The sequence below is a fragment of the Hylobates moloch genome, unplaced genomic scaffold (assembly GCF_009828535.3).
Source record: "Hylobates moloch isolate HMO894 unplaced genomic scaffold, HMol_V3 SCAFFOLD_2, whole genome shotgun sequence".
Lineage (NCBI taxonomy): Eukaryota > Metazoa > Chordata > Mammalia > Primates > Hylobatidae > Hylobates > Hylobates moloch.
Window position 1 is genome coordinate 114286264 of NW_026652277.1, and position 144179 is coordinate 114430442.

At 36.9% G+C, this 144179-nt stretch overlaps 2 protein-coding genes, 1 non-coding gene and 1 pseudogene across 8 annotated transcripts in view; 2 read left to right on the plus strand and 2 right to left on the minus strand.

Annotated features, from left to right (window-relative positions):
- UFL1 (UFM1 specific ligase 1) overlaps positions 1-550 on the plus strand; it is a 51229-nt gene extending 50679 nt beyond the window's left edge. Inside the window, exon 19 of the mRNA XM_032155534.2 lies at positions 1-550. This exon is cut by the window's left edge and continues 1387 nt beyond it. The gene's annotated coding sequence lies outside the window, so the exon portion shown is untranslated.
- Positions 551-13979: 13429 nt separating this feature from the next.
- On the plus strand, positions 13980-73006 carry FHL5 (four and a half LIM domains 5). Of its 6 annotated transcripts, none has more exons than XM_058430306.1 (8): positions 13980-14155; positions 14549-14779; positions 53843-54190; positions 54727-54897; positions 55892-56066; positions 57044-57213; positions 61710-61896; positions 72782-73006. In XM_058430306.1, the coding sequence occupies exons 3-8, from the start codon at positions 54083-54085 to the stop codon at positions 72943-72945; spliced, it is 975 nt and encodes a 324-aa protein (XP_058286289.1). In that variant the 5' UTR covers positions 13980-14155; positions 14549-14779; positions 53843-54082; the 3' UTR covers positions 72946-73006. The 6 variants fall into 6 exon arrangements, with proteins under 6 accessions (XP_058286289.1, XP_058286288.1, XP_058286290.1 ...); XM_058430305.1 differs by having other exon boundaries at positions 14621-14779; XM_058430307.1 differs by having other exon boundaries at positions 13980-14137.
- Positions 73007-106644: 33638 nt separating this feature from the next.
- LOC116476780 (small ribosomal subunit protein eS7-like) lies at positions 106645-111504 on the minus strand (annotated as a pseudogene).
- On the minus strand, positions 107613-107751 carry LOC116477037 (U4 spliceosomal RNA). Its single transcript, XR_004250327.1, has one exon. It is a non-coding gene; the product is annotated as a U4 spliceosomal RNA (small nuclear RNA).
- Positions 111505-144179: the final 32675 nt, after the last annotated feature.

Sequence of the window (144179 nt, forward strand, 5' to 3'; positions counted from 1 at the left end):
ACGAAAAGATCAGTCTACCTCTACTCCATTCTAGACAAAGAAGTATTAATCCTTAGTGAAAGTAATTAATTAAATTGCTGACTTGGCATTATTATTAAAGTTGATAGGAATGCAACATTAAATTTAAAAATGTTTTCCCATGGGTAATTTTCTATTATATATTTTCATATGGGCAAAGGGAAAAAATGATAAATCCTCTATAATCACAAACCCCAGTTTCGTTTTGTTTATTCAGCTTCTAAAATATTGAACACCCAGACTTTTAATTCAACCTTTAAGAACCTTATCATTTATATTTGAGTAGATATCAAAGTAATCCATGTTTGTGTCAAACAATCATAGAAAATAAATACAAGAGACAGTGAAGCAAGTAAAAAGAAAAGCATTGTTTTAATGTGTTTGCATTAATTTTTTTCATTTGTCAAAGTGCTTCTTTTGTTGCCACAGTAAAGAACAGTTTTTATTGTTTTGTAAGTAAAATCACATAGCTGATTTTGTATGTAAATATTAATTTCCTTAATAAAAATTATTATGTGTTTACCGTGATCTTGATGGGCAGGGTTAAGAAAGTTATTTAAAATAAAGTTGCCTATTCTACTAAATTTTATAGTACTTTGAAGCTTTTATTAATTAACGCAAAGATTAATTGGTGCATATATTTATGTATATATATATTTTGAATTCTTATTTTGAACATTATTAAAGGATTTTTATTTTTCTTACACAAAAATAGTTCCATAGCTCTCAGTGTCTTTCATTCCTTGAGAGTTTGCCATTCTCGAACCATTTTATCTTAGTAAATTATTTCTCAATTAACTAACTAGATTTCAGCAAATGGGTAGCTGTATTCTTGCATATGCTAATTCCTGCTATTGCAGTCGGGGTAGAAATACTGGAAAATGTGCTCAGGTATTCATGTTCATGTGTTCCAGCTCTAGACTTACATGCTTTTCAGGAGTCAAAGGAAACTCTTGGCCATCAGAAAGATCCGATGAAGAGTGGCATATAGTATCAAAATCACAGTGTATTTTGTGAAAAGACCTTAATGCTAAATTAGGACAATAAATGTAATAGTTGCTTAACCTGAATGTAGAGCCATCTTGAACTTATTAGAGAATATGCTTTAGTTAGACCAAAAAGCACCATGGATAAGGTGAGGGTGCAATGGTGATCTGAAGCTGGAATCAGATTGAAAAGGAACAGTTCATTCCTTCCTCAGAAATGCCACTAGAACCAGAGTGTCTTAGTCCGTTTTCATGCTGCTAATAAAGACATACCTGAGACTGGGCAATTTACAAAAGAAAGAGGTTTCTTGGACTTAAATTTCCACGTGGCTGGAGAGGCCTCACAATCATGGCAGAAGGTGAAAGGCAGTGTCACATGATGCCAGACAAGGGAAGAGGAGCTTGTGCAGGGAAACTCCCCCTTTTAAATTCATCAGATCTCATGAGACTCATTCACTATCATGAGAACAGAGCAGGAAAGACCTGCCCCCATAATTCAATCACCTCCCACCCTGTTCTTCCCATGACACAGAATTGTGGGAGTCGGAATTCAAGATGAGATTTGAGTGGGGACACAGCCAAAACATATCGTTCCATCCCTGGCTCCTCCCAAATCTCATGTCCTCACATTTCAAAACCAATCAATCATGCCTTCCTGACAGTCCCCCAAAATCTTAATTCATTTTAGCATTAACTCAAAAGTCCACAGTCCAATGTCTCATTTGAGACAAGATAAGTCCCTTCCTCGCATGAAGCTATAAAATCAAAAGCAAGTTAGTTACTTCCTAAATACAATGGGGGTACAGGCATTGGGTAAATACAGCCATTCCAAATGGGAGAAATAGGCCAAAACAAAGGGGCTACAATCCCTATGTCAAAGTCCAGCAGGCAGTCAAATTTTAATGCTCCCTTTGACTCCATGTTTTGCATCTGAGTCACACTGATGCTAGAGTTGAGTTCCCATGGTCTTGGGCAGCTCCGCCTCTGTGACTTTGCAGGGTACAGTCTCCCTCTTGGCTGCCTTCGTGGGCTGGCATTGAGTGCGGCATTTCCAGGCACATGGTGCAAGCTGTCAATGGATCTACCATTCTGGGGTCTGGAGGACAGAGGCCCTCTTCTCAGAGCTCCTCTAGGCAGTGCCCCAGTAAGGACTCTGTATGGGGGCTCCCATCCCACATTTCCCTTCTGCACTGCCCCAGCAGAGGTTCTCCATGAGGACCCCGCCCCTGCAGCAAACGTCTGCAGGGGCATCCAGACATTTCCATACATCTGAAATACAGGCGGAGGTTTCCAAACCTCAATTCTTGACTTCTGTGCACTCGCAGACTCAACACCACATGGAAGCTGTCAAGGCTTGGGCTTGCACCCTCTGAAGCCATGGTTGGAGTGGTTGCGATGCAGGGCACCAAGTCCGTAGGCTGCATACAGCACGTGGACCTGGCCCACGAAACCATTTTCTCCTAGGCCTCTGGGCCTGTAATGGGAGAGGCTGCCGTGAAGATCTCTGATATGCCATGGAGACATTTTCCCCATTGTCTTGGTGATTTAACATTTGTTTCCCTGTTACTTACGCAAATTTCTGCAGCTGGCTTGAATTTCTCCTCAGAAGATGGGTTTTTCTTTTCTGTCACATTGTCACGCTGCAAATTTTCCAAACCTTTATGCTCTGCTTCCCTTATAAAACTGAATGTCTTTAATAGCACCCAAGTCACCTCTTGAATGCTTTGCTGCTTAGAAATTTCTTCCACCAGATACCCTAAATCATCTCTCTCAAGTTCAAAGTTCCACAGATCTCTAGGGCAAGGGAGAAATGCCACCAGTTTCTTTGCTAAAACAACGAGAGTCACCTTTGCTCCAGTTCCCAACAAGTTCCTCATCTCCATCTGAGATCACCTCAACCTGGACTTTATTGTCCATATTGCTCTCAGCATTTTGGGCAAAGCTGTTCAAGTCTCTAGGAAGTTTCAAACTTTCCCACATTTTCCTGTCTTCTGAGCCCTCCAAACTGTTCCAACCTCTGCCTGCTAACCAGTTCCAAAGTCACTTCCACATTTTCAGGTATTTTTTCAGCTGCGCCCAACTCTACTGGTACTAATTTACTGTATTAGTCCATTTTCATGCTGCTGATAAAGACATACCCAAGACTGGGCAATTTACAAAAGGAAGAGGTTTATTGGACTTGCAGTTCCACATGGTTCAGGAGGCCCACAATCATGGCAGAAGGTGAAAGGCGCATCTCACATGGCAGCAGACGAGAATTTGTGCAGGGAAAACCCTTTTTAAAACCATCAGATCTCATGAGGCTCATTCACTATCATGAGCACAGCACAGAAAAGACCTGCCCCATATTTCAATCACCTCCCACCAGCTTCCTGCCGTGACACATGCGAAATGTGAGAGTTACAATTCAAGATGAGATTTGGGTGGAGGTACAGCCAAACCGTTTCACAGAACCAAATGGGATTTTTTTCTATCAAGAACTAACTGATGTGAGTTGGGAGGGAGTAGGAGGATGGAAGATTTACTTTCTTTCACTAAGACCAATGAAGAATTTCCCCCGATACATGGGAGATGCAATAAAAGCACACAAAAAAACTCCCCTGGGATGTACATTTTCCAAACAAATCTGGGAGCACTGTTCAAATGGCTATTTAAATGACCTACAAATTCACACAAGTTGCTCTATCTTGAGGACCCTACTAAGCATGCAACAGAATAAATAGAGCCAGGAGAGACTTCTTTCAAACCATCTAAGAATGAAACTGACTTTCAAGCTTTCGGAAAAACAATTTGTATTCCACTTACATCATAAAAAAGAAGGAATAAACACTGTAAACATGTATTCAATGTTTATAAGTTCCTAGTGTTGTATTATTTGTTTTATCAAACTTGCCCCTAGTTGCATCTCTATTTCTCTTAAGTGATTAGTAGTAAGACAATCTGGGTGTTTGTTTTAAGGAGCAGGAAAGATAGGATTACACTGATGGTGAAATGGAAGAAAGGGAGAACTTGGTGAATTTATGGACTTGGCCTAATTTACTGGATCTTGTATGACAGCTAAATACTAGGAAGACACATATCAATTTTAAAAGTTATGTTTTACTTTCAAAGAAATAACAAGAGTCAATAATTACAGTTAAATATAGTGTCTTGGTAGAAGTACATAGAGGGTGTTGTGACAAGAAATGAAATTTAGACTGTGTTGCACAATGGGGAGGCTGGAAATGACACCTGAACCAAGAGTCCAGAGAGAAAAAAAGAAGGATTAGCCTTGGTTAAAATGAGAGAAGGGAAGAAGAGCATATTGAAGCAGAAAAAAAGGAGGTACAGAAGTACTATGACACTAATTAGAATGAAATGAGACGTGGGGAGCCCAGAAGTCTGAGAAATATGATAACTGATCTGGGGAAGTAGTGTAAGATGAAGTAGAGAGAATAGGGGGGTTGTGAAATGCCTTAAACACTAAGCTATAAAATTTAACCACTATCTCAAAAACACCGAAGCCTTTAAAAGATTCAGCTAACCAGGGAAATTAACTAATTAGATTTGTCTTCTAAAAAAATTACATTCTGGAAAGCAATTTGGCAATTTTCCAAAATTCTTTAAAATGTACATATTATTCATGAAATTATTGTCTTCCTTTTCTGAGAAGTAAAATGACTAAAAAATGTATATGAGTCTTTTTTCCTAGCCTCTAGTAGAGAGGAACATGGACACCTTGTCTTGCACAGAAACAGGCCAATCTTGGCTCTGAAATAGTCTATTCAGATACTAGTCCACCAAAGAAAAACTTTGATCTGATTACTCAACCTAAGACAAAAGTCTCAAAGGTTGTCTCATGTTTTGTGTTATTCAATGTAAAGAAGTAAAAGTGCTTTGTCAAACTGTTTTACTACTGAGCCTATCTTTACTCATCTAAAATGCAGTCTTTAACCTAATTCTATCATAGAGATTTCAGAGTTGGGTAAGAACTTGAAGACATGACACATAGAACATATAGTTGTTTAAATACAAACTAATAAATGTAAATATACTTAAAGTCAATGTTCTAGATTTTTCTCCTTTCCTCCTTTCAATCTTAATCTCAGTCCTGTGATTTGTGCATTATAAATGCTGAGTGTATCTTTTGGTGTTGAAAAAGAGAAAAAAAGGGAGGGCTATTCCATTATGTATTTTACTATATTGCAACTATTTGTTATAGCCACTTTAAAAAATATTTTATTGGCTTGCCCATCAATGATAGACTGGATAAAGAAAATGTGGCACTTCTACACCACGGAATACTATGCAGCCATAAAAAAGGATGAGTTCGAAAGGTCAACTTGTGGGGTGGAGCCGAGATGGCCGAATAGGAACAGCTCCATTCTATAGCTCCCAGCGTGAACAACACAGAAGATGGGTGATTTCTGCATTTCCATTTGAGGTACCAGGTTCATCTCACTAGGGAGTGCCAAACAGTGGGTGCAGGACAGTTGGTGCAGCGCACTGTGCGCGAGCCAAAGCAGGACGAGGCATTGCCTCACTCGGGAAGCACAAGGGGTCAGGGAGTTCCCTTTCTTAGTCAAAGAAAGGGGTAACAGACGGCACCTGGAAAATCAGGTCAGTCCCACCCTAATACTGCGCTTTTCCAACAGGCTTGGAAAACGACACACCAGGAGATTGTGTCCCGCACCTGGCTCAGAGGGTCCTATGCCCACGGAGTCTCACTGATTGCTAGCACAGCAGTCTCAGATCAAAGTCTAAGGTGGGAGTGAGGCTGGGGGAGGGGCTCCCACCATTGCCCAGGCTTGCTTAGGTAAACCAAGCAGCCAGGAAGCTCGAACTGGGTGGAGCCCACCACAGATCAAGGAGGCCTGCCTGCCTCTGTAGGCTCCACTTCTGGGGGCAGGGCACAAACAAAAAGTCAGCAGGAATCTCTGCAGACTTAAATGTCCCTGTCTGACAGCTTTGAAGAGAGTAGTGGTTCTCCCAGCACGCAGCTGGAAATCTGAGAATGGACAGACTGCCTCCTCGACTGGGTCCCTGACCCCCAAGTAGCCTAACTGGGAGGCACCCCCCAGTAGGGGCAGACTGACACTTCATACGGCCATGTACTCCTCTGAGACAAAAATTCCAGAGGAACAATCAGGCAACAACATTTGCTGTTCACCAATATCTGCTGTTCTGCAGCCTGTGCTGCTGATACCCAGGCAAACACGGTCTGGAGTAGACCTCCTGCAAACTCCAACAGACCTGCATCACCATCATAAAGGCCAAAAGTAGATAAAACCATAAAGATGGGGAAAAAACAGAGCAGAAAAACTGGAAACTCTAAAAAGCAGAGCACCTCTCCTCCTCCAAAGGAACACAGTTCCTCACCAGCAACGGAACAAAGCTGGATGGAGAATGACTTTGACGAGTTGAGAGAAGAAGGCTTCAGACGATCAAACTACTTTGAGCTACGGGAGGAAATTCAAAACAATGGCAAAGAAGTTAAAAACTTTGAAAAAAAATTAGATGAATGGATAACTAGAATAACCAATGGAGAGAAGGGCTTAAAGAAGCTGATGGAGCTGAAAGCCAACTTTCAAGAACTACGTAAAGATTGCAGAAGACTCGGGAGCTGATGTGATCAACTGGAAGAAAGGGTATCAGTGATAGAAGATGAAATGAATGAAATGAAGCGAGAAGGGAAGTTTAGAGAAAAAAGAATAAAAAGAAACAAACAAAGTTTCCAAGAAATATGGGACTATGTGAAAAGACCAAACCTATGTCTGATTGGTGTACCTGAAAATGACAGGGAGAATGGAACGAAGTTGGAAAACACTCTGCAAGATATTATCCAGGAGAACTTCCCCAATCTAGCAAGGCAGGCCAACATTCAGATTCAGGAAATACAGAGAATGCCACAAAGATACTGCTTGAGAAGAGAAACTCCAAGACACATAATTATCAGATTCACCAAAGTTGAAATGAAGGAAAAAATGATAAGGGCGGCCAGAGAGAAAGGTCAGGTGACCCACAAAGGGAAGCCCATCAGACTAACAGCGGATCTCTCGGCAGAAACTCTACAAGCCAGAAGACAGTGGGGGCCCATATTCAACATTCTTAAAGAAAAGAATTTTCAACCCAGAATTTCATATCCAGTCAAACTAAGCTTCGTAAGTGAAGGAGAAATAAAATACTTTACAGCCAAGCAAATGCTGAGTGATTTTGTCACCACCAGACCTGCCCTAAAAGAGCTCCCGAAGGAAGCACTAAACATGGAAAGGAACAACGAGTACCAGCCACTGCAAAAACATGCCAAATTGTAAAGACCATAGACGCTAGGAAGAAACTGCATCAACTAACCAGCAAAATAACCAACTAACATCATAATGACAGGATCAAATTCACAGATAACAATATAAACTTTAAATGCAAATGGGCTAAATGCTCCAATTAAAAGACACACACTGGCAAATTGGATAAGGAGTCAAGACACATCAGGGTGCTGTATTCAGGAAGCCCATCTCATGTGCAGAGACACACATAGACTCAAAACCAAGGGATGGAGGAAGATCTATCAAGCAAATGGAAAACAAAAAAAGGCAGGGGTTGCAATCCTAGTCTCCGATAAAATAGATTTTAAATCAACAAAGATCAAAAGAGACAAAGAACGCCATTACATAATGGTAAAGGGATCAATTCAACAAGAAGAGCTAACTATCCTAAATATATATGCACCCAACACAGGAGCACCCAGATTCATAAAGCAAGTCCTGAGTGCCCTACAAAGGGACTTAAACTCCCACACAAAAATAATGGGAGACTTTAACACCCCACTGTCAACATTAGACAGATCAACGAGACAGAAAGTTAACAAGGATATCCAGGAATTGAACTCAGCTCTGCACAAAGTGGACCTAATAGACATCTACAGAACTCTCCACCCCAAATCAAAAGAATATACATTTTTTTCAGCACCGCACCACACCTATTCCAAAATTGACCACATAGTTGGAAGTAAAGCTCTCCTCAGCAAATGTAAAAGAACAGAAATTATAACAAACTGTCTCTCAGACCACAGTGCAGTCAAACTAGAACTCAGGATTAAGAAACTCACTCAAAACCGCTCAACTACATGGAAACTGAACAACCTGCTCCTGAATGACTACTGGGTACACAATGAAATGAAGTCAGAAATAAAGATGTTCTTTGAAACCAACGAGAACAAAGACACAACATACCAGAATCTCTGGGACATATTCAAAGCAGTGTGTAGAGGGAAATTTATAGCACTAAATGCCCACAAGAGAAAGCAGGAGAGATCCAAAATTGACACCCTAACATCACAATTAAAAGAACTAGAAAAACAAGAGCAAACACATTCAAAAGCTAGCAGAAGGCTAGAAATAACTAAAATCAGAGCAGAACTGAAGGAAATAGAGACACAAAAAACCCTTCAAAAAATTAATGAATCCAGGAGCTGGTTTTTTGAAAAGATCAACAAAATTGATAGACTACTAGCAAGACTAATAAAGAAGAAAAGAGAGAAGAATCAAATAGATGCAATAAAAAATGAAAAAGGGGATATCACCACCGATCCCACAGAAATACAATCTACCATCAGAGAATACTACAAACACCCCTATGCAAATAAACTAGAAAGTCTAGAAGAAATGGATAAATTCCTCGACAAATACACCCTCCCAAGACTAAACCAGGAAGAAGTTGAATCTCTGAATAGACCAGTAACAGGCTCTGAAATTGTGGCAACAATCAATAGCTTACCAAGCAAAAAGAGTCCAGGATCTGATGGATTCACAGCTGAATTCTACCAAAGGTACAAGGAGGAACTGGTACCATTCCTTCTGAAACTATTCCAATTGATAGAAAAAGAGAGAATCCTCCCTAACACATTTTATGAGGCCAGCATCGTCCTGATACCAAAGCCTGGCAGAGACACAACCAAAAAAGAGAATTTCAGACCAATATCCTTGATGAACATTGATGCAAAAATCCTCAATAAAATACTGGCAAACCAAATCCAGCAGCACATCAAAAAGCTTATACACCATGATCAAGTGGGCTTCATCTCTGGGATGCAAGGCTGGTTCAACATACGCAAATCAATAAATGTAATCTAGCATATAAACAGACCCAAAGACAAAAACCACATGATTATCTCAATAGATGTAGAAAAGGCCTTTGACAAAATTCAACAACGCTTCATGCTAAAAACTCTCAATAAATTAGGTATTGATGGGACATATCTCAAAATAATAAGAGCTATCTATGACAAACCCACAGCCAATATCTGAATGGGCAAAAACTGGAAGCATTCCCTTTGAAAACTGGCACAAGACAGGGATGCCCTCCCTCACCACTCCTATTCAACATAGTGCTGGAAGTTCTGGCCAGGGCAATCAGGCAGGAGAAGGAAATAAAGGGTATTCAATTAGGAAAAGAGGAAGTCAAATTGTCCCTGTTTGCAGATGACATGATTGTATATCTAGAAAACCCCATTGTCTCAGCCCAAAATCTCCTTAAGCTGATTAGCAACTTCAGCAAAGTCTCAGGATACAAAATCAATGCACAAAAATCACAAGCATTCTTGTATACCAATCACAGACAAACAGAGAGCCAAATCATGAGTGAACTCCCATTCACAATTGCTTCAAAGAGAATAAAATACCTAGGAATCCAACTTACAAGGGATGTGAAGGACCTCTTCAAGGAGAACTACAAACCACTGCTCAATGAAATCAAAGAGGATACAAACAAATGGAAGAACATTCCATGCTCATGGGTTGGAAGAATCAATATAGTGAAAATGGCCATACTGCCCAAGGTCATTTATAGATTCAATGCCATCCCCATCAAGCTACCAATGACTTTCTTCACAGAATTGGAAAAAACGACTTTAAAGTTCATATGGAACCAAAAAAGAGCCCGCATCACCAAGTCAATCCTAAGCCAAAAGAACAAAGCTGGAGGCATCATGCTACCTGACTTCAAACTATACTACAAGGCTACAGTAACCAAAACAGCATGGTACTGGTACCACGACAGAGACATAGATCAATGGAACAGAACAGAGCCCTCAGAAATAATGCCGCATATCTACAACTATCTGATCTTTGACAAACCTGAGAAAAACAAGCAATGGGGAAAGGATTCCCTATTTAATAAATGGTGCTGGGAAAACTGGCTAGCCATATGTAGAAAGCTGCAACTGGATCCCTTCCTTACACTTTATACAAAAATTAATTCAAGATGGATTAAAGACTTACATGTTAGACCTAAAACCATAAGAAAACCTAGGCAATACCATTCAGGACATAGGCATGGGCAAGGACTTCATGTCTAAAACACCAAAAGCAATGGCAACAAAAGCCAAAATTGACAAATGGGATCTCATTAAACTAAAGAGCTTCTGCACAGCAAAAGAAACTACCATCAGAGTGAACAGGCAACCTACAGAATGGGAGAAAATTTTTGCAACCTACTCATCTGACAAAGGGCTAATATCCAGAATCTACAATGAACTCAAACAAATTTACAAGAAAAAAACAAACAACCCCATCAAAAAGTGAGCAAAGGGCATGAACAGACACTTCTCAAAAGAAGACATTTATGCAGCCAAAAAACACATGAAAAAATGCTCATCATCACTGGCCATCAGAGAAATGCAAATCAAAATCACAATGAGATACCATCTCACACCAGTTAGAATGGCCATCGTTAAAAAGTCAGGAAACAACAGGTGCTGGAGAGGATTTGGAGAAATAGGAACACTTTTACACTGTTGGTGGGACTGTAAATTAGTTCAACCATTGTGGAAGTCAGTGTGGCGATTCCTCAGGGATCTAGAACTAGAAATACCATTTGACCCAGCCATCCCATTACTGGGTATATACCCAAAGGACTATAAATCATGCTGCTATAAAGACACATGCACACGTATGTTTATTGCGGCACTATTCGCAATAGCAAAGACTTGGAACCAATCCAAATGTCCAACAACAATAGACTGGATTAAGAAAATGTGGCACATATACACCATGGAATACTATGCAGCCATAAAAAATGATGAGTTCATGTCCTTTGTAGGGACATGGATGAAACTGGAAACCATCATTCTCAGTAAACTATCGCAAGGACAAAAAACCAAACACCGCATGTTCTCACTCATAGGTGGGAATTGAACAATGAGAACTCATGGACACAGGAAGGGGAACATCACACTCCAGGGACTGTTGTGGGGTGGGGGGAGTGGGGAGGGACAGCATTAGGAGATATACCTAATGCTAACTGACGAGTTAATGGGTGCAGCAAACCAACACGGCACATGGATACATATGTAACAAACCTGCACATTGTGCACATGTACCCTAAAACCTAAAGTATAATAATAAAAATAATAATAATAAAAATAAAAATAAAATAAAAATAAAAATAAAAAATAAAAAAGGATGAGTTCGTGTCCTTTGCAGGGACATGGATAAAGCTGGAAACCATCATTCTCAGCAAAGTAACGCAAGAAGAGAAAACCAAACACCACATGTTCTCAATGATAAATGGGAATTGAATAATGAGAACACATAGACACAAGGAGGGGAACATCACACACCAGGGCCTGTTGGAGGGTGAGGGGCTGGAGGAGGGATAGTATTAGGAGAAATATCTAATGTAAATGATGAGTTGATGGGTGCAACAAACCAACATGGCACATGTATACCTATGTAACAAACCTGCATGTTGTGCACATGTACCCCAGAACTTAAAGTATAATAAGAAATAAAATAAAAAATATTTTATTGGCTTGAAAAAATTACAGTATATTAAGTGAAAACAAGGATACAGATTTATAATGGGCTTCAGGATGCACTACCCTAAAATATGGCACCTTGGTGTTTGAGAAAATTGCAGAAGCAGGAAGGTCATTCCCACCTTCCCTTTTCCCTTCTCTCCTGAGGCAGGTCATAAGACCCTCATTCAAGAGACCTCCCTATGCCTGGAAGAAAGGAACACAAAGAAGAGTCTAAACAAACAGGCCTTGCTAAGTTCCCCCAAGTGTATAATCATTAGATTATATCCCCTTTGTCCAGTCATACTTCTCCATGACTATCCATTCTTCATCAAATCTAAGCATAAAAATACACAAGTTTATCTCTTGCTTTGAGTCTTCATTTCTGAAAGCCTCCCATGTCCCATAAAAACTTACATTAAATAATCCGAATACTTTTATTAATTTGCCTTTTGTTATAGGGGCCTCAACCATAAACCTAGCAATGGAAAAGAAAAATATTTCACACTTTCTACAAGTATATACAATGTGGTCTTGGTTCTCTAACTAAATATATTGCATAACTATGTTATGGAATATATTTACAAAAAATGTTAGCATTTCTCTGTATCATTAATATATGAATGATACAAAGTCTAAAGAGGTACACAAAGATTTGGTCTGGGCTGTCTTGGATTGCAAGTCATTTTACATTTTCTTTATACGTTTTTCAGTTTCTGTTCCAGATTTTCTGCAAGAAGCATGTATTTTATAATTTAAGAAGCTTTTTAAAAAATAATATTGTTCTATAGAGAAGGATAGAAAGGGATAAGGCTGAGGCAGATGCCAGTTATTTTATGGCTGACAGAATAATCTTAGTGAGACATGTGAGACATGGAATGCAGGGATGAGGACAAATTTGAGAAAGATCATTTAACAAACTAGAACCTACAAAAGGTGGACAATGATGGGGATGGTGGAGAATAGATGAGGAAAGGGAATACTCTAACATAAGGGGTGGATGATTGTGCCATTCCTTGAAGTAGGAAATACAGCAAACTAACAAGTTTAGAATGGGGAGAAGACAATAAAGATATTTGGGACTGTTGAGTTTGAGATGGCTGGGGACTCCTAGAAAAGGTTTCCTAATAGATAGCGGGATACAGGTCTGGAATCTTGAAGAGTGGTATCAGATGAAAGTACACATTTGGGAGTCATGTATAATTGTTCACTGTTTTGATGAAGAACATGATGGAAAGCCTTCAGAGAAGCATATTGAACAGAAGATAAAGCTCTAGGGAAGAGTGAGGTGAATAGAGAGAAGGCTGAGGGTGCTAAGAGCAAACAGAAAATCAGAAGAGTGTAACACAGCTAAACCAAGGAAAGATAATTTCAGAAAGAAATATCTTTCTGAAAGATATGAGAATTTTTCGGTAAGACTGAAGACCATACTCTTTGGGTTGCTAATCAAGGTTGTATATGATCTTAATGAAGCTTTTTTGGAGTGGTTCAAGTGAAAGACAGATTGTAATAAATTGGGAGGGAGAAGGAGGCTCAGAATGTAGTAGGTTTGGAATGACTTGGTGGATGCAGATTACCCTCTCAGGAAGCATGGGAACAAATAAAGAGGGTAATGGTCCCAGGCACTTTTACATCTCAAAGACTGCTTTCCTTGCCCATAAAACAAGGAAAATACAGGTAGTACCTGCTTAGCAATGGTGTCCTAAGGATTAAAATCTATTACTAACGAAATATTCTTGTGTCCTTTTGCTGAATCCAAATTTATTGTTGTTAGTCACCATATGTACATTTTCATAATGTCTTAATCATGAAAGTCAAGTGAATAACAAAACATACAGTTAACTGGCTCTGCATTTCTCTAGCTCAAGTTCTTTGACTGTATATACCCGAGTTTGACCTTAGCAGTTAGAACCAGGACAGTTGGTCTGGAATTAAGGCAGAATTTCTTCTCTCATCCTGCCTTCCAAACTGAAGAAATGGCCTCAAATGTAGATTCTAAGAGAAAATGTCACTTGCTTTATGAATCAGTGTGCCCCACTGAGGATACCTGTTGTGGATTGGTTTAATATCCAAAAATTTCTTCAGATCCAACTCTTGACATCTCTGTCCACTTTCTGTGTTTTGAAGATTTCAAAAGACTCAATGAGTTTATGCTTTATGAAGTCATACAGCCATGTATGTGATGCCACAATTGTGGCCAGCTCACCAGGAAGCAGGCAGAGCGGGAAAGGCTGGGTCCACACTACCAGTCCAGAGAGCAGGGAACTACCTTGAGTATTCTACTCAAAGTTACGTCTCAGAGTTCCCCAATTTCCCAAGAAGGCGGTGATAGAGGCCACAATCCAGGGGGCCATCTCTCAAGGTACCAATAGCTTTGCAGGTAAGAGCATGGGACCTCATCCCTTTCCAGATGGCCTCAAATGGAGATTCTAAGAGAAAATGTCCAAAAGAAAAGCTCAGCAGTTCAGACGTTTCTAACCTAAAAGAAGGGTTCTGATCACCACCAGCAAACAAACCCAAAAACAGATTGAGAAAACAGAAAATACATCATCCTTTTAGAGTATTATTTTTATAAATATGCCCTTAATTTAGCCTACTTAATGGAAATTTCTCAAGTGTGTATGCGTCTGTGTGAACATTGTGTATTTTAAACTTTTTGGAGCTTAGCCAGATACTTCGAATGCTAATCCTGGCAGAATTTCCCTTTAAGGATGTCCTGCAGAGAATTTGTTACTCAGTTTTCAGTAAAAATTGACAAATAGTGCTTTTTCAGCCCAGTAGGAGTCATGTACATGGTGTAAGACTTGGAGGAAATGCAGGGACCCTTCTGTTTTCTCTTGCAAAGTTGAAAAAGCTGCATGCAGTTGGAAGGGATCTTCAGATGGTGCTGGTGACTTTCTGTTCCTTTTGGAGTTGACATGCATGTGGATTGGAGGAAAAATAATCAACATATATTCTCCTTTCGTACTGTTTAAATCACAGGAAGAAGCGGCTTTAAGACAAAGTAAGTTCTTTCCCCCAAATGTTTCCTTTGTTTTGTTTTGTGGTATTTTGACTTCTCTAATTTTTTTTCAAGGATGAGAAATTTTTATAAACTTTCCAGTAACTGCTTAACAGAAAACTTTTGCAGTTTCTTAGCCATTTTAGCTAAAGATTATCAAATTTTATATGCTGAGCTTTTCAGATATCTCATTCTCATAACTTGCATGTGGAGGTAACATAGGGACCAGATAACTCCTTGGAATTGCCTCTTGAGTTTTTCTAATGGTCTTAATGTGGGGTATAGCTTCATTGTTGTAAAAAGAGGAAGAAGAGGAGGGCTCTTGAGATTTTATTTGGCTTAATTTATTTGAATGAATAACATTATCACTGAGCATATTTTATGACTAGATTTATATTTCAAGAGCACATTTTGAAGTCACTTACAGGTTTTAAGTAAAAGGAGTTAATGAGATTCCTGCTATTTTCAAGAAAAATCTGCCTACTTTCCAGAAGTGGGCATACAAAAATTCATAATCTTAAATTTTCTAAGGTTAAATTAAAATATCTGTGTTTCCAGCCCACAGAAATATATAATAGACTCTATCAATCTAAAGTGCTACTTCTTGAAACAGAGGTAGTGTTATTCAGGCAAAAAGCATACATCCCATATGTGTTAATGCTTTCTCTCTCACTATTTTAGTCATATCCTCTTTGGTACCTATCATTCATTTGAAAACCAAATGCAGCTCCTCAGCTGTCATTTCAGACTTTAGAAAATTGGAAACTAAAAAGAATTATTAACAAAATGCATAGCTCTCGTACATAAAATGTAAGGAAATCCTTGAGCCATTTTAGCCCTCATTTCATATCCACAACACCATCATGTGTAAATACTAGCATTTTTATTAGCAAAGCATATGGATTAAAATTTAACATAAGTATTGCAAACATATGTATCATACAAGATATTTCTTAACATATGTGTTATGATACATGCTTAAAGCCATAATCCAAATTGCTTTAAGGGGAAGGTAAACTCTGGTGTCTGTTTTCTACACTTGTTCTATTTATTCTCACATTATCATTAGTTGCCAAATCTGGGACTGTTCTACCTAAGCAAAAGTAGTAGATTTGTGTTTTAATATAACACCACCTCACTGACAAATTTACCTCTTATTTTTATTACACTTGCCAACATTTTGAGTAAAGCTGAATTAATTTGTGTTTCTTACATAAGACTGGATACTTTTCTACTATAATATTACAAATAAGAGTTTAGAATATTTAGAGATTTAGAGAGTATTTAGAGACAGATATTTAAGTTGTCTGTTTTTATTTTGTTTTCAATCGAGGGAACATGATCTCTTTAGAAATGAAAGCTGAATACTTGGGTTCGCATGGGAAGCTCTGAATCAGATATTAGTTAAACCAGCTTGCATTTCCTTGTTCTTGTAATTACCTTTTTCCTCTCCATTTACCATCATTTTTCTTGGTTACTTTTTGGTACCCTGAAAGCTTGCTGAAGGAGAGGAAGAGAAGAAAGAGGTAGAGGAAGAGGAGGAGAAGGAGGACTCTTTTTGCCCAACATGCCTCAAATTCCTGCAAAATAATCAGCTTGAGGCCAGGCATGGTGGCTCACTTCTGTAATCCTAGCTTTGGGAGGCCAAGGTCGTGGGGATCACTTGAGCCCAGGGTTCAAGAGCAGCCTGGGCAACATAGGGAGACTCTATTTAAAATAAAAATAAATAATAAGCTTATTGATGACATACCCTAGTATTTTATATGAACTAGTAAAGCATTCTTATGGGTTTGGATTTACCTTATCCTCACCATATGTCTAAACTTTCACATGGGCTAATTACCCTGATTAGAACATACTAGGATATGTCAACAGCAAGGTTTACATTCATTAAATAAATAAAGCTAGAGAGTCTGTTCGAAAACAATAGTGTGATGTGGAGAAGAGAGTCAAGGTTTTGAAGTGTCATTCATCCTGAGTTTTCTATGAATAAGGACAAGTGAGTTTGCCTCCCTACCTTAAAGATATAATTAAAACAGCTGTGTTATAGAATTTTATATTAGAATAATAACAGTAGTCATTTTTATTTTTTATCTTCTCAAATTCTTCAGTTATACTTCCAGCACCAATGGACCTTAAATTTATCTCACTTGATTTTTAGCAAAGCTTTGAGCTATTCCTTTGTATATTCATTTTGCCAAAGGAATACTCACCAAATGGATCCTGAGCAGATTATTTTGATACATTCAGGTTGTCTCCTCATATTTAAAAACATACCTTTTTGTATTTTTCCAATTTCATTGCAATTATAATGCTCTAAAGATGGTGGTGTGGAAGTGGAGTGGAGAAATATGCTTCTGGGGCTGTTCTCCAGCTTGATTCTGTTTAATTATCTCTTACGATTGTTCATAAAACAATTTAAGTAACATGTCATAAGTCACATGACTTCTAAGATTTTTTTCTTCTTAATTTTTTTCTTTTTTGCTTTTATTATTATTACTATAGACATATAACTGTATATATCCATCGGGTACAATGTGTACACGTGTACAACAAATTATCAAATCAGGGTAATTAGCATATATATTACCTTTTCATTTCTTTGTGTTGGAAACATTTAAAATCCACTCATCTAGCTATTTGAAAATATACAATAAATTACTAATTATAGTTACCCTATAGTGCTATAGAACACTCAAACTTATTCCTCCTATCTAGCTGTATTTTGTATTTCTTAGCCTACCTTTGGCTATCTCTTTCTTCTCCCTACCCTTTTCTGCTTCCAGTAAGCACTATTCTGCTCTCTTCTTCTATGAGATTGACTTTTTTTAGCTTCTTCATATTCATGAGGACATACAGTATTTATCTTTCTGTGTCTAGCTTATTTCACTTAAAATAATGTCCTCCAAGCTCATTCATGTTGCCACGAATGACAGAAATTTGTTCTTTTTTACAGCTAAATAATATTCCATTGAGATATACAGCACTTTTTTTAATCCATTCACCTATTGATGGAAACTTAGGTAATTTCATATCTTGGCTATGTGTTGTGAGTAGTGCTGCAATAAACATGGGAACACAGTTATCTCTTTAACATACTGATTTCCTTTCCTTTGGATATATACCCAGCAGTGGGATTGTTGGATCATATGGTAGTTCTATTTTTAATTTTTTGAGGAGCCTTCATACTGTTTTCCATAATGGGCATATATAGCAAACCCTTATACGCTATTTGGAATATATATATATGTGTGTATATATCTATATACACACATATATATATACACATATATATATTCCAAATAGCATATATATAATATATATTCCAAATAGCATATATATATTCCAAATAGCATATAAGGGTTTGCTTTTCACCAAATCCTTGTCAGCATTTTTTTTTTTTTGTCTCTTTGGTAATAGCCATTCTAAATGGGGTGAGATTTTATCTTCTTGTGGTTTTGATTTGCATTACCCTGATGCTTAATGACATTGACCATTTTTTATACCTACCTGTTGGCCATTTGTATGTCTTCTTTAGAGAGATGTCTATTCAGCTTATTTGTCTACTTCCTAATGTGATTTTTTATTTGCTATTGAGTCTGTTTTATATTATGAACTCGGATGAATAGTTTGCAAATACTTTCTCCTATCCTGCAGGTTGTCTTTTCACTCTGTTGGCTGTTTCCTTTGCTGTGCAGAAGCTTTTTAGTTTGACATAATTTCATTTGTCTATTTTTGCTTTGGTTGTCTGTGCTATTGAGGTCTTATCCATGAAATCTTTGCTCACACCAATGTCCTGAAGTATTTCCCCTATGTTTGCTTCTAGTTGCTTCATAGATTCAGGTCTTATATTTAAGTTTTTAATCCATTTTGAGTGGATTTTTACATGTTATGTCAGGTAGAAATACAGTTTCATTTTTCTGCATATGAATATTCAGTTTTCCCAGCATCATTTTTCAAAGAGACTGTTCCTTCCCCATTAAATGTTCTTGGCAGCTTTGTTGAAAATCATTTGGCTGTAAATATGTGAATTTATTTCTGGGTTTTCTATTCTGTTCCATTGTTCTATGTGTCTATTTATATTCCAATATCATGCTATCTGGTTTACTATAGTTTTGAAATATATTTTGAAGTTCAACAATGTGATTTCTCCAGCTTTGCTCATTTTGCTCAGGATGCTTTGGCTATTCAGGGTCTTTTGTGGTTTCATATAAATTGTAGGAGTTTTTTTCTGTTTCTGTGAAGAATGTCATTGGTATTTTGATAGCATTGCATTGAATTGGTAGATCACTTTTAGTAGTATTGTCATTTTTACAATATTAATGTCTACAATTCATGAACATGAGATATCTTTCCATTTTTTGCATCTTCTTCAATTTTTTTCATCAGTGTCTTGTAGTTTTTATTGTAGAGATCTTTCACCTCCTTGGTTAAATTTATTCCTACATGGCTTTTTTTTGTAGCTATTATAAATGCAATTTGCTTCTTGATTGTTTTCCACTAGTTTGTTTTTGGTGTATAGAAAAGCTACTGGTTTTTGTAAATTTTTTTGTATCCTCCAACTTTACTGAATCTGTTTATCAGTTCTGAGATTTTTGGTGGAGCTTTTATGGTTTTCTACATAGAAGCTCTTGTTATCTGCAAATGAGGACAATTTCACCTCCTTTTCAATTTAGATGCTCCTTATCTCTTTCTCTAGCCTAAGTGCTCTGTCTAGGGCTTCCGGTACTGTTTTGAATAAAAGTGATGAAAGTGAGATCATTGTCTTGTTCCAAATCTTAGAAGAAAAGCTTTACACTTTTCTCCATTCAGTGTGATATTGGCTGTGGGTTTGTCATACATGGCTTTAATTATGTGGAAGTACATTCCTTCTATACCTAATTTGTTGAGAATTTTTATCATGAGGGGATGTTCAATTTTTCTCAAATACATTTTCTGTATCTCTTGAGATAATCAAATGGTTTTTGCCCTTCATTTTGATGATGTAATGTATCACATTTATTCGTTTGTGTATTACATCCCTGGGGTAAATCTTACCTACATGGTGAATAATCTCTTTAATGTGCTGCCGGATTGGTTCACAAGTATTTTGTTGAGGATTTTTGCATCTATGCTCATCATGTTTATTGGCTTATAGTTTTCTTTTTTTGTTGTTGCACCCTTGACTAGTTTTGGTATCAAGGTAACACTGGCCTTATAGAATGAGTTTGAAAGAATTCCCTTATCTTCAATTTCTGGAAGAATTTGAGGAGAATTATTATTAGTTCTTCCATAAATCTTTGGTAGAATTCCAGAGTGAAGCTCTCATATTCTGAGCTTCTTTTTGATGAGACTTTTTATTACAGACTTAATGCCATTACTTCTTATTGGTCTGTTCAGGTATTCTCTTTCTTGTTGGTTCACTTTTGATAGATTGTTTGTGTCAGGAATTTACCCATTTCTGCCAGGTCTAATAAAGTTTTTGGTATATAGCTGTTTTTAATAGTCTCTGATAATTTTTTGTATTTCTATGGTATTAGTTGTAATGTCTCCTTTTCATTCCTGATTTTATTAGGACCTTTTCATTTTTCTTGGGTAGTCAAGCCAATGGAATGTTGATTTTGTTTGTCTTTTCAAAAAAACTCAACTTTCCATTTTGTTGATATTTTGTATTTTTTAGTCTTAATTTTATTTATGTATGCTTTTCTTTCTCTCCTTCTAATTTTGGGCTTGGTTTACTCTTGCTTTTCTAGTTTCTTGAAGTGCATCATGAGCTTGTTTATTTGATATCTTTCTACTTTTTTGATATAGACGTTTGTTGCTGCACACTTACCTTCTAATACTGCTTTTGCTATACCCCAGATGTTTTGGTATTTTGTGTTGCTATTTTCATTTGTTTGAAAATATTTTAAAATCTCCCTCTTAATTTCTTCATTGACTAATTTGTTATTCAGGAACATGTTGTATAATTTCTATGTATTTGTACAATTTTTAAAGTTCCTCTTGTTATTTTGATTTCTAGTTTTATTATATTGTGGTCAAAAAATTGATATGATTTCTATTAAATTTGTTAAGATTTGTTTTGCGGTCTAACATGTGGTCTATCCTAAAGAATGTTTCATTTTCTAATGAAAAGAATATGTATTTTGCAACTGTTGAAGGAAATGTTCCGTAAATGTCTGGTAGGTCCATTTGGTCTAAAGTGCAGTTTAAACTAAATGTTTCTTTGTTAATTTTCTGCCTGAATTATCTGTCCAATGCTGAGGGGTGTTGAAATCCCCAACTATTATTGTACTGAACTCTATTTCTCCTTTGGGTTTAATTATTTGCTTTATAAATCTGGATGTTTTGGTACTGGGTGTGTGTATGTTTACAATTGTTATATCTTCTTGCTGAAGTGACAATAACCTTGTCTCTTTTTATGGCCTTTTGTTTAAAGTCTGCTTTATCTGATATAAGTATAGCTATTCTCCCTTGCTTTTGGTTTCCATTTGTATGGATTTTTTTCCATCCCTTATTTTTATTCTATATGTGTCTTTTTAGGTGAAGTGAGTTTCTTTTAGGCAGCATATAGTTAGGTCTTTTTTTTTTTTTAATTCATTCAGCTAGTCTATATCTTTTCAGATGGGAATTTAGTATGTTTACAGTCAAGGTGATTATTGATAAGTGAGGACTTACACCCACAATTTTGTTGTTTTCCTGTTGTCTTGTATATCTTTTTTTCCTTTCTTTTTCTCTTATAGTTAATCATTGTGGTTTGGTGGTTTTCTGTAGTGACAAGATTTGATTCTTTTCTCTTTCTCCTCATATATCTGCTCTACCAATGAGATTTATACCTTTTGTGTGTTTTCATGACAGTGATTTTCACTTCCAGATGTACGCGGAAATCACTTAAGCATTTCTGGTAAGGCCAGGTGAGTGGTGATGAATGCGTTCAGTTTTTGCTTGCCTCGAGAAGGCTTTATTTCTTCCTAATTTCTGAAGGATAACTTTGCTGGGTATAGTATTCTTAGCTAGCAATTTTTTTTTCTTCTTTCACCAGTTTGAGTTTATAACTCTATTCTCTCCTCGCTTGTGAGGTTCCTGTAGCAAAATTTATTAGTCTAATACAGTTCTCTTATGTGACTTGACAATTTTCTCTTGCTGTTTTCAGAACTCTTTCTTTGTCTTTGACTTGTGATAATTTGCCTATAATGTACCTCTAAGAGGACCTTTTTGGGGTTGAATCTATTTGGGGAATTTTGAGTTTCCTGGAGCTGGATGTCCAAATATCCCTCCTTCACAACCCCCACCACTAATTTGGGAAGTTTTCAGTTATTATTTTATTGAACAGGCTTTCTATACTTTTTCCTTATCTTCTCCTTCTGGAAATCCCATAATACAAATATTTGTTTGTTTAATGTTTTCCAATAAGTCTTATAGGATTTCTTCACTCATTTTCATTCTTATTTCTTTTTTCTTTTCTCTGACTGGGTAACTTCAAAAGACCTAGCTTTAAGTTCAGAGATTCTTTCTCCTGCTTGATCAAGTCTGCTGCTGAAAATCTCTATTGTATTTTATATTTTATTCATTGAATTCTTCAACTGCAGGATTCTTTTGTTCCTTTTATGATTTTTACCTCTTTATTGAATTTTTCATTTATATTGTGAATTGTTTTTCTTATTTTATTTAATTGTGTATCTGTATTTTCTTGTATCTAATTGAGTTTCCTTAAAATCATTATTTTACATTTCTTTTTTTGGCAATTAATTGATTTCCTTTTCATTGGAGTCTATTACTAGAGAGAATTATTATATTTCTTTGTTGGTCTCTTATTTTCTTGCTTTTTCATGTTTCTTGTGTCCCTGCATTGATGTCTGTGTACTTAGTGAAATAATCACCTTTTTCAAACTTTCTGGAGTGATTTTCATAAAGAAAATCTTTCATTCTGCAGTTGAGTTTTACTGTGCAGTTAGAAAAGGTGTAGTGACTCTGTTTCCAGATAGGTATAGAGATATAGTCTCTGTGCAGCTTCTTCAGTTGTATTCAAGGTCAGGAATAACTGTGGGTGCCTCATAGCCTATGCTTAGAGGTTTGTGGCAATGGCATTGGCAACATAGGTTTTTAATGTTCTTTGTGTTAAGCGCTTCTGGGGTCCTCCTATTCTGGTTTTCTCTAAAATAAGGAGACTTAGCTGAGCACATCCCATTTGGTGTCAAGTCTGACATGGCCTACAAGCAGCTGCAGTAGCACGGGTTCTACGTGCAGTGATCAGGGTTCTACGTGCGGTAGGAGTTTTCAGCTTAGTATCTCATAAAGCTATTGAGGCAACTGGGCTTGGGGTGCAGCTTCACCCCTTGTGGCAGGGTTGGATGTAGGTTACCCACAGAGCCAGGATCTATGATTCTGAGGCACCCCCTAGCAGCTCAGGCTCAGGGTGCCAGGTTGTAGCTGTGATTCTACCCCTGGGAACAGGGCATAGCACTGGCCTGACTCCAGGGAATAAGGAGTGCTCTGGAACTTTGCCCTTGGGAGCAGGGTATGGCTGCAATTCAGGAACCTGAGTCAGTAGGGCTCAGTGTCAACTCAGGTTCCAAGGGATGAGGCACTGGGTAGTAGTGATTGTAGACCTTGCGATGGTGGTGCTCAGCAGTATCCCAGAATGTGTGGGGCCAAGTGTATTTGTTTTCAGTACTCCAGAATGGTGGAGGACAGCTGTTGTTTGTTCCCTGGGTGACAGGTGGGTAGGAAAAAACACAGCAATGACTCCACTACCTACAGGGGTACTTCCGCATCTGAGACTCCAGAGAGCTAGGCCAGCTCCAGGGAATCAACGTCTAAAGTTGTTCAGTTTATAGAGCAGGGTGTCTCCATTCAGTTTCTGCTCAGCTCAGCCAGATCACTAATTCCCCAAGGGAAAATGTGCTACTTCAGCTCAGGCTTGAAGGATGTGACTGTTCTGGGCTCCATAAGCACTGTTTTCTTGGGATGCAGGGCATCAGTTCAGCTTAAGTAATGGAGTGCACAACTGCTCTGGATGGCCAAGACACCATTTCCTAGGATGCAGGGCACCACTTCAACTTAGAGACCAGGGAGACATGACTGCTCTGAATAGCCAAAGTACTGTTTTCCCAAGAGACAGGGTGCTGCTTCAGCAGGGGCATGGGGAGGAGTTGGTAGAGCAATTCCACCTCCACTTGACCCCACAGGAAAAAGTGTTAACAGCTGCGAACAGCACATATTGGGGATGTCGGGATCTGGGGATGGGGTGGTTCAGGGGTGGTTTAGTCTCAGGGATGAAGGGGAGCCATGACTACTTACTCCTTGAGTAAGGCTCACCCTAGCTGTAGTTCCTGTTCCAAGATGCCATAGCCAATAGTCACATGGGCCACAGCAGGTGGGGCATAGTGTCAACTCCTTCTCTGGCTAAGCACAGCTATATAGACTCCAGGCAGCTTCACCAGGTGGGCTTGGTGCCTGAGAAGACTGCAGAGAACACCAGTGGGAAGGTCCGTTGGTGTCCAAGGTGTTGATGGAGATTGTTGGAGTCATCCTGCTTACCTCTTCACCATAAGAAGTTCCTCCTGGCTCCCAGCTGATCCCACTTCGGGGATGGGATGGTGAAGGCCTGGCATTTCCTTATTCTCTATGTAGCCATCCTGAGTTTTTGTGCTCACCCAGGTTTCTATTAGTTTTAAAATGCAGCTGCTTTTCCATTGTTCTGGCTGTCTTTGACAGAGGCGTAAGCACTAGGGGCTTCTAGTTGGCTATCTTGCTGTTATCTCTCTGATCCTTAATACTTTTAAAAAGAAGATTAACAGTTCTCCTGATCAAGGAATCAAACTATTTATTATTTTTGACAGTACCAAAAAGTCATACATACATGTAATTCATTCATTCATATTTTCATTCATTTATTGATCAGTTAGATCAAGCCAGTATAAACCTACTGAAAAAGCCAAGGTGTTCAATTTTCTTTATATCATGAAACTCTCTATTGTGCTAATGAACACTAAAGAGGGTCCTATTGACAAGGAACTGTCTATCATCATTTTTGACCGAATGCCTCTTAGTATAGAACTAAAATGCTTCCAATTTTGTTTAAGCTTTTTTGTCACATAAAGATCAACACTTCCTTAGTAGATTCATGGGTAAAATTTGCATTTGAAAAAAATCCGACACCAAGCTGTCATGCTATCTAAATTAAGATTTCATTTATAAAAATGATTTCTAGTCTTGTAATTACATTCAGTCTATTCATTTGTTCCCTTGAACATTTTGATAGTTATACTATCACAAAATATTCTAATTTTTTTTTTTTTTCGACGGAGTCTCGCTCTGTCACCTGGGCTGGAGTGCAGTGGCACAATCTCGGCTCACTGCAAGCTCCACCTCCCAGGTTCATGCCATTCTCCTGCCTCAGCCTCCTGAGTAGCTGGGACTACAGGTGCCCGCCAACACGCCCAGCTAATTTTTTGTATTTTTAGTAGAGACTGGGTTTCACCATGTTAGCCAGGCTGGTCTCGATCTCCTGACCTCATGATCCGCCCATCTCAGCCTCCCAAAGTGCTGGGATTACAGGTGTGAGCCACTGTGCCTGGCCCAAAATATTCTAATTTTTGACCTATAATTTTTTTTAATTAAACAATTATACTCCCATTTTTTTCAATATTTTTCTTATGTTTCCTTATTACCAAAGTGATAGATTACAGTATACAATTTGAAAGGTACTGAAAAGTAAAATTTTAAATACTCCTTAACTTCAATTAAGAGGCTTTTTGAGCATATTTTCTTCTAAACTTGTCTCTACTTAAAAAAAAAAATTATATAATTGGGGTCATACCAATTATTCTATTTCACACTTTTTTCCCACTTAGAGAATTGTAAGCATTTCACCATGCCATTAAATACTCTTCCAAACACCATGTTAATGACTTCTAGTATTATTTTTAAAACCATTTAGTAAACATATATTCTTTTAAGTAGTGCATAGAAAGTTCTTTTCAAATCCTAATTAAACTTAAGCATACTTTAACAAACACCCAGCAAAATACAATTAAAAGCACAAAATGTACTTTGAAACTTGAGATTAGGGATCAGCAAAATGTTTTCTACAAACAGCCAGATAATACTTTAGTCTTCAAAATTACTCAGCTCTACTGTTGTACCTGGAAAGGAGCCATAGATAGTATGATAATGAATGAGTGTGGCTGTGTTCCAATAAAACTTTACTTATGAACACCGATATTTAAATTTCATATGTCAAAAATATTCCTCTTTTGGTATTTATTTATCATTTAAAAATGTAAAAGCGATGCTTGGGTTTCAGACCATACAAAAACAGGCAGTGGCTAGATTTGGCCCTTGAGCTATATATAGTGGCAGATCTCTACTGTAGAGCCTGATTCCAAGAACCCTGCCTTCCCAGGGTTTGAGAAATTTCTGTGAACATATGCATTCGTATATATTTTTAAGAAGAGGTAAACAGCTTTTATTATATGCTAAATAGTTATTAAATATAAAATGGTTAAGAATCACTATTCTAAATAATATATATAAAGTCACTTTATAAACCATAATTTCTTATTAAAATATATACTGGTACTTCACTTATAATATTCTTCACTTAGATACCAAGTGATCTGAAAAAGATTGATTAGTAGAAATAAATTTATGCTATTATCAGAATTCCACCTGGGAAAATAATATTCAGAATCCAAAAAGCTAATAAACTTTAAAGAGAAAATAGGTGACAAGTTAAATTTTCAAAAACACTTAAAATAACAAGTAATGGTTATTTCAGTGAAGGTAGTTGGAATATTTATTGCTTTTGATTTTTTAACTGAGCCAAGAGATTATTTTCATTTAAACTGTAGTAACTAGCATCATCAGAGAACAGGTCCTGCTGCCCAATTTAACATCTGGTTAACAAAAGTTAATATATGTATGTCTCTTGATACACATACACACACATACAACAAACAGACCAAGAATGAAACTAGCTTCGTGTAGCATTTGTTTAGATTGGAAAGTTCCACTTAATCATGTATGTCTCCTTTCAGAGTTCTAAAGCAATTGAGAAATAGATGCAGAAATCACTTATGGATCAATTTATTATCAACCTCATTATTGTTAATGTGGGAGTAGAAAACAAAACGTGTATGAGAGACCAAGCCCTTCCCTTCCCAGCCTGAATTGAGCTTCTTCCCAGAGGGAGTAGAGAGCCTGGATCTTACAGTGCTCCCTCATGAGCTGGGACTGAGCAGTTGGAGTGAACTCACTGCAGAGAGGGAACACAGGCCCATGCATTGGCAACTTCCAATGGAGTAAGGGAAAGAATGTGGCTCCACATGAAGTGCCCCTTTGCCCAGTTACTTATCAGTTAAGTCACTCCTCAAGTGGCATAGAATGAGTGAATACTTTCAAAAGAGAGAAACTCCTTTAAAGGGCAAGCACAGAAACCAGGGGGAATAAGAAGTTCTCTCTTATGATCTTTAACTCAAAAAAAAAAATTCTTGATCTGTTTTAAATTTAGGATGTCAGTGAAAATTGTTGAAATGCCAAGAGAGACTTTTAGTTAACAGAATATGTCATAGATCTACCTTTTCAGTATGGTGTTTAGTTGGCCAAAAAGAAAAGAGTGGGCCAAATAAATCCATAGCAATGTGTAGTTAAGTTTTTAAAGCTCTGACATGTAAAAAGAACTAGTTTTATATATGACCTTTCTGGTATCCAAGTATGGATACCACCCTCCAGTTCTAGTGGTGCTTGTGAGCTTGCAGACCACTCCCCTGATCATGCTAAGTCACCACCTCCACAACTGTGTGGACGGCCCTCAGCTTAGGAACTTCCTCCTACTTTGTCTTAGAGACTACCTTTTATTCAACCTTCAAGGCACAGCTCTAAAAGAAGCTTTACCTGAAGTTTTCCAGAAACTTCCTGAAATACCCAGAGTACCCTGTGAATACCTTCACACTTTTCCACAGGACCTCTCATTCTTCTCTCACTCTCTTCCATCTGCAAATATTTACTGAGCCTTCAGCATATGCTGGTAATAAACTAGACACCAGGAGTCTGCTGGAAAACATAATATCTTCCCTGTCTTTTCTGTTCAGCAGGAAATACAATTAGCCAGAGATAAAGCATACTGTGTGTGGTACAGTACCAAGAACCACACGAACATGCAGCCAGGTCTTTATCTTGCAAAAGAGTGATGGAGTAAAGAGAATATTTGAATGTCCCTCTCCCAGGCCACCACATAAGCTTTTCATAGGTAAAGACCTTTACTTTACTGCCAAGAACCATGGATGGCCCAGAGTTGGCCCTCAAGAGCTTTTTATGAAACCTACAGAACTAAAGTGTATATATTCAGGGAGCTGTTTGATACCATATATATTCAGAGAGTTGTTTAAAGTGAAAAAGACAGACAGGATTCTAGAACCAAACATATGACTTCTTCCTTTCTGCATTCATTCAGCATGTATTTGTGCCAGGCTGTCTTGTAGGTGCCACGGACACAACTCTCAACAGGACAGGAAAGGTCTCTGCTCTGTGTGATGCACTGGCATGCCTTAAGAATTCACATATTAAGTGATGTTTAGAATGAAAATTAACACTAAATTGTAACCAATATTTAGCTACTAATACTGTGAACACTTTGGTTTCCAAAGGAATGGTAACAGATTTTCCCCCTTTCCTTATACACAGAATTAGCATAAAAACCTGAGATCAACATGTTGTGTTTCCAAAGCCTCAAACATACAACTGCTGAGTGAAAGCTCCAAGTATTTTGGCTGTAATCATTTTCCTTTGATGGATGCTGAGAATCAACTTTGCCTAAATCTCTGAGAGGGAAAACAGATAAAAATTAAATTAAATTAAATTAAAGCTGGCTGTAAATATCAAATGGCCAACTCCCACCACCAACATCATCAACAAATTTTAAACTGTCAAAAGAATAGTTTGTAATTATTGATTAGTGTTATCACTAAAGCACAGGATACAGCTTTGCCTTGTACCTTTTAAAATCACATTCTGGCAAGAGGCAGATTATTTTGCTTCACGTGTAGATACTGGAAAAACTAGTTAACATCAACCTCCACCCTTCAACCCCAACTCAAACATGCCCCCAACACACATACACACACTACACATTCTCACAAATACATACACACAGACACACACATCCCACACAGCACACATTCTCACAAATACTCACATACCCATACACCGCACATGTACACACATCACTAACCTCATTTTATCAGATAAGAATGCAGAAAATAAAGCCAAATATGATTTTGGGCTTATCTTTCCAACTTTCACAGTAATCCAATAGTAACTTGAGTTGCCCTGAATGTTATAGGGGATTTGTACTTCCTTTTGAAGATAGCTATTTCATTTTCTACAGCTAGAAGCAGCTTGGTTTTAGGCATGGAATGAACCTCTCTGCTCATGCTTATGAAGCTGTTACCTGGTCAACAATTAAAACTTAGAAGGATACATGCAAATAAGGACAGAAAGTTTTCATCTTTTTCTATGTTTTGAAAAATCACAGCCTAACTAAAGCTGTCATTTTAAACAAGCTTTTTACCAACTTCTACATGGAAAAGAAAACAAATCGCTTCTGTGAGAAGCCTGGAAACCTGAATTCTGGATGAGGCTTTTTTACTAGTTTGTCAGCTTCTTCTTTACAAAAAAAAAAAAAAAAAAAAGTCAATTCACTTCTCTGAACTCAGTTTTTCTCATTTTTAGATTAGAATAATAAATGAAACTAGAGAATTTCAAAAAACCCTCCCAGCTGTTAGATTTAGTGTTTCTGTGAAAATGGACTTGGATCAGAAGTGTAGGAAGTATAACAAAATGACTGCAGCATTAAGAGGCTTTATCTCTAAGTATCTTACACCATACCAATGAGGGATTTCTTTTTTCTGAGTTTTCCTACAATTCTCCTCTCTGCTCTTCCCTTCCTTTCCTCTTTCTCCTTACTTCTCATTATTCTTGTTCCAATGATTGAGATTTGATTTTTAGTAAAGTATTACAGAAAAGACTCATTGGTTGCACAATTTATTGCAAAGTAGAAGTTAATTTTTTTTCATCTTAAGAAAACAAGGTCACAAAGAGCAAAGCTGAGAGACAAATTGTACAAAATAACCAAAATGATAAATGTAAGTTGTCTTTAAATGAGTCACTAAACTGGCATCTAATTTTGGCTGATCTTCACTTTTACTTCTGCTAACAATGTGGTACTAAATAAGTCAATCATTGCAAAATGGCAATCTAGTCTAAAAAGAAGCTTGTTAAAAATGATTTGGCACCGGGCACAGTGGCTCACTCCTGTAATCCCAGCACTTTGGGAGGTCGAGGTGGGAGAATCACTTGAGGTCAGCAGTTCGAGACTACCCTGGCCAACATGTCGAAACCCCATCTCTACAAAAAATACAAAAATAAGCCAGCTGTAGTGGCATGCACCTGTAGTCCCAGCTACTCCAGAGGCTGAGACACAAGAATTGCTTGAACCTGGGAGGTGGAGGTTGCAGTGAGCCGAGATTGTGCCACTGCACTTCAGCCTCAGCCACAGAGTGAGACCGTGTCTCAAAAAAATAAAAATAAAATAAAAATTGATTTGGATTAGTTATGTGGGTATTTTCTACTAAGCATTTGCAAAATTTCATTTTGTAGATGTATTTCATTTTTTCTAAGTTTTCTGAAAAGAGAGACTGGCTATATTAGTACTTTCTTTGGAGCTTAGTTTTCAAATCTGTAAAATGAGGACTTGAAACTAACCTTTTATTCTAGTTCTTGCATTCTATGACAAAGAACAGGAGACTCAAGTGGGATAACTTCAGTCTTCTTATGAATATTTTATTTAATATTTGAAATAGGCAACTCATTCATTTGGTACAAAATTCCAAAGGTACACATTCTGTTTCATGAAAAAATGAATTTTGCTACCTTCCTTAATTGTCTCTTTATCATACTGTTTCATACAATTTCTTCAAGAATGACTCTTGGTATTTTTACTTTTGATGTCAGTTGATAGGAAGGCACGTTTGATTTTGATCAGTACCAAATGTTACAGTACCATTATGATAACAAATTGTATATACAACAAATTTAATAAAATATTTTTGTATATTCTAGCTATCATTTCCTATATATTTTGTCAATAATGTTGACATTTGTATAATTCACAATAATTTTAAAGAAATTTCAATATGTACTATCTAATTTGCTCTAAGGTACCATCTATGGATATAATTTCCAACATTCAACCTTGCGAGGTAGATTATAAATGTCATGATTTTGCTATGTACCATGTGTGTATTTTGATATTGTCATAATGCCTAATACAGTGCTAATAATGGAGTGGTTTTATAGACTGTTACTGTGACCTATGCCCAAAAAGTCATGAAAATTGTCAACTAGTAGTTAAGAATTGGTAGGTAAATTTGAAACTTCATGTATATGACAAGGGATACATTATGCTTTATGACAAACTCTTAGTGACAGGCTGCTGGGCTCTACAGAAGTGTCTGGGGTTGAGGTCTCCCCAGGTCTGTGAAAGGACAGATAGGACTCCTGTTATCAAAGTCTAGCCCTTCCCTCCCCAGCCTTCTGCAGACTCACTAAAAGCCTAAAGTCTACAGGGACCATTATTTCTGAAAACGGAATAAAAAGGTTTAAAGAGACAACCACCAGTAAAACTGCTGGTAGACTTGCAAAGAGATAGGATACTTGTATCCTTCAACTTGGCCCACCAGTTCAGAGGAACAGAAACTGAATATATCTGGAGACTTCTCCCTATAAATCAAAGAAAGGATACTTACCACACCTTTACCTAGACTGCTTGTAGTTACTATGGAATCATAATGATGTCTCCAAAAAGAAAGTTCTACCTCGTGCTGCAGCATGTTTTCTTGGCCTTGAGCCATCATCACTTTCAATTAAGTAGAAATACTTTACAAATTATCATCAGTTTTATCCAAGACCTTTTTAGAGATCACCCAGTATACGATGGCTACTGCTTGGCTCTAATTGAAGTATAGAAATGAGTAAGACATAATGGTTGTTCTCAATGAGTTTACAATTCAGTTAGAAGGGATACAACAAGCTCCATAACATTTATATGAGAAGGTAGAATATAAGAAGTATCTAATAGAAACACAAAGGGCTTTCATTAAACATATCATAATAATACGACTTATAAATGTGCCCTTATGAACCTCAGAAGTGAAAAAAGTTTAAGCCAGAAGTAGAACAGAACATGTTGACAGGCTGTTCTTTAAAAAGACCCAGAAATGAACTCTCCTTTTATCATTATGTTTTATGCATTTTAAGGAGGTCATAAACCAACAGAATCTATAATACACATTAATGCCAGGATAAGTGAAAGCCAATATATTATATGGTTAGTCTTGGCATAATCTCAGAAAAGAATTATATGATTGATTTTGAAATCTTATTTATTGCTCTTAGTTGAATAGCTGAAAGCTCTTCCTAACTAATTTGTTTAACTGGAGTTGCTATTTAGGTAAATCATAGATTTTTTTAAACTGCTTTATAGGCTCTATTAGATGAATATATAACCCCATCTATCATTTTGTATTGGCCACGTTCCAAATAAAGTACACTCTTCATTTTATTGGACAGTTTCCAATACTATCCATGTACTACTAGAAGACAAACTGTTTATTGCTTATATTTGAAAACATATTTGTTTTAAAGAAAATCATAGAAAATAATTTCTTGATTCTCCTATATTATAGGGAGTATGTTTTTCAACATTATATAGGGTCAAGATGAACTGACTAGCTGTGGTGATTGGAGCACTCTGCAGAGTTCCTCTAAATTCCTGGATCCAGGGTTATTAACTGAACCTTCCCTGAAGCCACTGAATTAAATTCAATATATTTGTCCTCCATTTAAGGTGACTTCATTGAATAAGGATTTATTTTTCTCATCACTCATTATTGACAGAAATTACAATTTTTAACATCTAGGAAAATAAAATAGCCATCTTGGCTTCATAGTTACCAATTTACAATCTTTTCATAAATCATGATATTAAACACATGAATGGAAAAATGAAAGATGCAAAAGCCATTGTTCTTGCTTCTGATAAAACACACTCTTCCAGATCATGGCAAAATGTTTATGTTATCTTATGCCACCTAAATACCTAGTCCTGTGGGAGTTATTCAGCTGATCAATGTGTGTTACAGATGGGGCCTGTGTTACAGGTTTTGTCCTTCCTCAGGAGACTTAGTTTCTGCAATGGCAGGTTATACTTCTTACTAGATAAGCTTGCACTTGCCATTTCATGCAAGGGGAAGCACTTCCCCACCAAATGGCAAGTGAAAGCTGGTAGAAATAGTGTTAAGTAGGTGAATCAATGAGGGGCCCTCTCTGCACTGCTGAAAACAGCCACTAGAATTCAGAGGATAATGAAGGTGATCTCCAAATAGAAAAGCAAATGAAAGTAAAACATTTTTTAAAAACCCTGGCACAATTAATAGTCTTAAAAAATGTTATAGAATACTTGTTGAATTTTCCAAGGAGCATGAAGAGGTGGAGGGGAATACTTGCTGATTTATATTAGATCAATAGCATCCATCTACAGACTCAATCTCCAGGAAACAGTGTTGATTTGAGGATTCATATACAAGAAACACCCTGCCCCAACCATGTGCTGTGCCTATGCTAAATACTTTTAGATAAATTGTATTTTTAGTCTTGTCCTTATCTGTACTAAACCTTGTCACTAAATCAGATCCTCAAACAAGCCTTTGAGGAGAGCCTGAGGCAACCCAGCAACTATATTTGCTCTTCCAGAACATCTTTAAAATGAATAACAGAGCAAGTTTGAAGGGAGTAGAAGGGAAGACTTATATCTGCTGAAATGATTGCGGTTTCTTTGGAATTAACATTGCAGAAGCAAGACTAATGATAGATTTAAAAGCAGAAGGTTGGGCTCTGGATAGACAGAGTCCTAGATGATCCAATTTTATCTTCAAAGGCAATACTCTTATGGTCTTGAAAATTTTCTTATATCCTAGTGAGAAAAAAATGGATGATATTAAACCTACGTATTTTTAAAAAGCCCTTCTTTTTTATTTCTTAAAGATGTTTGATAAAATATTGTTATATGCTATTATATACTGTATTTTACTTCTATTTCAGTAATAGCTGCCATAATTACGTGAATCTAAATGTAAACTCTCCAAGAAAACCATATGAAGCACTTTTTTTTTCTTTGTTAGTGTCCACAGAACAAATTAGCCAAATGGAAAGCTCTAGTCAGCTGTTTTGTTTCATGGGAGAGTAGTTCATCAGCTCTCTGGAGAATTTGTGTTCAACCTTTCCACACAAGACATTCAGCTTCCAACAAACTGTGCTTGCAAATATGTCCCTGGAGACTAATATCAAACATTCCACCACAATTCTATGATGCTTGTTTTAGGTTATTTTTGATTGATGGCCTGAAGTTATGGCTTAAGTTATTTTTAAGATTGTTTGTTGAGTTTTTTTTAAGTAGCATTTGGGAGGGGGAATGGAAAGAGCCTCCTTCTTCAAAATGCAAATTACAGTTATAATTTAATTGCACATTTTCCATCAAGCCAAGTACACCTACAACCGACTTACCCATGACTTTTCCATTCTTACATCTCACTTGATCCTTGAGTGAGATCATAAGCAATTAATATAATTCTCATTTCAGAGGTAAAGAAAGGGCCAGAAAAGTTACATGGCTTTCATAACTGTGGACAAACTATATGCTAGGGCTAAAACAACCAGCAGGAGAATCTGTAGCTTTTGATTTTTAACCCGATGCTCTTCTTGGTATTTATGTCTTTGGTTTCAAGCAAAAAACAAATAAGGAAGTACACCCAGATCTGTTCAACTTGACCCTCAGAACCAAGTGGAAAAAAAGAAAATGAAATCCTAAAAGTAGAGCCTATTTACTAATTATTCTAACTTTTTCATAGTTTTAAAATATGTGAATTTTAAATTTTTCTACTGTCGAATGTGCACGTATCCCATCTGGCCTGGTTTACACAGACTAATAATAAATGTGGAGGATTTATCTTTCTCATATAACTAATTTAACTCCCCTAAATTTTGTCAAATTCAGCCACTCATTGCACCAACATTTCAGTTAACATCATAGATATCAATGGACAATGACTTTGCAGTCCTGTCACGATACGGTAGTCTCCAAAGTTTTACACGTAGACCAGAAAGGCTCATGCAGCTCCCAACAGAGAACTGAAGTATCTGATCGAACAGTTTAAACTGTTAGTGGAAGCTCATTGGTGCCCCAAGTTTAGAGAAAAGAACTTCAATCTTGTCAACAGATTAACCACCTACTTTTGCTGTTTCTTTGTTATCTTCCTTGGCTGATATTCAAAGGGCAATTGAATATCAAAGGCTGCCTTCTTCGGTCACCCTCACAGAAAAAGTAAAAAACTCTCCCTGCCATAGCAGGACCTTAGGGCTTTAACTTTGGTTCCGTAGCTGTTATGCTCTGTCCTTTGACATATTTGCTATACATATAACAGATATGAATTAATTCACAATTCAAGTAAATATATAACATGCAAATTCTTAACTGTTTTATACTCAAGTTTTTATCCTTTATTCTATTGATAGAATTCTCTTTGTATATGTGTTTTCATTAGTGCTTGTTTTGGATTCCAAGTTCTTAGAGAACAAGAAGTTTCTATTTGTTCAATTATTCAGTCCTAAAACATTTACTGAGATCATGCTACGCCTTCTGAGATAGAGAGAGAAAGTAAGCAGCATCCTTAGCCTTGAGGAGCTAATAGTGGTGTGAGAAAGACATGCATAGGACAAAACAACTGTTACAAAATGTGGCAAAAGAAAGATAGACATAAATATGCACTAATGAGAACAACCACTCTGCCCTGAAATATATGAAAATGCTACAGAGAGAAGGATTTTTCACTGGACCTTGACCGATGAGGATAATCATCAGGTTGGATGGATGAGGTAGATGGGGAGCAAAGAGAAGTGCGTTAGAAATAGAAGAGTCATGTGCGATAACTGAAAGGCATAACGGAACAGAGTGTATTTGAAGAATAGGGAGTCACTGGAAGTGGCTGAAGCACAGGTGGGATGTGCGTGTGTGTGTGTGTGTGTGTGTGTGTGTGTGTGTGTGTGTGTGTGTTGGAAATTCTGGGGCTGGGAAATGGCTGGAGATAGTGAGACAAGTAGAAATGAGAAGATGATCAAAGATCTCTTTGCTAAGTAGTTGAGTTCAGATTTTATAGTCGAAGAAGAGCTGCTGGAAGTTTTTCACCAGAGAAAGATGATCATATGAGGCTGCGCGAGATTTTTATCAAGCATCATGGAGGATGTTCTGGGATTCCCCAGGAAAATTGAATTTATCATTAGAGAACAAAGTCATGTAGTAGACATGTGCTTAGTTCCTCAAATAAAGAAATATGTAATATTTTCAGTTCAATGTAAGCCGATATGGTCCACCAGATATGTGAGGAAAGCCTAAACTAATATTTAAATAATGCTTCTGAGGTAGAATCAATAGGATGTGGTAACCCATAAATGTGTGGGGAGTGTAGGGAGGAAAAGAGAATGAAACATTTGCCTTAGGAGACTAGGTATATTGTATAACTGCACTGCAGATGTTTTCTACAACCCTTTATAGAAAATAGAGCAGCATACCTTGCTCAATCAAGCTTCAAAAATCCTACTGACTGCCCATCAGTCACCTTTTGCCCTTAAGAGCAATGATTCAAATTAAAACCCTGAACAAGAAAATGACCACAGGTAAATCCAGTTAATTGTAGATTAAACTTAGATTCTTCATCCAGTTTCTGTCTCTATTCAAGTTTTGTATGTCAATCACACAAGTTTCAAAGACTTCAACAGTTTGCATTAGCTCTTCCCAAGAGCATTTTAATATTCTTTACACCATTTAAATTTAAATTCTTCCAAGTACTTCCCTAAAGAACAAAGAAAAAATCTACTTTACAGAATCAAATAAAGACCTGAATAGGCAATTGGGATAGCCATGCGGCAATCCCAGCTGAGCATAGATATATTTATACAGGTAAAACTACTTTGAATAACCAGATGAAAATTAAACCAGAAAGCCCAGCAGACTTTACATTAAAGGGCAGTGCACTTTTGCTTATATGCAAAAGTAATAATTATGGTGCTATTTGCATTTATTTAGTAAAGTTTACAGATCGTATATTAGAGAAAAAAAGGTAGTCTTAAAAAAATCCTACTGTATATCCTGTATTTTAAGACACATATCAATGTGATTATTTTACATGGTGTTACCTATCTCCATGGGGAACAAAAAGCTGCAATCAAATCAATGCAGTAACTTATAATTGGTATTTAGAATAAGAATATATGGTAATTCACCTCCCTCAAATTATAGCACAAGAGTAAAATTCCTCAAAAACACATGAACAGAGAGTCATTATTGGAAACCAGAAGACCATAATTGTATCCTAGTGCACTTCAACTTTACCATAAGAAGGTAAAAGCCCTCTTTAAAAACATGTAATCTACAGCAGCAAAGTAATAAGACACATATAAGTAGCATATTTATTTGCACAATGCTGTGTTAACTGAAACTTGTGCATATTGTAAACATATTCTTGCTTTGCACAGTTCCATGGTAGCTGAGTATTGAGAAAGGGAAGAGAAACGAGACGGGAGAGGGAAGAAAGGAAAAAAAAGAAATAACTTCATTGTCTTCCTCTTCCCTCTCTTGCATCTGCGATGGTTTTCCTCACAATTCACTCATCTGCTCAGTTCACAAGCATCCCAGCTCTTCGTGAGCACAACTTCCAAGACCACTATGAGCACACAAAGCCCTTTCTTGTTTTATTAAAAATAATCCAAATGGCTGTAGAAATATAAAGGCTGGTTTAATACATACTATTACTTATTAATGATCCACTCGTTTTTTAAAAAAACATTGAATCTGTGAGAGAAATTCAAAGAGTTCATGGAAAATACACATTATTTAAAAACTAAGCTTGTGTTTAAAAATTTTTTACACCGAAATAAACACGTACTAATTTGCTATAACATGTCTGAAAAGGATCTAGTTTGAGGCACCAAGAAGGATAAGACATCAGTTTGAGGAGTCTCTATCAGAGCAACATAAATTCTCCTAAAATTGAAGCATGAGCAAAAGTCAAATTTACAGTGAAGCTTGGGAGGAAGAAAGGTGAAATAATTTATACTTTATGGAAAGATAATGGGGACAATGCCCCAAAGAAATTAGCAGTTTACAAATTGATAACTTGTCTTAAGAAGGGATGAGATGATGTTAAAAATGAAGCCTGCAGCAGCAGACCATTCACATAAATTTGCAGGGAAAAAATTAATTCTTTGTGCCCTAATTGGAGAGGACTGACAATTCACAGCAGAAACAGTAGCCAACACCATAGACATCTCAACTGGTTCAGCTTACACAATTCTGACTAAAAAAATAAGATGAGCAAACTTAACACTTGTGTGCCAAAACTATTGCACAGATCAGCTGCAGACAAGAGTAGAGCTTTCAATGGAAATTTTAGACAAGTGAGATCAAGATCTTGAAGCATTTATTTGAAGAACTGTGACAAGAGATGAAACATGGCTTTGCCAGTCTGATCCTGAAGACAAAGCACAATCAAAGGAATGGCCTCCAAGAGACAGAAGTGGTCCAGTCAAAGCCAAAGGAGAACATTCAAGAGCAAAGGTCATGGCAACGGCTTTTTGGGATGCTCAGGGCATTTTGCTGGTTGACTTTCCAGCGGGCCAAAGAACAATAACATCTGCTGATTATTAGAGTGTTTGGAGAAAGTTAGCCAAAGCTTTAGCTGAAAAACGCACAAGAAAACTTCACCAGAGAATTCTTCACAATGCCCCTGCTCATTTCTCTCATCAAACAAGAGCAGTTTTGTGAGAACTTCTATGGAAAATTATTAGGCATCTATCTTATGGTCCTGACTTGGCTCCTTCTGACTTCTTTTTGTTTTCTAATCTCAAAAAAGTCCTTAAAGCGCACCTATTTTTCTTCAGTTAATTATGTAAAAACACTACATTGACATGGTTAAATTCCCAGGATCCTCAGTTCTTTAGGAATGGATTATATGGCTGATATCATCACTTACAAAAGTGTCAAACTTGATGGAGCTTATGTTGAGAAATAAAATTTATATTTTTATCTCTTAATTCCATTTCTATTAACTTTTTGAAATCTCCTTATATAGAAAAGAGTATTCATAACATATACACAAACTGTAAGAAATAATAAATTGGCTTAACAAACAAAACATCCTCTTTATATTTGAAACCTGTTGTGCAACATCCCAATTCATTTTTATAACTATGAAAATTAGATAATCTTATATTGCATCCTGAATTCTGTGTTAATCATCACTATGCTTTTTAAAAATAACAGCACATATTCATAATTCCTAAGAATAAACTTTGGCTGTTCTGAATTTTATATAAATGTCATTCTGGTATATTTACTCTCTACAACTTGCTTGTTTACTCAATATTGTAAAATTCTTCTGCATTAAGGAGGGTACCTGTAAGTCATCTGTTTTTGTGGCCATATGACAATAGGTGGTGTGACCACACATCTATTTATTTATCCTTTTTTCCCTTGATGGACATTCAGACATTTTTGCTATGGCTAGTATAAACTATGTGGCTGTGAGCATTGTTCCACATCATAGCTGAAAGTTTCTCTCAAATTTACACAATTAGGGGTGACATTGTTGAGTTACATGAAAGGTATATGTTCAATTTTACAATATAATGAAAAATTGTTTTTCAAAGTGATTTTATCCATTCATTTTTGCATTCTTATTTTCAACATGTAAGAGTTCCTGTTATTTCTTTCTTTTTTTTTTTTTTGAGACAAAGTCTCACTCTATTGCCCAGGCTGGAGTGCAATGGCACAATCTCGGCTCACTGCAACCTCCGCCTCCCAGGTACAAGCAATTCTCCTGCCTCAGCCTCCCAAGTGGCTGGGATTACAGGCATGCACCACCATGCCCAGCTAATTTTGTATTTTCAGTAGAGACGGGGTTTCACCATGTTGGTCAGGCTGGTCCTGACCTCAGGTGATCCACCTGCCTTGACCTCCCAAATGCTGGGATTACAGGCATCAGCCACCGCGCCTGGCCTCCCGTTACTTCTTTATCCTCACCAACATTTGATATTGTCAGCATTCTTTTCATATTTTGTGAGTATAAATGCAGTTCATTTTGGTTTGTTGAACAGATCAATTTAAATTTCACTGATTAAGAGTAGGTTGTGCTTTCTTTAAAATAAATATTTTCCAGTTACAAAAGAAAATATTTGCTCACAATAAGTGAATTAAAAACAAGCTAATGGAAAAATGGTCTCCATTAGCTTGTTTTTAATTCACTTATTGATTCATGGGAATGTTTTATATATTTTGTATTCTAACTCTCTTTCAGTTACTTGTGTGGCAAATATCATCTGTTACATTGTGGCTTGTCTTTTCACTCTTTAAATAGTGTCTCTTAATGAGCAATTTTTTAAAAAAAACTAACAACCTTTTCATTTATGGTTTGTGTTTTTCATATTTTTTAAAAAAAACTTCCTAACATATGATCATAAGATCATAGAAATTTACTTCCATATTTTAAAGACTTGCCTTTCATATTGATGATGGAATTGTTTTGAGTATGGTATGAGGTATGGATTCAATCTAATTTTTGCCATGTAAATAACCAATTATTTCAGTATCATTTCTTAAATAATTATTTCCCCCACTAAACTACCATTTTTGATATGTCACATTTTCATATATGCATAGATCTGATTTGATTCTCTATTCTCCTCCATTGGTCTTCGGTTTATCCTGTTTCAATACTACACTGCCTTAATGATGACAAGTTCTCGTATTGTTTACAACAAATTATTCCACTATATTAAAGTTTTAGATACATCTTGTTACATTTAAGACAAGTACAATTTCCATTGCTTTTGAATGTTGTATTTTTTTAACATTGTATTTCTGATGTGTAGGAATTTTGCTGATATTTTTATATTGACTTTGTATCAAGGAACTTGCTAAATTATCTTTCAGTGGTTGTTAATGAGGTTGAGAACATTTTCATGTTTATTAGCCAGCTGGTTGTCCTCCTCTGTGTATCTGTCTTTTGTACTTTTATTGGGTGGTCCATTTTTTTTCTTATTGATTTGTAGGACTTCTTCACGTTTTGGATATGACTTCTTTGTTAATTAATGAATTGCAATACCTTCTTTGGCTCTGTCTTTACTCTTATTTGTGTTTTTTGAGAAACAGAAGTTCTTAAGTTTAATTTAGCCTAGTGTATTAAATTTTCTCTACATGACCAGCACATTTTCTGGCTTATTTCTGAAACCTTTCACATTACAAGTTTATAATGACATTCTCTTATATTCTCAAAGGATTATTGCTTTCTCCTAACACTGAGATCTATGGTTCACCTGGAAATAATCTTTATATGTCATGTGAAGTAGTAATCTAGTTTCATTCTTTTTCATATGGAAATAAATACAATTGACCCAACACCATTTACTAAAAAGACCATTCCTATTCTTCATTATTCCTCTGTCCTTCCTCACTGTCCTTTAGGTCATGTGTTATATATGTATAGATTTGCTTTTGAGCTCTCTATTCTGTTCTGGTGATCTAAGTATTTAATCCTGTGTTTATACCATACCATCCACTATATCAGCTTTATAATGTCTTGATATCTGACTTAGCAAGTCTTCCAATCTTGTTCTTGTTCAAAGGTGATTACACTATTCCTGGTGCTCTGCATTTCTTTATAAGTTACAGAATTAGCTTGTAACAAAAATAACCTGATAGAATTTTATTTTGCATCTATAGGGCAAATGAAAGGGAAATAATACCTTCACAATAGTAAGTCTTCAAGTCTAAGAGCATGATATTATCCTTCCATGTATTTATTTTGGTTTTCTGTTTATTCTTTCAAAGTTTTATAGTTTTCTATGTAGAGATCTCATACATTCTTATTAGGTTTTTCAGGGAATTTAAATATCATAAATGATTTTTTTTCATTTCACTTTCTGTTTGTTATTGTTAAATAGAAATACAATTGATTTTCATATATAGACATTTTATTGGGCAACTCTAATAACTAACTCGTAAATTCTAATCAGGTATTATAGAATTTTTTTTATTTTCTCCACAATTAGATCATCAGCAAATAATGAGTTTGTTTCCTTTTAACTCTTGTACTTTTTTCCCTCACCTTACTGCAAAATCTATGGCTTCCAGTCTAAAGCTGAATAGAAGTGGTGATTGTGGATATTCTTTTCCTATTTATAATCTGAGTAAAAGCTATCAACATTTACCATTAAGTATAATGTTCGCTATAGGTTTTTTTAAACCACATTGAAGAAGTTTCTTTTATTTTTACTTTGTTAAGAGTTTTTAATCATAAATTGAAGTAAAATTTTATCAAATGCCTTTTCTGCAGCTGCTGAGGTAATTTTACAGCTTTCCCTTTTACTTGGTAAAATTATTGAAACACAGTGATTCTCTTGAATTTTAAAACGAACTTGGCATTCCTAAAATGAAATCAACTTGATCACGATATACTAATCTCTTCATATATCACTGGATTTAGTTGCTTGTTATTTGGGGTTGGGTTTTGTATTTATTGCCTGAAGTATTATGGACCTATAGTTTTTCTTTCTCATAATGATTTTAGATTTTGATACCAAAGTGTTAATGAGTTCAAAATTAACTAGAGCATGTTCTCTGTTTGTACTTACTTGATTTAGTTTGTGTGAGATTGCTGTTATTTCTTCTTTAAAGCTTGGCAAAATTCACTGGTGAAGCCACTTTGGCTTTATTTCACTCTGTATGTAGCCTTTTTAATTACAAATTCAACTTATCTAATAGTTGTCATAATTTTTTATTTCTTCTTGTGTCAATTTTAATAGTTTTATTTATTTTAGATTTTTCCATTTTACCTAAATTTTCTAATTCTTTGACACAGAGTTGTTATACATAGATTTACATAGATTCATCTACATGTTTACAATTTTCATTTTTTCCCTACTCTTTTCTGCACCTGTGAGCTCCAATGTGTACTTTTGCCCAAAGAACACTCTTTGGTATTTATTTTAACGTGGGTGGATAATTAATAAATTTAGTTTACGATGGCCTGAAAATGCTTTTACCTTCATTGTCAAAATATCTTATACCTGGGCATAGACTTCTAGGTTGGCTGCTAATTTTTTTCAGCAATTTGAATATATCTCTCCATTGTCTAGCTTTCTTTTTTTTCTGTTGAGAAGTAGGTATCTTCTCAATTTGTTGTTAATCTGAAACTGGTATTTTATTATCGGGGGAAATTCAGCCAGATATCGGGCAAAATTCACCCCCTATATTTCACATCAGTTCTTTTCTATTTTCCCTAAGTGTCGGCCAGTTTGAGAAATAAAGGGACAGAGTACAAAAGAGAGAAATTTTAAAGCTGGGCACCCAAGGGGGACATCATATGTCAGTAGGTTCTGTGATGCCCCCTGAGCCGTAAAACCAGCAAGTTTTTATTAGGGATTTTCAAAGGGGAGGGAATGTATGAATAGGGTGTAGGTCACAGAGATCACGTACTTCACAAGGTAATAGAATATCACAAGGCAAATGGAGGCAGGGCGAGATCACAGGATCACAGGACCACAGGGCTGGGGCAAAATTAAAATTGCTAATGAAGTTTCAGGCACCACTGTCATTGATAACATCTTATCAGGAGACAGGGTTTGAGAGCAATCAGTCTGACCAAAATTTATTAGGCGGGAATTTCCTCATCCTAATAAGCCTGGGAGCGCTATGGGAGACCGGGGCTTATTTCATCCCTATACTCTCGACCATAGAAGACGGCCACACCCAAGGGGGCCATTTTAGAGGCCTACCCTCAGGGGTGCATTCTCTTTCTCAGGAATGTTCCTTGCTGAGAAAAAGAATTCAGCGATATTTCTCCCATTTGCTTTTGAAAGATGAGAAATATGGCTCTGTTTCGCCCAGCTCACTGGTGGTCAGAGTTTAAGGTTATCTCTCTTATTCCCTTGAACACTGCTGTTATCCTGTTCTTATTTCAAGGTGCCCAGATTTCATATTGTTCAAACACACATGCTCTACAATTTGTGCAGTTAATGCAATCATCACAGGGTCCTGAGGCAACATACATCCTCCTCAGCTTACGAGATGACAGGATTAAGAGATTAAAGTAAAGACAGGCATAGGAAATCACAAGGGTATTGATTGGGGAAGTGATAAGTGTCCATGAAATCTTCACAATTTATGTTTAGAGACTGCAGTAAAGACAGGCATAAGAAATTATAAAAGTATTAATTTGGGGATCTAATGTCCATGAAATCTTCACAATTTATGTTCTTCCACCATGGCTTCAGCTGGTCCCTCCATTCGGGGTCCCTGACTTCCCGCAACATTTTATAATCTATTTTTGATATGTTATTTGTCGTTGGTTTTTAGTAGTTTTACCCTGATGTGTCCAAGTGTGTTTTTCAGGTCAGTTGAGGTTCATGTTTTCTTGGTTTTTAAAATTTGGGGCATGTTTTTGTCAGTTTTGGAAGACTGGCCATTGTTTCTTCAAATACAACTTGTATATTTTTCTCTTTTCTCATTCTCATTCTATCATCTATGTTTCTTACTTTCTTAATTGTACTTTTCATACCTTTTATCATCATGCTTAATTTTATTTTCTATCATCTTTTTCATTTCATACAATCTTTTCTAAAATTTCTCATTATGTCCCTAATTTAAATCATCATGTATTTCTGTACTATAATTTACATTTCATTCTTTTTCATTGTTTTTAATTCTCTGCAAAATTTTTGCTCCTTATTTTATTTACCCCCTTGAACATATTAAGGATAGTTTTATGTTCTGTTTTATAACTCCAAAATCTATGGCTTCCTGCATGTATGTTTCTATTCTTTATACTCCCTTGTCTTCTTCTGAACATGGTCATTTTTGTTTAGTGCTAGACAATGGTGTAGAAGTAATTGAGGCCTAAGATGATGTTTTCTTCCTTCAGACAAGATGTGTATTTATTCTGTTGTTCACCTAGGGATAAAAGAATTCCAAGGTTATCTTAATATAATTTTAGAAACTGAGGTAATTCAAAGCTGGGCTTCTGTCTCTGAAATACTAGTTTACTTCTAATTTACCTTACTCCAAGGGCATAGCTCTCTGGAAATCTCACCTACACAATGATAAGCTTACCAGGCCTGCTACATTGAAGGTCCATGGACCTCAATCTTTGCCACCTTAGCCTTTCAAGGCTGTCAGAAGTGCCATACAGCTTCTCATACTATTCATTTTATCTTTCTGGATGTACATATTCTTCTGTGGAAAGCAAATACCAAGCTCATCTATGTTTTACTCCTTCTTTTGGACTTTGCCTATTAATTCTTCACTGTAATATTAATTCTCTGATGCCTCCAAGGTACACTTTTTAAGTATATATTTTTTCCAGCTTCTCTAGTGGTTCACAGCTACTTCATGGTTTGAATTATACAGAGTACCATTATTGGAATGGAAGTCTTTCAACAATTTTATTTTGGGGAAAAATTATTTCTATTATCTTCATTTAGTGAATTTTCCCTTTATGCATTAGTTTGTTTCATTTCAAGTTTGCTGATTTTTACTTTTGCTTTTTTCAGTCTGCTGATAATCTTATCCATTGAATTCCCTATTACAAATATTTTTAAACATAAGCCCCCACAGGGACTTTATTATACTTATGTTAAATATTTGGAAGGAAATGAACAGAATGAGTGAATGTATAAATGATTTCAGCAGAAAAATGAAAGAACTGGAAAAGGATCCAATAAATATTAGAATTAATATATATATATTTATGTATGTATGTATTTACTTCTTGAGGTGTCTTATAATTTTTTGCCTGCCAAACATTGGAACAAAATACACATGTACAATTTATGTTTTGTTTTGTTTTACCCCAGAGGATGCACTCCTTTCTTGTCGCATGGCTAGGTCAAGGGGCAGAAGTCTTAGTTTCTGTCAAGTGTTGTGCTGAGTTGCAGTTAACAAAAATACTAAATTAGGCCGACCTCTGGTTTCAAATGGTATTAAAGAAAACTATATTTCCCTTTCATCTAATCTTTGATTGAAGCTGACAAGAATTTGTTGGGATTTTAACTCTGGTTGTAGACGTAGTTACTTTTGGATCATCTTTGGAATATTTTGGTTTTCAACCGAGAAAGTTTAACCACTCCATTTTCCATTTGGTTTGATTTGGGTTTAAAATGTATCATGTATCTTCTTCTTTTGTGATATCTCAGTTTTCTAGTTTTCTTTTTCCTACGTACTTTCTATGAGATAATTTTGTTTTACTTATTTCTATTTCTGTGTTTAGAGTTTTCCATTAAAATTTAACAAATCTAATGGCTTATTATTAAAATTTTGACATGAGAATACTTAATCTTAATGTAACTCAGTTAATGTATTCTTTTCCAACAATACAAGGATTAACAATCAATTCTTTCCTCACTTAAATGCTATTTTCCCCGGTACATTAGTATTATTATGTGTTTTTCAACCCCACAAATTATTATTGTTTTTTCATACAGTCAATGTTTATTTTTCTGTAACTGCATGTTAGTCAAGGTCTTTGCTTCTTATTGTTTCTTTTTACCTTCAATTTTCCTAAACCTTCCTTTAGAGAGCTTCCTTTTTTTCTTTCTTTTTTTCAAACCACATTCTTTAGAATTGCCTTCAGTGAGGGTTTTTTGGTAGTAAACATAGCTTTTGTCAACTTAAATATGTTTTTATGTCATCCTATTCTTTAAATTCAGCTTCACTGAGTATACAGGTCTAGGGTTTACTTATTTTCTCTTAGCATTATTTCAGTTTCTTCTGGTTTCTATTGTTGCTGTTTAGAAGTTATCTGCATATCTAATTGTTGGTGTTTTAGACATGTTTTTTTCTCTTTAAATGTCTTTAAGATCATCTTTGTCTCTGGAGTATGACATCTTTACTATGATGTGTTTGTTTTTATGATGCCTGAAATTTGTTCTACTTTCTGCATCTGTACATTAATGTCATTAATTCTTGGAAATTCAATTCAATCTCCAACCTTTGCATATTTCTCATTTTCTCTATTATCTTCTTTTGAAATTCTGTAAAGACTTAGGCCAAATTCTTTTACTCTATCTTCTACTTCCTTTTTAACAGATATATTTTCTCTTTTTCTTTCTTCATTGTATTTTATAGTATATCTTTAGTTCTATCTCCAAGTTTATTAATTTTCCCTTCAACTGATTCTAACCTGCATTTTAATCTAAGTTTTAATTTTAATGATCAGTTTTTATCTCTTTTATTTCTATCAGTTCTCTTGCAAATCTGCCTAGTTATTTTTATTCTCCTGAATTTTTCTATATAATGCCCTCTGTTATGTCTTTAAATACATTAAACATTATTTTCCATTTTGTATCTGTTATTTCTCATGTGAAATTGTTTTGTTGGTGATCCAATTATTTTCTTTGCTGGAATTTTACTTATACTGCTTGTTTTCATTGCTTATTCTTATTTTAAATATTTTAATTGTGAGTTTATGCTCAATGAAAATTTATGTGTATGAATTTTGTTAGGCCTAGGATGATGGGACATTCTTTCATAGAGGATTTTCTTGTGTTTCATTTTAAACTAAGCCTTTTAAACTAAAACCTAAGAGTTTTAGACCTTACAGTTAGTATAAGTTCAGGCTGTAAATACTTGATAACAAGGTCATCATGGCTCAGAAGACATCCTCAGGACAAATGGCTCCTTTAGAGAGTATTAACCTTTCTAGTTTCCTGCTCTCTTTTTATTTTTAGCCTCTGAGATTTTCCCTTACGTTCTTGCCAGTTCAGCAACACATTTTATTTTGTTTGCTTTTTATTACTTAGGCGTGTGTTTTTGAACATGCAGTTTTCTAAGCTGTCAGCAATGAGCATCTCATCACTCATGTTTTAACTCTGAAATCTGACATCAGACAATTTAGTGTCTCCAAACTATTCTTTTGAAGGCATCATTTACCTTCTTGTTGACACTTTCCCTAATTGTTATTAATATATATTCTCTCCTTGAAGTTCTCATTTCTTTTGTCTTTCAAAACACTGTGACCTGCACTATGTCTGCTTCATCTCTTTCCCATCCCATGACATGCATTTATCCATGAGTTTGTATTTTATCTTTTTTTTTCAACTTTCTACACTAGGGTTTCTTTGATGGTCTCACTCAGTCTCATAACTTCAGTTACCATTGTAGCTCCTCAACTACCAATTAGCTCATCCAGGAAAATAGTCTAAACTTCTTAATCTAACACGACATTTCGATGCCTAGTATTTTGGACATACAGCTTGATGGCTATCTAGTTTAGTTCCTCAAATTCAAAATAACTAAACCTGAGTTAATCTTGTCTTCCAACTAGTTTCTCTTCCTGTACCCCCGTCTTCTATTAGTGGCATACTAATTCTACCAGGAACCGTATATGAAATTTCAGAACGACTCTGTCTGCCTCCCAAATGCATTCACTTTTTAAGTCCTATTGCATCTTGCTCCCATGCATGATCTCAATACTCTTTTCTAAATCAGGCCATCATTACCTCCAACATGAATACCCAAATGCTTCCATCCTTTCCTCATTTCCAACTGCATTCTCACCCCTTAAACAAGACTCAGTCTTTGGCTTCTCAGAATTCTAAGACTTCATACATGGTTGTATTCTTCTATCATTTGATCTCACAGTCTCTGCAACTCTTTATATATATAATATATACCAATATATAATTTAATATGTATATACATGTTTAACATTATACATTATATATAATTACTTTTTCATGTAAATTGATTAATATATTTTGTTCTTATGATTTATTTAATGAATTTTCCCTTAAGGGGAATAGCTCATTGATTCTCCATATTCCCCTCCAACACAAAAAACAGCATGTTTTATACAGAAGGCATTACATTTGTTGATTAGGCCACATACTGAAAAATGGGTTTCGAATTGATTTTCCTGTTTATGATATATCTACTTTTAATCCCTTCTATCACTTTTCTAAATTAATTCCCATAAGTCTCAGCTCAAAACATGGCACTTACCTGTTCTAAATCATCAATGATTATATTTTTTCTATAGAAAAAAGTTCATATCTAGCATGAAACTTAAGCCACTGATGACCTTGAACTAGTCTTCCTTTTCAAATTTGTCTTCCAATATTTACCCTCTCATGCTCTGCAAGCCACTTAGAATACAGTACTTATTGTTTTCCATGCATGCCTCACATATACAAGTGTCAGTGCCCTTCCCAGTTCTGTTGCTGCATCTAAATGCCCTTCTCCACATCTCAAGGAAAGGAGAGGTTTACATTGGCTAAGATTCAGGGCTTCAGTTTCTAAAAGGTATAGACTTGCACACTAGACCTAGCATTTTTATCAGCCAAGTGATCTTCGCCTCCTAAGTTTTGGTTTGCTCATCCGTCAAATAAGCATAATAATAATAGACCTCCTCAGGGGATCATTGAAAAGATTTAAAAAGATCCACATACAGTAGCTGACACAGGACTCAGCCTATATGTTCAGGAAACATATAGGAGTATTAAATATTATGGTTAGTATTTCTAAAATTATTCCAAGGGTGGTAGAGACTGCCCTTTGCCTACTTGCACATCCATTCTGCTGGTGATCTAGAGGTCATAAACTCGCTGCTGCCGCCACGAGTACCGCCACAACTGTTTCTCACAGCCAAAACACTAGTTAGGAAAACTGAACCCTGGCATTCTGAATGGATAGAAACCACTCACATCTCAGCCAGCCAACTTGCCACCATCAACAGCAGCAGGAACATGCCTTTCATTTCATTTCACCTGCAGATTTTCACACGTGTTTGTAGCAGAGTCAAGTTTGCATCCTGAACATACACTGTAAGAGGATCCAGGAAATGATTTTAGATCCTTGATCCCTCCGACTTGAAGGAGGATAAAACCAAGTTTGGGAAGGCCAATCCATAATATCTGTTACAAAATTCATTGAGATGCCACTGCTTCAAGTCGTTCCTGAATTTTTCCTAGCTGAAAGTAATTGTCCTTCCTCCTTCTTTAAGGGGGTGGTTTTCAACCCGCACTGGACATTAGAACTACTTGAGAACTGAAAAATACTTATTTTTAGTGCACTCTCAAAAAGCCAAAAAGTCTAAGTTATTTGGTCTGAGGCAGGCATGCACCTTGGACATTTTTTAAATTCTAATGTGTACCCAATGTTTAAAACTACTGCTCTAAATCTTATAACCTTTCATTTATTCTCATCACTTCCTAACTTTCGTTTAGTGACTTATGAAATGTCCTTCCTCTTCCTGCTAGCTCATAAGCTCTCTGCAGACAGGATGTGAGTCTATTTTTATATCCTTTACAATTTGTAGCAGATTACTTTGCAAATGACATGTATTTTACATGTTTTTCAAATGCATTAATAAATAGATGGTGTGTGATGCCTTGCAAACAATAGTATATTAAAGATACCAGGCATGGCACCTTGTCCTTGCCTCTCTCCCGCATGAAATGTTCTCAACTACACTTCTTGTGAATCTATTCATTCTGCATAGCCTAGAAAAATGTTAAGTGGATATATTACTCATAGCATTAGGCTTTTCATCAATAACTCACTATAAAATACAACTTGACACAAAATTGTACTGGTTTAAAAAATAGCACCTAAGAAATAACATTCTCAGCTACAGAAACTGTTACCAATGAACTTATATCTTTTTTTTTTTTTGAGATGGAGTTTCACTCTTGTTGCCCAGGCTGGAGTGCAATGGTGCGATCTAGGCTCACCGCAACCTTCACCTCCCAGGTTCAAGTGATTCTCCTGCCTCAGCCTCCCTCATAGCTGAAATTACAGGCATGCGCCACCACACCCAACTAATTTTATATTTTTAGTAGAGCAGGGGTTTCTCCATGTTGGTCAGGCTGCTCTCAAACTCACGACCTCAGGTGATCCACTCACCTCGGCTTCCCAAAGTGCTAGGATTACAGGCGTGAGCCACAGCACAGCCAAACTTACATCTTTTTAGGGAGAAATCCAAAATCTAAAGGAGCAAACTAGAAAAGCAAAGCCAAGTCCATTCATGCCATTGAATTTCTGAACTACTCATCTGTCTTCTACTCATTGTCTTCATTATGTTCTTTGATATATCAGTGCACCTCTAAATAAACCTTCTAAAATCCCAATATGCAAAGATAAAAATTCTGGGCTTAAATGTTGTGTTAGTTGCTAAATAACTTTGAAAGAAGTTTGACAAGAATGTTTAAGTGATACATTCCAAATGAATGACTAGCACTGCTGAGTTCACACCTAGAAAAGTTGAATGCTAACCAGTTGGGGTACATGTTTATATTAATAGTTCTTACAGCTCATAATTAAGAACAGCTTTGCTCAAGAATTTTTAATCTTTGAAAGCAAAAATTTTCCAATATCTTTGACAAATTAGCCCTCAGGTGGGGATTCCTGAGACAAAAATCACATAGTCCTCAACCTCTTTCCTACAGCTCTACCCGTTAGAGAATGATTAAAACAAGCTATTTGGCTTGTTCTTCTGGACACAGAGTTATTCCCTGAGAATTTTAAACTATTAATGTTAGTGACAAAGAAGAGGAAAAAGTAAAGAATAATGTTTAGAAAAGTGTAAGATAGTAAAAAGTGGTCAGATTGGAAAAATTCATACTCTTACCTGTTCTGCCTGCTCCATCCCAGTTAGAACTACTTGCATTCGAAGTTCAAATCACTTTAAAAAGCTTTAAAGTTTCAAGATCCTTCTTCATCCTTAATGTACCCAGGTGAAAATTTGCTCTCAAGACTCAACATTTCCCAACTTCAAATGAGCTCCTATGCCATTCTCTTACTTGTCTTTTCCCTTCCTCAGTAAACAGTTTGATCTTTCCTTCCTTGCTTCTTTCCCTCCTTCTTTTCTTCCTTCCTTTCTTCCAACCTTCCTTCCTTCCTAACAGATTTCCAACAGCTTAACTTCCTTAAGATCTTCCTAGAAAGGTTTCTCCTCACTCTCCTTTCTATTATAATAGTTCTCTATGAATTCCATACGGTTCTAATAGAGTGTGTATCATTTATATAGTTATAATACCTCTATTTTTAAGAAACACTATTTGGATGTATTCAAAGATCAATAGTTAAATGATAGACTTCATGAAAATGAGGACTGAATTTCTTAGTGTGTTTTTTCTAACCAAGAAGAAGAGAATAAACATTCAGTTTGTTCTCTTACCTCAAATTACATTGACTATTACTGAGATAGGAGCTAAGCTAAGAGAATCCAGACTCCTTGAGGGGGCAAGGAGTTCAAATCACTGAGTAAATTCAAGAAATGTTGACCTGGACCAAATGCTTCCTCCCACTGTACAGTCCTACAAGTGTAAACTCACAAGGTTTTGAGATATTAGACAGATTCTGTTCTCACCCTACCCAACTCCCGGATGTTGCTTTTACAAAACAGAATTGAACAAGAAGTGAATTTCTTCTTTTAAGAGGCCAGGCGTGGTGGCTCATGCCTGTAATCCCAGCACTTTGTGAGGCCGAGGCGGGCAGATCATGAGATCAGGAGATTGAGACCATCCTGGCCAACACGGTGAAACCCCATATCTACTAAAAATACAAAAATTAGCCAGGCACGGTGGCATATGCCTGTAGTCCCAGCTACTCAAGAGGCTGAGGAAGGACAATGGCTTGAACCCGGGAAGTAGAGGTTGCAGTGAGCCAAGATCATGCCACAGCACTCCAGCCTGGGAAACAGAGCAAGACTCCATCTCAAAAAAACAAAACAAAACAAAAAATTAAGAAGTATGGTCTATATTGTAAGGCATTTTCTGTGGATCCAGGCCTATTATGGAGTTAGGACCGGGATGGGAGAAGGACCATCTTGTCTTGTATTTAGACTTCTGATCTGATCACTAAATAAGTTACAGGTATTTAGATGTTGTCATGTTTAAAGTGTCATTTAAAATAAACAATTGAAATATTATCAATTTGGTAATCCCTTTTGTGGTTTTATATGTCTTATATATTCATTTTATAATACACTAAAAGCCTCACAAAATGGCAGTAGACTACCAGTTCCTAACCCCTGAGGGGCCATGTTTCATGATGCTATTATATACATCTAAAACTAAAATAAATATTAATGAAAATGACATTTTCCATATCAAGTGAAGAGAGTTAAAGGTACATATTTTATTTCTATAAAGTGATAAACACTTGATTGCTGTAAATATGAATAAAACTTTTATTTTTAAACCTTTCAAGGGAATTAGATCTATTTTCCTGCTGTTTCCAAGCCTTCTGTAACCCTCTGAGTGTGTTTGTATTCACTAGGAAGGAACATTTCTGTGGAATTAATCAAATGGATAATTCAATGTTCCTTTTAGATAATTTTGGCCATGTTCCATTGCGAACTTTCTAGTCTGCATTTCATCTTTCCTGGGAAAAGACTCACATATTCCAAATCCTCTGCCTTTTCTCTACTTGTTAGTGAAGAACAATATAGCAAAACTGCTATGTACAGAATTAATAATTACATGCATTCAGCAAGGCTCTCTGCTGGGAATTTCATCACTAGAATAAGGCAAAACGCATGAGAATAACGGTTCAAATGTAGTCAACACAAACTAGTATCAAAAACGCTGTTGTATTATCAGTAATTGCTCCTCTGATTTTGCTAAAATTAAAAAGAAATTCTGTGGGGGGAGAATTAGAAAATATTCAAAGCTCCTAATATATTCCAGTAAATCCTGAGATGACAAATCTTATTTTCCAAGGAAAAGCAGTGCTACTTTCTTTTTTTTTGTAACAACAAAGAATTCATGTTCAATGCCTAATTAAAACCTTTGGAAATCTATATGCGTTGTTTCTTAATGGCTTTCCAAATTTACAAAACAATCAGAATCCTTATCTATCACTGGCTTTATGTTTCATATCAGCTTTTTTATTCATCTTACAGAATGAATTTTGCCTTGCAGATGAATTCTAGCTATTTTATCCATAGTAATGGAATAGCTGCTGCTATTATTTATGCTCTACACATGTTACTTTGGCCCTAAAGCCTGAAGGAACCTATCGTTGTTTTCTACCACTGATGATTTTATCTGCACTTCTGCATCTGGGCAATTGTTCACAATAGTCACAAAGACCTAGCACTTGGTCTGAGAATCCTACCTGCTGAGGAGTTTTATTTGACCAGCTTGGTAAAGGACATTTAAATGAAGATATCTAAAGCTAGCAGAAAACAGACATTTTGGAGTCATCAGCACATTTGGGATGGTGGAAGCCACAGCCAAGGAGGGGATGTGGTACACGAAGACCTCAGGGTAAATGTGCAGAGCCCTTATTAGGTATTCAATAAAGACTTGAGGAGTAAAAGAATGAACTAGAAAATGACAATGTACTGATTATTTATTTATATTTGAGTAAAAAAGACTTATTTCCATCAAAATCTGCCTCTAGAATTTTCCAGCAAGAAAGTAAGTGATGATAGTTATTAAAAGCCCTAGCAACAGTTTATATCCTTGAGGTAAAACCATCCTGTTTCAACAGATACCATATTCTCATTGAATTCCACATTAGCTTATGATAAACACAAGATGTTTTTCATAATCTAGCTGCAGGTTTTATGCATGTTTTTTTAGCAAAACACACAAGGAACTGCCAAGATGGGAGAGTAATCTTTCCTAAATCACTCCAAATGTCACCATGACTATAAGCATACTTTCCTAAATTGGTGGATTTTTGCTTAAGAAAATATAAATTCATTCAAATGCTTCACTCACATTATATTAAGGTTTCATCATTTATCCTATAAACAAAACTCTGCTTTTATATACATGAATCACTTTGTCATTCACAGGATCAAACCAAAATGACAACTGCTCACTTTTACTGTCAATACTGCACAGCATCACTTCTTGGGAAGAAATATGTACTAAAGGATGACAGTCCGTACTGTGTTACATGTTACGATCGTGTATTTTCTAACTATTGCGAGGAATGCAAAAAACCAATTGAATCCGATTCTAAGGTAAGTCTCACCTCAATTTACAGGATTACTGCATATGAACAGCAAACAAGTGGGTTGGAGTGCCTCTTTTCATTTAGTGTTGACTTTCAACACTATTTCTCTGCTACTGGATATATAAGGATCTTAAAAGTTACCAGCAGTCAAGCTCCAGCCACTACACTTAGCACTATGAAATACAACATATGCTTAATCCTCACATGATCTTATAAGGTAGCTGAGAATGCTAAAGATTAAAGAAGTTAAGCTATTTGTCCAAAGTTACACAGCTAGAATTTTCCTGCTGTTTCCAAGCCCTCAGTAACCCTCTGGGTGTGTTTGTCATTTCTGGAATGACAATGGTATAAATAAATGCGTAAAGAATTGAAGTTGAAAGGATTCAAAATCTGTTTTCTGATGTAAAATCAGCTTCATTTCTTACTAAACCCTACTGATACCTCTCACACCTACCACCCATTCCTCTGACATGCTTATTCTTTCTTTCTTTCTTTCTTTCTTTCTTTCTTTCTTTCTTTCTTTCTTTCTTTTTCTTTCTTTCCTCCTTCCATCCTCCAATTATCTTCCTCTCTCTTTCTCTCTCTCTGTCTCTTTCTTCCTTTCTTTCTGCCTTTGTTTTACTTAGGTGATGTTTTTTGTCTGTTTAGTTATGTCTCAAAGAGTAATAGAACGTTGTACCCTAAAATTTTAAAAATCATTCCATGAAAAACCTCTATTGTAGTTTACAAAAAGAATATAGGCAAATTTTGAAGACATAGCGGAGAATTCATTTGTTTTTTCCCAGCTGCCTTAAGTGACCCACCAAGAAAGCCCTGGGCTCTAGCTCTTAATTACCCCAGAGAGTCTCCTCTCTATGGGTAACAGTTTCAGTAACAACTTTCCCTCAAGCTACTAGCACAACCTACTGACATGAGAGTCCCAGTAGTGTTAAGTTTGGTTTTATAAAATGGCCTGTATTATCACAACCACATTTAATTAACTTTTATTTACCGTCTCAAAGGATCTTTGTTACAAAGACCGGCACTGGCATGAAGGATGCTTCAAGTGCACCAAATGCAATCACTCTTTGGTGGAAAAGCCTTTTGCTGCCAAGGATGAGCGCCTGCTGTGCACGGAGTGCTATTCTAACGAGTGCTCCTCCAAGTGCTTCCACTGCAAGAGGACCATCATGCCTGGTAGGGTCTCAAGGGGGCTCCTGTCTGTAACTGAAGCTGTGATGCTTTTCATTAAGTCCCAGCACATGAGGAGTGCAGCAGCTCCCAAAGCCCTGGTTTTGAGAAAGATATCTTTCTTACTCTCTCAATCTTCTTCCGTGTACTTTAGAAATAAAAAGATTATTCATCCATTATCCTTGAACAGGTAAATTAGTGTTCTGTGTATTTTCATAAAGTCTAATTCACAGAAACATTTCAAACCAGAACCTCACCCATAAAATAAAGACAAAATGTATACCAATAATACTACATTAAACACAGTGCCCTAGGCACAATCAATGGCATCAGAAAGAGTGATTCATTCATCATAGGCGATTGGGGCCAACTGCCATTTTGTAGCTTGACACAAACTGTTTTGAGGATCAGTTATTGTTATTCTCTCTTAGGGAAGACAGGGTTCATGTATATCATTCCACTTTTGGCAAGGACTAATTCTTTATAGTTTGATCTTCTTCTCAATCTCTATGGTCAGCAGCATAAGACCATAATTCATTCTCTGTCACTCTTGCGCTCTCATTTTCTTATTATGGATTCAGAGAATTTCTAGAAGGCCATAACTGCACAGCATAGTCTCAGTAGTTGTGCTCTGGGCATTTTTAATACCCTTGTAATGATTATTGTGGCCCAATTTATACAAACCATGTGAAACCATTAGGAGTCTTCATTCAAAGTACTTTTACATCTTCAGATTATAGGTTATGCAGGGCTTGAAAGAGTTTTCAGTCTAAGAGTGATTCTCCATCATCATGGCTAAACTTTATTAACCTTTTTTTTTTCCCCAGATGAATGGGTTTTTTTGAACCTGAAAAAATACTGTTTTTCTAAAAGGACAATTCATTTATTAACTTAAAACGTTTTTAAGTAATGTGATTTGTATTTGCTTAAAAAATAAAATTATGCTTGACTTACACTAACATGTCGTTACTTTTGGAGTACAGGTTCCCGCAAAATGGAATTTAAGGGAAACTACTGGCATGAAACCTGTTTTGTGTGTGAGAATTGCCAACAACCTATAGGGACAAAGCCTTTGATCTCCAAAGAGAGTGGCAATTATTGTGTGCCGTGTTTTGAGAAGGAGTTTGCTCACTACTGCAACTTTTGTAAGAAGGTAATTTTCTAAAGAGGGTGAAACTTGTGGAAACTCAGACTATTTCTTTTTAGCTATATCATATATTTAGAATGAACTGATACTATTATATCTGTAATCACACACCCATGGTAGTTGGGACTTTCAACATGTCCAAACCACTAGTTGTCACGATGAGGATGACCATCTTTTTTTTTTATTAACCATAAAATTCCAGCCACAACAAGAATTTAGTATTCCAAACAGCTCAAGTGATTTGGTATTCCAGTTCATTTCACTTCTTTTGTTTTTTTTTTTTTTTTTTTTTTTGAGACGGAATCTCGCTCTGTCGCCCAGGCTGGAGTGCAGTAGTACAATCTCGGCTCACTGTAACCTCTGCCTTCCAGGGTCAAGAGATTCTCATGTCTCAGCCTTCCAAGTAGCTGGGATTATGGATGCGTGCCACCGCATCCAGCTAATTTTTGCATTTTTAGTAGAGGTGGGGTTATACCATGTTGGCTAGGCTGGTCTCGAACTCCTGACCTCAGGTGATCCACCTGCCTTGGCCTTCCAAAGTGCTGGGATTACAGGCATGAGCCACCACACTCGGCCCATTCACTGCTTTTATACAAGATCTCACGTATTCTGAAAGAAAGCACAAGTCTCTCTTTGAATACAGATGTTTCTTAAAAAATAATTTTTGATCCATTCAGTATTAACCGTTTCAGAGAAATATGGATTTGCCTCACAAAGTGACTAAGGGAACCAAGTTAAACAGGACGTTTAACTTCTCACATTCTTTCTCAGCAATGCAAATGTCTTCTTGACTTGAAGCTTTTATATTTCCTGAGAGTAGAGCAATCAGCTCAAGAGAGTGCCAAGATCATGGGGGAAGTTCAGTAGACAAAAGACAGAAAGAAGACTAAGAGCAGCAAGTTCCTTCACTCCAGTTCCAGGATCATGTAGGGCCTTCTGACTTGGCTTCCCACTCAAAAAACATTTTCTAAGAGAAAAAAAAGTAATTTTTTTGATGTAAACTTCATCCAATTCTTTTTTTATCCCCTAAGCTTTTATGTGAAAAAGAAGCTCTAACACCTTGATGAAGTCTGTCTGCATTCCATAAAATATATATGGAGGTTCTCAAAGAAATCATTGACCTGTGAGGCATCATAAGTTTAAAATGACACCATAAATTGTCATGAGAAAGCTGACTCATGAAAATACATTGGATTAGTATAGTGGTTTCAAAGTATTTTTTATATGTGGGTTACTTTGGCAGAACTCTTAAGCCCATTTGTATATCTGGACAGCTGGAAGTCACACTACCACTTTCTACACACACATATGTGAACACACATGCACATACACACACACACATGCAGTTAACTGTTTAACATACATAACCAATACCAGTACTGCATTTAAAGAGGCAGCAATACACTATGCTAAGTTATAATTATTGTTACACTATGTTGATGGCTGAGAATTACAATTGATCACATGACATAAAATAATCTTATGACTGAGACCTTCATTACTCTACCAAAACACTGGTTTAGAAAATGACTTTACAAGCAGCAATCAAGCCATATGACCAGATGACATATGAAGCTCCAAAGAATTACCAGAGTCAATGACAGCATTTAAAAACATGCTGGAGGCTGGGCATGGTGGCTCACGTCTATAATCCCAACACTTTGGAAAGCCAAGGTGGGAAGATTGCCTGAGGCCAGGAGTTCAAGACCAGCCTGGACAACATAGTGACACCCTGTCTCTAAAAAAAAAAAAAAAAAAAAAGTTTAAAAATTAGCCAAGTATGGTGACACATGCCTGTAGTCCCAGCTACTTGGGAGGCTGAGACAGGAGGATCACTTGAGCCCGGAAATTCAAGGCTGCAGTGAGCTATGATTGAGCCACTGTACTCTAGCCTGGGTGACAATGAGATCCTATCTCTAAAAAGTATACAAAACTTAAAAATTAAAGAAATTAAAATCTTGCTGGAAATAAAATGAATAGGTTTATCTCACTGTTTTGAGAGACAACTGAGTTGGCCAATTTTAGGCTTCATTTCTTAAAGACAGACTAAAACAGTAATGATATTTGTGAGAATTATCCTAAAATCATTTATCAGATACTATATAAAGACTCTTTCAATGCTATAACAATTCGAGAGTGAAAATTCTTTAGTATATCCATGCTGAGCACTGTCTGGGCCAAGTGCTGATGTTTCCCAGGTTATTGGAGCCTGTAACTATATTTAGGATATGATTTGAAGTCATCAAAAATTTACAAAATATTTATATTGGGTAGTAGACAGATTATGACATGCCAGATTATTTTTTATTTAGTTTTTAAAGCCACAAGTCCTTTTCTAAAAAGCTAGATTTGTTTTTGATCAAGATGATCCAATCTAAACAATTTTTTTCAACCCAAACCAGAGACCAAATATTTTCTTAAAAAAAGGAAAAACTACTTGACAACCAGGCCCTTAGAACTTTAAAGCTTTAAAATCCATAGATTTTATTTTGTTACACTAAGATTTATTTTCTGCCAGAAAGCAAATGATTTTAAACTACAAGTGCTTCAAATTCAAACTCCTCAAGGTTCAAAAGGAGTTAAACGTCTTCTTCGATTTTTCATCTGTCAACTACTGAGTGCAAAATCACTATTGCCTCCACTTTTTCAGAGAACAAACTTGTTCTAAATCCTGAGATCAATCGGTGGCGAAAACCAAGCTTAGGTATTAGACTTCATCTTAACCTTCCTACCTCTTCAAAAGGAATATCATCACAAGCAAACTATTTTTAATGTTCCAGAGTTTCTTCTCTCTAATTAAACAGTCTTTGGTGTATATATCAAGTTTTATTTTGCTGTGAATACAGTTTTCAAGTTTCAAATCTTTTAAGCATTGCCTGCTAATCATCAGACCAAACAAATCAAAGGAATCATGAATTCTGCTGTGTCTGCTATAAGGCATTGGAAGTCAGTAGGGGGTATTTTAAATTGCTTTACTTCCATCACAACATTATGCTTCCCATTTACTTATTCAGAATAGTATGCTTTTTTTCCTCTAGGAAAATATCTTTCATATCAAATATCTTTAATTTCTAAGATATTTGTTATAAGATTAAAAATATCTTTAGAATAATTTTTTCACAAGTCTATGTCACAGACAAATAACATTTTTGAGTTTGTAAACAAGGAGGTGGCTTAAAATAGGCTCTAAGTTTTTACTACCTAGTTAATTTGATACAAAGGTTATAGGAACCACCTCAGATACGCCATTGCTTCAGTCATTATAAACACTTACAAAAACACATTCCAGTATCTACGGCAATTCTAAGAGCTCATTAGCTGTGAATTCAAAAGGTGATATGGCTTAAAAATAGTTACACGAGAAAAATTGCCCAATATTTATCCATCTGATTCTAAACAAAGATTTCTCAGCCTTTTACAAAGTAGAATTCATAGATTAAATTGGTTTCGAAAGAAAATATTATCTTATGCAGAACTAATTACATCTCAGGCAAAACACTGCACATCACACCTTAAGGCTCAATGTACAACCAGGGCTTATTCCATTGACTTCTGATTCTCACAGCACCCCACTGCTAGATACAATATTGGAATTGCTTTCCAACTGTTTTTTCCTTTGGTATTTATTCATTCATTCAACAAGGATTTTCAACTGCTTATCTGTGCAAGTTAACCTTGACTCAGTATGGCATTAATGGTGATGCACACAGGCTGTTTGGTCAGACCATGCAGGTTTGAATCCTAGCTCAATGTGGCCATGGCAAGTAACTTAATGACTGTAACCCTCACTAGTTGCTCATCTGAAAAGAGGGAAAGATAATAGTCTCTAGTATGTAGAGGTGTTGAGAATATTCAGAAGAGATCATCCTTAGCACGGTGCTAAGGACTAAAAAAACACTTAAGAAATGGTAGTCGCTATTAGCAAATAATGGTGCTTCCCAATTCCATTCAGAATTACTGCTGTTGGATATTCTTGGACCTGGTGTAAAGCATTCAGGAAAAAGAAGAATTCTTTTAAGCATCCCTAAAGTTAGACGGTAGTTATAAGAACATAGTATAGAAAATAGCTCTAACGGCAGATCTTTAAAAACCAAAATTAAAAAAATTCAGAGACGTATGAGGAAGTGAAAAAAGAACCTGTGTGATTTTTCTCCCCCATCTTCCTGAGTCCGATACGGCCCTGCCTCTGTTCTATTTCATTGTAGGAGAAAAATACACAATAATTTCCATTTCTTTCTACTTCTAATTAATTCCTATAGCCTTTGGCTTCTCATATTATTAATCTTTTAATGACTTTTTGAGGAAAAGAACATCCTAACATAAGGTGAAAATAGAGTAGCCGAAAGCACCAGTTGTGGCATAGAAGACATGAAATGATCTTTTTTTTTTTTTTCTTTTTGTTTCCTTTTCTCCCCAGAGATACCAGGATCTCAAAAGAATCATGAAATGATCTGAATTGTAATGGCTCCCATGGTCATTGCCTTTTCTGTTTTCTTTGGCAGGTGATAACTTCAGGTGGGATAACATTTTGTGACCAGCTGTGGCATAAAGAGTGTTTTCTGTGTAGTGGCTGTAGGAAGGATCTCTGTGAAGAACAGTTCATGTCCAGAGACGACTATCCATTCTGTGTGGACTGCTACAACCATCTTTATGCCAACAAGTGTGTAGCCTGTTCCAAACCCATTAGTGGTGAGTTCTTCAGTTCAATATGATCATGCCATGAGACAGTTATGACTATATGAAACACTGTCTAGTTAATTTAGGAAATGCAGTTAAAAAATGAGAAGCTTTCATTTATTTTTCCTTTTGAGATAAACACAAGTGGGTGCATATATATGAGTATAAATATTACATGGATTCCTCAAGGAAAGTACAAGTGTATAATTTGGGTTCCTATACTCTGTGAAGGTAACTACATACTAAACCCGATGGTACTGACCCTACCATTCAAGGAAGGAGGAGAACAGAATGAGCTGAGAGGCTAGTACAGACCTTCACAAGGAGGTCTGCTTGCAGCCTCATTAAGTTTTGAGTGGGAGGAAAGAGTACTAATAAATCAGAATCCTGCTTAATTCCAAAATAGGACCAAGCATCCTTTAGTTAGGAAGGTTTTAATTAAATTCCACTACTGTATAGAACATCTGACGCTGTAATAATTAAGGTAGCATAGGTCAGTAATTAATTAAACTTCATTTTAAGATGCTTCTAACAAATGTATTGCTCTCTTTTCTGTATTCACTTGCAACTACGAAGTGCATTTATGAGTAGATGAAAGAAAACAAGATAGCATTTTACCGAAGAAAAAATGTGACATGATTTGAAAATAACATAATGATAAATCGATCCATGTTAAAGAGGTTTTCAAGGTAAAAAGAAATATATATTTTCCTCACAGACACTTTTAAAATGCTAATCCTATAATAAAGGAACTAAAACTAGCATGACACTTGAGAAACCCAGCAGCTATTCTTTCTGGCAATTTATAGTCACTTAATAATATGTCAGAACTGTATGTCTACTTTCTATTCCTAGTATTCTTAGATCATATTTCAATTTTTAGTTGTTCGTATACCATAGGATTAAAGATTATTTTATCCCTTTCCTCCTTCTTCATCTTCAAATATGTAACAAAATAAAAGTTGAGTATTCATGCACTTTCCAACCAAAAGAAAAAGTTTCACTGCAAACCCCACCTTGGCAGGCTTTCACTGACTTGCAAGGGGAGGGAAGGTGTCACCAGAAAAAAACAGCATGGTCTTATTTGTCTATACGGAGCACCATGTGTGTCAGGATCTCACACTGGCTCACGGGCTACATCTGGCCAGCAGGCTGTTGATGTTTGGCCTGAACACGTTTGGAAATAACTAATGTAAAATCCATCTCTGCAGCTAAAAGTAGAGGAAGAGCCTGCCATTGGGTGAGCAGACTGCCTCCACATTCCCCAGCAGGGTCACCATCATATGGAACTAGTGGCTGTCCAATTGCATGGGGCATGCCCTCTCTGTTCCTTGCACCCTGTCTTCATCACTCAGATCACCTCCCTGGCCCTTGCAAGTACTTGCCTTAGCAATCCCACACCACTGGGCTCCAGGGTCCATGCTTTTAACTACTCTGCTCTCCTGCCTTCTACAAATTTGGCAATGCCTATAGCCAAGAGATCTCCACTGATTTTAGTTAGAAAATCGGACTTTCAGATATCCAACAGTACCTGGAGCTCCAGAATCTCCCTAGTAAAATCTGCAATCACAGTCCATTTATTTTATAACAACACTTTTCTTGAATAGGGACAGAAAAAAAAGGAGGACTTCAATGAGAAAATAAGGAAATTAACAACTCAAAATAGGTTTCAAAATTCTCTGGAGATCCAGATGGCTAATACCGATCTGCAAAAAGCCTACACAAGCCCTGAACTTGAGTTTCAATTCTTATATATCACAGATTCATGTGCCTAAGTGATTTTTCTCATAGATTGTTCCAGATCAATCACTGGGCCCAGCTTTTTAAAGCTGAGATGGAAAAACAACGTTGTTCTGCACAAAAACATGAGGATGATCAAGAGCAAATAATCTGACCCAAAAGTAATCTAAATGCAATATTATATATTTAATTTAGACTCATCAGTCCACAGGAAATGTCTAATAACTATTTAAATCTTTTTTTAACTTTGTGATTGAAACACCAGAGACTGAAATGCCTGCAAAAACTTACAACTCACTTTAATATTTCTTCATCTAATTGTTAAATATCTATAGGCCCGAAAGTACTGCTTCTTTAAAATTGAGCTATGTGAACTGATATACCATTGGGAATTCTGATATTGTCACATGTCTTCAGAAAATTGGCATTCATCTGACTATTATGTCACTTTAAGAAGTTAGTTTGGGAGGTGGAGCCAAGATGGCTGAATAGGAACAGCTCCGGTCTCCAGCTCCCAGCCCGAGCGACACAGAAGACGGGTGATTTCTGCATTTCTGCTGGAGGTACCCATTTCATCTCACTAGGGAGTGCCAAACAGTGGGTGCAGGATAGTCGGTGAAGCGCACTGTGTGCAAGCTGAAGCAAGGGGAGGCATTGCCTCACTCGGGAAGCGCAAGGGGTCAGGGAGTTCCCTTTCCTAGTCAAAGAAAGGGGTAACAGACGGCACCTGGAATATCAGGTCAGTCCCATCCTAAACACTTCGCTTTTCCAACGGGCCTGGAAAACGGCACACTAGGAGATTGTGTCTCACACCTGGCTCGGAGGGTCCTATGTCCACAGAGTCTCGCTGATTGCTAGCACAGCAGTCTGAGATCAAGCTGCAAGGCGGCAGCGAGGCTGGGGGAGGGGCGTCCGCCATTGCCCAGGCTTGCTTAGGTAAACAAAGCAGCCAGGAAGCTCGAACTGGGTGGAGCCCACCACAGCTCAAGGAGGCCTGCCTGCCTCTGTAGGCTCCACCTCTGGGGGCAGGGCACAGACAAACAAAAACTCAGCAGGAACCTCCACAGACTTAAATGTCCCTGTCTGACTGACAGCTTTGAAGAGAGTAGCGGTTCTCCCAGCACGCAGCTGGAGATCTGAGAACGGACAGACTGCCTCCTAAAGTGGGTCCCTCACCCCTGAGCAGCCTAACTGGGAGGCATCCCCCCAGTAGGGAAAGACTGACACCTCATTCGGCCAGGTACTCCTCTGAGACAAAACTCCAGAGGAACTATCAGACAGCTGAATTTGTGGTCTCATGAAAATCCGCTGTTCTGCAGCCACCGCTGCTGACACCCAGCCAAACAGGGTCTGGAGTGGACCTCTAGTAAACTCCAACAGACCTGCAGCTGAGGGTCCTGTCTGGTAGAAGGAAAACTAACAAACAAGTAGTAAGAAAAAGTGGGAAAGAGAGAAAATCCGAAATCTAAAAACAGACACCTCTCCTCCTCCAAGGATTCTTTCAAAGATGACTTTGACGAGTTGAGAGAAGAAGGCTCCAGACGATCAAACTACTCTGAGCTACGAGAGGAAATTCAAAACAATAGCAAAGAAGTTAAAAACTTTGAAAAAAAATTAGAAGACTGGATAACTAGAATAACCAATGGAGAGAAAGGCTTAAAGGAGCTGAGGGAGCTGAAAGCCAAGTTTCAAGAACTACGCGAAGATTGCAAAAGCCTCAGTAGCAGATGCGATCAACTGGAAGAAAGGGTATCGCTGATGGAAGATGAAATGAATGAAATGAAGAGAGAAGGGAAGTTTAGAGAAAAAAGAATAAAAAGAAATGAACAAAGCCTCCAAGAAATTTGGGACTATGTGAAAAGACCAAACCTACGTCTGATTGGTGTACCTGAAAATGAGGGGGAGAATGGAATCGAGTTGAAAAACACTCTGCAAGATATTATCCAGGAGAACTTCCCCAATCTAGCAAGGCAGGCCAACATTCAGATTCAGGAAATACAGAGAACGCCACAAAGATACTCCTCGAGAAGAGCAACTCCAAGACACATAATTGTCAGATTCACCAAAGTTGAAACGAAGGAAAAAATGTTAAGGGCAGACAGAGAGAAAGGTCAGGTTACCCACAAAGGCAAGCCCATCAGACTAACAGCTGATCTCTCAGCAGAAACTCTACAAGCCAGAAGAGAGTGGGGGCTGATATTCAACATTCTTAAAGAAAAGAATTTTCAACCCAGAATTTCCTATCCAGCCAAACTAAGCTTCGTAAGTGAAGGAGAAATAAAATACTTTACAGACAAGCAAATGCTGAGTGATTTTGTCACCACCAGGCCTGCCCTAAAAGAGCTCCTGAAGGAAGCACTAAACATGGAAAGGAACAACCGGTACCAGCCACTGCAAAAACATGCCAAACTGTAAAGACCATCGAGGCTAGGAAGAAACTGCAGCAACTAACGAGCAAAATAACCAACTGACATCATAATGACAGGATCAGATTCACACATAACAATAATAACCTTAAATGTAAATGGGCTAAATGCTCCAATTAAAAGACACAGACTGGCAAACTGGATAAGGAGTCAGGACCCATCAGTGTGCTGTATTCAGGAAACCCATCTCACGTGCAGAGACACACATAGACTCAAAATAAAGGGATGGAGGAAGATCTATCAAGCAACTGGAAAACAAAAAAAGGCAGGGGTTGCAATCCTAGTCTCTGATAAAATAGACTTTAAACCAACAAAGATCAAAAGAGACAAAGAAGGCCATTACATAATGGTAAAGGGATCAATTCAACAAGAAGAGCTAACTATCCTAAATATATATGCACCCAACACAGGAGCACCCAGATTAATAAAGCAAGTCCTGAGCGACCCACAAAGGGACTTAAACTCCCACACAATAATAATGGGAGATTTTAACACCCCACTGTCAACATTAGACAGATCAATGAGACAGAAAGTTAACAAGGATATCCAGGAATTGAACTCAGCTCTGCACAAAGTGGACCTAATAGACATCTACAGAACTCTCCACCCCAAATCAACAGAATATACATTGTTTTCAGCACCACACCACACCTATTCCAAAATTGACCACATAGTTGGAAGTAAAGCTCTCTTCAGCAAATGTAAAAGAACAGAAGTTATAACAAACTGTCTCTCAGACCACAGTGCAATCAAACTAGAACTCAGGATTCAGAAACTCACTCAAAACCGCTCAACTACATGGAAACTGAACAACCTGCTCCTGAATGACTATTGGGTACATAATGAAATGACGGCAGAAATAAAGATGTTCTTTGAAACCAATGAGAACAAAGACACAACATACCAGAATCTCTGGGACACATTCAAAGCAGTGTGTGGAGGGAAATTTATAGCACTAAATGCCCACAAGAGAAAGCAGGAAAGATCCAAAATTGACACCTTAACATCCTAATTAAAAGAACCAGAAAAGCAAGAGCAAACACATTCAAAAGCTAGCAGAAGGCTAGAAATAACTAAAATCAGAGCAGAACTGAAGGAAATAGAGACACAAAAAACCCTTCAAAAAATTAATGAATCCAGGAGCTGGTTTTTTGAAAAGATCAACAAAATTGATAGACCGCTAGCAAGACTAATAAAGAAGAAAAGAGAGAAGAATCAAATAGACGCAATAAAAAATGAAAAAGGGGATATCACCACTGATCCCACAGAAATACAATCTACCATCAGAGAATACTACAAACACCTCTATGCAAATAAACTAGAAAATCTAGAAGAAATGGATAAATTCCTTGACAAATACACCCTCCCAAGACTAAATCAGGAAGAAGTTGAATCTCTGAATAGACCAATAACAGGTTCTGAAATTGTGGCGATAATCAATAGCTTACCAAGCAAAAAGAGTCCAGGACCTGATGGATTCACAGCTGAATTCTACCAGAGGTACAAGGAGGAACTGGTACCATTCCTTCTGAAACTATTACAATTGATAGAAAAAGAGGGAATCCTCCCTAATACATTTTATGAAGCCAGCATCGTCCTGATACCAAAGCCTGGCAGAGACATAACCAAAAAAGAGAATTTCAGACCAATATCCTTGATGAACATTGATGCAAAAATCCTCAATAAAATACTGGCAAACCGAATCCAGCAGCACATCAAAAAGCTTATCCACCATAATCAAGTGGGCTTCATCCCTGGGATTCAAGGCTGGTTCAACATACGCAAATCAATAAATGTAATCCAGCATATAAACAGAACCAAAGACAAAAACCACATGATTATCTCAATAGATGCAGAAAAGGCCTTTGACAAAATTCAACAACCCTTCATGCTAAAAACTCTCAATAAATTAGGTATTGATGGGACGTATCTCAAAATAATAAGAGCTATCTATGGCAAACCCACAGCCAATATCATACTGAATGGGCAAAAACTGGAAGCATTCCCTCTGAAAACTGGCACAAGACAGGGATGCCCTCTCTCACCGCTCCTATTCAACATAGTGCTGGAAGTTCTGGCCAGAGCAATCAGGCAGGAGAAGGAAATAAAGGGTATTCAATTAGGAAAAGAGGAAGTCAAATTGTCCCTGTTTGCAGATGACATGATTGTATATCTAGAAAACCCCATTGTCTCAGCCCAAAATCTCCTTAAGCTGATTAGCAACTTCAGCAAAGTCTCAGGATACAAAATCAATGTACAAAAATCACAAACATTCTTGTACACCAATAACAGACAAACAGAGAGCCAAATCATGAGTGAACTCCCATTCACAATTGCTTCAAAGAGAATAAAATACCTAGGAATCCAACTTACAAGGGATGTGAAGGACCTCTTCAAGGAGAACTACAAACCACTGCTCAATGAAATAAAAGAGGATACAAACAAATGGAAGAACATTCCATGCTCATGGGTTAGAAGAATCAATATCGTGAAAATGGCCATACTGCCCAAGGTAATTTATAGATTCAATGCCATCCCCATCAAGCTACCAATGACTTTCTTCACAGAATTGGATAAAACTACTTTAAAGATCATATGGAACCAAAAAAGAGCCCGCATCACCAAGTCAATCCTAAGCCAAAAGAACAAAGCTGGAGGCATCATGCTACCTGACTTTAAACTATACTACAAGGCTACAATAACCAAAACAGCATGGTACTGGTACCACAACAGAGACATAGATCAATGGAACAGAACAGAGCCCTCAGAAATGATGCCACATATCTAAAACTATCTGATCTTTGACAAACCTGACAAAAACAAGAAATGGGGAAAGGATTCCCTATTTAATAAATGGTGCTGGGAAAACTGGCTAGCCATATGTAGAAAGCTGAAACTGAATCCCTTCCTTACATCTTATACAAAAATTAATTCAAGATGGATTAAAGACTTATATGTTAGACCTAAAACCATTAAAATCCTACAAGAAAACCTAGGTAATACTATTCAGGACATAGGCGTGGGCAAGGACTTCATGTCTAAAACACCAAAAGCAATGGCAACAAAAGCCAAAATTGACAAATGGGATCTAATTCAACTAAAGAGCTTCTGCACAGCAAAAGAAACTACCATCAGAGTGAACAGGCAACCTACAGAATGGGAGAAAATTTTTGCAACCTACTCATCTGACAAAGGGCTAATATCCAGAATCTACAATGAACTCAAACAAATTTACAAGAAAGAAACAAACAACTCCATCAAAAAGTGGGCAAAGGACATGAACAGACACTTCTCAAAAGAAGACATTTATGCAGCCAAAAAACACAAGAAGAAATGCTCATCATCACTGGCCATCAGAGAAATGCAAATCAAAACCACAGTGAGATACCATCTCACACCAGTTAGAATGGCCATCATTAAAAAATCAGGAAACAACAGGTGCTGGAGAGGATGTGGAGAAATAGGAACACTTTTACACTGTTGGTGGGACTGTAAACTAGTTCACCCATTGTGGAAGTCAGTGTGGCGATTCTTCAGGAATCTAGAACTAGAAATACCATTTGACCCAGCCATCCCATTACTGGGTATATACCCAAAGGACTATAAATCATGCTGCTATAAAGACACATGCACACGTATGTTTATTTCGGCACTATTCACAATAGCAAAGACTTGGAACCAACCCAAATGTCCCACAACAATAGACTGGATTAAGAAAATGTGGCAAATATACACCATGGAATACTATGCAGCCATAAAAAATGAGGAGTTCGTGTCCTTTGTAGGGACATGGATGAAATTGGAAAACATCATTCTCAGTAAACTATCGCAAGGACAAAAAACCAAACACCGCATGTTCTCACTCATAGGTGGGAATTGAACAATGAGAACTCATGGACACAGGAAGGGGAACATCACATTCCGGGTACTGTTGTGGGGTGGGGGGGGGGGGGGGGGGGGACAGCATTAGGAGATATACCTAATGCTAATTGACGAGTTAATGGGTGCAGGAAATCAACATGGCACATGGATACATATGTAACAAACCTGCACATTGTGCACATGTACAAAAAAAAAAAAAGAAAGAAAAAAAGAAAAAAAGAAAAGAATTAAGGAAAATTTCAGTTAAACAGGGGAAATAATTTCAAGATCTATTATACAACATAGTGACTATAGTTAACAACTATGTATTATATACTTGAAAATTGCTAAGAGAATAGATTTTTAAATGTTCTCACCACATGCAAAAAAAAGTATATGATAAGGTAATAGATACGTTAATTGCCTTGATTTAGCCATTCCACAATGTATACGTATACAAAAACAACATGTTATATAATATATGTACAATTTTTATTTGTCAATTAAGATTAATCAATTAATTTTTTTAAAAAGCTCTGAGAAATCTACCTATAAATCACCAAGTGTAATTTTTAAAACCCATCACATTGAACTGCTTCATTTGAACAAACTCCAGGTATAGCTACCATATTTTCTCCTCCTTTGAGATAGAATTAACCTCTTAAACTATCGGGGATAAATGAAGCAGCTTGATGCAGCGAAAAGTGTTCTGGACTGAGGAGCAAAAGACTTGGTCCTCCCTGCCCCCACTGCTGTGTCACTGTGGGTGACTAACTCACCTCCGGGGTGGGGGCCTTCATTTGCCTTATTTATAAAACAAGCAGTTGAGCAGGTTGGCTTTCTTCCATCTGTTTATTTCAAGGAAAAGGAATTTCAAATGTTGTGGTTTCTTCAGAGAGTGATGTTAATGTTCCTCATTATGTTCTTTACCAAAGATAAACTCAAACTTAGTTTCATGAGGTTAAAAGCAGACACTCTAAAGACAGATGGCCCTGGCCTGTGCTGAAATCTTAGATCTGCTGCTTACTAGCTGGGTGACCTGGGGCAAGTGGTTAAACTTCTCACTTCTCAGTTTTTGTCTGCAAAGTGGGGCTGATGCTAATATCTAACCCTATGAAGGTAAGGTGAGGGCTGTATAAGGTAACACACATAAAGGACTTAGAATAGTAATTGGCACACATTCAAGCACTCAATAAGTGCCAGCTCTTATTCTACGGACTTATCAGAAACATATGAAACCAGATAAAGCAGGTGCCAGAGACCTGCTTCATGGATGGCTTTCTTACTGCAAATAACCCTCATGACCTAAGGGAGTAAACATATCCCTTTTGGAACAGTTTACATATGCCTCACATGTTGGTTCAGCCCTTTCTTAAAGTTGCCAGATGCTTCTACTTTTTCTTATTTGTAAAATTCTGGAAGAATTGCTTTTATATTTGCCATTTGTACAAGGCTTACTAATAAAATTAAGAAAAACTCATGAGCGTCAAAATGCTAGACATGTAATAATTAGTTTCATGAACAGCATAATTTATGTATATACAGAACATTACTCTTGCAGTCAGCTTATTAATGTTTTGAATAATATCAAGGGAATTAAGTAGCACATAATTAATTTACATTTATTAGGAAGTAATGTTGATAGCATCATAGATAAGTAAGCTATAAATTTAATCAAGGAAAGTAGAGAAATTTGATGCAAATTTCTTTATGAACTACTAAATTATATATGAAGACATCAAATAAGTTTGTTAGGATGGAAACAAAAGTTCATCATCCTATTTAAGAAGAATGTATCTGAAATAGAATGCTATTCACCCTTTCACTTCACCATTCCAAATGGAGTATTTGGGAATTACATATGAATTATATAACTCTTTTAACCTCACTCCATGGATGATACGCAAATAATAGCACTAAGATTACTGGGAGAAAACACGAAATAAATAAAGACCCAAACCTAAGGCATCTCAACCTCTCCCCAAACCCTTTTTATTTTCTCCATTTATGTACTTCTCAAAATCAATTTCTTGAACTATACCCTGGAATCACATTAGGGAGACAGAGATCAGACCCTCACCGAAGATTCAAATTCTACTACTTTTTAAAGAAACAGTATGGTTCAAGTGAGGCCCAAGTTAAAGTGGAGGAGGCTGACAAAGCACTTAGAAACCAATCACGGGATAACGTGGCTTCATTGGCCAGATTCAACAAAAGCTGAAGTTGTCTCTGAGCAAGATAATAAGGCCATCACATTAGGATAGCTGAATGATTAGACAAAATCCTCTATTTGGGCTTTCTAGAAATAGTATCCCAAAGCACATAACCCCAGGACATATTCTAAGTACAACTAAGCACAGAAAAATGAGGGGAAAGAAGAAAACTAAAAGTCATTACAACATTGGACATCAGACTAGGAAGCATACATTTATTTCATTTTATCTTCATTTTGCAGCTAAGAAAACTTAAAGGCATGTAGAGAAAAAGGGGAAATGTATTCATACTTAGATATCTCTGACTTCACAACCTATACCTTCTTTCCACTATGCTACACTGTATTTTCTTATCTGGCTTAGACAATCCTTATCTGTTTCCAAAAATACCTGACTTGCATATCAGCATTCTGCCTTCTTCTGTAGATTATGGCAGAATTTGGCTGTGAATCTGGTTGGGTGGCATAGGTGTAACTTTCCTACAGCAGATAGTTCCAGATGGACACAGGGCCAGGAAGCAGCATTCTTTTTTGGGTTATTTGCCTCTGCGTTGTCTTGCTCATAGCTCTATCTCCAGTTCCTAGAGGAGCATCTGCTAGAATGCTCAATCTATTCCTTGAAAGGATAGATTAATCTTTTTCTCCAATTCCTTTACAGGTCTCACAGGTGCCAAGTTTATCTGCTTTCAAGACAGCCAGTGGCATAGCGAATGCTTTAACTGCGGGAAGTGCTCTGTCTCCTTGGTGGGTAAAGGCTTCCTGACCCAGAACAAGGAAATCTTCTGCCAAAAATGTGGCTCTGGAATGGACACTGACATCTAGGAGACAGTCCTTTCCCACCTAAAATCCACTTTGCCTGCGTTGTCACTAAAGCCAGAACTCAGTTGCGGTCTTATTTTTGACATAAGTTTTAGAAAATATTAATGTAGTTTAGAGTGGAAAAGTTTTTGCACACATTTTGATTGAACTATATTCTAAGGGCACAAAAAGCACAGTAGAACAGAAATGAATATATGCTAAATCACAAAGACAACTCTCCTTGCAAAATACTGCACTCTGCTGTTAGAAACATAGGAAAATATCTCTTCATAATCAAATATATGACATATACCTAGGAGCTCTGGATGTAATTACTGAAGAATGAGGTTTTTCATACCTGAAGAGTAAAAGAAAAACTAAGAGATCGAACTGAGAGGTATACATGAGGCTAGTGTTTGCATTCCTGGTTATATGTAATGTGATAAATTAGCTATGAATGGTAAAAGAACAAAACTGATCAGAGCAAATTCATTAGCAATTTAGAAATCATCTTTTTTGTTCACACATACTGACTGTAGAATTAAAAAACAAAGCTACAATTTGCCCTCATACACACTGCTTCCACAGCTTGCTAGTTCCGTGTTTACTCAATGGAATATGAGAAGTGAGGACATTATGGCTCTCATAATCTGCATAGGTATAAAGGGGATCATTTCTACCTAGGGATAGCCAAAGCATGGGTTTCAACACATTTTGTATTAAATGTATTTTCAAAGTCCACAGTGATTTTTCTAAATGCTTACAGATTCCATGAAATAAAAGTCTATTCTTTCAAGTGGAGCTAACCAGGATAATCTTTGTCCCCAAAGGCAAACCTTTAAAATAAATAGATCATTAAATCATCACTTGTGGAAATGAGTTTTAGGGAAGGGATTGAGTGTTGGAACATGACTTTCATCCAGATATCTAAAGACATAATAGAATGCATAATTAGCTCTGTGCCTCATGCATTTTGCCTTCTAAAATTACATAGATGATTAATGGGCAGACATAAAAGTGGGCTTTAAAGAAATCTAGTAATAATAAAAACTGAAAAAGAATAATTCACTGCTGATAATTCAGAACCTGCAAAGCAGCACAATAGAGTAATGTGGGCTGTAGGGGAGCCCTCCCTACTCTTCCCCCACATCTGTGCTACCCACCTTACCCCAAGCCAATTGTGCCCCTAGCTTCAATCTGCTGCATAACCAGGAGGTGCACTCCTAACCCTAAGCAACTGTCCTATAAATCAGTCAGTGTTTACTGATCACACAGGAAGTAAACATCCTTAGTGAGAAGTCCATCACCAGGTTTATCTTTATGCTAGACTTTAACTGATCGTGACCCTACCTTGCTGCCCCTGGATATTTTCCACATTACTTGGGACAAATGGAAAACAACCTCTGCTCTCCATGATCAGTTATCACACTGGTTATAGCATCTCTTGGATAGAGTAGAGGGAGGTCAGGAGAAGAAGCCCACATAGATATATAAGTGTCTTCTCTCAGATTACAGATTATAGCATTAAAGGTTTTGATTAAAATCTAATTGGAAGATACTGCTGATTACAATTACCAAAATAGCATCACAGGAGATCCAATTAAAATTGTTATGGAAATAATTTTTGAAATAGTTTAAAATGCAAGAATATTCAGGGATGTAAACAATTTAGAGATACTAATAAATGTTCTGCTAGATAGAATATTTGAAAACTATAAATGTATTTTTGGATTAACAATGCCAAGGTATTTTTTCATATTCACATTGTAAAATACAGGCAAAACTATCAATATTTTTTCTGCATTACATGAAATTTCACAGGTAGAACTAAATCTATGATATAGAAAATAATAGCACATTACACATAGAGAAAACCAAGCCACTTAGGTTTAGATAGATATATAGCATGTAACATCTTCTCTGTTAACCAATTATAGATACATATACAACATGTAACGTTTTCTTAGTTAAACAATTGGAAATGTTTAGGCATTTTACTGTGTGTGGGGGGGTGAGTATGCACATGATCAGAATTGTATTCTAGCTTTACAATTAAAATTCACAGTCATTTCCTAAAGATTTTATTATCCTTTCAAAAGTATAAATATATATACTTTTACATATAAATAGTTCTGCATTTAGAAGGTATCCTACACATCAAACATCCATTAAACATGTACTATGCCAAAAGTTAGAGCTTACACTGTTGTGGTTCTGGAGTGGTAGGAGGATGGATCATGGTATGGAAATGCAGAAGTGCCTGATGCAAAGATCCTTGCCTGCAGGTTAAACAAAGCACCACTGTAGACATAGTACACATATGTAAAACAACTAAGAAAAAGACCTCATTAGGTCTTTGTGTAACACACACAAAGATAAACGTAAAAATTATATAGTTGATTTACATATGGTTTATGTAACAGAGAAAAACTCCTTAATGGACTTATCCAAAGATGAAATGGACTGACTCAGGAAATAGTGGGCTCCCAGTAATTCAAAGATGACATCTGCACTGCACGGGCAGGAAAGAAGTTAAAAGCAAATCCCATGTGCCAATAACAACCAGATGGCTTGGAAGTAGCAGAGACTGTGCCAAAGAGCAGGAGAAAATAAGATTGCTAAAAGAGAAAGAGTCAGAGGAAGGGAGAATAACTCTTAGGATCAAAAGTGATATAACAGGCCATAGAAAGTTACCAACTGTTCTTAAGTAAAGGAAGAAAATAATTATTGCAGTGTTTGAGGAGAATTATGCTTTTGATTCTTTGTGGAATAGAACCAAAGAAAGCAAGGTTCCAAGGATTAAGTTTCTTACTGCAGTAATAAGTTTGGTTAATGGCTACAAAAGTGAAAAGAAAGAGGAAAAAGGCATTGAAGGCCACGAGTTATATTTGTTGGCAAAGATGAGTATGCAAGTCAACAAATCAAAATATTTTATTTTGTCATGTTGGGGATTAAAGACGACAAAAGAAGCAAAAATGTATTTCCGCTTCAACAATAATGACTAGGATGCCCAAGGGTTCAGTTTTAACTTGGCATTATAAAAGTGTTAAATTGGGACAAACTAGCTCCATTGGTTACGTAAAATGTGGTTATGTTACAATCCGGGCTTCAAAGCTTACATCGTCGCCATAACTTAAAAAAAAGGAACACTAGATTGTTCATTGGAGTAAAATATTGGCCTACCATTATGAAAAATGCATAACACTAATCACAAATGGTTAAAAAAAAACACTGCCAAATTTAATATCACAAATGAAAAGTCAATCTAAAAACACATTTGATGTTAGCAATACCATTTTTGAATTTAAGAAAAAAATAATTTTTAATCTACTTGGCATATTGTTAATTGTTGGTGTTTTAAATAAGAAAATGGTTGTTTGGCCGGGAGCGGTGGCTCATGCCTGTAAATCCCAGCACTTTGGGAGGCCAAGGCAGGCGGATCACGAGGTCAGGAGATCTAGACCAGCCTGGCTAACACGGTGAAACCCCGTCTCTACTAAAAATACAAAAAATTAGCCGGGGGTGGCGGGCGCCTGTAGTCCCAGATACTCGGGAGGCTGACGCAGGAGAATGGAGCGAACTCGGGATGCGGAGCTTGCAGTGAGCCGAGATGGTGCCACTGCACTCCAGCCTGGGCGACAGAGCAAGACTCTGTCTCAAAACAAAAAGAAAAAAAAAGAAAATAGTTGTTACAGTATGTTTTAGATATATTTAATCAAGCACATAGTCTGTAATGCATCTATAGATAGATGTTTATTATGATAATGATAGTTTTTGCTAATTTTATACATTGGTTTTTATAAGTCTCATACGGAATAAATTTACATTTTACATAGTCTATATTACTCATATTATTTTTAAAGATTTATTTTTTACATTAACTGTTTAGTAAACAGAATAGGTGTGGAATAAATTCTGTAGTGTTTCTACTTCTATTACATAAAGCAACATGATGACTTTTACCTTCTATTACCCATCTGTTTTTACAACATCCAAGTTGTAACTATATATTCAGATACTATTTCAGGGCATTAATAGGAAAAAAACAGAATTGTCTGACCCAAACAGAATCTCTCTTCTGTTAAATTAGGAGATCCATAGCTATGCTCTTTCTTACAGTAATAAAATGGTTAAAATATTCTAAACTAAAAAAAACCCTCTATTATTTCTGTGATTCTGAAAATATTTTATGAAAAAAATCCCACTTCAATTGAATTTTTCTGCTTTGATGCAGATAGTCTTTTGCTAATTTCTTATTTCTATAAGTAAGGAATTGCTAAAACTTGGTGGCTTTAAACCCTTATTTATTCTATCTAAAACAAAATTTATGTCTATTACACAAATCTTCATGAAACTTTAATCCACATTATTAGTATCATTTAGTTACTCTCCAGAATTAATCTTGGAAGCTGAATTCTTTTAACGTCCAAACATGTTCCACAAAGACTACTTGGAAGAACACCCTCATCAAACATTTCTAGCTCACTTCTTAAATCACATGGTTTTGAAAAGTACTGATCTTATGGGGACCCAAAACATAAACTTCATGTCTTGGAATAGTGTCTCTTCAATGAAAGAGTCAGAATAGCACTAGAAATTGCAGTTGTTAGGTATTACCTTTATCCTAAACCTTTTCTTCCAGGAGTATTAAATCTTTAGATCTTCATTATCCTACCAGAAACATTGCAGGACTGACTGAGATGGGATCATCATTAAAAAATGTATGGGAACTTTAAGGTCCTCTTTTCAGGGAGAGGTAAAGGAGACCTGTCAAGACTTGGGAAAATACATCATCAGGATAGATTTGGCCTTACGACTTCTCAGAATTTACTGAATCTGTATTGTGTTATGTCAGCATTTAAAAAAGGATATCAAGGAGAGAGGATATCAAGTCTTCATTCGAACCATCCATCTTAAAAGAATTTAGAAATGAATCCATCCATTCAAGTCATCCATGTGCCTTCTTAGATGGTCCCAAAAACATGTCATCCAGAGAGAATTAGAGAAGTTTTGTATGATAATTATAACCATTCTGAATTTTTCTGGCTGATAACTTTAGACTAGATACTCTCTTCAATATGGAGGAAATCAAAAAGGAGGGAAAAGAAACAAGAGATTCAGACTCAAAGTTGGAGTCTATAAAAGAAATAACAGAGTTTACATGTATTTGAAATGACTGGATTTTATATCACTGTGGTTGAGAAAAGGAACAGCTTGCTGTGATAGAATTATGATCCCTGTCACTGAAGAGCAAAGAGTATTTGGGTCAAATATTTTCCCACGAATGTTAACAAACTTATGGAGTGGATGTCCATAAAGGGTTCTCTAAATGAGGAACATTAATGAGCTCAGCAGACATTCATCCAGTGACTCAAACAGTGACATTAAATGCTATTCCTGCTACACACAAAAACAAAAAGTTTGATATTTATGGAATTCCACACACTGAATCCTTAAGGCTTACTCCTTCTTTAACAAATGACATCCTATCCCTTGTTTGCTTCTGTAGCATCACTGATAAGTCTATTTGAGAGCTTCAACCCAACCTCTCAAACAGGAAATGAATGAAAGAGTATGGATAGAAGAAAAATGGAGAAAAAGAGTGTGGTGATAAACATTTTGACATTTCTAAAAAATAAAAAATTAAAATTTTAAAACTTTTGTTTTCCCTATATAATAAAAACTTTCCAAAACTACAAGATAGTTACAAGAGGCAAAATACATGAACAAAAAAAGGAAAAGTTTGATAAAATTTTGGGCTTGAGGACTACAGTTAGTATCAGTCTTCTCCCTTCCATGGAAATTACTCTCTTAGACACCACCAACTAATACATAGCCACAAAAGTCCATGATTGATTCTTCAACTTTCTGTCTGCTATGAGATAGGTACTTGCTATTGTTGGCTTCCTCAAGCTTCTTCAAAATCTTTCTGCCAGTGGCATCCATGACACCATTCTCTCCTATGTCTCCTAAATCTCTGTCCCCTTCCCTGGCACACCATCTTCTATCAATTTCTTAAAAACAAATATTCCTAAATATTCTTGACCTCCTTGCTCTATATTTTCTCTATTGGTGAACTTATCTAATTCCATGATTTCAATTGCTTCCTCTGGATAGCTGAATTCCAGAAATACATCTTCTGCCTTGAATTCTCTTCTGAGTTCCAGACCCAAGTTTCTCATTGCCTTTTGGACATCTCAAACCAATGTTATGCAGACACCTAAAAATAACTTTATTATCCTTCCTCCAAATTCCACTTATCATCCTCTGTTCCTCATCATAGTTAATGCATCATCCAAATAGGGCTTTTTGAATTCAAGTCTTGGGCACATGAAAAGTAGTCATTAGGGAAATGCAAACTAAAACCACAATGAGATACTATTTCACACAGACTAGAATGGCTGTAATAAGTAAGACAGACAGTAACAAGTATTGTTAAGGATGTAGAGGGACAGGAACTTTCATATATTGCTGGCAGCAATGAAAATGAGAGAAAATGATACGGCTACTTTGGAAAACAGTTTGATAGTTTCTCAAAAAGCTAAACATAAAACTACCATAAAACCCAGAAATTTCACTCATATCTACCTAAGAGAAATGAAAATATATGTCCACACAAATGTTCATAGCAGCATTATTCATAATAGCCCCAACTTGAAACAATCCAAGTATTCAACTGATAAACAGATGAAGGAAGTATGATACAGCCATATAATAGGATGCAGCCAGAAAAAGGAATGAAGTATTGATACATGCTACAACATGAATAAACTTTGGAAATACTATGCTAAGTGAAAGAAGTCAGACAAAAAGGCCACATACTGTATGATTCCATGTATACAAGATGCTCAGAACGGGCAAATTTACAGAGACAAAGTCAATTAGTGGTTTCCTGGGGTTAGGGGCATGAATGGTAATTAACTGCAAATGCACATGAGGAAAGTTTTTGGAAAGAATGAAAATATTCTAAAAGTAATTTATGGTAATGATTGCACCACTTGATAAAATTACTAAAAATCATTGAATTACAGACTTGAAATGAGTGAACTGCATGATATGTAAACTATAGCTCAATAAAGCTGGGTTTTTTTTAATCTCTCTTGGCTTTTCCCTCTCCCCAATTCCTTACATCTGAGTCCTGTAAGAAAAGCCACAAGTTTTTCGTTTTCCCTTGCGGACTTATTTTGTTTCCCCAAAATACCATTCACTTTAATTTTTATGTGCTCCTGCCCATGCTGTTTCCTCTGCTTAGGATTCTTTTCCTCTCACCTGCCTGTCAAAATTTTAATCAACCTCTAAAGCCCAGATCAAAGTTGCCTCCTATGTGAAACCTTTACTAATATCCCTTAGCAAAATGTAATCATTTCCTGCAACTTCTTTTTTATAATTCCGTGAGAAGTTTAAACAACTTGGTTTATATTACAGTTAGGAGTGATAGGCAACCTGGTTAAAAGATGGTTCTTGGAGTCAGAAAAGCTGGGTTCAGATCCCAGCTCTGCCACTGGTTTGTTATGTGACGTTTGGTTAAGTTACCGAACTCTGAGCCTTGGTTTCTCAATTTTCCAGTATATATCTCAAAAAGTTTGATGTGAATATGAAATGAAATATCTGCAAACTGCTTTACATCTACCTGGAACATATTCAACATATTATAAAGTTATTAAAATGTCAATTATCTTCACCTTCCTTCCCACCCCCACTCCACCCTATATCATGTGTTTATTCATCTTTGATAAACTCAGGGCTTAGTGAAGTGTCTGGCACTTGGTAGGCGGCCAATAAATACTTTCTGAATTAAATTCTAGTTATGAAAATATTATTGCTATAATATTCTCCTAGTGTCAGTTGTCAGATTGATTAATATGTAAATCCCTTTTGCTATTGGCCTCAATCATGTTGTATAGAGTTGCCCACGTAAGCAGCAGCTAGATGGCAAATTAATGCCTGTAGTTTCAAGTATCTCCATTGAAGTTCTGATTTTGATACCACTGTTTCCTCTGTCCATATATTATTAATCTGTAGAATATGCCTTTCTCAACCAGCATTCACAGGGTGTCTGGAGACACTTAATTTTCAGGTGCTTTGGAGAATAACTGTCTATATTTGAAGTTTCCTCTAGGGCCTTCAAAGTAGATGTTTGAGGCATTGCATAGCTTTTTGTTAAGCCAGACCATCCTAAATATGCCTGCCAAATTTGGAGTCAATCTGTCCAAGTTTTGTATCATGTGCGTACAGACAGCTAGAAATGTAATTGTACTTACTTTGCTTAAATCGCAAAATGCATTCTCTGTGTTCCTCAAAAATGGAGCCAATTTTACATTAACCTACGCTGAGTATGTGTAGCTTTGGACATATTAAATTATTTTATCATGCCAGAACAGCATTTATGGGCTGCCTCAATCCCCCCATGGTACAACATTTCTCTTGTTCTTCCTTATTAAGCTTCCTTTTTTTTTTTTTTTTTTTTTTGACACTTTCACCTCTCCTGTTACTGTGTTCTCCTTCTCTTAATGTGCACTAATTCCTAGTGGATATAAGTTTAGGATATTAACATAATTACTTTGGATGGAATTCTAGAAAATAAACATCTAGGCATTTCTTTATCCATTTACCTGGTCCTTAACTAGCACCCACACTTTTCTTGCCTGATGCCCCAATATTAAACTCAATATGTAGCTTCTAAGAACAGAAATACAAGTCCACAGCTAGAAAATGTTCAGAGACAGATATTAAAACTGGGAGAAATAAAAACACTTTGGGTATTGAAACTTTAATTCTCATTGTTAGGTTTTTCATAAAATCTTCTATTATCTCTCATAAGAAGTATGTTTCTAGCTGCCAATATGAGGCTTTTGTCAGTTTATGAGGAGAGTAATATCAAAACCCACAACTGCTTTGATTCTCAAAAAAAATATTAAGGACCTTTACTTTGTAATCATAATGTACAATAATTGCTGAAAATCTTCAGCTAGTTATCTTCTTTGTGAATAATTGTTACCTTAAAGTGACAACAATCTCCCCTTCAAATACATCTGAAGCAAATGCAGGCAGGTGTAGGTGATGTTGTCTTAGCTTTCTTTACCTCCCCCAGTAAGAACCTCTAGCACTCTCCATGTCCCTAGGAATATGAAATGCACTTGCCTTCATTTTCTACAATAATCTAATAAACTGGTACTTTAAATTATTCTCATTGTACTGATGAGGAATTTGAGGTTAAAAGAGGGAAAATAATTGGCTCAAGTCATTACAATACGTATGGATCTGATTCCAGAGTCCATATCAGTGATGCTAATAATACATGGTGCCACCACTCTCTGCAGAAAGCCTAGTGTTACCATTTCTCCTTTCCCACATACCCACTTCCTGCTGGTCCCAGGTCTTGTTTCCCTTGTTGAATGTCTCTTTAAGACTGTTTTCTCCTTTTCACTGCCATGGTTCAAGCTTCATTACCTCTCATCTAGATGCTTTAAATTATCTCCTATTAAAATATGTTTTTGTGTCTCCATGGCCTCATCCTTTTATCTATCCTACACCTTTCCTCCACCAGATCAATATTTCTTAATTGGCATCTGATTATGGCTTCATCTTGCTCAGCAGCCTTTACTGGCTCTCCATTAGTTCCCCTCCAAAATCTGGCCTCATCTCTCTTCGTAGGCTACTCTATCAGCATTTTTCCCCACTAGAATAGGTACCTTTGAGGATGGAGTCTTTGTCTATTCTATTCACCATCAAATATGCATTGCCTAGAACAAAACCTAATACAGAGAAGGTGCTGAAATAAGTGTTGGGTGAAAGAATGAAGAAACATTCTGCTTTAGCCATATCTTATTACTCATTGCTCCCAAAGTAAATGAATACTGGATTTTCTTCAACTTGGTTCTTTTGCTCAAAATAGTCTCCTACCTGGGTAGTCCTCCCTATCATTGCCATTTATGCAATTAATTCCACATTAAAATTTAGCCATTTATCACTCACAAGTCAACCTTTCCAGCTGGAAATATTCGCCCCCTCCTATGTATTTTATGACAATTCTCATATCATACTCATATTTTCTTTGAATTATATAGTTAATTATCCTATAGTCATCTGAAACTATTGATTCAAAAATAGGGCAATGTCTCATTCAGCTTTGTATTTCCCATAATGTTGGGTATAAAATAAGCTTAAATAAATGTTGAGTTTCTAAACTGAATTGAGTCACAGGACAAGTCACTTCTGAATTTCTTCCTCAAAACTGGTAAACATTGATACACCTGTAAACAATAACGATAAAAGCATTTATAACACTGAACACCAAAGACTATATGAATTTCATTCCTCCAGTAGCCTTATGCAGTATATACTACCATTACCATATAGGAAAACTGGAGCACAAAGCAGTTAAGTTCTCCAAGATCCCACAGTTATTACAAGAAGGCCAGAGTTTTAAGTAAGAGGTTTGGCTTTAGGGCCAAACCATGCTCTTAACCTTGGACATTATGACCTCCAAAATTAGAAAGGAGAAACTTTAGAAAGAGCCAAATATAAGCACATTGATCTGTATTACAGGCCTCTAAGTAGGCAAACATTTAGAAATAGAGCATGCTGGATTTATATTTTGTGTGTCCACATTTTTTAGCAACTTCTTTTTTTTTGAGACAGGGTCTGGCTCTGTCACCCAGGCTGGAGTGAAGTGGCGCTATCTCAGCTCACTGCAACCTCTGCCAACTGGTTCAAGTGATCCTCCTACCTCAGCCTCCTGAGTAGCCCAGACCACAGGGGCAAGCCACCATGGCTGGCTAATTTTTGTATTTTTTTGTAGAGATGGGGTTTCACCATGTTGACCACACTTCTCTCCAACTCCTGGGCTCAAGCGACCCATCTGCCTTGGCCTCCCAAAGTGCTGGAATTACAGGCTTGAGCCACTGTGCCTTACCATTTTAGCAACATTTTAAAAGAAGGCATAATTTTTTTTACATTAAAAGAATCGATCAATAAAACCAATGAAAGAATACATTTGAGGAACTGTTTGCGGAAAAGCAGTTGTTTTACTAACACAAAAAAAGTGGCAGGATACTTAGAAGTCATAGTTTTGTGAAAATGCGATTTTTTTAAAAAAAGTAAAGGTATGGTTTATTTTTCAAATTATCCACTAGATGGCAGAAAATTGTTACTGTCCAAAGCACTATTACTGGATTAGTCCAGGCTCCTTTCTAAGCTCTAGAAGTTATGCAAATTGCTTTCACCTCTACCCCTGCAATGCTAGCCTTTTCACAAGTGGCATTTTAAAACACATCAGTATTTTTAAGCTGGGAAAGAAAAATCAGAGGTTTTCGCAGTTATAAATATTAGGTATGAGCATACTAATTATATGTTTGTGTTACTCTGCTCTAACATAGAAGGAACAGATGCACAGACATGTTGGGAGAAGGGCTGAGAGCCCACATAGAATGATCTATTCAGATGCCAGATATTAGAGTTAAGCTGAAAAGCCTCCAGTAGGACAATTTCCTGTAACTTGTAAGTCATGGTTTTCATCCCTCTTAGCTATTAGATTTGCCTGGGAGCCCTACCCCAGGCCCAATTCTCTGGTGGTGGAACCTGGACATTGGCATTTTTTTCAAGCTTTTTCAACTATAAAATAAGATAATTAGACTAAATAATTATAGTCTTTTCTTCCAGCTCTAACATTCTAGGATTGAAGTCTAACAGCATATTTATTACTATAAGCTTCATAAGCACAAGAACTAATTCTGTTCTGGATCTTTTATGAACATAAATTTAGTTAATTTACACACAATGAAAGACCTTAGGGAAAAACTAGATGCAGAAAGGTTTCATAACTTGCCTAAGGCTATGCTGTAAGAGAGAAAGTCAAGACTGAGATTTGACCCAGTAAAGCCTGAATATATAATGTTATGCCAAAATTCCCATAAATAGTTGATCAACTTATGAACAATATCCATCTCTCTATAACTAAAATTATACCTGCACTTACCACAATGGTCTCTTTTTATTTAATCTTGTAACTGCTGAGCTGGTTGAAAAATTGGCATAACATATCTGTGAACAGTGATGTAACAAAGACCAACTCTAAAACAATCAGTACATTTGGGAGTACTATTGTTTTTCTGGGCAAAATTGTACTTGAACTCAGAAACTCTGGTATTTTGAAAAAAGAAGAGTATTGGAAATGTACTTAATAGAATTTTCAAGAGAATTCTAATTGAGTAAATCTTATAAACATCTTTTGACATATATTTTGACTCCAGGGCTCATAGAGACTAATAAAACCAAGTTCTGTCCATAAGCTCTCCTCTCTTTTTAGAGCTTCACCTTTTTTTCTGCCATATGAATATATAGGTCTCTTGATCCAGCAGGAAGGGCTTCTGCAGAAACACAAGTTTAGTATAAATTCTTCTACACTCATCCTGTCAAGCTGAATTCCCTGAAGCTTTTCCTTGGAAAGTTAAAACTTTTTGCCAACATTGTTTGCTAAATGAAGACCTAGGGGGTCAGAGGTGAGTAGTGAGTATAATGTACAGTTGCTATGTAGTTCTAAGTGATTTGCCTTTGAGGAAAGTAATAATGTTGATGAGAACTGACTGACTCTAAGGGTGACTATTATATTATTTTTTAGCTTTTTATGATGGAAAATTTCAAACATATTCAAAAGTAGAGTGGTATAATAGACACTCAAGTAGCCATCACCCAGATTCAAACATTATTATCTCCCACTCAATCTTTTTGCTATCCTTCCACATATTCCCTCCTACTCACACAAGCATTATTTTGAAGCAAATCCAAGACATATTATTTAATCTATAAATATTTTGGTATGAATCTCTTATAGTAAAAGACTCTTTTAAAGATGAGATAATCATTATATGACACTTAAAGTAATAATTAAAATTGAAAAACACATTTTATCCAGATCCCATTTATTATTGAATGCCCTGACCCTGGGGAGTATGAGCAGCATTGAGGAATTAAATTTTATTTACAGAAAGTAATTTATCAGGCAAATTTTAATCAAGAAGAGTATAAAGCGCCTCATGACTACAGCAAATTTTACCCCATTTTCCCCTAGCATTTTTTCCAAACTTTAGACTGTTTTGTTCTTGTCAAATAGTTGTAATCTCCTTATTAACAATTTAGTTTTAGAAAAAAGTTGTTTCTTCTGATTAAATGTCCGTAGCATATACTGTGTGAAATACCGAAATATAGTGATCTAACAAGCCACAGAAGTTTCCTCTATGTCCCAAAGGCTGTAGATTGAGTGGTAATTTTTAACCTGTGGAGAAGCTTTCATCATAGCTGGGGACAATGCAATGGAGGGAGACTGACTTTGGAGGAAGGGCACTCAAAAGGAGGTAACCACAACAGATACAACAGATATTTGGACTCGGACTTTCCCTCTCGAAGAAAATTGGACCAGCATTAAGTCTGTCTCCCTAGACAAAGTTTTTTAATCGGTAGCTGACTGGTCCATGAAGTCCTGGAGGTAGGGGCCACAGCAAGTAGTATTTCTTCTGTGGTATGTGTAGACTTTCTGAAATCAATAAGAGGCTTTTTCTAAACCATTGTCTCAACTAGGGCTCACAGCCACCCAGCAATTATCTGGGATAGCCAGGCATAAATACTGGCCTCACCATGTATAGGGGCACAGAAAGGAAAGGAGATAATTTAAAATTGAAGACTATCTTGGAGATTCCTAAAGAGCCATAATGGTTAATTTTATTATTGGAATGGGGCTTGGCACTTGGTTATAGCTCTGGTCCCTGGAGAGCACTTTCAGTAGCAGAAATCCAAATATGAGGTTAAGTCAGATACAGCAGACCACATGAAAGTGATATTTCCATCAGTCAAAAATTAACTGAAAATTATGCACTGATCTAATTTAGCACAGTGAAAAGTTCTATCCTAAAGAGTTGCACAGTTTGATAGCATAGATCTGAGGTTTTCTTTCAAAGACCTATCTCGAATCCATCAATCTATCATTGAACTGATTCATGGTCAACTTTCTTTTTACTTCTTTTTAATTTAGGAGTCTGGTTTTCTGATCTTTGTCTGGCACTGTCCTTCTTTTTCCAAGTATGCTGTCAAAACAGACTTAGCCATTCTAATTGTCTTGAGTAATGATTTCCACATATACTTCACACCAACATCTTCTCCTCTTTTGTCCAATAGCCACTCTTCTTCCTTGTTCTATGTCTGAATAACAGCGTATCACATCTTGCAGAGCCAGTGATAGAAGTATTGCTTTTTTCACCTTTTTTTTTTTTCTTCTGAGGTAGAGTCTCGCTCTGTCACTAAGGCTGGAGTGCACTGGCGCAATCTCAGCTTACTGCAACCTCTGCCTCCCAAGTTCAAGCAATTATCTGCCTGAGCCTCACAAGTAGCTGGGATTACAAGTGTCCACCACCACACCTGGCTAATTTTTGTATTTGTTTAGTAGAGATGGGGTTTCACCATGTTGGCCAGGCTGGTCTTGAACTCCAGACCTCGTGATCCACCCACTTCAGCCTACCAAAGTGTTGGGATTACAGGCATGAGCCACTGTGCCTGGCCACTTATTTTTTTTTAACCAAGATAGCTCTACTACCATTTTCCCCATGAAAAGGTACAACCATATTCTTTTTCCCAATACAAAACATCAAATTCTTTGTTCATTCTTTTCTCCCACATTCAATTTTTTGACAAAATGATTTTCATTTCGTGAGATGGATCCTTTAACATATTTTTCATCTCAGTGATCTATCACAGAAATTCCCATACAGATATTGCCTCATTCTTATGTATTTTTTTCTTATTTTAATTGACATATAAAATTGTATATATTTATAGCATAGAGCATGATGTTTATAAATATATATATATGTACACATTCTGGCATAGCTAAATAAAGCTGATTAACATATGCATTATCGCACATACTTACCATTTATTTGTGGTGAGAACACTTAAAATATACAATTTTCAAGTATATAATACATTCTTTTAACTATAGTCACTAAGTTGTACAATAGATTTCTTGAATTCATTCGTCCTTCTAACTGATATTTTGTAGCCTTTGACCAACGTCTCCTCAATCCCTCAGTCTTCCTGCAAAGCATGTATTTTCTTCAAGATGACCTAAGCACTTACGAGCTCTCAGCATTTCATATACAGACCACTATAATCTGGCCAATTTATGACCCATTTCTTAGCTCTTTCTCCATTAACGCCTCCGGAGGTATGTTCTATATGGTTCACAGCATTCACATCTGCTCTCCTAAAGTTCATACTATAACCCCTTACTCAAATAAGGAGAGCAGCAAAGAGCATTGACTTTGGTGTCAGACAGACCTGGATTTGAATCTTCATTCTATCCCTTAGCAGCTAAGTGACCTTGGGGAAGTTTTTCACCTCACTCAGCTTTATTTTCCTTATCTATATCATAGGTATGATAGTAATACAACTTTCCTCCTAGCATTGTTAACAAAGATTAACTAATGTATAAAGCACTTACATAGTGCCTGGCATGTAAGTGTTTAAATGTGGGAGCTCTTTGGGATAGAAAGTGAATTGAAAAATAAATAGAAGCCCAAAGACAAATATGTCCTTTTCCCTTCTTTACTGCCCATCCACCTCTCACGCAGACACACCCACACACACAGTAATAGAGATAAAATTGAGTCAACAAAACAGACATAGAAAATGGACAGATTCAAGAGTTAAGAACTATAGTTACACAGCAGCTGGAGCTGACAGAAGAGGTCATTTCCAAAATGATAAAAGTTAATGTCAAATGAATAAAATGAGAGTGAAAAAAATACATAATTAAATTTGTTAAAGAGGTCACAAGTATGTTTCTTTCTTACATTTCTTATTGCCTTCTATATCACCACCCAACTTCCAGCTTTATTTATTTCATTAATGTTTTCATTTTAGTGGGTGCATAGTAGGTGTATATATTTACAGGGTACATGAGATGTTTTGATACTGGCATGCAATGAATACTAAACACACCGTGGTAAATGGGGTATCCATTTAATCCATTCTCCATGCTCCATATTTTTATCTAACTATATTTGCCTTCCGGAAAACCACCTAATCATCATCATATGAAAATCTTCATATTTATAGACTAGTTATCAAGCATAAAATTACTAAGTAATTCCATAGGGCACTGTGCAGGTATGGTCAAAATAACACACATACTTGATCCATGGGAGTTTACAATCTAAAATGGAAACACACACAAATTGGAAAGTTAAAAGAGTGTACAGTGATCTCCTTTCTATTCTTATCCCCATTTTTCTCCATCCCTTCTTCCATAGGTGACCACATTTTTAACTTTTAAATTTCTTATGTATCTTTCCAGAATTCCATTATTTATTTAGAATAAAACAATTAGATTTTTTTCTCACAATTTCACACATAAAGTAGCATAAGTTTTGCTATTCTGAACATCAACTTTTAAAAATTAAATCTATTTTTAGATAATTGTAGAGTCACATGTAGTTGTAAGAAATAATACAGACAGATCCCATGTATCTTTTACCAGTTTCTCCCAAAGGCAATAGCTTACAGAACTATAGTACAATATCACAACCAGTAACCAATAACATTGATAACACTCTGGCTTCACTGCAAGAATCCTTCAAGTTGTTCATTTTATAGCCACACCCCCCCCCTTTCTAGCCACTCCCACCCCCTCCAAACCCCTGGCAACCAAAATTGTATTCCTATTTCTAAATTTCTGTCATTTCAAGAACATTATATAAATGAAATTCTGTGCTATATAATCTTTTGAGACAGACTCTCATCACTCAAAATGATTCTGTGAAGGTTATTTCATGTCATTGCATATGTTAATAGCTCCTTACTTTTTATTGCTGAGTAGTATTCTATGATAGTAATGTAGTAATGTATTACGGTTAAGTTTTCACCCAGTGGGTGGTTTCTAATTTTTGCCTATTATGAATGAAGCCACTACAAACCTTCAGGTACAAGTTTCTGGGTGAACATAAGTTTTCATTTCCCTGGGATAAATGCCCAGGCATGTAATTGTTTGGTCATAAGACAGTGATGTTTACTTTTATGAGAAAATATCAAACTGTTTTCTGCAGCAGCTTTACCATTTAACATTCCCATGAGCAATGCTTGAGTAATTCAGTTTCTCCACATTTTTACCAGCATTTGGTGTTTTAATTGGTTTTGATATTATATTTTATGTTGATAGTTGTACAGCAATATCTTATCGTGCTTTTTATTTGCATTTCCCTAATGGCTAATGATGTTGAACAAATTTTCAAGTGTTTATTTACCACCTGTATATCCTCTTTGGTAAAATGTCTCCATGTCTTTTTCCTATTTTCTACTTGTATTGCTTGTTTTTGTCATTGTTTGTTTGTTACTGTTGACTTTTAAGAGTTCTTTATATATTTTAGATACTAGTCCTTGTTGGATATGTGGCTTACAAATATTTTCTTTCAGTTTGTAGCTTATCTTTTCATCCACTAAAGTGGTCTTTCAAAAAGAAAATTTTAAAATTTTGATTGAGTCCAATTTATCCCCGAATGTGGATCAAAGTTTAAGATTCCTACATAGCGTATGTTCTCTGACACCACCCTGACACCAGGGCTCCGGGAGGGGCAAGTGGAGGGATGGAAGTCGAGTTTTACACTCAGCCTTTGCTCATAGGGTTGGGAGTAAGGCCATAATTTTTTTCTGTGGTAGTTTGCTGGAGTAGTTATTGTCTAAAAGTTTTCTGTCATGCTAGCCTGCCCATTTTCTGGCCCTTTCACTAGAGAGAGTAGGCTTTTGTTGAGGGTTTTTTGTTTTTTTGTTTTTTGTTCTTTGTTTTTTGTTTGTTTGTTTGTTTTTTGTCTGCTCTCATCCGTGTTTCCAGGATGCCAGCATTTTTAGCAACAAGTCTTGGGTCTACAAGGCAGAAAGAAAACCCACGGCACTCACCACCTTGTTTTTCTTGGGTCCTGAGATTTGTAGCTGGTCTGCTACCTTCTCTCTACCTTTCAAAGCCTTCTTACATTTTCTTTGTTTGTTTTTAATGCATGTATAATGTCCAAGATTTTTATTTGTAATTAGAGAGAGGAATAGGGAAAATTACTTCTACTCTACCTTCCTGGGAACTGTGCCTTATTTTTTCACTTAATTAAGAGAGTTATCTATGTTACCATATAGAGACTTTCCCATTTTTATAGCTACACAGTATTCCATTACATGGATGTACCATAATTCATTTAGCCAGTCCCCTATTTTTGGACACTGAAGGAATCATATGCAATTATTAACAATTCTACAAGATCATACAAATATCATTTTGCCCGCATGTAGTATATCTGTTGGACAAATTCCCCAAAAGCAGAATTACTGGATCAAAAGAGATATATGCATTTGTTTTTGTTAATTGTTGCCAAACTGCCTCCATAGGAATGGTACCAATTTATACTTCAACAAGGCAAATATGAGAGTATCTATTTTCCCATACAATGTGTTTGTTATCAATCATTTTCCCCAAATTTATAGAAGAAAAACGTATCTCGAGTTATTTTAATTTGCTTTGAGAGGAATCTAGCACATATGTATGTATATATATACACACATACTAATGTGTGTATATATATACATACATATATGTATGTGTGTATATATATGTGTATATATTTTTTTTCAGAGCCATCTGTGTTTCCTTTTCTCTGACTTGATTGCACATATCCTTTGAAAAATATTCTATCAGTTAGTTGGGCTTTATATTCATTTCTAGGATGGCTTTTTAAATTAAAGGTAAGGTATTATTTAAATATATTAAAATGCATGCATTTTAAATAGTAGTTTGATGTGTTTTGACAAATATGTTCACTCATATAGCCACCAATATGGCCAACACATAGGATACTTCCATCACCCAAAATGTTCCCTTGTGCCCACTGGTAATCAATTGCCCCTTCCCAAAACATTCTCAGATATAACCTACTTAACAAAAAAGCTGACTTAATTAAGAAGGACTAGGCAAGGCATTGTTTTATTGGCAGCCTAATTACCCCTCTCCTTTGAGTCTAATTTTTAAGTTAAGGCAGAAGGGTGAATATATGACTACTTTATCATCTTAAATTATGAGCTATTCGAGGACAGGAAACGTGGCTTTAATGTATTTTATACTGCATTTAGCATTTGCAAGTGTTTAATGGACTTTATTGTCAATCAGCATTTGCTTCTAACTTGAAAGTAGTGATCAATTGGTCATTTAAAATGAAGAAATAATTGACTTGTGGTTTATAATATAAAACAGCCTCTTCTTACCTGATGTTTTATTCCTGACTAAACAATTGTGAGTAAATACTTATATTCTTCTGAAGAAAAAAGGATGACAGCAATAGTATACAGACCTTTTCAACAAAATTACAGTGAGCAATGCATCCTCATATTGAAGTGCTCTAGTGCAGAGCTGATATGTAATCACTGAGCCCCAGCCAGCTTCGCAAGGCTGAAGAGGAAAGCCATTTTGCCCCTATAGACCAGAGGATCAGCTTTCAATTACTGCAATTTGACTTATTTTTTACATTGCTTTTATCAGTGTGGGAAGAATGAAAGTCATAGAATCTGGAAATAGATGGAGGTCATCTGAATTAATTTTCAGTTTATTACTCTAGGTAGCACGGAGATCTTTAACCTTTTGTATCAGCCATTCCAGCACGTAAATGTGATCTACTATAAAATGTCAAGTTCTCAACACCAACATTTTAGATAGGTTGAATGGGGCTGTTGCTAAGCAAGTAGTATTCCTCTAAAATTAAAATCAAACAGAAAATCCTTTTTCATTGGAAGTATCTAAATATGATTAAGAGTAGGTGCTACTTAAGATCATATTTATGGTGAAGTTCTACATAAATGTGGCTTTCACCATTCAAAATAACAACTTGCATATTCAAGTAAATCCCCTTGTAATGAAGAATGAAATCTTTTTCTAAAAACTTGACAAATATGTTCACTCTTGCAGCCACCAACAAAATAAGGACTTAGAATATTTGAGAGAAAACACTTCCCCAAGCAGCAGAATGCTTTACTTGTGCTAGCCACAAAACTAACATAAGCCCTAAATAACCTAATAAATGGATAGCTTAATCCCATTTCAATGCCTCTCACCCTCACCCAGTAGACTCTTTCAAATTCAAATAACTCCACCTGTTTTCCTAAATGCAAAAAGAGACCTAGTCAAAAAGTTGCTACATTCATATTTTCTGTACTTGCAAACTAAATTTGAAGTCCTTCCAAACTCTAATTTTGCTCCAGGTCAGGTAATTTTTCTCTAGAAAGTTTCACAATCATTAAATTTCTTATTTAGTCTCTGAACAATTCTACATATAGTTTTTGGGTACAATATCAATGAAACCTTTCCAAGCCATTCTTGTTCAATGACAATATGAGAAGCAATGGTAAGCAATAGGTTCACATTTAAGTTTATAGCCACAGTTCCACTTTGGGGCATAAGTTCATTGATGTGCAAATATGATCCAATTTTGAAAATACTATAGTGTGGTGGGTTTGAAGAGAGATATCCCAAACAAAACAGACTTATGAAGAACTCAAATGAATAATACCTATTGAATTAAACTACATAGAAAAAGATTAGTCAATAATTAATAATTAGGAGTAACTTATATATGTTTTTTATATTTTAATCCATTCCTGACATATATTTTAATCCATTTCTGACCCCTCAGGCTTGTTCTTCCTTTGGGTCAAAAGAGTGTCTAAACAGAGAAAACAGAAAAATCCTACAGAAAATGAAACAAATGTGAATATGCCAAAACCTAAAATCTAAGAGGCAGAGTCATCCTATGGATGTAGTGAACTTTATAAAATACTAACAACGAAAAAATAATATTTGTAGATTGTTTTTTAGAAGTTGTACCTCATTACAACAAAGCTCTCTTTAAAATTATTAATTTTTCATTATTCATTTTGTCTGTATTAAATAGAATGAAATTCCATGTCAGGAGAATATATTATTTGTTGAAATGATCTAGAAGTTATCAAATGCAAGTCATGTGACTGAAGTGTGTGACAAAGCTGGTTAATGCCTTTTTTTTTTCTGGGAATACAGGCGCACACCACCACGCCCGGCAATATTTTTTTGTATTTTAGTAGAGACGGGGTTTCACCGTGGTCTCGATCTCCTGACCTCGTGATCCACCCGCCTCGGCCTCCCAAAGTGCTGGGATTACAAGCGTGAGCCACCGCGCCCGGCCGGTTAATGCCATTTTTTAAAATTCAAACACAAAGGGGGAAATTTGGCATCAAAATAAGTAATGATGGTAAAATATTACAACCTATTGAATAAAAAATTCATGAGTCTTAACTGATATAAACACATAATACATACAAACATGCATAACGAGGGAGAAAAGAAAGTTCTTCTTTGCAATGGAATGTTAATTAATAGCTACAGAAAGAACAAGAGAAAATTGTCATTTTGCAACATCATAGTAATAATTAATCCAGGCAAAAGTCAATAGTGAATGTCCCACAGATTGTTTATTAATTACAAAGACAAAAATGGTAACTTTCCAGGAGAAAAATTTGGTAGACAGCACCTTCAATGAGTGATGAAGGTTGAGATCATCAGTAATGGAGCTAACTCAATCTCAAACCACCTGCTATAAACCACCAAGAAGGACACAGCAACATTTGTTTGGCATTCTTGGTAAAAAGTCATAGTCTAATTTCTAATTATGAGTTAAGATCAAACAAACCCAAACTGAGGAGCACTCTATCAAATAATCAGCCTGTACTTTTTTAAAATGTCAAGATATGACTCACAAAGACTGGGGAACAGTCCCAAATTTTTAAAATATAACTAAATTCAATACATGATCCTGGAATGGATCCTGGACTGGGAAAAAAAATAACTATACAGAATATCATTAGGACAATTGATAAAATCTGAATATGGACCATGGATAATAGTAATGTTTCAATGTTAACGTTTCTGATTTTATCATTGCATTGTAGTTATGCAGGAGAATATCCTTGTTCCTGGGAAAAACATGTTGATGACTTTAGTACAAATGAGCATGATATCTAAAATTTACTCTCAAGTGTTTCAGAGAAAAATACAAACATATATTTAAAAAGCATAAGTTGGGTGCAGCCAAGATGGCCAAATAGAGACAGCTCCAGTCTATAGCTCACAGCGAGAGTGATGCAGAAAACAGGTGATTTCTGCGTTTCCAACTGAGGTACCGGGTTCATCTCACTGGGGAGTGTCGGACGGTGGGTGCAGGACAGTGGGTGCAGTGCACCGAGTGTGAGCCGAAGCAGGGAGAGGCATTGCCTCACCTGGGAAGTGCAAGAGATCAGGGAATTCCCTTTCCTAGTCAAAGAAAGGGGTGACAGATGGCACCTGGAAAATCGGGTCACTCCCACCCTAATACGGTGCTTTTCCAACAGTCTTAGCAAACGGCACACCAGGAGATTATATCCCACTCCTGGCTTGGAGGGTCCTACACTCATGGAGCCTTGCTCATTGCTGGCACAGCAGTCTGAGATCAAACTGCAAGGCTGGCAGCGAGGCTGGGGGAGGGATGCCCACCATTGCCAAGGCTTGAGTAGGGAAACAAAGCTGCTGGGAAGCTCGAACTGGGTGGAGCTCACCACAGTTCGAGGAAGCCTGCCTGCCTCTGTAGACTCCACCTCTGGGGGCAGGGCACAGCCAAATAAAAGGCATCAGAAACCTCTGCAGACATAAATGTCCCTGTCTGACAGCTTTGAAGAGAGTAGTGGTTCTCCCAGCACACAGCTGGAAATCTGAGAATGGACAGACTGCCTCCTTGACTGGGTCCCTGACCCCCGAGTCGCCTAACTGGGAGGCACCCCCCAGTAGGGGCAGACTGACACCTCACACGGCCATGTACTCCTCTGAGACAAAACTTCCAGAGGAACAATCAGGCAACAACATTTGCTGTTCATCAATATCTGCTGTTCTGCAGCCTCCGCTGCTGATACCCAGGCAAACACGGTCTGGAGTAGACCTCCTGCAAACTCCAACAGACCTGCAGCTGAGGGTCCTGACTGCTAGAAGGAAAACTAAAAAACAGAAAGGACATCCACACCAAAACCCCATCTGTACATCACCATCATCAAAGACCAAAAGTAGATAAAACCACAAAGATGGGGAAAAACCAGAGCAGAAAAACTGGAAACTCTAAAAATCAGAGCACTTCTCCTCCTCCGAAGGAATGCAGCTCCTCACCAGCAATGGAACAAAGCTGGACAGAGAATGCTTTGACAAGTTGAGAGAAGAAGGCTTCAGACGATCAAACTACTCTGAGCTAAAGGAGGAAGTTCAAACCCATGGAAGTGAAAAACCTTGAAAAAAAAAATTAGACAATCGGCTAACTAGAATAACCAATGCAGAGAAGTCCTTAAAGGATCTGATGGAGCTGAAAACCAAGGCATGAGAACTACAGGATGAATGCACAAGCCTCGGTAGCTTATTCGATCAACTGGAAGAAAGGGTATCAGTGATGGAAGATCAAATGAATGAAATGAAGCGAGAAGAGAAGTTTAGAGAAAAAAGAATAAAAAGAAGTGAACAAAGCCTCCAAGAAATATGGGACTATGTGAAAAGACCAAATCTACGTCTGATTGGTGTACCTGAAAGTGATGCAGAGAATGGAACCAAGTTGGAAAACACTCTGCAGGATATTATCCAGGAGAACTTCCCCAACCTAGCAAGGCAGGCCAACATACAAACTCAGGAAATACAGAGAATGCCACAAAGATACTCCACGAGAAGAGCAACTCCAAGACACATAATTGTTAGATTCACCAAAGTTGAAATGAAGTAAAAAATGTTAAGGGCAGCCAGAGAGAAAGGTTGGGTTACCCACAAATGGAAGCCCATCAGACTAACAGCTGATCTCACGGCAGAAGCTCTACAAGACAGAAGAGAGTGGGGGCCAATATTCAACATTCTTAAAGAAAAGAATTTTCAACCCAGAATTTCATATCCAGCCAAACTAAGCTTCATAAGTGAAGGAGAAATAAAATCCTTTACAGACAAGCAAATGCTGAGAGATTTTGTCACCATCAGGCCTGCCCTAAAAGAGCTCCTGAAGGAAGCACTAAACATGGAAAGAAAAAACCGGTACCAGCCACCTCAAAAACATGCCAAATTGTAAAGACCATCGAGGCTAGGAAGAAACTGCATCAACTAATGAGCAAAATAACCAGCTAACATTATAATGACAGGATGAAATTCACACATAACAATATTAACCTTAAATGTAAATGGGCTAAATGATCCAATTAAAAGGCACAGACTGGCAAATTGGATAAAGAGTCAAGACCCATCAGTGTGCTGTATTCAGGAAACCCATCTCATGTGCAGAGACACACACAGGCTCAAAATAAAGGGATGGAGGTAGATCTACCAAGCAAGTGGAAAAGAAGAAAAGGCAGGGGTTGCAATCCTAGTCTCTGATAACCAGACTTTAAACCAACAAAGATCAAAAGAGACAAAGAAGGCCATTAATAATGGTAAAGGGATCAATTCAACAAGAAGAGCTAACTATCCTAAATATATATGCACCCAATACAGGAGCACCCAGATTCATAAAGCAAGTACGTAGAGACCTACAAAGAGACTTAGACTCCCACACAATAATAATGGGAGACTTTAACACCCTACTGTCAACATTAGACAGATCAATGAGACAGAAAGTTAACAAGGACATCCAGGAACTGAACCCAGCTCTGCACCAAGTGGACCTAATAGACATCTACAGAACTCTCCACCCCAAATCAACAGAATATACATTCTTCTCAGCACCACACCACACCTATTCCAAAACTGACCACATAGCTGGAAGTAAAGTACTCCTCAGCAAACGTGAAAGAACAGAAATTACAACAAACTGTCTCTCAGACCACAGTGCAATCAAACTAGAAGTCAGGATTAAGAAACTCACTCAAAACCACTCAACTACATGGAAATTGAACAACCTACTCCTGAATGACTACTAGGTACCATAACAAAATGAAGGCAGAAATAAAGATGTTCTTTGAAACCAACAAGAACAAAGACACAACATATCAGAATCCCTGGGACACATTCCAAGCAGTGTGTAGAGGGAAATTTATAGCACTAAATGCCCACAAGAGAAAGCAGGAAAGAACTAAAATTGACACCCTAACATCACAATTAAAAGAACTAGAGAAGCAAGAGCAAACACATTCAAAAGCTAGCAGAAGGCAAGAAATAACTAAGATCAGAGCAGAACTGAAGGAAATAGAGACACAAAAAACCCTTCAAAAAATCAATGAATCCAGGAGCTGGTTTCTTGAAAAGATCAACAAAATTAATAGACCACTAGCAAGACTAATAAAGAAGAAAAGAGAGAAGAATCAAATAGACGCAATAAAAACTGATAAAGGGGGTATCCCCACTGATCCCACAGAAATACAAACTACCATCAGAGAATACTATAAACACCTCTATGCAAATAAACTAGAAAATCTAGAAGAAATGGATAAATTCCTCGACACATACACCCTCCCAAGACTAAACCAGGAAGAAGTTGAATCTCTGAATATACCAATGACAGGTTCTGAAATTGAGGCAATAATTAATAGCTTACCAACCAAAAAAAGTCCAGGACCTGATGGATTCACAGCCAAATTCTACCAGAGGTACAAGGAGGAGCTGGTATCGTTCCTTCTGAAACTATTCCAATCAATAGGAAAAGAGAGAATCCTCCCTAACTCATTTTATGAAGCCAGCAACATCCTGATACCAAAGCCTGGCAGAGACACAACAAAAAAAGAGAATTTTAGACCAATATCCCTGATCAACATCAATGCAAAAATCCTCCATAAAATACTGGCAAACTGAATCCAGCAGCACATCAAAGAGCTTATCCACCATGATCAAGTGGGCTTCATCCTTGGGATGCAAGGCTGGCTCAACATACGCAAATCAATAAACATAATCCAGCATATAAACAGAACCAACAACAAAAACCACATGATTATCTCAATAGATGCAGAAAAGGCCTTTGACAAATTTCAACAACCCTTCATGCTAAAAACTCTCAATAAATTAGGTATTGAGGGGACATATCTCAAAATAATAAGAGCTATCTATGACAAACCCACAGCCAATATCATACTGAATGGGCAAAAACTGGAAGCATTCCCTTTGAAAACTGGCACAAGACAGGGATGCTCTCTCTCACCACTCCTATTCAACATAGTGTTGGAAGTTCTGGCCAGGGCAATTAGGCAGGAGAAGGAAAGAAATGGTATTCAATTAGGAGAAGAGAAAGTCAAATTGTCCCTGTTTGCAGATGACATGATTGTATATCTAGAAAACCCCATTGTCTCAGCCCAAAATCTCCTTAAGCTGATAGGCAACTTCAGCACAGTCTCAGATACAAAATCAATGTGCAAAAATCACAAGCATTCTTATGCACCAATAACAGACAAACAGAGAGCCAAATCATGAGTGAACTCCCATTCACAATTGCTTCAAAGAGAATAAAATACCTAGGAATCCAACTTACAAGGGACGTGAAGGACCTCTTCAAGGAGAACTACAAACCACTGCTCAATGAAATAAAAGAGGATACAAACAAATGGAAGAACATTCCATGCTCATGGGTAGGAAGAATCAGTATCGTGAAAATGGCCATACTGCCTAAAGTAATTTATAGATTCAATGCCATCCCCATCAAGCTACCAACAACTTTCTTCATAGAATTAAAAAAAACTACTTTAAAGTTCAGATGGAACCAAAAAAGAGCCCGCATTGCCAAAACAATCCTAAGCCAAAAGAACAAAGCTGGAGGCATCATGCTACCTGACTTCAAACTATACTGCAAGGCTACAGTAACCAAAACAGCATGGTACTGGTACAAAAACAGAGATATAGACCAATGGAACAGAACAGAGCCCTCAGAAATAATGCCGCATATCTACAACTATCTGATCTTTGACAAATCTGACAAAAACAAGCAATGGGGAAAGGATTCCCTATTTAATAAATGGTGCTGGGAAAACTGGCTAGCCATATGTAGAAAGCTGAAACTGGATCCCTTCCTTACACCTTATACAAAATTAATTCAAGACAGATTAAAGACTTAAATGTTAGACCTAAAACCATAAAAACCCTAGAAGAAAACCTAGGCAATATCATTCAGGACATAGGCATGGGCAAGGACTTCATGTCTAAAACACCAAAAGCAATGGCAACAAAAGCAAAAATTGACAAATGGGATCTAATTAAACTAAAGAGCTTCTGCACAGCAAAAGAAACTGCCATCAGAGTGAACAGGCAACCTACAAAATGGGAGAAAATTTTTGCAACTTACTCATCTGACAAAGGGCTAATATCCAGAATCTACAGTGAACTCAAACAAATTTACAAGAAAAAAAAAACAACCCCACCAACAAGTGGGCGAAGGATATGAACAGACACTTCTCAAAAGAAGACATTTATGCAGCCAAAAGACACATGAAAAAATGCTCATCATCACTGGCCATTAGGGAAATGCAAATCAAAACCACAATGAGATACCTTCTCACACCAGTTAGAATGACGATCATTAAAAAGTCAGGAAACAAGAGGTGCTGGAGAGGATGTGGAGAAATAGGAACACTTTCACACTGTTGGTGGGACTGTAAACTAGTTCAACCATTGTGGAAGTCAGTGTGGCAATTCCTCAGGGATCTAGAACTAGAAATACCATTTGACCCAGCCATCCCATTACTGGGTATATACCCAAAGGATTATAAAACATGCTGCTATAAAGACACATGCGCATGTATGTTTATTGCGGCACTATTCACAGTAGCAAAGTCTTGGAATCAACCCAAATGTCCAACAATGATAGATTGGATTAAGATAATGTGGCACATAGACACCATGGAATCCTATGCAGCCATAAAAAATAATGAGTTCATGGCCTTTGTAGGGACATGGATGAAGCTGGAAACCATCATTCTCAGCAAACTATCACAAGGACAAAAAACCAAACACTGCATGTTCTCACTCATAGGTGGGAATTGAACAGTGAGAACACATGGACACAGAAAGGGGAACATCACACACCAGGGCCTGTTGTGGGGTAGGGGGAGTGAGGAGGGATAGCATTAGGAGATATATCTAATGTTAAATGACGAGTTAATGGGTGCAGCACACCAACGTGGCACATGGATACATATGTAACAAACCTGCACATTGTGCACATGTACCCTAAAACTTAAAGTATAATAAAAATAAAATAAAATAAAAAGGGAAATAAAACAAAAAAATAAAAAGCATAAGTTAAAATAAGAGAGTAAACGGGGTCAAGATTTAAGCAATTTGTGTATCTGGGTAAAAGTACATATAACAGAAATTTAGTGTGCTGTTCTCATCTTTTTGTAAGTTTGAAATAATGCAAAAATAACATGTAAGAAATAAAAGACAACATAGTCATTAAACTTTCTTAGGAGACCATCGGAAGTGTATAAAAATATTCTTTCAAAGGTTTGGAATCATGGAAACATAGTAGGAATCATACAAACCTATGCTAAATAATCCTTAGCAAGAAGAGCTCATGAGATTGCATGCCTCTAGGCTGTGAACAGCCTAGGCACATGCTGGCTCCATCCTCTTGCCAGAGAGTGGTCCCATCTCTAGTGGTACCATGTGCCATAGTACTCTCTTTAGTTCGTATCTTAGTCACATGGCTTGGAGCACTCAGTTCCCTATTTGTACAGCTAGTTAAATGTAAGTGCGTTTATTTGGGAAATAATCATTTGTCCTCTTTGATAATATAAAACAATTATTTACCCCGTGTTTACAGATAGGGCCCTTTGCAAATAGAGCTATAAACAACTAGCAAAAATAAATAGCCTACAACTCTTGAGGCATACATCAATTTCATAAAATGAAAGACATTGCAAAAATACCAATAGAGTTTAGTCAAACAGTATATATATACACATATATATGTATATATATGTGTATATATATGTGTATATATATGTGTGTGTGTGTATATATGTATATATATACACACATACTCTATATATACAAATATGTATATATACATACATATGCATATATGTGGCTGCAAATACAGTCAGAATAGCAGTACTTTGCTGTTTTTTAGTCAGGATGAAAATTTCTTAGACATAAGAATTCCCTTTTAATAAGTGACTAGTGCTTCTAAATATTTTCTTCATATCTTACTTGTTTTACCCCCAAAATATCATTCAGTTCTCAAACTAGAGGAAGACCGCTCTCTCCAGTAGTAGCTTTAAATCTCACATACCAAATCTCAAAACATAAGAAGTCATTTAACTGAGTCTAAAATTATTCCCCTGCTAAATGGGGTAATACTAGTATTTATGGCATAGGATCAGAAATATTTAAAATGTTAAATGCTTTTTAAAGGGCATAGCATAGTGCTTGGAGCATAATCGGAACTCATACAAGAAACACACATCACAGTATTTTTGCCTAGAAAGACATGGGCTTGGTGATCATGATGATCATTTTTTAATTGATACATAATAGTTATGTATTTATGAGGGTTTATATTTATAAATTATTTATAAATGTGTTTATGAATACATTCATAAACGTATTTATAAATGTATTTATAATGTATAATGTATTTATAAATGTATTTATAATGTATTTTATATTTATATTAATAATATAAATTACTTATGAATTATTATATTAATAATATAAATTAAAAATACATTATAATATAATACATTATATATTATATATACATTATACATATGTATATATACACATTATATATAATATAAAATACATTATATTATATTAAATATATTTTATATTTATAATGTAATTATAATATATTTATAATTTATAATGTATTTATAAATGTATTTATATATTGTTATGTATTTATAAATGTATGAGGTACATGAGGGTTTTCTTTAGATATGTGCACACAATACATAAAGATCAAATCAGGGTAATTGGGATATCTACCACCTCAAACAATTATTTTTTGTGTGTGTTGGGAACATTCCAGATTGTCTCTTCTATCTATTTGCAAATATACAATAAATTCTTGTTAACTATAGTTTCCCTACAGTGCTATTGAACACTAGAACTTATTCCTTGTATCTTGCTGTGTTTTTGCACCCCTTAACCAACTGTTCTTCATCCGTGCTACCCTTGCCAGCCTCTGTAACCACCATTGTACTCTCTACCTTTATGTGATTCATTTCTTTTGGCTCCCACATATGAGTGAGAACATGCAAATAAACTGAGCCTGGCTTATTTTACTTAACATAATGACCTCCAGTTCCATCCATGTCGTGGCAAATTTCTTATTGAGCTTTTCTTCAGTTCTTTCAAAGTGATACATGTAAACAACCATTCCCTTACATGTCAAGCAGTATATGCATAGAAAATCATTTAAGAATAATTATTCAGTTCTTATGCTCAGCTACAATGGCCATTCATTTCCTGGGGGCAGTCTGATGCTGATGTACAAAAGTGCATCCATTCTCCTATGCCCGCACTGTTTCTATTTATAGTGGCTACTAAACAAGGCTGCAGGAACAGAGACCACAGCACAGGAGCCACCTTCCAGTGGCTGTCTGCCTTTACTTCTTGCTATAAGAAATGCCTTTTGTCACATCCTGAGATCAAAAAGCACATTTTATTCCATTATTTGTGATTGTTTTCTGTTGAAAGGTCACAAAATTTCTGATTATGTAAAGAATTATTTTGACCTCCGGGACTTTTTAAACACACACATACACACACATCTAGTTTTGTAGACAGATGAAATTACTCATTACCTTTTTGAAGGAGTTAAAATAGAAAGGAGTTTTCTGACTGTGAAGCACAGCACTTGCCTATTCTTCCTAAAAGTGGCATGTTAATAGGAAAAGCTATCAAAAAGAGCTATTTCTGTTTGGGCATAGAAAATAATCTCTAGACATGTGATGTCATTTCAGATTGATTTCTCTCTCAGTGTTTCTTTGCATATGTTGTTATTACTTTTTAGGAAAGCATACTGAAAAAGAATATATAACAGGACAAAACACTCTCCCATGAGGCTTTGAAACAGATCTTACATAATTAAGTGCCAAGAATAATAATTCGTCTTTTTGTTGTCACACATTCTACTTATCTGAGAAGGCAAAATGGAAAATCAGAAGAGAACAGATCTCAGGGTCCCTGCTTTCTCATGTGTGCTGTTTATTTTATGTTTTTTTTTTCCTTCCTCTCTGAAGTCTTATTTATTTACATGTGCAAACACTGTCAAATCTTTTCCAGTTTTCTCATTCCCAGACAAGCTTCTAGAAAAAAGAGTCTGCTCCCAGTGACTCAGTTTGCTTTCATCATGTTTGGCAGCACCTCTGCCTTCTGCCCTCTGACTCCTGAGCTCCTCGGATCACCAACATAGTGATCACCCACTTATTTGCTAAAGCCAAGGGACCTGTCTACATCCCGTTCCAGTTTGGGCATGCCGAAACACTCCTGGAAATTGTTACTTCCCGATGATCCCCACTTGCCCTTCTCCCAAATCTCTGGTTTGTTATTCTTAATTTCCTTGGAAGCCTCCCTTTTCCTTAAAGATTGGTGTTTCTATTTTTTTCCTCTCTCTCCTCACTCTACGTACTCCTCTTAGATATAGAATGAATTCATTCGCATAGCTTCAAGTTCCACCTGGGTCCTAATGAATCCTATTTGTAGCACAACTTCTGTCCTGTCAATCTTCTTTATCAGACAAATCCTCTTAGATCTAGCCAGTACCTCAAATGCCACATTCCAGAACAGAGTTTAGTATCTTCCTACTGCCCAGGCTGTGCCTTCTCCTGAGCTTCCTCCAATGGATGAAGCAACCTATAGTAATAATAGTAGCTCACATTTATTCAGTATTTATTCTACACCAGGCAGTTTGTTACTTTTCCTTTTTTTCTGACTTTTGTTTTAGGTTTGGGGGTACATGTGCAGGTTTGTTACATGGTAAATTGCGTGCCACTGGGGTTTGGTGTATGAATAATCCAGTTACCGAGGTAGTGAATATAGTACACATCAGTTAGTATTTCAACCCTTGCCTCCCCACTGCCCTCCCTCCTCTAGTAGTCCCTGGTGTCTCTTGTTCTCATCTTTGTGTCCATGTGTACTCAAGAATCATCTATGACAAGCCCACAGCCAACATCATACTGAATGGGAAAAGCTGGAAGCATTCCCCTTGAGAAGCAGAAAAAGACAAGAACGTGCACTCTCACCACTTCTGTATGATTTTCATATGTGCTCTTGCATGTAATGTTCACCACAAGTCTAAAAAGGAGGTACAATTGTTATCCCCATTCTATAAATGGTAACGGGAAGCACAGCATGATTACAGAACCTTGCCAAAGCCACACACAGGGTAACAGACAGTCCAAGGGACTTCAGATTCAGATTCTTAACCACTTTGCCAGACTGTCTCTCTTCCATCTCCTGCTCTCTTCCTCTGATTGATAACATATTTCTTAACCTGATCCTCTCTGCAACAGCCTTAGTTTAGTTTTCATTATTTGTTGCCTTGATTGCTTTAGAAACGCTTCTTTTAAAATTATTTACTATAGCTACTATATAATGGAGCTATACTATAAAGTATATTCTCCATTTTACTTTGGGAATCATCTTCAGAACACCAGTCTGATCACGTTAAACCATAGACCCTCTCTATGACATAGTAGGTCTTTCAAGATTAGATTCCTGTCTACTTACCCCTCCTCTTTCTTTCTTTTGTATTCAAAGATGTCTTAATGATACCAATACATCCACCTGGTTTAAAATATATATATTAGATTGAAGCATAATAAATCACTGATATTTAACCAATTTCAGTCTACTAAATAGCAATTTCATATTCGGCTTATTATTACTGAAGCTTATGATGGAAAACAGTAGCTCCTTCCTTTGTCCCTCTTTAGTGCCAAATATACTCTCCAGAGACAACCATTTTTTATCATTTCAGTTGGTTCCTCATGTTCCCTTCATATTTCTCATACTATGCTAAAAGAGTTTAGGTTTGGCTCTGACAAGCTCAAAGCCATGCCTCAAATAAGAGAAACAGGGTTTTTGAGTTTTTCCTCTTACATAAAAGACTTGCAGTATAAAGAGCCAGACTTCTCCCAGTTCACATTCCACTGCCACTAGAATGTGGCCTCTGTCCTTACGGTCTGAGGTAGAATCTATGTTTTAGAAATCAAGATGGGGAAAATAAACAAAGACAAAAAGGCAAAGGGCACATGGATATGCTGTTCCTTGAAGGATTTCAGGTGCTGTCACTTGAAAGGTGTATATACAACTCATGAGCCAAAACTTCATCCCAGCCTGGAGGGTGGAGAAGTATTGCTTGCACTGGCCAGCCATGTGCCAAAGCCTCCTGTTGGACAAGGGGAGACAGCTTCTTGGCGACCTCTAGAAGTCTCTGCTACATAGGTATATACTTCTCTATCTAGATTTATCAATACTTCAGACTTTATCTTTAAATTTCCATATATGACACGCGTGCATTTAACTTCTATACTCTCACCTCCTCTCTCTTATTTCTTAAATATAGTTAAAAGCTACTTTTAGTTGAATCCATATAATCTGATTCATAAAATATAGCTCGCTGCAAAGAAAAAGTTATCACAACATTATTATTATTTTCTTTTTTTCTTACTGTGAAAATATTTCATTTAGTCATTTTTGTTTACAACTGAAACTCTGGGAATTCAAAATTAACATCCTTGCCCGTGAGCTTCTTATAGACACCAGAAAAAATTTTAACTTTGTGTTCCACATTGTTCTGTTGTGCTTTGTCTAAATGAACCTTTACGAGCAGGTCACCATCCAGTTTCATGCGGATTCTCCTGTTCACAATTTCGCTTGGGAAGACCAAGTCCTCAAGGATTGCATCCTGCACAGCTGTCAGGGCATGGCTCCTGGGATGCTTTTGCTTATTTTTCATACAGCTTTTTCGAGTTGGCTTAGGCAGAATTCTCCTCTGAGTGATAAAGACAACATGCTTCCCACTGAACTTTTTCTCCAATTCGCCACTAGCTGGACTTACATTTTCTGGAAAGATTTCAGTTGAAGAGCGGGAACAAAGATTATGATAGCTTTCTGACCACTACCAACTTTCGTTTCCTTGGCTGCCATAATATTCAGCTCCCTGAGCTGAGCTTTGAGGTCTGAGCTCATCTCCAGCTCCAGAAGAGCCTGGGAGATGCCGGACTTGAACTCGTCCGGCTTCTCGTCGTTGGGCTTCACGATATTGGTGCTGGAACTGAACGTGGCCTTTTCCTTGCTGAGCGCCAGCTTAGGAAGAGGATCAATACATTACTTTTTATAGAGCTTTTTGTTCACTATTGTGTCAACTTTTAAAAAATTCTTATTTTTTTGCTTGCCTAATTTTCATTTAAATGTTGTTAATACTTTCCTTCATCTCTAAGTTACCACCGACAATTTCATCCATTCTGTTGGATCTACTTTTTTTCTGGATGGAGCTCTGCATCATGGGGGCCTTCATTCTCCTGCTCTGAACAAGGATGGTTGCTCTCTAGGCCCTCTGAATGGTTTTCAGCCAGGCACTTCTTTCGCTATTCTCCTTTGTTAGAGACATGGTTCCCTAGATTCTATGTTTGCCTCTTTGTTTTTCTTTTTTAAATCTTGGTCACTAGAGACTGTCAAAAATTGCCAATACCAACTATGTTTCAAGTTGTTATGGTGGGATATTGGGAAACGTTATCAATTAGCAATAATCGCACCCGGAATAAACCTCACTGGCTACCATACTCCCACTGTGCAAAGCTTATGCTTTCCTCTTACTTGATTTATTCCCGTATTTTGCTGAAACACATCCTCCATTAATCACTTAACAAAGGTTGCATGAGGAGGTCTTCATCTGTTCTTTTCATTGTTAGGTATCAAGTTCTCAGTAAGATACATAAAGATAGATAGATGATAGATGATAGACCAATAGACAGACAGAGGGTGGCTGGATGGATAGAAGATAGATAGATAGATAGATAGATAGATAGATAGATAGATAGATAGATAGATAGATAGATAGATAGATAGAGTGAGCTTTTCCTCAGAATTTTGAAAACCATCTTCTACTCTTTCATTGTTCCTAGACTTTCTCTGAGATGTCGGGGGTGCTATTCTGATTCCTAGTCCTTTACATGTGTCTTTTTTTCCTAACACTCAGAAGGTATTTATATCTGTGTTTTGAAATTTTCTTTATGTCTGTGCTCTGCAGTTTCACTGTGAAGTATCCTCGTGTGGGTTGTTTCCATTCTTGGCACTGGCAACTTGGTAAGGCTTCTGCATCTGGATATTAATATACTTCAATTCTAAAATATTTTACTGTATTTCATTTTTATCATTTCCTTTCTTCCATTTTCATTATTTTTTCTTTCTTTTTGGAGCTTAGTCAGATGTGGAACTTCCTATATTTATCTTCTAAGTATCTTCGTTTTTCTAGTATTTTCCACCTCTGTTTTATTTATTCATTTTTTCTTTTTTGAGACAGAGTCTCACTCTGTTGCCAGGCTGGCATGCAGTGGCATGATCTCAGTTCACGGCAACCTCTGCCTCCCAGGTTCAAGTGATTCTCCTGCCTCAGCTTCCCAAGTAGCTGGGACTGCAGGCACATGCCACCACGCCTGGATAATTTTTTGTATTTTTAGTAGAATCAGGGTTTCACCGTGTTAGCCAGGATGGTCTTGATCTCTTGACCTCATGATCCGCCCGCCTCGGCCTCCCAAAGTGCTGGGATTACAAGTGTGAGCCACAGTGCCCAGCCTTCCACCTCTGTTTTTTGTTTTTTAATTGAGACAGTCTCTCTCTTTCACCCAGGCTGGAGTACAGTGGTGTGATCTCAGCTCATTGCAACCTCCACCTCCACCTCCATGATTCTCATGCCTCAGCCTCCTGAGTAGCTGGGACTGCAGGTGTGCACCACCACACCCAACTAATTTTTTTTTTTTTTAAGTAGAGATGGGGTTTTGTCATGTTGGCCAGGCTAATCTCAAACTCCTGACCTCAGGTGATCCACCCACCTTAGCCTCCCAAAGTGCTAGGATTACAGGTGTGAGCCACCATGCCTGGCCTCCACCTCTGTTTTTATTGTATTTTGAGAAATGTTCTTGACTTTATGTTCCAAACCTTCTTTTTTATAATTCTAGCCACCTGATTTTTTAACTTACCTGTATGTTAATTTTTAAAGTTGTTTTCTGGGACTTTTTAATAGTTACAACATGTTCTCACAAACCTTAAAGTTTTAGTTGGAGCTGTGAAATTTTTATTTGGGAGAGGTTAATTCTGATTTATGCATTGTTTTGCTCTGGGCACTTTCTCTGTATGTTTATTTTATTTGTTTGTCTTTAGCTTTACTTTTATGCCAAGAGATCTTTGGTTTGAGTACATATTAAAAATAAAAGCTTAAAAAGCTAACAGGCAGCTTTCTAATACGGATGAAGTATGTCAATTCACATGTTTCACTTTGGATTGACCCGGTGGGAGCTACATTTTCACTGGTGATTTCTAAACATCAATATGTGAAGAACTTTTCCCTGAAGCCATTCTATTTTCCAGAAGAGTTCTCCAGTCTCCTGACTGGAATATGTGCAACGAAGGCTGGATGGGAACAAAGGAATAGCGATCAACCATCCTTGAGTGCAGCTCTTCAATCAATATTCCTAAATTTTCCCTTAATCTCAAGTATTCACTATTTAATTACTATAGAAAAAGAACCTACAATCTTTTGTCTGAAAGCTACAAATCTAGTTATTGGTTCAACTAGTTATTGGATAGAAATAAGAGCTGAGATTCCAGTTCCATATTCAGATGTGTAAGCCATTCCCTTGTTTGTACCGTTTTTATTTCTGGACTTTACTTCCCATATTCTGAAATATATACCATCCTGACCCTTTGTACATTTGGAGGGACCAAAAAAAAAAGCCCTTTTTCTTCTGTATAAGCTTCTACTCTGATAAGTACATAGTTTTTATCCTATCCAGAACTCATACTTAACTGACATTCACCAGGTTAGCCATGACAGTTCATGAAACAGAAATACTATTGTCCTTCTTGGTTATTAGCTACCTCTCCAGAATCCCTCGCACACCACTCCCCCGCCCACCACATCCTCTCCCTGAGAAACCCCCTTTTCACATGCACCCACACGACTCTTCACAGGAAGCAGATGGTGCACAGAAAATGGGAGCACTGAAGGATTTAATGAAGAGACCATTTACAGCAGCATGAAGAGGGTTAAGGGAAACCAACAAACAAGGGATGGGACAAGACACCAGAATCATCAAGATTAGAAAGCTATTACCTCCTCTAAGCCTGAAGAGGCAAGAAAGGAAACTGTTGGTGCAGCCAAGCAGAGCTACAGCTATAGAATGGATTACCCTACAAAAACTGTGGTCCTAGGTAGAGGATAGCAGGCACACAAATCCATGGCTCAGCAGAGAAAGAACCAAAAGAATAATGATCCTGATACCCCTGATACCTCCTTTAGCTGAACCACCAGGCAGTCAAAAGGCAAGGGAGTCCTCTCAGCTCTAAAATTTAGTGGAGAGTACATCTAGATAAGCCAAGGGGTGACAGAGACTGTGCAGCACACAACTGGCTCAGCAGAGGGTCTCCAGGAAACTCTTCTGCATGACAACAGGCAGTTCTTTCTGATTGCTTGGGCCCTGCATCGTATTTATTTTTAAATATTTTAAATAACATTTCTGCTTCTATGAACTTCCTAAATTCACAAAGTATAACAATCTTTCATCTATTAACATCCCCTCTCTCATTCCCTTTTTCTCTGTGGATTTACACCGACTGTACATGGGAGTCGGAGGAAAGGGGAAGTGATTTATTTCATTTTAATGGAGTCTCAGGAGGCAGGAGCAATAATTGCCTGTGAACAACCTGGCATCTTATCCAGTCAAAACACTACTGTTTCCCTTGATTCAACTGCTTCATCTGTTTGTAGATCTTTATAAATGCTATGCCATCTCACACCACCAAGGCATTTTTCATCTAACTAGAATAACCCTCATTTACCTAGATAACTCTAAATCTTCCTATAGGTCAGCTCAAAAATCACCTCCCCTAGGGAGCCCTGCCTGGCCCTTCCCCAATCCATCCTAAGTGCCCTCCTGTGTGCTTTTATAGCACTGTGTGCTTACCACTATTGCCACACTTTTCCCATTTTGCTGCAATTGTCTATGTCTACTCTTCAATGAACTATTAGCAGAAATAGCATATCTATGTTCAGTGGTTCTCAATCTTATCAGACCAAGCCCTCCTATTTATAAGTATATTTAGTCCTTTTACTCTCCTAAAATGAAATCCATAGTTAATATATCCTACATAAAAACATGCTCAAAATATTAAGAGGCCTGATGGCTTTTGCAGTAAGAGTGTAGCACAGATACCTGACATTCACCTTCTTGGGCCAGAAGCCAGGGCTGCATCTCTGAGGCCAACTGCAGTACCCAGAGAAGATCAGCACATTCTGCCCTGGCTTCAGAAGGAGGACTCACCAACACCTTGTGCATGTTCAGCATGCAGTGCCTTCAACAGAAGAGTTTTCTTTGCTGGCAGCCAAACATGTATCCTGCAGAGGTGTTTGGAGGAGTTACTGTGGTACTATGTTATATATACGATTTATCCACAGATGCTAAGTAATTGTCTCCAAGGGAGTAAAAATCTGGAATGCCAATGGATCTCAAAATCTTTTTGGGCAGTCTCAGATTCCCCACCAGGCGATGCATATTTGGAACCAGCTTATGGAAGACATCAGTGGAGACATTGGAGACAGAATGCAAAGGAACTAATCCTGATTATTCAGGTTAAGGAGTAGACCAACTGCCAAAAGTTATTGACACAATGAAAACCAACCACAATGACAAAAGAATCATCAAGTGTGCTTAGAACTCAAAAAAATCTCCCTTTGATCGCTCTGGTGTCATGTCAGTTGCCAGTTTAATGGTGGGTAGTGAACTTTACCAGGGGTCAGGACACGTGGGGCCCTGGTGCTTTTTAGCATCACATGATCCCATACATCACAGACCTGAAGCCAAGTGACTGTACATATTTTGGAAGATGCTCATATACACCTAAATCTCATTGAACCACTGAAAATTAATTAGACATTTCTACAAGTTCAGAACATTCAAAAAGTTAAGATAATTAGTGATGTTAAAGCTGAAGATATTCAGATTAAAGGTCATAGCATTCATCTAACTATTAAAATTAGAAATGTTTGTCTGAAATGCCTTTGCATATTTTCAGGGTTTCATCAGTCTTTTGGAGATGGTCTGACTGCCCCAGTGAGTTTTTTATTTGTGCTTCAAATGAAAAAAGAACTAGGTCAAAATCCCATTAGTATCCTATCAGTTACTATGCATCGTTAAGAACAGCTTCCACTGGGGATAATTCTTTTATTAAAAAAGGCTCACCTTTTCAGAAAAACAATACCATTAATGTGATTAAGAATGTATAAAAATTCTAGCAGTATGTAAAAGATAGTTTATATACCCTTAAAAAATGCATGCATTTCAAACCTACATCTGTATGTAGAAGGTGAGTGAATTTCAAGTGTTGTATAAACAATATCACTATAGCAGTATTTAAATATGATCAACCACAATATACAATGTAGCTATAGTCTTTTGAAATGTTTTATATATTTCTATAAATATTATAAATCAGCATTCTGTTCTCAAATAAATCAACAAAATGCCCTCAGTATAGTATAAGAGCAATAAGAAAATTATGTATAACAAATGAGACTAAATCATTGATGAAGACAAGTCTTAAATTAGTCAGATGTTTGCAACTATATGAAGAATCACATTGAATATAGTAACTCCTAATGCAGTTATAGGTATGTGACCTAAGAGAGTCAAATACTATATCACAAATAGCCTTTCCAGAAGGATGAATAACCTCGGTAAGTTCTGAACAAAGCAAAGGGTAATCTTATTGTGATTTACTTAGTATATTTGCATTCTTGAAAAAAATCAGCATATTTGAGTTAAATGGAGTTAGACTCTGGACTCAAATAACTACAAAAACAAATCTTTCATCTATTGTCTCTAGACACATTTTAATCTTTTTGAAATTAGAAAATTCATCTTATAGTCAATGGCTTCTTACAGTCTCTTTCAATCAGGTTGCAGCCAAGATGAAGAAACTTGATTAGTTGTTCATATTCTCATCACTTCAATTGGGTTATCTGCTTTGCAGGTATTACATGTGTTGAGTTTAATTGCTACATAAAATGTCATTTAAAGAGATTATATTATGAATCAGCATCAATACAAATAATTATTCACAAGCGTGGAAGCAGGAAAGTGGACATCATTTTGAAATTACAAAGTATTCGTTGTTGGAAGAATAACTATCATTCAATATTTTTTCCCAGAGGAACCTCGAACTGCTAGAACACATTTTTTTTTTTTTTGAGACGGAGTCTCGCTCTGTCACCCAGGCTGGAGTGCAGTGGCGTGATCTCGGCTCACTGTAAGCTCCATCTCCCGGGTTCATGCCATCCTCCTGCTTCAGCCTCCCGAGTAGCTGGAACTACAGGCACCCGCCACCACGACTGGCTAATTTTTTTTTGTATTTTTAGTAGAGACGGGGTTTCACAGTGTTAGCCAGGATGGTCTCAATCTCCTGACCTTGTGATCCACCCGCCTTGGCCTCCCAAAGTGCTGGGATTACAGGCGTGAGCCACCACACCTGGCCAAGCACATTTTTTTAATTAAAAAAAGAAGACACCATGAATAAATGTCTTACATTTTCATAATGAAATATATGCAAAAATTAACTATCATATGCCATTCACTGCAACAGAAGGCAGAAGAATTTGTAGATCCATCTGAGTAATGAAAAGGAGGAGAATTTGTAGGTTGCTCAGAGTAGTTAAAAGAAATTTCAGAAGAGCAAGAGGTGTTGAGACTGATGCGTGTGTTGTGCAGAACTATACTGAAGGAATTGTGTCATAGTATAATTTGCAGTGTTCTTCCTTCTCAGTTATATATAAAATTATAGTACATCTTAAAATCAACGATATCTTATATTGAGTGAAATATGGCACTTAAACATCTTGCAAAATATTTCAAAATCCTGTAGAACTTGGAATAATTCTTCATTGTGAAGGACTATCCTACAAATTGTAAGATACCTAGAATGTTTGGCTCCTGGCCACCAAATATCATGATAGACAGAAAAAGGAAAATCAAATAAATTGCAAAACACAACTGAGGATGGGAGTGGGAGTTGAGTACTGCTTCTGTTAGAAATTACTATCCTAGAGCTTATCCCAGGAACTAGTACATAATAGGTGTACAATAAGTACTTTTTGAAGGATGATTAATTAATTACTAAACTTTAAAATTTCCCAATAGGTTAAATATTGCTTGCTCAGTCACTGACCATTGTTTGAAAGTGGATCATTTGATTATTCATATTGTGGGCTTTAGTTCTCTAGCGTAAAATTTTTGCCCTCCATTTAATAGTGCATTGTTTTAGCAACTGAGATCATGGTATGATTCATTTTATTATTCACTCACACACACATTCAACAAATACTGATTAACAGTTTACCATGAACCAGACATTGTACTAAATACTGTGAAAACAATGTAAAATAATGTACATATAGACTGTTCCCTTGCTTAGCTTACAATGTCAAAGGCAGGAAATTTATAAAGCAATAACAATAAAATGAGACAAGTACTCTAGAAGAGAGAAGGGGGTAGAAATAAGATTCACTTGAGTTTTAGTCATACTAATTCATTTTGCCAGTGGTAGATACATTCCTATTTGGGATGCAGATAGCACTGTAACTTCAGTGTCTCTGGAGGCTACTATAAAAATCCCATTTCTGTGAGTCTTTAGCTCAGTAGAGAAAATGATTGACAGCACGACTGTGGGTATGGCATTTTCGCTTTATATTGATAATAATGAGGGATACTTTAAATGACAAATATTGAAATGAGAATGTCTATTCAAGATTTTAGCCCACATTTATTTTCTCAAAAGCTCTACAATTTCAGTCTCAAAATGGGCCCAGTAGAAGTGCTCAGCAGTGTGCTTTGAAGAGCTGTCCAGCAAAATATGTCCTAAACATTCTTCAGACTGAACACGAAGTGACCAACTAGATGCAGTCCCAAAAATGCCACTCCTACTGAGAGAGACAGAATTATCGAGTAAACCACCATAATTTGGGCAGATCTTCAGAGAGAAAATGCTGAGAGTGGATGGAGAAGTGATGCAGGAACCAAGGTGGAAGAGGGATGGAGCTGGGAATCCTGTGTAGGATACCTGAATGCCAGGGCTAGTTCCAGCTCCAATTGGCTTCTGAGAAAGGGGTGAGTGAGGGAACTGAGGGACAGCTGAATTTTGCTGCAGACCTCTGGAATCCTAGCTACAGGGGACTCTGTATGCCCATGGACATGGACTTCTAGTGGGGGATCTCCCTAGAGAGCGTGCAGAGACAGGCCATTTGACGGCATGGAGCCTGGGAGCTTTTGTACACTGGGCTCTCCAGCAGAGAGTGAGGACAGAGGCCCATCCACCAGGGCTCGCCATTCTCCTCCAGGAGGTGCAGGCCCCAGCTGACCTCTAAGCCAGGAGAGTGGGGGCCAGCTTCACCCCAGGACTGGGGGCATCTGCTCTGCAAGCTCTTCTGCCCACTGTTCCCTCACAGGGTCTATGCCTAGCTTCCCTGCAGGAGTGGGCGCACAGTGCAGCCCCTGCAGCACACACTTAGTGAGTCGCTGTACTTGAGTACTTTCCTGAGGACCCTGGAACACACTGGATCCCTCACCACTACCATAACCCAGATCCAAGCCAGCATCCCAGTGCCCCCAGGACTGTAGCAGGCAGCTCAAGAGTACAAGGCCAAGATCTGTGGCTGGCACTCAAGTGGAGAAGGAGCCCCCATCCTCAGAACGCTGAGAAGGGTGAGATGCATGGGTTCCTGGGACAGAGAGGAAACAGAGTGTGCCTTCCTCCTCAAAGCCATTTCAGAGACTATGTTCATATCTCCCTACCACAGCCTCTGCCCAAGGGGGCCCCACCACATGAAGCACCTAACAAAAAAATGTGGGTACAGCACCAGCCATTAGAGGGGCTCCCAAGGCCCAAGAGTGGACTGGTGAGGGGGCTGTCTCTCTCCCCTGCCACCACAGAGCATGCCTGTGATACAAGGTAGGACACAAAAGAGTCACATTACTGGGTATTAGCTTAGCTACTGGCCATTATTCTTAAGTGCCATCTACTGGATTCCAGCCCAACCTACAACACCAAAAGTTTATCCCACTAATATATACACCTGTAGAACCAAGGGCAAGAAATGACCCAAATATAAAGTTCCTTTACAGAGCCCTGGCCATCTAGAAGCATCCAGAAATGAAGCCAACTGAATATACTCAACTTAAACCGCAGTTAAAGGAACACCAATTCTCCCAGATAAGAAAGAATCAGCACAAGAAATTTCAGACAATCTAAAAAGCCAGAGTGTCCCCTTACCTCCAAATAAGTCCACTAGCTCCCCAGCAATGGTTCTTAACCATTCTAAAATGGCTGAAATGACAGGCATAAAATTCAAATGCCGGTTGGCAAGGAAAGTCATCAAGATTCAGGAGAAAGTTGAAACCAATCAAAAGAATCCATAGAATCCAGTAAGATGATCCAAGAGCTGAAACACAAAATAGCCATCATTTTTTATTTATTTATTTTTGAGACAGGGTCTCACTCTGTCACCCAGGCTGGAGTGTGGTCACACAATCAGGGCTCACTGCATCCTCAACCTGCCAGGCTCAGGTACACGTGACCGCACCCAGTTGATTTTTTGTATTGTTTTGTAGAGAAAGGATTTTGCCATGTTATTCAGGCTACAAAACAACAATCTTAAGAAAGAACCAAACTGAACTTCTAGAGCTGAAAAACTCACTATAATAATCTCATAATACAATTGGAAGTATTAACAACAGAATAGACCATACTGAAGAAAGAATCTAGAGCTTGAAGACTGGTTCTTTGAGTCAACTCAGTCAGACAAAAATAATGAGAAAGGAATTAAGAAGAATGAACAAAACCTCTGAGAAATATAAGATTATGTAAGGAGACCAAATCTATGACTCACTAGCATTCCTGAGCAAGAAGGAGAGAGAATAAGCAACTTGGAAAATATACTTGAGGATACAGTTTGTGAAAATTTCCCTCATGTCACTAAGAGATTGACAGGCAAATCCAAGAAATACAGAGAACCCCAGCTAGATATTATACAAGAGGACCAATCCCCAAGGCGCATAGTCATCAGATTCACTGAAGTCATCACAGAAGAAAAAACCTTAAAGGCAGCTAGAGAGAAAGGTCAAGCTATGTACAGGTAGCCCCATTAGGCTAGTACTAGACCTCTCAGCAGAAACCTTACAAGCCAAAAGATATTGGGGGCCTATTTTCAGTGTCCTTAGAGAAAAGAAATTCCAACCAAGAATTTCATATCCTGCCAAACTAAGCTTCATAAGTGAAAGAGAAATGAAATCCTTCCCAAATAAGCAAATGCTGAGGGAATATGTTTCAACTAGACCAGCCTTATAAGAGGTTCTGAAGGGAGTGCTAAACATGAAACCAAAAGAACACCTGCTATCACAAAAATACACTTATGCACATAGCCCACAGGCACTATAAAGCAACTAGACAATCAAGTCTACATAACAGCCAGTTAACAACACGGTGACAGGATCAAAATCACACATATCAATAGTAACCTTGAATGTAAATTGGCTAAACATCCCATTTAAAAGACGCAGAGTGGCAATCTTGGTAAACAGAAATGACTCAGCCATCTGTTGTTCAAGAGACTCATCTCACATGTAATGACACCCACATGCTCAAAATAAAAGGATAGAAAAAGGTTTACCATGCAAATGGAAAACAAAAGAGAGCAGCAGTAACTATTCTTATATCAGAAAAAAAAAACAAGCTTTAAACCAATAAAAATTAAGAAGGACAATGAAGGGTATTACATAACTATAAAGGGTACAATCCAACGAGAAGCCTTAACTATCCTAAATATATATGCACCTAACAATTGACTACCCAGATTCATAAAACAAGTTCTTCTTGACCTAAAAAAAAGGCCTAGCCAAAAATACAATAACAGTGGGAGACTTCAACCCACTGACAGCATCAGACAGATCATCAAGGCAGAAAACTAACAAAGAAATTCTGGATTTAAACTCAACATTTGACTAATTGAACCTAATAGACATCTACAGAACACTCCACCCAACAACCACAGAATATACATTCTCATCTGCACACAGAATGTATTCTAAGATCAACCACCTGCTTGATCATAAAGAAAATCTCAGTAAATTAAAAAACTTGAAATCGTAGCAAGCATATTCGTGGACCACAGTAAAATAAAAATAGAATTCAATATCAAGATTTCTCAAAACTACACAAATACACAGAAATTAAACAATTTGATTTTAAATAACTTGTGTGTGAGCATTGAATTTAAGTCAGAAATCAAAAAATTCTTTGAAATTAATGAAAATAGGGACACAACTTAACAAAATCCCTGGGATGCACCCAAAGCAATGTTAGGAGGAAAATTTATACCCCTCAAGACTTTCAGCAAGAAGTTAGAAAGATCTCAAATTAACTAACTTTGAGCCTAAACAAACTAGAAAAAAAAAAAGAGAAAACCAACCCCAAAGCTAGCCTAAGAAAATAAATAACTAAAATTAGAGAAAAACATAATGAAGTTAAGATGGAAAAATCCATACAAAAGATCTATGAGGGCAAGTATGGTGGCTCATGCCTGTAATCCCAGCACTTTGGGTGGCTGAGGTGGGAGGATGGCTTAAAACCAGGAGTTTGAGACCAGCTTGGGCAACACAGCAAGACTCCAACACTATGAAAAGAAAAAAATAAATTTAAATTAAAAAGATCAATAAAGCCATAAATAGGTTCTTCAGAAATATAAACAGGACTGATAGACTGCTAGCTGGATTAACAAAGACAAAAAAGAGAGAGAGAAGATCCAAATAAGTACAATCAGAAATTACAAAAATGACATTACAACTGACCCCTCAGAAATACAAAAGATCCTCAGAGAATACTATTCAACTTCTTGCACACAAATTAGAAAACCTTGAGAAAATGGATAAATTCCTGGAAACACACAACCTTGTAAGAATGAATGAGGAAGAGATTGAAACTCTGAATAGACCAGTATCAAGCTCTGAAATTGAATCAGTAATAAAGAACCTACCAACCAAAAAAAGCCCTGGACCAGAAGGATTCACAGCCTAATTCTACCAGATTCACAAAGAATAACTGTTAACGATCCTACTTAATCTGTTCCCAAAAAATTGAGGAGAGACTCCTCCCTAACTGAAGCCAGCTTCAGCTAAATACCAAAATCTAGCAGAGACACAACACAGAAAGAAAACTTCAGGAAAATATCCCTGAGGAACATAGATTAAAAATTACCTCAACAAAACACTAGCAAAGCAAATCCAGCAGCACATCAAAAAGTTAGTTCACCATGATCATGTAAGCTTTATTCCTGGGATGCAAGGTTGGTTCAATATACACAAATCAATAAATGTGATTCACCACATAAATACAATTAAAAGCAAAAAGCATATAATCATCTTGATAGATGCAGAAAAACCTTTTAGTAAAATCCAGTATCTCTTCGTGAAAAAAACTCTCAACAAACGAGGCATTGAAGGAACATACCTCAAATAATAAGAGCTGTCTATGACAAACTCACAGCCAAAATCATATTGAAAAGGCTAAACCTAGAACCATTCCCCTTGAGAACTAGAACAAGGCAAGGATACCCACTTTCACCACTCCTATTCATCACAATACTGGAAGTCCTAGAGAGAACAATTAGACAAGAGAAAGAAATAAAAAGTAACCAAATAGGAAAAGGAGAAGTCAAACTATCTCTCTTTGCTGATGATATTATTCTATACTTAGAAAACCCCAAAGACTCTGCCAAAAGGCTACCAGAACTGATAAACGATTTTAGCAAGGTTTCAGAATACAAACTCAATGTACAAAAATCAGTAGCATTTCTGTAGAATGATAAAATCCAGGCTGAGAGTCAAATCCAGAACACGGTCTCCTTTTTTTTCTTTTTTTTTGAGATGGAGTCTCGCTCTGTCGCCCAGGCTGGAGTGCAGTGACCTGATCTCAGCTCACTGCAAGCTCCACCTCCCAGGCTCACGCCATTCTCCTGCCTCAGCCTCCTGAGTATCGGGGACTACAGGCACCCGCCACCACGCCTGGCTAATTTTTTTGTATTTTTTGGTGGAGACAGGGTTTCACCGTGTTAGCTAGGATGGTCTTGATACCCTGACCTTGTGATCTGCACACCTCGGCCTCCCAAAGTGCTGGGATTACAGGCATGAGCCACTGCACCCAGCCCAGAACACAGTCTCTTTTACAATAGCCACAAACAAAATGAAATACCTAGGAATACAGCTTACCAAGGAGGTGAAAGATCCATATAGGGAGAACTACAAAACACTACTGAAAAAAATGACATGTGACACAAATAAATGGGAAAAAATGCAATGCTCATGGATTGGAAGAATAAATATCACTAAAATGGCCATACTGCCCAAAGCATTTCACAGACTCAATAATCTTCCTATCAAACTACCAATGAAATTCTTCACAGAATTAGAAAAAACTTTTAAAATTCATGTGGAACCAAAAAAGAGCTCAAATAGACAAGGTAATCCTAAGCAAAAAGAGCAAAGCTGGAGGCATCACATTACCCAACTTCAAACTATACTACAAAGCTACAGTAACCAAAAGAGCAAGGTACTATTACAAAAACAGACACAGACTAATGAAACAAAATAGAGAGCCCAGAAATAATGTCACACATCTACAACCATCTGATCTTCAACACAGTCAACAAAATTAATGGGGAAAGGATTCCCTATTAAATAAATGGTGCTGCGATAGCTGCCTAGCCATATGAAGAAGAATGAAACTAGACCCTTACATTTCACCATGTACCAAAATTAAAGCAAGATAGATTAAATACTTAAATGTAAGACCTTGAACTGTAAAAATCTTAGGTGAAAACATAGGAAATACTGCTCTTGACGTCGGTCTTGGCAAAGGATTTTTGGCCAATTCTCCAAAAGCAATTGCAACAACAACAAAAAAATGCAGTTGACAAATGATACCTAATTAAACTCAAGAACTGAAATTTGAGAAACTAGTTCATGAGAAACTAACTAATTCATGAGAAATTTTAGTTCTTTAATTTAATTAGGTCCCATTTGCCAATTTCATTTTTTTTTTGGAATTGCTTTTGGGGAATTAGTTCCTCAAATTTCAGTTCTTTCATTAGGTCCCATTTGTCAATTTCATTTTGTTGCAAAGGACCTAATTAAACTAAAGAACTGAAATTTAACATTTATTCTGCATGGCAAAATAAACCATCAATAGAATAAACAGACCACCTACAGAATGGGAGAAAATATTTACAAACTATACAAAGGTCCAATAATATCCAGAACCTATAAGGAACTTAAATCAACAAGAAAAAATAATCACTAAAAAATGTGCAGAGAACATGAACAGACACTTCTCAGAGAAAACATACAATAGCCAACAAACATATTACAAAATGCTCGTCATCACTAATCATCAGAGAAATGCAAATCAAAACCACCATGAGATACCATCTCATACCAGTCAAAATAGCTATATTAAAAAGTCAAAAAACAACCAATGCTTATACACTGTTGGTAGGAATGTAAATTAGGTCAACTGCTGTGAAAAGAAATTTGGAAGTTTCTCAAAGAACTTAAAACACAGGCAGTAATCCCATTACTGGTCATGTACCTAAAGGAAAATAGATCATTATACCAAAAAGAACCATGCACTCATATGTTCATCATCACACTATTCACACTGGAAAGACATGGAATCAACCTAGGTGTCCATCATGGTGGATCGAATAAAGAAAATGTGCATATATACTATGAAACACTATGCAACCATAGAAATAATGAAATCATGTCCTTTGCAGCAATATGGATGGAGCCGGAGGCCATAATCTTAAGTGAATTAACTCAGGAACAGAAAACCAAATACCACATGTTCTCTCTTGTAAGTGGGAGCTAAACATTGAGCACACATGGTCATAAACATGGGAATAATAAACACCATGGACTACTAGAGAAGAGAGGGAGGGTGGGGGGCATGGGTTGAGAAACTACCTGTTGGGTACTATACTTATGACCTATCTAACAATCCTACATATGTATCCCCTGTATCGAAAATAAAAGCTGAAATTTAAAACTATATATAAATTTACCATTTTAACCATTTTTAAGTGTACAGTTCAGTGGCATTAAGTACATTCACATTGTTGAGCCCATCACCACCATTCATCTTGAGAACTTTCTCATCTTCCCAAACAGAAAACCCCATCAACCAATAACTGCATATTCCTCCTTCCCCCAGCCCCTGAGAACCACTATTCTACTTTCTGTTTCCATGAATTTGACTACTTTAGGTACCTCATACAAGTGGAACCATACAGTATTTGTCGTTTTTTGGCTGGCTTATTTCAGTTAGCATGTTTTCAAGGGTCATCCATGGTATACTATGTGTCAGAACTTGATACTTTTTGATGACTGGATATATCATTGTATGTGTAAACCACATTTTGTCATTCATTTATCTGTTGATGGTCATTTGGGCTGTCCCACCTTTTGGTTATTGTGAATAATGCTGCTCTTGCTGCCGAATGCCAGGTATTTGGCCTAGGTCCTGTTACTTCCTGCACAGAAAGCCAATAACTGAAACAAGGAGTATTGTAAGAGAAGAAAAGCATTATGAAGACAAATTTAAGTTTCTCAAATTTTAGTTCTATGGAAAAATCGGACCAGTTTCACGATGAACATTGGTGTGATAACTGTTTCTTAATCATTTTAAAAATTAACTTTTCTTCTTAAAAAAATTAAACACAGAAAGAGTTTACACATGCCATCTATTCTGTTAAGTGTAATATAAAATGGAAGAATAATCCAAACTTCTCACTTCCCCAATTTAATGAACAAATTGGTGATATAATTTTTAACTGATATTGTTACCTTTAGACATATTTGAATGTACTTTTTAAAATGTTACTAATGTTTTCGAATTGCAAAAAGAAACTATTTTACAGATTATGATCACTTTTAAACATTAGACAGATTCTTTCTCTTCTTTTTTCACATACACAAACATCTATCCCAAATGTCAGCATTTTGAAAAGAAAAAGCTGAAAAAATGGTGACATGAGAAGGAGATATACCTAATGCTAAATGACGAGTGAATGGGTGCAGCAAACCAACATTGCACATAGATACATATGTAACAAACCTGCACATTGTGCACATGTACCCTAAAACCTAAAGTACAATAATAAAATAAAATAAAGAAAATTAAATTAATAAGTGGAGTAGGTTTGCCCATGCCCTCCTGTTGATTGGATTAAGTTGTGTCCAAAGAGATTGCCCTAAAAGTCACCAAAATCTAGTTTTCATGTTTAATATTTTTATCATTCTATCATAATGTCTCTCTTTTCACAGAAATGAGAGAAAATACACTAATCAGAACTAAAGTCCTAGGTCAAAAGGCATGATTATTAATCCTTCAGTGATCTTAGACACATCCATTTCTTTAAATAAAGAGGCAAATGCACCCTTTTAAGGTATAATCTTTGAGAAATACATCTCAATTTTTGAGAAACATCTCAAGTAATCTTTGAGAAATATACTTCTAATACAGTTGGAAATTTTTTTCTTCTTCGAAATAACTGCGTAATTTAACACAGTGAATTAAATATCTTGTGCCCCAATCACTAGTGTATTTTGTGATTTTTAGTTCCCCAAATTTCTGATTCATGTCTGACCACTGAAATCTTTTCCTGTTGATATTTGAACATTAATATCTGACCTTTTCCCTCAGTATCATTTTTTTTCTTGCCTTCTCCCCATCCCCACACCAAATCTGTTGTTCCACATTACTGAGTTGTAAAGACGACTTTACAAGTTCAGTGCTTGTCAGGGTGTTAGCAAGAGCATCTAAAATAAACCTAGTGGGTAGCATTTACAGATAAACTACATCATCATGAATATGGATGTGAAAATAACTGAGTTTGAAAACTTAGAAATTCACAAGTGCTACAGTTAAATCTTTTAAAAGGAGATTTAGTATTTTCCTGTTTCTGCCTTTTAATGAGCTAACTACTGTCCAATTCTTCTATGCCTTTTAATGAGCTAAATACTCTCCAATTATTCTATAGTGACATTTCTCATACATTTAAAAATGACAGTTGAAAAATCTCTACAAATGATAACCTGGTCCATTGCTATAAAACTCACAAACACTGGTGCATCTATGTATTCTTAGAATTAAAAGTTTGTAATAAGGGTTACTTAAAAGACAATTTTGTTATTCTCTTCTTTACCACTTGACTGATAAAACAAGTAACTGGAAATGTGGTTCTGATTCTATTATTCTGACAGATACCTCTTCTATTTCCAGTATAAAGTGAGGACAATCCTATGAGGTACTTTCATAGGTGTGAAGTTATAAAGTTACTAGACCTTAAAACTTTTGTTGATAAGACAAGCAAGAGCTCAAGGGGTCAGTACACTTGCCCATTTAAAAAACAGCAAGCTTCTGGCTAAATATTTGTTCAAAATTGACTTTACTTAATCAACCTCTCCTTAAGTCCTTATTCTACTCTCATGTAAGCACATTATCCCAAAATAAAGGATTTTGGCTTGAATTCAGTGGACTAATATAAATACTCTGTAATCCAGACACGCCAAAGGTAAGATGGACTAGAAAACAAACAAACAAGAAAACATTTTTCATCTCTGAAATTGCATAAATTTGTGGTGATCTACATTTATCACTATTTTAAGGTTATGATTTTTATACTTAGAAAAATGATTACAAAGCTAAGTAGTTAAATCATAGATTCCTTTTCACCCCTTTCTACACAAATGTCAAAGTTCTTATTATGAATCACAGAGCAATCTATGATATTTTTCCAGTTAAAATTGGATTTACTTATTTCAATTTCAAACTGGTTATCTGTTCCAGTTATAGCGTTGCCTCAAGCCCATATTTTATTGCCTCTCAGAGCCAACCCCACTTGCCTTTTCCTTACTTTGTGGTGCTAGATCTAAATTCTGCAAACTCCTTTATTTCTTTGCCAGCTGATTTGATACTAGGCTCTGCCAATAGGTGTCTGAGGGAAAAGCCTCAATTTGAGTAGAAAGAGATGATTTTTCAGTAGTATCTGCCCTGTAACTTCAAGAAATTAGGAATCTTTTAGGAATGCTGTGGAATTCTCTGGCTCTCAAACTGCGATTTGAGCCAAGCTTACTTTCTTTCTGTAAGTACTCAAGTGCACTCTAATAGAATCTATCACACACTGCGGTCAATGTTTGTCATCATTGCCACTATAATGTTAACCTCCTAACTGGACTCTTACAAGTACTTTATCTTCAAGTCAATGTTTTATCAAACATTTCTGTAGCAGTCAGTCTACACCAAATAAAAATGATTTAAAAAGACTGGGCTCAGGCAGTGGTGGATCAATCTCCTTTTACACTGACTTCTTCATTGTCTCCTGTCCTTCAATCTACTCCTATAACCTCATGTGTAGTTTCTTACTACCAGTTGACTGGGGAAGAAAAACTCAATCCTGGTTTGAAAATGGGAAAGATAACTACAGAATTGGACCTAATGGGCAGTGGCAAAATAAAAAAAAAATTATAGAACTTCAATGGGACATTTGATTGTCTACTGAATTGAAAGAAAGCCAAAAGTAAAGATCTACACTGGTGCATAAGTTGTTGCTAATTGTTTGAATGGATGAATCAGAGACTTTGAAAGAACAGGGTTGGAATATAAGTAACAAAAAGTCTGGGAAAATGTTACGTGAATAGACCACTCAGAATGGCCTCAAAGAGAAAAAATGGCTGTGTCCCATTTAAAAAATTCACCAAAGGGCATCTGCTGCAAAAGAAGCAATCACTAATTAAGTGAACAAAATAACACATTCTGTGACTGTCAGTCACTCCTTTCCCCAGATACCCCAGAGCATGCTTAATAGGCCTAAGAAAAAAGTAGCCACGCTGCAAGAAATAGACACTATACATGGTCTTAACAACATGGACTTATTTTTGCCAAAGGTGACCTGGCTATAATCACTGTTGAATGTTGAATCCAACAACAGAGATCAATACTGAGCCCTCAATATATCACCTTTCCTTGGGAGGAACAGCCAGCCATTTGATGGCATGTTGATTACATTAGGGCCCTTCTATTTTGAAGAGGTAGAGATTCATCCTCACTGGAATAGACAAATATTTTGGAGATGGATTTTCTTTCCCTGTCCACAATGTTTCTGCCAACATCACCACCTGTGAATTCACAGAATGCCTTATTCCCCATCATGGTATTCTGCAAAGCATTGCTTCAAATTATTCTACAGTAAAGAATTGCAGCAATGGGTTTATACCCAAGGAATTAACTGGTCATACAACATACTTCATCTTCCAGAAGTGGTTGGACTCAGAGAAAGATGAATTGGCTTATTAAAAATAGCTTCATTTGGAAGACCACACCCTCTTTGTCTTACAGGAGACAATTACATGGTGTTTTCTCCCCTATATTCAAAATATATGGTCCGAGAATCAACGAGTGAAAGTAGAGTGAACCTTCTCACTAATATGCCACAGAACATCAGAACTGCAGGTCTGGGGGGAATGGTTCCACTGGAACACAATAATGAATCCACTGATGTCAAAGTTGAGACTTTTACCTGGCCATTTGGCATGTCTTATGCCACGGAAGCAATAAACAAAAAGGGGAATTACCCTAATGGCTGAAATGATTGAACTGAACTACCGGGGAGAAATTGAGTTTCTCATGGACTTCTCCCCTTCTACTTTTTCCCTTTGCTAATTTTAACCTGTATCCTTTGTCTGTAGTACAATGTAACTGTATACACCACAGTTTTTTTGAGTTCTGTGATTCTTTCTAGTGAATCATCAAGCCTGAGAGTGGTCTTGGGGTCCTTTGACTCAGTCCTGTAGTTCAATGTTGATTAGATGTGGTGTAGTGAGCATCTGTCCCTGTGCTGTTACCATACAAAAGATTCTTACAACTTTTCTCCCTTAAGTATCTTATGTGCTATAGTCTTATTTTTTATTATTTTGTAGATACTCTTTGTACCCCTTATAGAACTATAGAAAGTTCCCTTCTATTCCTAGTTTGCTAAGAATTACATCATAATTGTTAAATTTTAGAAATTTTTTTTCTCCATCTGCCAAAAGGAACATGCTTTCTTTTGCCTTAATCTGAGAGTCTAGCGCTTTGGTTTCAGTTAGCTGTTATAGTAATAATGCTTCAAAAAGATCCTAACTCAATGTCTTCAAACAACAATCTTTTATATAGTTCACCCATTTGTAGGGCTGCTTAAATGGCTCTTCCAAACTCATCTATATTTGGCTCCTGACTGTGGGATTGATTTAAGTGTGTTCCACGTTGTTCTCATTTTTCTGGGACCAACAGACTGCACAGGGCATAATCTTCTCCTGGCAATGATAGAAGCACAAAAGGGTAAGTGGAAATACACAGTGCCTCTTAAGATTTGGCATCAGAACTGGGCATATTTTATTCTTGTCCATATTCTACTGGCCAAAGTCACACATCCAATGGGCCATGGAAATATATTCCACTCTATTTTGAGAAACCACAAAATCCCATATCAAAAGATATGGATACAGGGAAGGATGAGAAATCTGGAACAATAATTCCATGAACCGAAAGATGCTTAGCTGTATGTAACAGTAACATTTTCAACTCACTCCTATTCTTTGCATCTTATTCCAGTAATCCATTAAGCCCAAGCTCATTAATAAACACATTGTATTCAAGTACCTATTTCATATAAGAAATGTTGCTCTCTAGTTGTCACTATTTGTATATAAGCTATCTTTTCTCTCTTGTTGATTTTAAGATATTTTTCTGTCATTGATATTCTCTAGCTTAATAATGGCTAATAATTTTCTGAAATTTGCAGCAAGCAAAAAACTAAAGATCCAGAAAGCTCAGAGAACACTAAGCAGGATAAATACAAAACTATCTACACCTCAGCATATTACATTCAAATTCAACAACCAAAGATCAAGAAACATGTTAGAAAAGAACCCGAAGAAGAAAATTACCTAATCTATAAAGGAATAAACATAAGAATGACATTCAGATTAATCTTCAGAAATCATGCAAGCAAGAAAAGAGGAAATGAAATATTTAATGTGTTGAAAGAAAAAAAATTATTAACCTAGAATATTTAATCTATAAAATTACCCTTCAAAAGTAAAGAAAAAATAACTTTCTCAGAGAAGCAAAAATTGAGAAAATTTGTCAACAGTATAGCGGCCTTGCAAGAAATCTTAAAAGTTCTTCAGAGAGAAGAAAAATTATATAGGTCAAATTTGTATCTACATAAGGAAAGGAAGAGTATCAGATAAAAATAAATGAAAATAAAATATTTTTATTCTTAGTTGATCTAACAGATAAAAACTTTCTCAAAATAACAATAGCAACAGTATATTCAGTGATTATAGCTTAAAGATAAGCGAAATTAATGACAACTATATTATGAGGGATGGAGGGAAGTACATGCATTACTCATAAAATGTTAAAGTTTTATTTCAAAGTGGACTTAGATTTGTTGTAAATTTATAACTTATATGCTAAGACAGGAGAAAAAATAGAATCATAAAACACTAAATTAAAACTGGAGATTAAAGGAAAAGCCTGGAAGATGAAAAAACAAAGAGTAGATCACCCAATAGAAAACAGTTACACATATGATATATACTAAACCAACTATATCAATACTCACTTTAAATGTGAATGATGTAAATATACCAATTAAAAGGCAAAGGCTATGTAAGAGTAGATTTTAAAAGAACAAGATCCAACTATATGTTGTCTATAAGAAAACCACTTTAAATGCAAAGACATGGATTAAAAAGTAAGGGATGTAGAAAGAGATACCTTACTACACATTTATCAAGAGAAAACTGGAATAGTTACATCGATTTCAGACAAAGTAGACTTCCAGATTGAAGAAAATTATGAGGGATAAGAAGGGAGATTGCATAATGATAAAATACCAATTATTCCAGAACACACAACTATCCTTAAAGCGTAGCATCTAACAACACTGCATCAAAATACATAAGGCAAAAAATAATAGAACTCAAAGGAGAAATAGATGAATCACTATTATAATTGGATTTCCACATCTGTCTATCAATAATTGACAAATACAGTAGGCAAAAAATCAGTGAGGATGTAGTTGAACTAAATCAATCAACTGGATATAATTAACATTTATAGAATGCTTCATCAAACAGCAAAATACACATTCTTCTCAAAGTCACATAGAATAGTAATCAAGATAGACCACATGTTGGGCCATAAAACACAACTTAACAAACTTTAAAGAATAAAAGTAAATTTAACATGGTTTTTGTAGGATGTATGCATCTTTTGACATACACAAATTAGTATTAAGCATCCACAAACTAGGGAAAAAGGAGTTTTAAATTAATAATGAGTTGCACTGAATTTAAAGATGAAAGAAAACCAATTATATATTTACCTCTTGGAGAGTACAGCTGTAATCTTTCAGAAAATAAAGTTGTTTACAAATGGAATAGACAATTTGATTTGATAAGAAATGTTATACTTGAGAATGGAGAAAATCTTTTATTTGCATGTGATAACCAGTAACTGCCATTTATCAAATGAAAAATATGGAAAGGAGCACAAAAAACTAGTGTACGTCACAGTTTTTAAGATGAAAGTTAGACATTTTGTATTAAAAGTCCCAACTAAGCAGTGTTAAATTGATCTTTTTATCATTTGGTGTTTGATTATACCATTTGGTGGTATTATGAAACTACAGAAATTTGGCTTTGTTTTTCCTGAAACTTTAAAAATACAGAAAGAATAGAAACAGGCATTTCTTTCACATTTATCATGGCACCTGAATTATCAAATTCTCCACAATAGTTTGGTGAAATTAATAACCATCTTTAATCAACTGAAAAGCTTTCTGTGTAAGTTCAAATCTTTTGTATGGAAATGTTTTGCAGCTACTTCTGATCTAAATAGAAAAGATATTCCTCATCATTTTCACCCCAGACTGAGACATCTTTCTAGGAACAGTTCACAAAATATTACGAAAAAGAGTTTGCTCTGGTATATAAGTTGGTCTTAAAATTTGTTGAAGTTGCTCCATAGATTTGTAAAGACTTGGGGATTAAAAATTTCATGATATTGGAATGTCTCATCTATGATACCTACACTTGTAAAAAGTTACTCTGGAAATTTTTCATAATTGAATAGTGTGTCTTCTTTTATATCATTATAAAATCCATTGGTTCTACTGATATTCATAATTTCCTTTCTGAAGAAAAAACTATCTGAATAGTTGGTTTTTTTAGGCCAACAGTACACTGATAGTCTCTAGTAAATGAACCATGTATTTCTCCATCTTCCATTCTCCAAGAAACACTAGCTGTTTTTCAAGGCAAACCAACATACTCAAAAAAGCCCAAAAATTAAAAAAAAATAAAATTTTAAGATATATAGTAGATAGACCACAAACATCACCACATATTTTGAATAGCATTCAAGCCCTAGCGAAATATTTTGACTGACAGATCTCTTCAGACTTCAAGCATAGGCCTCTGATTTTTGTTTTAATTCTCACCGGGCTCTGGCCCCTTCACTTCCAGCAGCCAAGGGATGCTGCTGCTGACATTGCCGAGTTTATCCTGATCTGCCATCACCCAACTGCCACTCATCTCCAAGGTTCTGCCACTCATCTCCAAGGTTCTGCCACTCATCTCCAAGACTCACTCCTCTGTATCTCCCCAATCCAGCTCAGAGAATCGGCAAAGCAGCAGTGACACAGCATGGTAGGGGCCCCCAACCCCTGATTTCTCCTTAGCTCCGTCTTCCTTGCTGAAGTCACAGGAAGCCCTTTATTTCTATAATCTGCTTAAATATACTGATATGGTTTGGCTGTGTCTCCACCAAAATCTCATCTTGAATTGTAGCTCCCATAATTCACACATATTGTGGGAGGGACAAGGTGGGAGGTAATTGAATCACAGGGATGGGTCTTTCCCATGCTATTCTCATGATAGTGAATAAGTCTCTTGAGATCTGATGATTTCATAAAGGGCAGTTCCCCTGCACACGCTGTCTTGCCTGACACCATGTAAGATGTGTCTTGCTTCCCCTTCACCCTCTGCCATGATTGTGACACCTCCCCAGCCATGTGGAACTATGAGTCCATTAAACCTCTTTTTATAAATTACCCAGTCTCAGGTATGTCTTTTTAGCAGTGTGAGAACAGACTAACACATATATTTATTTTATAGTTTCATTCATATTACTCAATGATTTCAAAACTCTCTGTTTCTTTCTTTGGTTTATTTTCTCATGCAATTTGCTGTTTTATATTGAGAGTTCATCTTTCATGGAGCTAAAGCATTCCTGGGTCATTTTCACTCATGTAAGCACATGATATGTGCAATATAAACATGTTTCTGCAGACCTGAAACTTCATGACTGAGGGAAAGACAAGAGAAGCTGGGGACAGCTAGACAGAAGTATAGATAAATTCAAAGACAAAGTAGAGTGGCTGTCTGAGTCCATTTTTGCTACTATGACAAAATACTAGACTAGTTAATTTATAAACAACACAACTATTGCTCACAATTCTGGAGGCTAGAAAGTTTATGATCAAGGTGCCAGGAGATGCAGCATCTGGTGAGGGTCCATTCCTCACAGATGGCACCTTCTATTGTGCTCACTTGGTGAAAAGGACAGTCTCCCTCAAGCCTATTTTGTGAGGGCACTAATCTTAACATTCATGAGGTCTCTGTCCTCACAGCCTAATCACTTCAAATCCTGTCACACTGGGAATTAACTTCCAACATATAAATTTTGGAGGATCACATACATTCAGACCATGGCTATAGTACAAAAATTTTATAGAAGAATGACATTTCAAAAGAAAATGGGGAGTACAAGTTCTTGTTTATACCTTAATAAATAAATCGCTGTAATTTAAAATCAATTTGGGAGCAGAAAGTATTAGCCTGAGCACAGTTTGGTGAAAATTATTTTGGCAGCTGTGTCCAATACCAATTATAGCAGGGAGAAGGTGACTGTAGAAAGTCCAACAAGAAGATAATGGACATGGTCTAAATGAAATATGATGAATGCAAGACAATTTGATAGTATGGGTAGAAAAGAGGAGAAATCAGAGCACGGAGTATTATTTCACAAATATTTTTTGTGTGTCTAAAACATGCCAGATTCTCTATTGAGTGCTGAGAATACTATGTTAAACAAAATCATCATGGTCTTTGTACTCACAATGCTTACCAGCAAGATGAAGAGCGTGAAAGAAGGCTTCCCTGAGAAACTCATTTATCTAAAGGATAAATTGGAGTTAGCCAAGAGCAGGTTGGAGGTGGGTGGAACATGTGAAAAATACTCATTTTAATCAGGTTAACTCTGTAAAGTCTTGGCTACATTACTATCATTCATGTTCCAGTACCTCATCATTCACTCATGCAACAAATATTTATTGAACAGTTCACTCTGTACCAGTCATAATTCCAAGTGCTGGGGATACAACGAAAAAAAACTTAAAATATGGTGGAGGAGAGAGAAAAGTAAATTTACCATTTAAACTTATAATGATAAGTGCTGTAGTTCCAGGAAAGAAATAGCATTAACAGTAGTAACAGTATCTCTAATTACAAAATTAATACTATTATTACCAAGTTCCTGAGAATCATCTTCACAGTAGATTTTTACATTACATTAAACATCATATACAAGAAAATACAGTCATAGGGATGTAAAAGATGATTAGAGCAGTTTGCGCTAATTCCTGGTGGGAGTCCACAGGCACAGTGATTACACGGGCACTATCATCTCAGCACAAAGAGACCCAGGTAGGGTGAGAAGTGTCAATTCTTGTTTCAGCTTTGAGACTAACTCCTGCTGCCTTCATTTCAAATACAGAATAAAAATCACATAAGAAGCCCTTTCATAGACAGCAAGAGAAAAAGTAAGCGGGGAGTAAAAACTAAATGTAAATCTGATGCTACCCAAGGCACTAAATTTAAGCTGCTTATCCACTGAGAGAGGCGGTTGTTTTGCCAGCAATATTCCTTGTCATGGTGAGTGGCCGTGCTGAATAACCACAGGCCTTGGGAATGATTGATGGCTGGAGGCTGGAGACTACTATAAATTCATCCTCCTTGTCATCACCAGAGCTCAGCAGAGAATTTTTGCATCTTTATAACACTTATTTGGCTATCTCCTACCACCAAAATTGGATACATAATGTCTCACCTTCTATTTATTTAGCACTAACACATTTAAGGTGCCAACTGCAGAATTCTCAGGAAACTGTAGTGCTCATGGAATTCTGCCAACAGTCTAAGAAGGTTCTAAAGGGCTTGGCTGAGAAAAAGAATCATCTGAGTGTAATTCCATCCCAGCATGAAAGGTCACACCAGTCAAGATCTGTTGCCAAAATGCTGCTACTGAGGATTAATTAGTATCAATTGAGCATCCAAGAGTGTCTGGCATTTTACCAAGGCTGCCTTTCTCAGTCCTCCCCTGCTAAAACAGTTGTGGAGATTAAAGCTAGCAGGGCCAATGGATGCTCACCTCTCTGGCCATAATAGAATGGAAAAGAGCTGATGTGTACAGGGGTAAGCCCTTCTCTACTTTCAGCCTGACAAAATCAGTTTTGTAGCCTTTTATTTAGGACCAGTTTCACTTTTCCACTCAGAGATAAATAAACAAAATAACTAAAATTTATTGAGTTCTAACTGTATGCCAGACCCTGGGTTGGGTACATTTTATATGTTTAATCATAGAGCCTTCACAATAGCCCCACAAAGTAATATTATCCTCATTTTACACATAAGGGAACTGATACTTTAAGTGTTGGCCTAACTCACAAATCATGAATTGTCTACCTCCACTGCCAATTCTATGCTCCTTCCGCATGCCTCACATGTCTTACTGAATCTAAGTAATGCACTTTTTACTGTAGAAAGCTTTGCATTATACATAAAATATTGCCTAGCACTGGAGGCCACTCTGATCCTGTTGACTAACTTTGGCTGGGCCACATCTCTTCCACATATAAAACCTTAAGGATCATTAGTATGTACTGAGAATTGGTTTAACCCTAATCAATGTATCTATAATCAGCTGAATTCCTACCAGTAGAGTGAAACTTAAAGCATAAAATGGAGCATAAGTCCCACAGCTTCATATCATACTGTGGTTTACTGGAAACAGACAAATGTAGAATTTAGTTTTTGGTGGACAATGAAGCAATTTTAAGTACCTCTCTTTTTCTGCATCTCTCTTCCTCTAAGTTTGGTTTGTTTAGTGTGATGTCCTGTAGAACATGAAGGATTTTCCTTTTTTTTTTTTTTCCATTTCTTCAAAGACACAATTTCAAAGCCCAAAGTTATGATTACACAGATACTTTGGAGGGCATAATTCGTAGTCTGTGAGTTGCATTAAATTCCTTGCATACATATTTTTCAAAATGTAAAAATATTATAACATTTTTTGAAGAAGCATGAAATACTCACATAGAAAAGATAGTGATTACAATGATATAACGACTCTGCCATAATACTAATTGATGTCAGATCCTAACTTGTGGTTAGTTATGCCTGTCAACCTAACCCAGGGACTATGTTTTATTTTGTTGTCATTTAAACTTTTTTTCTTTTTTTCCAGTACACAGACCAATGCTTTGGGTTGTAAAGAGATTGGGCATTCAATGAAACAAATGTATTGAGCTCCTACTTTTACCCTTTTAATTTTGCAACCAACCCCTGGTGATTTCATATCTTGCCTATTAAAACTGACTGTTTTCTGGGCTTTCTTAGTTACTGGACGTAACTATAGAAAGTCAGCTTATACTTTTCTCCAGGACTTAAGTTTCCTTCCTTATTCCAACAAACAAACCAAAGGACTCCCAAATCTAACCGTGTTCCCAAGAGTGTAAAGATAGCACTGGCATTGACCCAGTGTGCAGATGCAAAATACTATGCCTACTTTATAAATATTACATTGGACCTGGTCATGGCTCTGTGTACTAGGTCATTAGTTCACCTCACTTACAGAGTAGACATTGATTGAGGGCACTTATCAGAAAGTTATGGCTGCACAGGACTCTAAGAGGATGAAAACCTGACTGATGGAAGAGGAAACCTAGGAAAGAGATTGACCCCTGGAAAACAGCTCACCTTTCAGATGGCATGGACATGGCTGTACCTCCAGGTGTACACAAGCTCATGGTCATAGGCAACCCCAATTATGTGTGTAAACCATCTCTAGTCAATGGAGCATTCAAATGCCTATTCTATAATATGCACTGTGTTGAGCACATTGTACATATTATGTACTTTAATTTATATTGAACTGTTGTGGGTTTCTAGCTAAGGAAAAATGGGTTTAGGTAGGAGACACAAATTTCCCCAGTTTACGTGGCTTGAGAATTAAGACTCAACCCCTGATTTGTTCAGGTTCAAGGCTCAAGTTCTTGCCATGATCTGTTTATGGCACCTAGTGTTTACCTGGAGAAATTCTACTGATCCTTCCACATGGCCTCTGTATTAGTCCATTCTCACACTGCTACAAAGAACTGCTTGAGAATGGGTAAACTATAAAGGAAAGAGGTTTGACTCACAGTTCTGCAGGGCTGGGGAGGCCTCAGGAAACTTACAATCATGGTGGAAGGGGACGCAAACACGTCTTTCTTCACATGGTGGCAGGAAGGAGAAGGATGAGAGCTAGATCTCCTCATCAGCTCTCATGAGAACTTATTCACTATCATGAGAATAGCATGGCGAACACTACCCCCATGATTGAATTACCTCCCACTGAGTCCTTCCCACCACATGTGGGGATTATGGGAACTACAATTCAAGATGAGATTTGGGTGGAGACACAGCCAAACCATATCAGCCTCTTATTTTTCAAGTTTAGTCCATGTATGCTTGATCAGGTGTTTTATTTATTTTTACTTATTTTCTATTGTTAAACAATACAATTCACTTTCATTTAATTCTCCCAACAACATATGATGATATATAGGATACTATTATCTCCATTTTACAGTTGAGGAAACTGAGGCATACAAAAGTTAGATGAATCGTCTAAACCACATACATGGCTAGTAAATAGGGCCAGAGAATGGTGTTGGCTGATATTTGCACCTGGGAAATCTAGTTCCAGAGCCTGTGTTCTTCACCACTGTGCTCCCCTGACTCCCCTGCTCTATAGGTAAGGACACTGCAGCTCATAGAGGTGAGGTGGTCTGCTCAAGGCCACATGGACAAGGTGGCAGAATGAGGCCTGGAAGCTGGATCGTTACACTCTGAGCCATTATATTTCTATTATATTCCATTGTCTCTCTTCATCTGCCTCGCATGTCTTCTTTAGATTTCCTAATTCTATTAGTGACTTCATTCATTGTGCTCTCAGCTACTCTGGCTGAAACCCCTGTCATTTTTGTCCTACTTTCTTTATCCAACCAATTGCCCAGTCCTATTTTGATTTAATTTTACCACATCTCTCTCATCTAGTCCTACCTATTCTTTCTTTACTGCTGCTGCCATATCTCTCATCTTTTTTTTTTTTTTTTTTGGAGACAGCATCTCACTCTGTTGCCCAGGCTGGAATACAGTGGTGCAATCTCAGTCAACCTCTGCCTCTTTGGTTCAAGCGATTATCATGCCTCAGCCACCTGAGTAGCTGGGACTACAGGTGTGCACCACAACACCCATATAATTTTGGTATTTTTAGTAGAGACAGTGTTTCAGCCATATTGGCCAACCTGGTCTTGAACTCCTGGCCTCAAGTGATTTGCCTGCCTCAGCCTCCCAAAGTGCTGGGTCAGCTGATATTTAAGAATGGCCCCCAAATGGGCAGTTTGGAAACCTTGAATGAATAGGTGACACTGTCAGTGAGAAGCCTGAATAAAGGGTAATTCCAGAGGGCCAGATGAGATTTGGGGGAAAACAGCTGATGACATCAATGTCTTCAAAAATTTTTTTTTTTTTTTTTGCTGGTCACATTCCAACCAGGGAATAATCTCCAGTTTTTACCTGAATGATATAAGCCTCCCTAACAACATTATAATAAATGAGAGCAGAAAGAAGGCTGAACATCTCAGATTCAGAGTAAATTTTCACTTAATGGCCCAATTTCAACCAGTAATCTTGCCATCAAATCTGCCTGCCACTCCCCATTCCAAAGGCCCTCTGTTTTACCATTCTCAGAGAATAAATCTCTGTTCTTTTGCATGGTTAAGAGAGGGGGATGCAATAAAGAAAGAATAGAGGGGACCATCTTCTTTCTAAACAAACTCTCAATTAATTCTTCTGTTTATAGCCCCAAATTTACCCGTGTTCTTGGTGCCAAGAATTCTGCCATATAACTCGAATTATTTTTCACTCTTCATTCATCCCAGATCGTTAATTTTTTGTTTATCCACCTACTTTGACAGCTTCCAAATCTTTACTATCAGTTTCTTTCCACTTCCATTGTCCTTGTTGGTTCATATTTTTAAAAAATTTTTGATGCAACCAAATTTAATTTTTGCCACCAAAGAAACCAAAAAGTGGGGGAAGGGGAACTATTTCCTCTAAAAATTATAGTCTGCAGTCTGTGTTGAAAAACTGAAGACTTGTGTAAATCCTCGGAATAAACTATGATTGGTTCATACTTTAAACATGGCTCAGGGAAATTTGTGAATACTTGGTCATCTTTCTGAAGTACCCCTTTACTGTCATTTTAGTGTGCTTTGAGGAGGGGACAGAGGTTCTATTCATGGGTTCAACTTGCATATTTTACAAGATACTGGCCTTCATTTATTTCATCTAGTGAATTACAATAGTCTCCTAACTCCCTAATCATGTCAATCCTCTGCTCAGAATCAATCAGCCTTTCTGTGGAAGAAATCTATCCTTTTCCATTACCTAGAGCAGTTACTCTCAACCTATTTGCTGTCCTCATCGCTATTCACGATCCCCTCTCAGTACAATGAGTCATTTGCCTACAACTTAAAGAATGTGATACTTCACATATGGCCCTACTCTAACATTTCAACTTATTACGAATGGTTCCCTGTACCCTGTGCTTTAGCCAAAATTGGCTATTTTTTGTTTCCTTAATCTGCCATGTGTTTCCTTCTCTGTGTCTTTGCATATGCCTTTTCTGACAAGTGGAATGTCCACTTCTAGCATGCAAATTTTACTGAACCTCCAAAGCCCAGGTCAACTATACTTCCTCAATGAAGCATCCTCTTGCCTCCAGCACCATAATGTTTTGTATTTCACATATGATGCTTTGCATATCTCATTTGATTTGTTACTGAAGATATTGCTTGTGTTATTATTTTTTTCCTGTACTGTGTTACTAGCTCCTTGAGAGCAAGAATTACATCTTATTGTTATATATTAGCCAATCCAATAAACACATGGATTAATTTAATTGAATTAAACCTATTCAAATCATTATAAACAAGAGTATATAATTTCTAAAACCTTAAAATGTTTTTCCTAGCTCTTATATTTTAATAATTTATTTGCAAAGACAACAATATTTGAAACAAAGAAATAAAACCCCACTCACTTCTTCATCTCTGCAAGTTTAATTGATTCACAGCAATTCTAAGCATGGTCTGAAATTTTGTTCCAAACTGTATGTCTATGTGGAAAAGATTCATTATCCAGAAGTGTAATTTTCCATAAAATATATTGATCAAAATTTCTGTGTGGCTTACTCTTGAGAATTTTTACATGATTCACTAAAGCAATTTCCTCAGATCAGAGAACATTGCTGGCTTGAGGGATTTATGGGTACTGTTACAGTAACTTCAGAAAAATGACCAAGTATTCACAAATTTCCCTGAACCATGTTGAAAAACTACTTCATCATTTGAAATATTGTGTGCCAGCAGGAGGGAAGGGCAGTAGGTAGTCTCACATGCTGCCGTAGGAATATCTACAGTGTTGTCAAAAGAAATCCAGTTAATTTTGACTCAACTCCCCCTCAGTTCTTACTTTCAGGACTATATTTCAATAACTTATTTCTGATTACCACTAGTCAGTCCATATTATTCTATTTAACACAAATGGCTCCTATTTGTTAAGCATTTATTTTGTGCTAAACACTTTATATACATTTTCTTACTGAATAGTTACAAAATCCCTTTGAGTGTTATTCTTCCCATTTTTACAGACATGAACTGAGGCTTAAGAGGCAGCTAATTAAATTGTCTAGGTTCTTTGAGCATTATTTTTAGATGCTCATTATCAATTTGTCTATATAACTTTACTAAAAAATTTTTCTACTTTGACCTTTATCCAAAAATCAGTGGAAAAAGAATTTTTGAATGAAGGATTTGTTTGTTATCTAGGGTAAACAGTTAAAAGGAAAAATTACCTATGTAGAGAGTCTCTGAAGTGTGTATTCTTTCCAAGTACTTGTGTGTTTGGTTCCATTTGTCATCATTTGTCATCTGTGTGCACCCAAAAGTGATGAAAACTGGGTTCTTTGGGGTTATCTGTCTTCCTTCCTTACACTTACTGACAAAGGCCAGTGTCTCAAGCCATCTGTACAACCGGCAGAATAGCCCTATAATTCACGCAAGTTTTGATCAGCTCATCACAGTCTGTCTAAGCTCTCTGCTTTCTATAAGATGCATTTTAAGAGTATATGTTGCAATGGGAATCATGTTTTTTTTCCTTAAGACTAAAGTTTAAGGGACCCAAACTTGATTTTTTTTTTTTTTGAGACGGAGTCTCACTCTGTCACCCAGGCTGGAGTGCAGTGGCACGATCTCGGCTCACTGCAATTGATTTTTTATTGATTATGCACACAGCACTGTGCTTTGTGGTTTTAAAAGCTATCTTGTTTCATGTTAACCACAATCATTTGTTTACAAAGTTTGAGTCCCTTGCTTTATACCACACCACCTATTTGCAACATATGTGGAGGTTATATTCATGATTGACCACTCAACATGAAATAAATGACAAACATAACAAACAGCGTGCATCCACTCACAAATTATTTATTGAACACCTAATGTTCACATAGGATAAGTACTGAACTTATAAGTAATGCATATGTGAATAAAATGAATATTAATGTACTATATGTGTGCAGATAATCTTGATATTCCCTAGCATATATACAACACATACAATCAATAACCTCTACTCTAACTTTCACCTGAAACAAATATAATTCTTCTATAAACAACAAATAAATCATCCTTGGCAATTTTGTCAGGCACCAGTGTTTTAGACCATTTTCTCTCTCAGATTGCCTTGTAATGAATTCTTTCTTCATCAAAGTTGCCCTTAAAAGTGTGTTCAACGATGTGTGAAGTCATAAGAACATGCAGAGGTTGGTGGCAGGGAAGGAACAAGAAAGTTTGATGAAATAGGACAAAATTCAAGATTCCTTCATGATATCTTCATGTGATGCTTAATTTTATGTTTTAACTTGAAAGGTGTTTTAGATGAGATTAACGTTTAAGTCAGTGGACTTTGAGTAAAGCAGATTGTCCTCCATGATGTGGGTGGGCCTTATCCAATCAGTTGAAGGCCTGAGGATATCATGAAAAAGGGACTTTGAATTTTCTTCTATTTCATCCAACTTTCTTGCTACTTCCCTAAAATTGCCCCCAAACATTTCTCCACTCTCACATACACTTTAAGGGCAACTTTGATGGACAAAGAACTCACTACCAGGCAATCTTAGAGAGAAAATAGGGTAGATTCATACCAAATCCTTAGCAATTGTTCTTAAACGCCTGTGCCTGACAAAATTGCCTAGAGTGCTTTCTAAATATGTAGTTCCAGATCTCCATACCTTGGAGATATGGTGTGTCTGGCAAGACACAGGAGTCTACATTTAACAAGCATTCCCAAGGAAATTCTAATGCATACAGTTCTGGCGAAAACCACAATTTGAGAAATCCCATTTTAGAAATAGGGAAAGGGTTTTTTTTCTTGCTTTATTAATAAAGTCACAGGGATTTAAGCCAGCTAGAGATTAGAACCGCCCTAGTTGCATCTACCTCCTGCAGAATCTACTGCATTGGTGGAAAGATTCATCAAGGAGAAATATGTAGACATTAGGCACTACAGGAACTGGCTGAAGGAAGAAGTATTGGTTTTGATGAGGATGTGATATCCAGGGAAAGGCTGGAAAAGAGATTTCACAGGCTTGCTTGGAGAATACCCAATCAAGTGCCTGGGAATGCTGGGATGCTGCAGTCTTTTCAAATGCACATTCCAAGTGCCAGTGATCACTTCAATCATTCAAATAACTAAACTCTTCTTTCCAAATATTTCCTTGATTGGTATCTACATTTATAGATTATAGATTCCATGACAAAGACTGAGCCAGAGAAAAATAATAATCTTCCTCAATAGAATGGCTCAGGACATCTCAAATATAAGGTCCTTCAGCTATTTGAAATCTGAATGTAAATTCAAACTTTTTTCCTTCAGTTTGTAGTTCTCATTTACTGGATCTGTATCCCTACTTTGCATGTAATTATGGCTTGGTTTTGCAAGTTCCACTGGGGAAAGGCCTAGAAATAAAAATAGACATGTCTGATCTGCCTAAATGTGAGCCTGGATCCAATAAGACATTTATTAGGTGCCAAAAGACCCCTCTGGGGATGGGTTTGCCAAGCTCTGCAGCCTCTCAGTCTGCATGGCTTGCAATTGTCTCTCAGCCCCAGTTGGCAGGCCTGCACTAGGAAGGAGTCAGGCAAGCAGCAACTGATTTACACAAGGAAAAAAATGTGTCAGGCAAGGTTAGGTAAAGAAAAGAGATCTCTAACGTTATTGAGTTTTTAAATAAGTCATTAGAAGTATGAGGTTTCAGAAGATTTTAGGTAGTAAACAACATAGAGAAAAATAAACTTAAGCTTACTTGCTAAGCTGTTTAGAGAAATAGTCAAGTCAGGGTTTTTCTGTTCTGTTTTCTCAAACTGCTCATATGCAGTGAGTCATTGACAGCATAGAACGTAACTTCTGAGGCCATTAGTACGCAAATGTGCTTCCGTGAGTGTCCATTCAGATTGCAGTGGTGTGCTTAGATGGAACCAGGCTGTAGTTTCTTCCCTTGACAATCTTTTGAGAGTTCAACCCCAAGATGTCAACCATGGTCTCTGATATGGTTTGGCTGTGTCCCGACCCAAATCTCATCTTGAATTCCCACTTCTTGTGGGAGGGACTCAGGGGGAGGTAATTGAATCATGGAGCAGATCTTTCCCGTGCTCTTCTCATGATAGTGAATACATCTCACAAGATCTGATGGTTTTAAAAAGAGGAGTTTCCCTGCACAAACTCTCTTCTCTTGTCTGCCACCATGTGAGATGCGCCTTTCACCTTCTGCCATGATTGTGAGGCCTCCCCAGCCACGTGGAACTGTAAGTCCAATAAACCACTTTCTTTTGTAAATTGCCCAGTCCTGAGCATGTCTTTATCAGCAGTTTGAAAACGTACTAATACAGTAAATTGGTACCAGTAGAGTGTGGCACTGCTGAAAAGATACCCAAAAATGTGGAAGTGACTTTGGAACTGGGTAACAGGCAGAGGTTGAAACAGTTTAGAGGGCTCAGAAGAAGACAGGAAAATGTGGGAAAGTTTGGAACTTCCTAGAGATTTGTTGAATGGTTTTGACAAAAATGCCATTCTTGACAAAAAAAAAAAAAAAGTATTAAGAACAGTAAGGTCCAGGCTGAGGTAGGCTTAGATGGAGATGAGGAACTTGGGGACTGGAGCAAAGGTGACTCTTGATATATTTTAGCAAAGAGACTGGTGGTATTTTGCACCTGCGCTAGAGATTTGTGGAACTTTGAACTTAAAAGAGATGATTTGGGGTATCTGGTGGAAGAAATTTTTTTTTTTTTTGAGATGGAGTCTTGCTCTGTCTCCCAGGCTGGAGTGCAATGGCGCAATCCTGGCTCATTGCAACCTCCACCTCCCGGGTTCAAGCGATTCTCCTGCCTCAGCCTCCTGAGTAGCTGGGTTACAGGTGCCTGCGACCACGACCAGCTAATTTTTGTATTTTTTAGTAGAGATTGGATTTTGCCATGTTGGCCAGGCTGGTCTTGAACTCCTGACCTCAGGTGATCCACTCGCCTCGGCCTACCAAAGTGCTGGGATTACAGGCGTGAGCCACCACACCCAGCCTGGTGGAAGAAATTTCTAAGCAGCAAAGTACTCAAAAGGTGACTTGGGTACTGTTAAAGGCATTCAATTTTATAAGGAAAGCAGAGCATAAAAGTTAAGAAAATTTGCAGTCTGACGATGTGATAGAAAAGAAAATCCCACTTTCTGAGGAGAAATTAAGCCATTAAGAAATTTGCATAAGTAATGAGAAGCCGAATGTTAATCCCCAAGACAATGGAGAAAATGTCTCCATGACATGTCAGAGGTCTTCATGACAGCCCCTCACATCACAGGCCCAGAGGCCTAGGAGAAAAATGTGGTTTCATGGGCTGGGCCCAGGGGCCCCATGCTGTGTGCAGCCTAGGGACTTGGTGCCCTGCATCCCAGCCACTCTAGCTGTGGCTGAAAGGGGACAATGTAGAGCTCAGTCTGTGGCTTCAGAGGGTGTAAGCCTCAGGCATTGGTGGCTTTCACATGGTTTTGGGCCTGTGAGTGCACAGAAGTCAAGAACTAGGGTTTGGGGACCTCCACCTAGATTTCAGAAGATGTATCGAAATGCCTGGATGCCCAGGCAGAAGTTTGCTTCAGGGGCAAGGTTCTTATGGAGAACCTCTGCTAGGGCAATGTAGAAGGGAAATGTGGGTTCAGAGCCCCCACACAGAGTCCCTACTGGGGAAATGCCTAGTAGGGCAACTGTCTCCAGACCACTGTCCTCCAGACCCCAGAATGGTAGATCCACTGACAGTTTGCCCCATGCGCTTGGAAAAGCCACAGACACTCGATGCCAGCCAATGAAGGCAGCTAGA

Coding starts and splice junctions, on each gene's coding strand:
- FHL5 (XM_058430306.1), top strand. CDS start 54,083: ATGAAGATATCTAAAGCTAGCAGAAAACAGACATTTTGGAGTCATCAG. Junction 54,191..54,726: donor TGGTACACGAAGACCTCAGG/GTAAATGTGCAG, acceptor TGTCATTCACAG/GATCAAACCAAAATGACAAC. Junction 61,897..72,781: donor CTGTTCCAAACCCATTAGTG/GTGAGTTCTTCA, acceptor ATTCCTTTACAG/GTCTCACAGGTGCCAAGTTT.